At 31.3% G+C, this 144,179-nt stretch overlaps 11 protein-coding genes, 1 non-coding gene and 1 pseudogene across 21 annotated transcripts; 6 read left to right on the top strand and 7 right to left on the bottom strand.

Moving 5' to 3' along the window:
- Positions 1-16,632: 16,632 nt before the first annotated feature.
- LOC129306513 (WRKY transcription factor 28-like) lies at positions 16,633-18,729 on the bottom strand. The gene is made up of 3 exons (XM_054947149.1): positions 18,081-18,729; positions 17,784-17,927; positions 16,633-17,462 (listed from the first exon to the last, which is right to left on the bottom strand). The coding sequence occupies exons 1-3, from the start codon at positions 18,530-18,532 to the stop codon at positions 17,021-17,023; spliced, it is 1,038 nt and encodes a 345-aa protein (XP_054803124.1). The 5' UTR covers positions 18,533-18,729; the 3' UTR covers positions 16,633-17,020.
- A 14,651-nt stretch (positions 18,730-33,380) lies between these two features.
- Positions 33,381-38,204, bottom strand: LOC129306612 (two-pore potassium channel 3-like). Its single transcript, XM_054947289.1, is given in 4 exon segments — positions 33,381-34,031; positions 36,780-37,065; positions 37,068-37,115; positions 37,118-38,204. Coding segments are annotated over 4 exon segments (1,242 nt in total). The 5' UTR covers positions 37,875-38,204; the 3' UTR covers positions 33,381-33,880.
- A 6,598-nt stretch (positions 38,205-44,802) lies between these two features.
- LOC129306146 (uncharacterized) lies at positions 44,803-50,687 on the bottom strand. 3 transcript variants are annotated; one of them, XM_054946532.1, is made up of 8 exons: positions 50,512-50,687; positions 49,600-49,665; positions 49,445-49,494; positions 49,214-49,278; positions 47,097-47,188; positions 45,671-45,742; positions 45,436-45,497; positions 44,803-45,137 (listed from the first exon to the last, which is right to left on the bottom strand). In XM_054946532.1, exons 1-7 carry the CDS (start codon positions 50,512-50,514, stop codon positions 45,462-45,464), a joined length of 384 nt encoding a protein of 127 aa, XP_054802507.1. In that variant the 5' UTR covers positions 50,515-50,687; the 3' UTR covers positions 44,803-45,137; positions 45,436-45,461. The 3 variants fall into 3 exon arrangements, with proteins under 3 accessions (XP_054802507.1, XP_054802505.1, XP_054802506.1); XM_054946530.1 differs by having other exon boundaries at positions 44,893-45,497; positions 50,512-50,683; XM_054946531.1 differs by lacking the exon at positions 44,803-45,137 and having other exon boundaries at positions 45,446-45,586; positions 50,512-50,686.
- Positions 50,688-63,019: 12,332 nt separating this feature from the next.
- On the top strand, positions 63,020-70,545 carry LOC129306008 (probable methyltransferase At1g29790). Its single transcript, XM_054946295.1, has 3 exons — positions 63,020-63,159; positions 67,532-68,780; positions 70,247-70,545. Exon 2 carries the CDS (start codon positions 67,630-67,632, stop codon positions 68,761-68,763), a length of 1,134 nt encoding a protein of 377 aa, XP_054802270.1. The 5' UTR covers positions 63,020-63,159; positions 67,532-67,629; the 3' UTR covers positions 68,764-68,780; positions 70,247-70,545.
- Positions 64,504-65,630, top strand: LOC129306009 (L10-interacting MYB domain-containing protein-like). Its single transcript, XM_054946296.1, has 2 exons — positions 64,504-64,889; positions 64,970-65,630. The coding sequence occupies exons 1-2, from the start codon at positions 64,572-64,574 to the stop codon at positions 65,591-65,593; spliced, it is 942 nt and encodes a 313-aa protein (XP_054802271.1). The 5' UTR covers positions 64,504-64,571; the 3' UTR covers positions 65,594-65,630.
- LOC129305496 (uncharacterized) lies at positions 66,219-67,090 on the top strand. The gene is made up of 2 exons (XM_054945508.1): positions 66,219-66,558; positions 66,633-67,090. Exons 1-2 carry the CDS (start codon positions 66,219-66,221, stop codon positions 67,088-67,090), a joined length of 798 nt encoding a protein of 265 aa, XP_054801483.1.
- A 594-nt stretch (positions 70,546-71,139) lies between the features above and the next one.
- LOC129306010 (pterin-4-alpha-carbinolamine dehydratase 2, mitochondrial) lies at positions 71,140-74,261 on the bottom strand. 3 transcript variants are annotated; one of them, XM_054946298.1, is made up of 6 exons: positions 74,053-74,261; positions 73,434-73,519; positions 72,442-72,527; positions 72,241-72,364; positions 72,081-72,149; positions 71,140-71,415 (listed from the first exon to the last, which is right to left on the bottom strand). In XM_054946298.1, exons 1-6 carry the CDS (start codon positions 74,241-74,243, stop codon positions 71,327-71,329), a joined length of 645 nt encoding a protein of 214 aa, XP_054802273.1. In that variant the 5' UTR covers positions 74,244-74,261; the 3' UTR covers positions 71,140-71,326. The 3 variants fall into 3 exon arrangements, with proteins under 3 accessions (XP_054802273.1, XP_054802272.1, XP_054802274.1); XM_054946297.1 differs by having other exon boundaries at positions 73,434-73,528; positions 74,053-74,258; XM_054946299.1 differs by lacking the exon at positions 73,434-73,519 and having other exon boundaries at positions 74,053-74,181.
- A 3,234-nt stretch (positions 74,262-77,495) lies between these two features.
- LOC129305809 (uncharacterized) lies at positions 77,496-85,332 on the bottom strand. Of its 6 annotated transcripts, none has more exons than XM_054945917.1 (8): positions 85,232-85,332; positions 83,220-84,047; positions 82,124-82,312; positions 81,917-82,008; positions 81,231-81,290; positions 81,063-81,132; positions 80,266-80,469; positions 77,496-78,130 (listed from the first exon to the last, which is right to left on the bottom strand). In XM_054945917.1, the coding sequence occupies exons 2-8, from the start codon at positions 83,961-83,963 to the stop codon at positions 77,744-77,746; spliced, it is 1,746 nt and encodes a 581-aa protein (XP_054801892.1). In that variant the 5' UTR covers positions 83,964-84,047; positions 85,232-85,332; the 3' UTR covers positions 77,496-77,743. The 6 variants fall into 6 exon arrangements, with proteins under 6 accessions (XP_054801892.1, XP_054801893.1, XP_054801890.1 ...); XM_054945918.1 differs by having other exon boundaries at positions 85,229-85,305; XM_054945915.1 differs by having other exon boundaries at positions 85,198-85,297.
- Positions 85,333-86,612: 1,280 nt separating this feature from the next.
- On the bottom strand, positions 86,613-97,665 carry LOC129305495 (uncharacterized; annotated as a pseudogene).
- A 10,335-nt stretch (positions 97,666-108,000) lies between these two features.
- Positions 108,001-113,553, top strand: LOC129304855 (carboxyl-terminal-processing peptidase 1, chloroplastic). Its single transcript, XM_054944681.1, is given in 14 exon segments — positions 108,001-108,441; positions 108,814-108,933; positions 109,891-110,028; positions 110,546-110,650; positions 110,746-110,914; positions 111,421-111,497; positions 111,611-111,655; positions 111,852-111,920; positions 111,922-111,936; positions 112,273-112,311; positions 112,394-112,456; positions 112,760-112,889; positions 112,960-113,028; positions 113,164-113,553. Coding segments are annotated over 13 exon segments (1,383 nt in total). The 5' UTR covers positions 108,001-108,075; the 3' UTR covers positions 113,007-113,028; positions 113,164-113,553.
- Positions 113,554-114,091: 538 nt separating this feature from the next.
- TRNAE-CUC (transfer RNA glutamic acid (anticodon CUC)) lies at positions 114,092-114,164 on the top strand. The gene has a single exon. It is a non-coding gene; the product is annotated as a tRNA-Glu (tRNA).
- A 9,882-nt stretch (positions 114,165-124,046) lies between these two features.
- Positions 124,047-125,578, top strand: LOC129305494 (major pollen allergen Ole e 10-like; the record flags this gene model as incomplete). Its single annotated transcript, XM_054945507.1, has 3 exons — positions 124,047-124,416; positions 124,950-124,989; positions 125,089-125,578. Coding segments are annotated over 3 exons (618 nt in total), but the record flags the coding sequence as incomplete, so codon positions are not given.
- On the bottom strand, positions 124,872-129,095 carry LOC129305889 (cold-regulated 413 inner membrane protein 1, chloroplastic-like). Its single transcript, XM_054946068.1, has 8 exons — positions 128,840-129,095; positions 128,625-128,747; positions 127,891-127,986; positions 127,696-127,760; positions 127,335-127,404; positions 127,162-127,259; positions 126,567-126,675; positions 124,872-125,282 (listed from the first exon to the last, which is right to left on the bottom strand). Exons 1-7 carry the CDS (start codon positions 128,998-129,000, stop codon positions 126,605-126,607), a joined length of 684 nt encoding a protein of 227 aa, XP_054802043.1. The 5' UTR covers positions 129,001-129,095; the 3' UTR covers positions 124,872-125,282; positions 126,567-126,604.
- Between the last annotated feature and the right edge of the window lie 15,084 nt (positions 129,096-144,179).

The following is a 144,179-nucleotide window of genomic DNA, read 5'->3' as shown; positions in this document are numbered from 1 at the left end:
CTTTTTACAAACAAAGGGTGTCCAAGACCCAAAATAAGTGACAAAAATCTTTCCTAACACCTAGACTATATCCATTAGATATAAAACTATCAGTATAACATATCATAAGCACTTGAATACTAATTTAACACAAAATCACTCCTTAATCCTTTTTTTCATGAAAAATAGAAGAGGAAGGTTAATTGCTTTGCATTATACCAAAAATCATTATAACATGTTTAAAATGTCATTTCTAAACTTGCACTAGTATTTTGGCCCTATCAACATATATATCTCATCATACACAATTACTCAGGGCTTAAAATACAGTTTAGATAATTGCTACAATAAAATAGTACAAGTGGAACCTCATGTGACCTAGAATTCGCAAAATATTCTATTACACAAAATAACATAAACTAGAGGCATATAGTATAGATGAACTAATTCCTCGCCTCTTAGGCCTTCTCCCTCTCTACACCAGAGCTAAAGCCTGTAAAGTATTAAATAAAAGGGATAAGTTTAGCCACTCAGTAACTAAGGTAAACCTGCCCTATACAGTTACATATCAATTGTAAATCAAAGACATGCATATGAAATCAAGTTATCAAAACATGCTTTAGCACACATCATATCTTACTAATCCTATTAACACATTTTCATCTCATATGTGCTGGATACATAATCACAAGACACTCAGACATATGACTATAACCTTATCTATCACATGACTTGCCACAACTCAACACATGTGACATGTCATATATTTACATAAGTAATGATCAACAAACCTTATGTCCTCATTATTTCCTTCGACTGGAACTATGGGCTATAACACTAAATAGGGCTTTATCTGTGTGATTGGACTATCCAAGCTCACTAATAGTGAGGTGTGACCTGACTAAAAATCACATAACTCACTCTCAGACCACGGCTTCCTCCACTCTCAAATCTCTAGTGTTTCGTATACCATAAGCTATTCTCTTCATTGAATTGGTGGAGATAGCTAGGTCCAAGTCCCTCAACAAATTATGTGACAATCTCTCAACAAACTATAGGATAAGGTTGTACCCCTGTGCACTAGAGGATAGCCTAAATACCATATGAATTTTCTCTACTCTTAATCCCTAGGCAAACTTTTGTCCATTGATCACGCCATATACGATGCTTACCTTTTTATTCACATTCTTATTTATTCATTATCATAATAATGACATTAGGCTCACGACCATGCGCTACCCAAGTGAGCATCAAGTGTAATATCCTCCTCCTTTTATCTCATTAAATACAAAATTCCCATTGATTAAATCTAAGTCAAATCAAGTCTTGTAAAAAGGCAAAATAGAGTTCGAAAATATGCGGAAGCAAGAGATTATCACATGAGTAGTTACATAAATGTAAAAATCTGGAACAAGAAAAATTTTAAAAATTTAAAAGGTGTGCGTTATGGCTCATTGAACATATGCCGTAGCGTGTTTGCCTATGTAACACGCGCCACAACTTGTGACGCCATACACCGCAGTGCAAATGCATAAACTTTGACGGTGAATTCTACTGTTAATTTGATAGCTTTATGGCTAACTTTTGATGCACCCTAATTCTTCGTCCGACGTCCAAATGACGCGAACTAGGAGTCTATGAAAAGCTCTTTTTGGGCTCTAACTAATGGCATTGGTCTCAAGCTCAAATTATTTTTAAAACAAGAATTGGACACCCTTTTCAAAACTTACTCCTTTACCTCAACTTTTGTAAAATTCAAGTGTCCTATCCCAAAATTAAGGACCAATGGCCATTGACACCAAATGACCACATTCAACTCAACAGAGTTAATTCATGCAAAGCACTAAAACAAAAGAAATATATCCAGATCAAATTTTCACTACTCGACCCTTTAACTCAAAATCATAAGAAGGGCGAGTTTACTACAATTTTCATCAAGATTTCTTAAATCCTCATAATATATACGCTACCCTTACTTGCATTAGTATTTTGACCCTATCAACATAACACATAATAACCAACTCCCTCACTAGGGCCCAGAATACTAATTATAATTTACTTTTCTCTTAATGCAAGTAAGTGAACAAAAGGTGAATTCTAGTTAGCAATTGAAATTGTCATACACATAAATCACTCAAATTAAAGAGGCCTACTATAACAGGATCGTGATCCTAAGCCTCAGGTTGTTTTCTTTTGTCCATACTTCTTGAGCTATTTTTTGAAATATTGAAGGTAACGGGGTGAGTACAACTATTCAATAATCAAGGTCCGACTAACTCATGCTAATATATAACAACTAGTTTAAATGCAAGTGGTAATTAATATTAATACTCTAAACCATATGAGATATTTAAAAATTTGATATCCATAGTTTAGCTCACATGATAGCAGTTACTAGGAAAATATCACTTTTAGCACTTTTCATAAAGATAAAGTTGATCAAGCAATTTACTAAAAGCATAAAAGCAGAAAATAATGCTCAACTCAAAATGCCATCATTATGGACTTAATATAGATAACAAGTGTCTTTACTTACTATATACATGATCACACCTCCCTTATCACCTCCTTATTCCTCTGACACGAAACTGTGAGCTATAACTTAATGGGATAGTTTGTATTCTTTAACTTCCCTGGCCTAAACACTTGTGAGGGGCCAAAGTGTACCCAACTTACTTATGGATCACGGTTTCACCTATTTCTCACACTATGGGGTGTCATATACCCTAGACTAGCTTCCTCATTGAATCGATGGATAACTAGCTAGGTTCGAGTCTCTCATTGAACTAGTGGGACAGTAAGGATAGAATTAAACTAGGAAATCCACCACACAGATAGGGCCTTACCATGTGGATTTCTCATCCACTCCGCTTCCTTGGTGAACTTTTTCTTTTCAAGATCATGCAATGAACATTTATGCCATAACTCACACATATATAATTCATGAAACATCACATTACACAATCATTAGACTTCTCACACATATTTCATGGGACTTCAAAACCCAACAAGTTATTGAACTCTCAAATCACAATCATTGTACCTCACATTTAAAATCATTAAACTTCATCATTACACAATCATTGAACTTCTCAAACACATTTCATGGAACTTCTAAACCAAACAAAATCATTGAACTCCCGAATCATAATCATTATACCTTACACTTTTAAAATCATTGAACTTCTCTATTTTCAAACATCATTAGACTCCTCATAATGAAGATTCATATTACTTTTCAAACATTAATACAAAAATCTACCACTCTTATTTTCAAGGAAAAATTTACATCATAAGGCATAAAACTCCTAAATTTAATCTAGTGGATTTCTTTACAAATTAAGCCACACTTGCATTTTCTCTAGTTTGTACATTTCAATAATAATTCATAAATCAATAAACTGATAGACACATAAGCATAAAATAGAATTCCCCCAGTTACTTTAAACCTTTGAGAGGTTAAAGGTTTCACCCCTCAACTATTTGATCCTGAAGCTTCCAAGAAGCTTGAATGGTGCCAATGGTAATTACACTATAAGCATTTACCATGCAAAACATCAATATCTATTTTGAGCTATTTTTTACTAGCATTCTCATCATTTTTTAAAACTCAAGCTTTATTCTAAACTTATGTAGAAGTATCCATAAGGTCTCTTAGCTTCCTTTAACTCTCATTTATAACATTAAGCTCTTAAATAGGCATTAATGAAGCCATATTATTCCCAACTACTAAATTTATGGAATTTTAGACATTTAATGTCTTCCAACTACCAATCATCATAAAATCATAATTATCAAGTTTATTTAGCTCAATCTACCCTCATTAACTCTATTTAAGTCAATGGGTTTAGACCCATAACTTCTATGGACTAAAAATCACCATTAGAAATCAAACCCTAACTTTTACCATTAAAAAAAATGAAAGAAGATAAGAAGATTTAAGGCAGGAGGCTTACCTTGGGTGTTTATGAGTTCCAAATTACTCCCAACAATCAATTTCTTTAAACCCTAGCTCAACTTTTTCGCCACTCCTTCATTTTCCTTTGTTTTCTCTTCTGTTTCACATCAAGTTTGTGACTTAATACTGCAAAATTCTAGCCATATGCTGTGGTGCACGCACATGTGTACCAACATGCTTGGGAGAAGCTCTCTGTGCCATACATCGTGGTGTACGCATAATGTGCCACGGTGCATGGTACAGAGAGCTTCTCCCAAGCATGTTGGCATGCATGTGCCGTAGCGGACTAACCCCATGCCGCGATGCGTGGCACAAAACCACTCCCTTCAAAAATTCTTCCTCTTCTATCCTTGGGTGACTCGATTCTCCTTTGGACCCGTGTTTGGTACTAAAATTGAGATCAAACACGCCCATTAGGCCTTCTAGCCACACACCTCAAAGATTCACTTTACTAATCTTTTTAAGCTTAATTAATCTGGATTTAAAATTGAGGATGTTACATCAAGTTTCTCATTTTCACTATATTAGATGAACCCATCATTTTTAATCTTTTATTCTCATCTTTATCATATTCATCATTAATCACTCATTCACAACACATTATAAAGAGAAATTCTTTTCGAACACCACATTTACCACTTCAAAACTCATTTCACATGTTTAATACACATCACACAATTTAAATGGACACCAAGTTTCAATGCATGAAACCCAATTTCACAAATCATAATTTACATGATAAACACACAATTCACATCACAATTAACAATAACTATCCAAAGTAAGGTGCCCCCGGTTATCTCAAACCTTTGAAAAGTCAAAGGTTTACCTTTTAATATTTGCTTTCAAGCTTGAATTCCCAAATCAAATTGGTGACCAAGAGCTAAATCTATAATTAACCAAGTCAATATTCATTAACATTGACAACCACACACATAACAACTCTCATCTTCCATTTTTAAATTACCCTAATGCCCACTTGATATAAGTTTAGGCCTACCCATTAGATTTATTAACTCTCTTTAGTCCTTAATAACATTAATGAGCCATTAAACTCTCATTAATGGCAATTTACCTCTTTCAACAACCCTTATTAATGTCATTTTTGCATATTTATGAAGCCTAACAACTAAAAATGCCAAAATTTATTATATCTAGGTTCCCATTAACTCCATTTGAGTCAATAGATTTGGCCCATAACCTATGGACATGATACTTATCATGGGTGTTTTTAGCTTCCAAAACATCCTAAATACTCTCACAATATGAACCCTAGTAGAGCTTGCTCGTTGGCTCTCATTCTTTCCTTCTTTCTCTTCATTTTCTGTCTCTGTCTTATGACTTATTTTTGTAAAAGATGGCTATAGGCTGCAACAGACGCTGAACGCATTACAGCACATGGCACAGAGAAGTCCCCTTCTTGCATCTATAGTATGGCATAGTAATAATAAATCTTTATTTTCTTCTTCTTTTGATGCTCGGGTGGCCCGACTTGTAACAGACCCAAATTAGGGTTGAAATACAACAAGTACAATCATTAGACCTCCTTAGCCACACACTACCTCAACTTACTTAATTATCCTAATTAAGTTTTGTTAATTAAGGAATTAAAAATCAGGATGTTACAAAAAAGGGCACGATTTCTCTATTAGGGCTTGCTTTCTTGAAGGTTTGGAAACATATTGGAGTTAGAAAAAATTTAAGGTAAGGTTTCTGAGCTCATTTCTACCTTCCTCTTCCATTTTTTCTAGTTGAAAAGTTAAGGTTTGATTAAGAATGATGATTTTTGGTTTATAGAGGCTATGAGTTTGAACCCATTAACTTAAATAGAGTTAATGGAAGTTTATTAAGTTAATGGTACCTAGTATTTATGGCTTTCTGATTGTTGGTGGTTAGGGGGCATTGAATGAACAAAAATTCCACTATAAATATGATGGTTGGGGTAATGTGGCTCCATTAATAGCTATGTAAGAGTTTAATGAAGTTAATGTAAGTTAAGGGAAGCTAAGAAACCTTATGGGTACTCTTATTTGAGAAGAGAATGAATTTTAGAAGTGAAAAAAATGGTTGAGTTAATAGTAAAAATTATCTAAAAAGGGATATTGATGAAGTTTATTGCAATTTATTATACCGTGATCATATTAGCACCATTCAAGCTTCATGAAAGCTGTAGGAGTGTGTAATTGAGGAGTGAAACCTTTGACCTCTTAAAAGTTTGAGATAACTAGGAAAATTCTTTCTTGTGCTTTTGTATATTAGTTGATTTATTGATTCATATTTGATAATTTAAATGTGTGAAATTGAATGGAATGCAAGTGTGGCATGAATTACTTGAAGAATCCACTATAATGATTATGTGCTAAGTGAAGTTTAATGACTTGATGTGTGTAATGGAGTTCTATAATTTTGTGTGATTGGATGAAATCCAATGACTTGAAAAGTTAAAAGTTTAATGAAATCATGTTTTATAGGAGTTCTATGAAAGTTTATGTTGTGGAGTGCAACGATTTAATTATATGTTAAGTGAAGTTCAACAATTATGTGATAAAGGAGTTCAATGACAGTATGTGTTGTGAAGTTCAATGATTGTGTGTTGGAAAGTTCAATGACTATTCTTGATGTAAAGTTTTATGAATAATTGTGAATGTATGTAATGAGAGTACAATGAGATAATTGAGCATGTTTAAGTAGTGAATACTTGCATGCTATGGGTTATTGCATATTTATGCATTGCATGATCACAAGATGCAGGAGTTCTCATAAGAAGAGGAGTAGAGAATTAAAATTTATATGGTAAGACTTCCATTTGAGTTTAATGGATTGCCTGGATTGTTTATATTATTGTCCCACTTGTTCAATGAGAGACTGTCCTATTGATTCAATGAAGGACTTAAACCTAATTAGTTATCCACTTGTTCAATAAAGAAACTAGTCAGGGGAGAATGACACCCCATACTAAGAGAAATGGGAGAAACTATGATGCACAAGTAAGTTAAGAAACCTTGGTAAGGTAACCTCTCATAAGTGTTTTAGCTAAGATAATCTCAACGTATAAATGATCCCAATTTGTTATAGCTTACAATTTTGTGTTAGAGGAATGAGGAAGATCTAAGGGAGGTTTGATCATATATATATTGATAAAGGGTACATGATTGACTGTATTGTAACCTTAGTGATGAAAATCATGAGTTGAGTAATATATCCATCTGAAAATGTGTTAATAGATTATGTGTTTGGATCTTCCTTACATGTAAAAGATAGAATTGCTAAATCTTTAACTCATGAGTATGTATCTGTATGAATGAGAATTATGAATTGTGTGCATGAACATGTTTAATGTTTAGAAAATTTTTTCTTGGTACTTGCATTTAAATTAACAAGCATTAGTATAAGTTAGATGGACCTTGATTATTAAGTGTTTGTACTCACCTTACTATCTTCAATATTACAAGAACTAGCTTAAGAGGACAAGACAGAGGAAAACAGTCAGATGCATAGGGTTGTCATCCTATTAATAGGCCTCCATTACTTTTTAGAATATTAATATGTATACATAGCTTGACATTGCAAACTAGGGATCATTCAATTGTGACTTACTTATACTACATGTTTAGGTAAATTATATAGTGTATTTTGGGCCCTAAAGTGTATATATGGACTATGAGATCTATAGCAGGGCCACTAATGCAAGTAAGAGATATGTGTGGCATGTGATTTATGTGAATTAATTGGTAAATTACATGATTAGAGCTCTCTCTTTTATTTTTGAGATTAAGGAGTTAAGCAATGAAAATATGTTTTCTAAGTATTATGAGTGATGTGATACATTACATAGGTCCATTATAGTCTATTAAATGTGGTCTAGGTGGTATTTGTAACTTTTGGCTTTTGGCATAAGTTTTAGACACTCAAGTTATGTAAAAATGGTGAAAAAAGAGGAAATTTTTAAAATGAGCATCTAACTTTTTATTGATAGGTAATTTGATTGTGAAACTAAAGCCAATAGATGGAGCTCGAAGAGAGCTTTTTATAAACATCTAGATCACATCAATCGGATGTCAGATGGGTAAATGGGGTGAGTCGGAAGTTGCCTTGTGTGCTATCAAATGAAAGCAAAATTCTACTATCATGAATCGTGTAAGGTGCTGTGGCGCATTGTGTGTAATGTCATCTCTGACATTACCAAACACACAGGACACCAAACACAAAACAACGTTATGATAATTAAGATTAGACTAATCCTAAGAAAAAGGTTATCATAACACAAGGGTTAAAAGAATATTTAAGAAAATAGGATCCCAAAAAAACCCTTTTTGAAAAGTCATTTGAACTCAAACTATGGTTTAAAAACAAATAAATGAGACAAAGAAAGCATGAACATTCATCACATATAAATAATGAGAAAAACTAAACAACTTCTTAATATCAGAGCACAGTGCACTGTCCACTGTGGTGGACTACATAGAGGGAAATGTCCCTCTTTATGCCTCATGTTGTGATGTGATGGACAATGCACTACGGCGCATGACCACTGTCATGATAGCTCTCTAAGGTAAACTCTAAAGTGTGCCATTTCACCCTCCAACGACCAATCCAAGTGATTCAGGAGTCCACATGTAGCTCTTGAAGCCACCTAGCTATTAGCACCAATCTCACACCTAAACACTAAGCCAAATGAGATTCGAACATTCAAACCCAAAATGGCACATTTTCTTTCAAAAACCACTACCAAGGTGTTTAAACTCTCAAATCAAATGCCAATAACCATGAAACTATCTAAACCAACTCAAAAGGATCCCAAACAACCAGTAAATACATTCGCTATGATAGCAGCCCAAACAATTTTTGACTACCAAAACTCCAATTTCAACATACATTGCATAAGGGGTGACAACCTCATATAGTCAATCCAATGGCCAATCTAACATATGAATTAATACAAACTAACAATTACACTAGTATCTCGACCTCTCACAGCCATTACAATACAGATACATCATCTCAAGTCGAGATACCTACAATTCACAACAAGAATCATACAAGTGCGTACAAAATGACATATGATTTTCCTAAATTGGCATAAGCATATTTCATTTGTTACAAACTAAAGAAAGTAGATAGGACTATATAAACACTAGTTAGTCCTTATGGTGATTGAATGTTCCTTGCCCCCATCGAAGCCTTCACTTATAAAATGTAACTATAGGGTGAGTTGAGGACTCAGTAACCAAATAGTGTAATTAACTACTCGTGTGTGAGAATAGTTTGTGTGTATGTGAAGTGGCATAATAAAACATGTAACAAGTGACATAAATTCACACATACAATTATAGTATGATATGCATGATCAGCACAGTACCTTATACCCTCTTTATATTTTTCGACTGAATCTATGGACTGACAATTTGATAGGACCAAATTTATGTGACTGGATTAGCCCAAGCTCACTATTAGTAGGAGGCAACCCCGACTAAGAGCGCCTTCACCTACTACAGACTTTCCCTGTCCACAAATACTAATGGTATTGATGCCCAATCTATTTCATATAGTACTAAAACTTCTAAAGAATACAATACTAAGCACCGAGCCCTCAACGGTGCCAATATACCATATAAATTTCTAAACAATGTCCTAATAACATACTATAGTGAACTCTTATACTTTCACAATGATCATGCCAAACATACTTAAGGATTCCAACACATAGTCATAACATATAAATTATTACAAATTCTCATTTCCACTTAAATCATAGAATTTCACAAGTAGTTATACATAGAAATAGAATTTAACTTTCTAAATATTAAAACATTAAAAACAACTTTTTAGTCCATTTCACATAATTTCAAAATCATAATTTCATATTATTACTATACTAATACCAAAACTAAAGCATAAACTTCAAAATCTAACACACTACTATCCAAACACATAAAAAGAGAGATTAGATAATTTAGTTACCTCAACCCTTTTATCACTAAAGAGGTTACTATAGTCAACCAATAGCTCTATTCACGTCTACTAGTACTATAATGCTCGATCAAAGGCTAATCTATAAGATTAAACATTTAATTGTTAATACACACACTAATCACCCCATTTCTAACATAAATTTAGGTACCCATAATACCTAAAATCTTGATTTAGCCTCAACAATTCTTCCAACACACTTTATTAATCCTATTTAACACCTAAATACATAAACAACACTACTACATTACCTAGATTACTCCTAAACCCCCAATTTCTACCTAAGGTTTGTCCAAACCCTAACCAACAACTCTAAATCATTATACAATTCATAAATATAAGTTTAGAGGCTTGATTTAACTCTTAAACCTTAACTAAGACAATGGGTTCAGCCATTACCAAAGAACAATCGAATCAAAGCCCCAAAATACCCAACCCTTAGAAAATTTGAATATAGAGAGCAGGAGAGGTGTATGAAGCTTACCAAAAGTTAAATCTTGCTCCAAATACTTTCAAAGTGACCCCAAGGTTGAGCCTTAGCATCCCTGATCGTCTCCTATTACCTACTTGTGTTCTCTCTATCCTACTTCTCATTTTTTGTCTGATTTTACAAACTAATAAATGTAAAAATTTGACATGGGCTGTGGTGCATTGGCACGTTTGCCGCAGCGCATGGCATAAAGAACTCCACATATGTTTTGAATCTCTCTTCGTGCCACAACCTACTTGAGCTTCGATCTTCTAAAGCTGTCTAATGATCCATTACCTACATTAGTCTTCTAAAAACATTACTAACTAAAAATTTACTTAATTTGACTAAAATACCCTTATAAACATTGAAAATTTTTAAAGTTAAAATCTAAGATGTTACACTGTGCCTGAGCTATGGCGCATGGCATAGAGGCTTACAACCTGTGATGCATGCCTCTGTTTCTGCACAAGTCCACTATTTCTACTTATATGCAAATGTATTTATTCTTTTTATGAACCCATATTTTCACAAATATTTTAAAACTTTGATTTAAGAATTAAAAGTATATGGGATCATCTTTAATTGTGAAAAATTGGTAATTTCTTTTGGGTTTAGATCCTTATTTACCTTGGCTTTTGAAGTTAATGGTGAATATAAGGTAAGGAGATTACAACCCATTGCTGCCAAAGAAAAATGCATGATTTTAAATAATTGTTTAGAATCTTGTAATATAATTATACATATATAACTTTTCTATTGTACCTATTATACAGCTAAAGGGGAAGCATAACATGAAAGGCAAGGCTTCAAGCCATATCAAAGAGTTAGCCACAATTTTATAGTGATGACTATGAGGATGGCTTGTCAAGTAGCAATTGAGGATGTCATTAATTTTGATGATGGTCTATATGATAGACCGGACTCATTTGAAGTTGTTCGAGATAAAATTTTAAATGAAATTCTCAAGCATGAAATGGCAAGTACTAGTTTGATAAGCTTCTACCTAAGGTAATTCTTCAATAATGCTCAGTTAATTATTTGACTTGTATGTTGTGCACGGACGCGTATTAACCTATTTTTTTTTCACCCAAGTCATCATTGTACCTCATTTGTGGTTCTTGGTGGCCTTGAGTTGAGGTTCAATTTGGTTAATTCCTATGACATTTTTCCTCATAATGATATTACCAAGGAGGCTTTTGAAGATCAAGCAAGGGAGCTTTTAAATCAATTCAAGGACATGGGAGCAGACAAAGATACTTTATTTCTCAATCTTTAATGCCAAGGGTAAGATGCTTTCTAGCTACTTTTGGTACAAGTAAATATTTTTTATATTTACTTGTTTGCTAACACTTGTTGCTTTTTATTAAAGGGCACTGGATGCTTATTGTGGTTAATCTTATTGTTTCAAAAACTTATCACCTTCATCCTCTTAATGGAGAACTAAGTAACAAGCCAAATATGGTAGAAATTTTTAATAAGTTGAATTTTGTTCACTTGTTATTTTTCTTGTTATTTTAATTTCCAAATATACAAATTATATATAATTTCTTACATTTATTCTTTACTTCCTTCTTAGAGCTGTGGTATTGTATTGTACTACAACTAATAACACCTTGTTCCCCAGTTTGAGAGCATTGGACTCTTATGAAAAATGGGTCATAATTGAGATATTCATTTAATTGACCAAGTTTTTAATCAAGAAACTGTTGCCTATTGTACAATTTCATTGATGTGTGGTTTCTTTTACAGCATCTACTCCAACCAAATCAGAGCAATGATTATGGTTATTGTTTGATGAGATTCATGAAGAACATCGTCACAAATGCCCCTACCACATTACCTGACAAGGTATATATTAAATTTAATTATATTTAAATTATAAATTTTAACCAACTTTAGTTGACTAGCTAAATATTAACTTAAATTTGTTGTGACTCTTTATATATAGTACTTCGAGGGCATTTATTGAGTTCAGTATGCGACTGCCTATATAAAAGAAGTTCTTAAAGAGGTAGCCCAAGCCGTGTTTAACATGTGAATAGCAGTAGTGGTTAGGCCTAATAAATAGTTTAGGTGTGCATGTGTGTATGTCTATATATAACTTACACATCTATTTTTTTGGTCAATTTTTATGTCTTAGGCCACTTAATTTTAAAAATTTAGTTTTCAAATTAGCTAAGATTATAGGTTTTTTATGTTTTAGGGTTTAGGGTATAGGAATAATATATGATTTTAATGTATTTAAATAGTAATTTTATTAGAAATAGTGATTGATTTTTTTTTATTGCTGGCTAAATGTTATGTAATTGATTTCTGTGTAAATTTGCAAAGGGGCTGCTTGAACTCCCCTATTTAAAAAAAATATTATAAATGTTTGATGGTTATTTTAAAATAATCTTTAAACACACTTAAACGTGACGATTATTTTAAAATAACTGTCAAGTATTGACTTATAGAATTGGTTAAAAATTAATACTTGATGGTTATTATCAAATAACCGTCAATTAAGGCCCATGTTACTTGATGGTTATTAACCATCAAGTTTGACCGAAAAAAAAAACCTCAAGTATGGAGATATTCTATGGTGGTGTATGCATGTATTACTTATTTAACATTTTATTTCTCATGTAGTTAAATTTATTCTTTAAAAAAACAAATATACTAATTTCTAGTTAATGAAATAAATATCATTATTTTAGAGTTTAGAAGGTTTGATTATACAAAATATTTTCAGAAATTAATACAAAACACCTGACAATTATATTACAACTTTTCAAGATTATATTTTACTTAAGAAGTTGCTTCCCATAATTCTGTGAGAGGTTGGGCTGCTAACTTCCTAAGAAGACATATTGTTTTTTAAATTATAGTAAAAAGAAAAAAAAACACCTACTTGTGGGGGGAAAAATTATTATTTCCCCTCCTCCATACAAAGAGACCTAATTAAAAAAATTATCATTAGTAATAAATAAATAGGGAAAAGATAAGTGAAGACCTCATAAAAAAATTAATGCCAAATTAAGATATTTTAAAAAATTTAATACTGAAATATGAAAAATATAATACTAAATTTAGAAATTTTAATTGTAAAGAGATCATAACTTGACTTTAATATTTTTATGAGGATCTTATTTGTCATCCTCCCCAATATATGAATCAGAATACTCCCCCCTCCTCAAATATAACAAACATATAGCTATTATTTTTTTTTTTAACTAGAAGCTATTTGTTAAAGTATACGGTTATTTTGTTATCTAACTTTATATAAGGTTTTTATTTAATTTTTTAATTTTATAAATTATTTTTTAGTTATTTAACTTAACACTGTTAGTTTTAAATGATTATTTTTTATGCCAATCATTATTATTTTATTGATTATAATGTTTGATCAAATATTTAAAAGCTCAATGTAATTTTTTTTTTGATAATGAAACTAATAATGTTATGGTTAAAAGATTAAAAATATACTTTATAAAATTAAGAGATTAAAATAAAATCTTATGTCAAGATAAAGGATTGAAAGTATACTTTAGCATATAACTATATTTTTCTCAATACTAAGAAAGAAATTAATTTTGTTAATTAAATGCTTTAGATATGGCACAATTTTCTCTTTCTAAAATGCCCATGGTAAAGTCAATAAGTGGACCACACTTTAATTAACTCATGATAATTAAATGAAAGGCAAGATAGGAAAGATGCATTAATTACACTACTAACTTCCTTCGAATAATTCTGATGGTTAGGGATAAAATAAGAGTCCCCTAATTCTGAGGGTATCTTTGGTGTAGGTCATTTATCCAACCAGAATATCAACTCGTAGGGAACACGATATGACTTACAAATTGAACTAACTTCTTACCTAAGCCATTCAATATTAATAAACTACATGTTCTAGATGAGTTAAGTGAGATGGCTTCCTCATAGTTTGGTCGTCATGAATGTTAAATTAAATTAATCAAGTGGAAGAAATTATAACTAATAATCTAATTTTTATTAATTAGCATTTATGATCTTAGACGGAAAAATTGGAAAATTTCCGATCAATTATAATCAATTGCAGAAAAATTATTAATTTAATTTGGTGTAATGTCAATTCCCTTTATATAACCTGGAAAAATATTTGCGATTATATAATCCATGAGTGCATGCATGATGCATGAAGGAGTTTAATGACGACTCAACAGTAATTATATAGGCTGAGTTTGGATACCTAATAGATTTGAATTTAGTTATAGTATTTAGTACAGACATTGAATGCATGTACCATTTGAGTCGTTGAAATTTAAATTAATGATTTAAACAAACTTACTCATTCATTAACTTCAAGTAGAGTGTAAAATTAAAACTATTAATATAAATTTTAACGGTTCAAATAGTATAATGCTTATATTAAATGTAGTCATTGAATTCAAATTTTTAGTTAATTTGTTGAAATGTCAACCAAGGAAAGTTTTCATTAGATATTCGTGAGTATTTATTGTGATATATTTGGTCAATTTAATTTTAGTATTGATTTATAATCTGCCACTATAAGCTAGAAGTTATAACAATTTTGCTTCATATGTTGGCAGAGGGAAATATCTTCTAACTAAGATGAAATTAAAAGAAGACACAAACATATTGCTTACGTGTATCAATCATGTGAGTATACACACACACACACGCACACACGCACACATGGCTTTCCAGAACTGCTCTTTTCTTGTGTTTTAATTTGCGAAACATATATAGAGTGTGATCTTACGTCTTGATCAGGTTGTTGTTGAATTTAATACTAGTGCATGCAAAACCTTCACATTCATAATGTATTTTATATAAGAATTAAAAAGAAAGGAAGGAAGGAACAGAAAAGAAATTGTTTTTTTTTTAAATTTTCGTACGTGTTCACACTTCATTTATGAACACGTTATTTTAATATTTAAGCTGGAATTCAAAGTTTGATTCTCTCTCTCTCTTTTATTTTGGCGGGAAAAATTTTACTCAATGGTTAATCTATTATATCATTGTCGACCTTATATTACTGTAAATCAAATAATTTAATAAAGCAAACTAAGAATTTTCGAGTAAAATATATCGACTCACTGTCATTTGACATCCTAATTAGATTTTTTATATTAACCATGCTTAAGGATAATAATAATATATTCTACTAAAATAATTTAAGCCATTTGATTAGATACTTCATAGACTTATATATTTATAATTTATTTTCTAATCTTGTGCCATTTGATTAGAACTTCTTTTATGTTTTAATATTTTTCCTACTACTTTTTTTTATTTTTTTGCTTGGACTTGTATTTTTTTTAATCTCAGAGGCCTCAAATCTAATTCAATTTCTTCTCCTTCTCCTTCTCCTTCTCTCTTTTTTAATCTCTCTGTCTTTCTTTGTTTTTGTGCATCTTTCAGTTTTTTTTAGTTTTTTTTCTCTATTAAATGGCTCACGATACCATATTAAATGTCTTATGTTAAGTATGATTAAGAACAGTATACTCCATTAAAATAGTTTAACTCATTTGATTAGATAATTCTCATGCTCTAACCTACAAAATATATCTTTACAGACAAATGCAACCATTTACACACCATTTCACGTGATCCTCTACCAAAGTTGGTCAATCCACGTCAGTTGACTATGATTAGTCATTCACTTGGTGCTAAATCAGAATAATATTAATTGTTATTCCTTAACAAACATTTCTAATTATTAAGGCATTCACATGTCTCAGGATTTTTAATAGAAAGCTTACCTTAATACAAGGACATGATCTGATATCCGAATCCAAACAACAAAGGCTCTTTCCGTGACCTAATTAAAACTGCGCAGCTTTGTTTTACCTCGTCAATGATATAATAATATCTAAGTTGGGCACAAGTGTGAATATTTTCAAGGTCAAATATTTCCACTGCCACTATACTATATTCCGATATTAGAGCATTTCACCCACACATGTTTAATCAATAGCTCTAAATTCCTTGCCAATGGCTCCCTGCAGATGTGAGATCCCGGATTTGAACCTTGCTTTGGCATGTGGGTATAATTGAGTTGTGTTTATTAATTGTTATCTTTAAAAAAAAAAAGAACTCTAAATTACATTCCATGCATTCAGCATGTAATGAAAAAGGAAATAAAAAACCCTGTGACCTGAACACCTGCGGGTTCTTCTACATACAAATTTATATTCTTTTCTCTCAGAAGGAATATATAATAAGTCTATATACGCTATGTAATATATAAATTGATTCCAGGTGATGACGAACTGATAATTTAAGCGAAATGTATAAGATGAAAGTTAACAAATTAAAATGGATATGAGGCAAACAAAAGTAATCCTACATCCAATCAAAATGACGTTCATTAAGCTAGAAAAATATAGATGCAGATCCTAAACGGACTGCATGCATCTTCATACAATATGTATATAACTCTTCTTCTAAACATGCCAGTACCTCCGTCCCATCGCTTCATATCGATAACTTTCCCACCGTGGAAGAAGGAAAGCATACTGAAGTCGGACTAAGTTAGAACTTAATCAGAAAGATATCTAATATATAGGTAGATAAAACCACCATATATATATATATATATATATTTACAAGAAAAGAGTACTGATATATAGTACTTAACGGACAAGTAGTAACTAGGGATGATCTTGTCTGAGGAACATGGAGGGAAGAATGTCCTGGAGGAGGCCGTAGTCATGAGGAGGAAGATGATGATGATGATGATACTGCTGCTGAAGAAGAGAAGAAGCAGTGGTACTGTTAATAAGATTGCTGTTATTGTTATAAGCAGCGGCTGAAGCAGTACTAATACTTGGGGTGTTGAAGTGATGAGGCATGTGAAGAAAGAGATCGTGGTGGTGGTGGGCGGCGGCGGCGGCGGCGGCGAGTGATGAAGGAGAGTGTGGTGCTAGGAGAGAAGAAGGTGTGAACATTGCGGCCGCATTCCCTCTCAGCGATGTGGGGACTGGATGGTTGTGCTGACCCTCATACGTTGTTATCACAGTGGTTGGGTCTTGATATGACCTCTCCACGCGTTTCTTCACTGTGCACTTCTGCGTCGTGCACCTGTAGTAGCTTCTGCGATATACCCCCAATATCTTCTCATCAAACTCTATATTATAAAATTTCTGCCACCCACATACATGTACACGCTAATAATGGAGAAAGGATGAGGAATTTTTCAATTAACCCTCCCTCACAGCACTGTTTCCGGTTACTCTTTTGCTTTATTTTCCTCAGATTCAATAATGTGTATGTAACAAAACAGTTTTACGCCACTGCAGAAACTTGATGAAGCCAACTTAGCACCATTGAGAAGGTTTCGATCTCTGGTTGGGTGTGTGAGATTTGGTACAAGGAGATTAATTTAAGAAACTGTATGAGTATATACAAATATACCTTGGGTAGGGGCTATTCTTGACAGCTTTCTGTCCATATTTTCTCCATCTGTAACCATCTTCGAGGTGATCGACCTCGCTCTTGGTCATGAAGGCAAACCTGGGCTCCTTCTGCTTCTTCTCTCCTTTCTTCCTGCCTTTGTTCCTGTAATTAAGTTGCACTACTATTGATTAATTTTAGCCTAGCTAGATAGATGGTCAATAAGATATGCCACAAAACATTATGGGTTGAATCAGGTTAATTAAGATTTAGAAGAAAAATAGATCAGAGGAGAAGGGAAAAAAAAAAAAGACTTGCCCTTTCTTGTTAGACCCTTCTTCTGCTTTGACCTGATCACTATCTTTCTTGCTCTTCCCCGAGTCTTCCTCTTCAGCTGCACCTTCCGAAGAAGATGAATTAGAGATGGATGAATTCTGGGTGGTCGTCACAGGCGTTTCACTCCCACCACCGCCTAAATCTCCAGGAGCATCTGCAGCTGGCTTCTGATCAGAAGAGAAAACCTCGGAGGAGGAAGGAGACAAGCCAAAGGAGCTAGCGAGAGAATTGTAGTCCAGGCCTCCTTGCAGGCATTCAGTGAAGCTCATATATGGAGAATCATCATCAAAGCCTGACGATGATGAAGGGCCAGGAATATGAAAGGAAGACAAGTTCTTCTCACAGAACATGGCAGATCCACTCGAGGCCTGCTGATTATGATGGCCTAAGAAAAGATCTCTGTAGTAAAGTTCCTTACTGGGTTCATCAGACATGAAGAAGATGAAGAAGAGTGAGAGAGAGAGTACAAGAGAGTTTGAGGGAGTCTTCTTATCTAGTTCAGGGACTTTAATTTAATTGTGGCTTATCCCTTGAACTTGATTTGATGAGTAATATATATATATATATATATATATATAAGAAAGTCATTGGGTTTGAATGGAGGAGAGGTGCTAGGGTCAGTTTTAAAAAGCAGGTTGACAAAATACCTTCCAATAGCAAAACCAAAATAGAGCTTTCTTTATGAGACGCTAACATTTCAGTCCATGCTACTTCCATTAAGGAGACTGATCAAATATTAGTTAGGGAGGTGGGGAGACTCCCTCTCTGCTCGCCTTTTTAATATTTCTTTTCTTTTCTTTTCTTTTTTTTCTTTTTTTAAAAAACATTTCAATGCCAAACCACTAACAATCTCATTTGTCACAATCCGACAACATTATCCTTCACTTGCTCAATTAATATAACCAATCGACGATGTAAAGTATTTTCTGACCCAAAAAAAAAAAATGATGTTTAAGTATATGCGTAGTATGAGTGCCAAAAAAAAAAACTAAAAAGTATATGCATATTAAGAAATGGTTCTGGGTAATTTGGAAAACAAATCTATCTTTTCTATTTTTCCTCCAATATTATTAAGGGTTTTTTTTTAGACATCACATATTTTGCAATGTACTGTATTCCCTTATTTGTTTCATTATATGGGTCTTTTAAGGCTTTTTCATATAATATAATTAAGAAATATAATAAATATGTCAAAAATAGCATGCTTTTACTAAATTTATCTTTTATTTATAGTAGCGTTGCGATAGGTATGAAATAAACTAGTTAAATTGTTGAATATTACTATGAAACGATTTATAAATATTACTATGAAATTCTAAGACGATTTATAATATGCAACAAAAATTTTATCATGACCAAATAATGAAATCGAAGGAGCGTTTGGTAACAGTGATTTCTGTTGTCTCTCTGAATTACTATAGTACTACTATTATGCACTGTTTAAATAGAGAAAAAAAAATAACTATTACAATTCTACTATGTGTTTGAATATATTATAATCTTAATTTGTTCCTAGGATACCCGAAAACCCACCCATCACAGTTTTAAAATTACCTTGAATGTTTCCAACGAGATCTTCTAAGATATGCATATATATATATATATATATATAGCCTTATTTCTTATTTTCTAAATTTTAATTGTTTAATTTGGCCAAAATCTATGTATTATTATTGTAGAAGATAAACACCACTTAATTTTGTGTATAAAAATGTATTAGAATATTACACAGTGCGCTCTGCAGCTGTTGAGTAAAGGCAATCAAAATCTTGAGTCACTGGCACAAGTTTTCTGCTAATTAAAAATAAATAATAATCTTATAATATGTTGATGGGAAAAAGAAGAGTCAACGAAAACATGAGAGTTGACTCTATCTCTCTCCCTTCCTTCCCGGCACATTCAAACCTTCCCTCTTGTTTCTTCCGCGAATCAACACTCTCCAATAATGCAAAGCTTCGCACTGCTTCGGAGGGAAAAAAAATTAAAATTATACACGATTACTCGTCTTTTAATTAAAAATTGAAAATTATATAATTTTTTAATGAAATATTAATTTTATAATATTCAAAAAATAAATTTTTAAATCCAATGTTAAATATTAACATTTTAGACATATTATAATGTCTTAGATAAATAGTTAAATATGCATATTATATTATAGTTTTATTTAATAAATATCTTAAGGATACAATTAATACTTCATCCGGACTATTATATAGTAATTCATTTTTAATTAAAATATTAATTTTAAAATTTTTTACGTCTTTTCAATCCAACTTTTGAGTGGACTAAATATTTGAAATAATTTCATTAATTACTTAAAAAAATATAATAAAGTAAAAGTGTACAATTAAAAAAATATATAAAATTTATTTAATGTTTTATATTTTAAATTAATATTTTTTAAAAAAAATTGCTTTATACTGTTACTGGGGAGGGTACTTGTATAAATTTAAAATTTATTCACAATTTCAAAAATTTAATTGGAAATATTGAAGTAGAGCGTGCCGGCACGAGGAGAGGGTGGCGCGTGGGGGGAAAAAGGAGCGATAAAAGGGAGGTCAATGATTCAAACATTGCTACTGGAACAGTGATATTTTCGGAATAGAAGGGTCACACGTGGCGAGAGAGGCACCGGCTTTTGACCAAATCCGACGGAGGAGGAGGCACGTGGCGCAGACGTTGAGGGGCTTTGTCGTGCTGATGAAGAGCCGACGTCAGCAAGGAAAGCTGTGGGGAATAATTGCGTTGTGAGACTCTTTAATTCCGGTTTTGTTTTGCTGCTTTGTATTTGGCCTTCTTTTTTACTTCTTTCCCTTTCACTCCTTTTGTTCTTTTCTGAGGAAAACAAGATGCTTTACGTAAGGGCTAACTTAAACCCTCTGTTTGGTTCCCTAGAAAGTGAAATGAATCCACTCGTCTGTGCAAGATAACAAAGTTGATACTATACAAATCCTTGTGCCTTTTTTTTTTTTTTCCCTTTTGGTTTCTAAGCTTAGGATCCCTAAAATGGAGCTTCTACATACAACAAAGAACCTTATCTCACTAAATGAGATCAACTATATAAATTACACAATACTATTATATTTTATTATTTATCAAGTTTTTAAAAATATTATTAATTAAGCATTCTCTTTACCTTTTCGCTACCCCTCTTAACATATTTCAAAATTATATTCTACTTTCCTCATCAATATCTCCTGCAATCTTCTTCGTATATATCCAAATTATTTTAAATAATTTTTTAATCATTTTTCTCAATAAATGCTACATACACTATTTCTTGTATGTATTAATTTTGAATTTTATCTTTACTTATATACTTGCAAAATAAAGCTTCCACGTAGATCATAAATTTTGTTCATGTATAAAATATATAAATGTATATCCATTTCTAAACAGAAATGACTACAAGTTAAGTTATTGGTAATATATATGCTGATTAATGGAGATTTATGATTAATTAGTTCTTTTTTTTTTTGGGTATACAATTAGTTTATATAATTTATCCAACAAAAAAAAATTATGTCAACAGCGTAACCAAAAACTGAACTTAGGAATAGGAAGATCATTAATGTAATGATGGCAAACTAAATAAAGATATAAGACACCATGATATATGAGTATAGAGTAGTTTGACGTATGTAGTATAACTAACAGTTTCTGATTCATTCAAAGAAGAAGAAGAAGAAGACAATGGGTGAAGACTGCAGAGCGTGTGTACGAGGGAGAGAAATTTTTTTTATATGATTATTTGATTGGGACAAACTTAAATACTGTCAACCTTAATTGAAAATTAAATAACTTTTTCAAAAATATTTTTTTTGCATAGAGTCAAACTAAGAGATCTATGTTTATAGTAAGCTATAGTCAATTTTACTAGAACCAATGCTTATTAGTTGTGTACATGTTAATAATAATAATATGATTAAGATCATACTGATTTTTTTTTTGGTACGAGGAGGAAATTTTAATTGGTTAAACTTCTCCAAAATTTGTTTATGAATTATGAATGTCAAGTGTCATTTTCTCTAGAACATGTTGAACTAATTTCAATATAAATTTGGGCATTTTAAACCCCAAACGACAAAAAATTGTGAATTAGCAGACGAGAAAGGCAACAAGAAAGGAAGAAAATTAAAATAGCAAGTTGTGCATGGTCATTAGTTAATTAGTTAATAATATTTGTAATCTGATTCTTTGATAGAAAGATGACACAACACAGGCCAAAGAAATGAGTAGATAATTTGCATAGTCAACTCAGGCAGCGCAAAGAGCTAAAAGCAAACATCAAGTACCAAGGGTGGGAAATGGAAAGAGCCAAATAAATGAGTAGATAAATTTGTTGGTTTTGATGATATTAACTTAGTCATGTGACGATTCTCCCCAGTGTTAGAAAAATCAAAGGCCCATAAAGTTACTGTTACACTCTCGCTCTTGCCTTTATGTTTTTCATCTACCACATGCTACATATCAATCTCAATTTATAAAATATTTTTAAAAATTTAGTGTCAAAAATATAAAATTATTTAATAAAAATAATATTTGATTAATTATACTTTTTTCAAAATTACCCTTCTTATATTATTTTTTTAATATTTTTCATAAATGAAGTATTAAATAAACAATATTTTTGGAAGTTTATGTTTTTTGTTTTTAAAAAAATAAAATTGTGAAATATATTTAATCAACTTTATGGATATATAAAATTTTGTTTACAATTATCTTATAAATTAAGATGAAGGAAGCATTTTTTTAAGATATTTTAATTTTTAATATATATTCCTTCTGGCCCTTAATACAAGATGGATTTTGAAATTTTTTTTTGTAAATATAAGACAAAGTTAAAGTAATTAATTCTTTTTTTTTATTTTTTGTTTATTTATTATCATTTGAATTCCTAAAAAATTATAACAATTATTAATTACAAAAAAATAAAATAAAAAATTATAGTTTTTTTCAATTTCAACATTATAAGTTTATAACTGACATTTTTTTAATAAATATAAAATTTGTTAATTTCATCTTATGTTAAGAATCAAAATGGTAGTGCGCGCACGCTCTCTCTCTCAAAATATAATATCAGGATATTGATGAAGTAACTCATCCTAAATATAAGAGTTAGTTTAAGAGTTTATTTTGGTCCTAAAAATAAGTTTTTAATCTTTCGAATTTTTTTTGAACTACAACCATAGTTAAATTCTTATATGATATGTAAATCATGCATGTTAATAATACTCTAATAGTCTAATGCAAGCGATTAAAAGGAGGAGTATTATAGGAAAATTATCACAGATTTATTTACAAATAATTAATTTACTTAATTTTTTTAGTTAATTAGCGCATAAATTCAAAAACGGAGGAAGTACCTATTAAGTATATTAAGAGTTCAAATTTTACAAGTGAAAAAAATATACTATAGAGAAATTATTATCACGTAATTTATTTTAATTTTAATTATATTAACTAAAATAAATTATACTAAATAAAATAGTAATGTTATCTTAACAAACTACATGTATGAAATTTTAAAAAAAAAAGTGTTATATTTTTTAAATAAAAATATGTATAAAATTTTAGAACAGAAAATATTATATAACTTACTATACAACTATAATCGCTTTTTGACCGAAGACCATGCAGCTATAATCTAAAAGAAGTTAAAGAATTTCTTGTTATCTATGCACGCGGTCATTGACCTCAATCGTTTGAAAATTAGTGAACATGTTCAAGCCACGAGTTAAAAACAAAACAACCCACAAGCATTTTCATCCAATCAAAGCTACTTAATCAGTCACTAGGTTTCGAAGAAAACTCTTAAAGAAAGGAAGAATGAATGAATTAATAAATAAAAAAATAAAAAGGTGAGATAAGAATTCCTCCCTAGTGCGATCGTTACTATCTATTTATATGCAACCCTGGTCATCCAAACAAAAAGAATATTAATTCACCAAAAAATTTACAATGTCTATATAGCGCGTGACGGCACATGGATTATTAAGTGATATTGCTCATATAGGAGTGTATATGTTCCTGGTTTTGAATGATACTAGGTATGTCAGAAATGTAAAATCTCAATATTAATAAGGGTCCCTAACTCCCTTATCACAATTTATCTAGATGCAAAAATGCAAGGATAATTGTGGAGAAAAGAACTTGATTAATTGTGTAAAAGTAACAGAATTACAAGAAATTAAAAGAACTAAATTCTAAATACAAAACAATATAAAAGATAATTTAAATAATGAAGTATAGATTTGTGTGAGTTATTTCTTGTTAATTGCTTCTTCTTCTTCTTCTTCTTTTTTTTTTTTTTGCTTGGAACTCTATTTATATTGTTTGTCTGAGGTTATTATGTTCACAAAACTATCTAGGAGTCTAGATGTTTTATGTTAAAACATCCGCTCTTGCTAGACATAGTTTTGCAAGATTTAGGATACATCTAAGTAGTGATCCCATATTCAAATAATGATTTTTTTGCCCAATGGCAAAGCTACGTTGGTTTCAGGGTGGGCAAATAACTCCCTTAAATCCGAAACCAAGTGCATATTTTTCTTTTTTCATGACTTCTACAACAAGCCTCTCATATCTTGATATGCACTCACTGTTTGGAAGAGAGGGGAGGGGAAAGCAAAGAGTGAGTGGGTGGGTGGCAACGTGGGATTGGGAAAGAGAAGGGAGAAATGGCAATGACAAAGTGTTATATACAAAATGCTAAAAGGAAGCTTAATATCTAATGTGTCTGCGTGCTTAAGTCTTTAGAACTGCTTTCAATTAATCAATTGACAGCAATAACATTGTTTTATATTTATATTAGTTATCTAAGTTTCTTGTACAAAACAAAAAGTCATCCATGTCTTATGAATCAAATTTTTTACAATATTAATTCAGAATATTTGCTGCAGTAAAAAGTTAGAAAGGATATAATTTATTCAGTTATTACACACATATATAATATATTTTTAACCAAATCTCAACCCAATAAATTAGTTAATTGTCTTTCAATTAACATCATTTTTTCATATATACCATTATTTAATGAGAAATATCACTTAAAAATAAATATAAAATTATTTATTTATCAAAAAAATTTTAAAAAAATACATTAATTATACATTAAAATATTAAAAATATTTTATATTTTTTAATATCTAGCCCCTAAATATTTTTTAACGGAGTAAGTAATATTTATGAAAATATATTAAATTTTAATCTAATAAAAAACCTTGGCCCCTCTAACTTTAGGTTATATTATAGCTCCACCATTGTTCTGGCTCAGTATCTTAAAAGTCATGTTTTTTCCATGACACAACATTTACTTAGTTCAGAAGGTTTCTTTTTAAATGGACACGGCCTTGTGTGTTAGCAGATGGCTTACTGAAATGTCACTTCGTTTTAAGCCTAAACATTATTATAATGAAGAAATTTAAATATTAAATTATCCATTTGAAAAGTATTCCTTTGAAATTAAATATAATAACTCGCTGATCATAATATAAATAATAAATTCAAAAGTGATTCTAGATATATTATTTTATTTTTACCTATTCGTGACATTTGACTTGGGTCGGGAAAGAAAAGAAGCAGTAACACTGTACTAATAAACAATGATCAAGTTGGTGTAATTTCCAAAAAAATCGGCAACGCAGGATAATGAGCCCCGCCGTAATTAGTGGCCATATTACTTGTAACCATGTTTCTCATTATTTGGAGCATATTAAATTTGTTGAACTCCAGAAGTGTGGATAAATTAATTAAGTACTCCAAACTTAACACTTTCTTTTTTCTTTTCTTGCAGGACTGAAAACTCTAAAATGCAAAAAATAATGTTAAAGGTCCAAATATTAGAAAGAAAATTTTTGTCCACATTTGTTAGAACACTTAGAAAGAGCATTGCAAGTATATTTATTTAAAAGATCACATTCTTAACAAAGATATCATTTTTACCTACATCCAAAACATCATCAATGACCTTTGTCTTTAATCTCAACTTAGAAATATGCATTTAAATCATAACAGATCTCTCACTGGATAGATCCACCCAAACTTAATTGGGTCAAATTAAACACAAATGGTTCTGTCTTCACCAATAGAGCTGCATCTTATGACGGCCTCATCTATCATAACAAGAACCATACTCTTAACAAAACTATAAAAAAAAAATTATATGCTTTGCCATGAAGGATTGTGTTATACCTTCAATCAAGCATTTAAAGAATCCAATAATTGTATAGATTGGCTTGCTCACCATACTTTGACCGGCAGTACAGATGCCTTGATTTTTTATTATCCACCCTCAAGAAGTCGTCTCCTTATGAGTTTAAACTTGACCTAATTTCTTTTTCTCACATGATTTTCTGTGACTTTGTATTCAAAAAAAATTTATTAGACTCCCCAGTTCGGGTCTTGTAACATTTAATTGCAGTAAATAAAAATATTAAAAGCATATTTAAAAAATTCCTAATATCGGCATTGATAATAATATTTTATATTTTTTTTTAGGATATCAAATGATGAAATTATAAAAAAGTACTTTGTCTTTATGAAAGGAGCTTTTTTTGTGCATTCTACAATATTTAAGACATTACAGTAAACTATATGTTTCTATCATGCTGTTACTATTTGTTTATTTTTCATTGGGTCATATGTTTTTAAAATTATTATTAAAATTATTTTTAACAAAAATTTGGATGCTATAAAACTACACAATATATAGGATGGTAATAGGACAACTTTTTTGCAACCATGCGATTTTAGATTGAATCAGGAAATTGATAGAAAATTGAATGAATAATTTAAATTAAACGACACGTCCAGAAAATTGCCAAATGACTTTTTCAATTTGCGAAATGGAATGTACTTTTCAACAAATATAAACTAGCATGGCTGTAATTAATTATTAAAAAAAACAATATAGTAAGCGATGAAAAATCTTCATTGTTACAGTAAAATCCAACCAACAAAACTAACAAGAAGTTAATAGGAACAAATAATTAAAATTTGACAATTAAAAGTTTATCAAATCTATTAGTCAATATCCTAATTATATATGTTCACGACCAAAAAAAAATACCATAATACAGTAAACCCTATATATATGAGTGCGTCATGCGTATATCATACAGAGTACGATTTAAAATATAAAAAAATCAAAGATTAAATTAAGACATTGATTCAATCAATCTAGAAGCATAATTAAGAAAAAATAGGTATAAAAATTATTAATAATGCAAAAAGCAAAAGCACATGCATACATCAATTATGGAAAGCTTATGGAAGCATGTTAATAGACGACTACTTCAAGAGAAATGACAAGTGAAAGCGAGATTTGCACATTATTATATAGTTTATTATTATTTTTTTATAGTTAATTGGATATGACATGGTTGCTTCAAAGGGACGACTTTAATTAACCTGTCCCTTTTCTTTTTTTTTTTTTCTTGTTAATTAAAAAATGGGGAGAATTTGACACTATCCGTGAAAGGAATGAATAAAAAAATAGAAGGAAAATGCATGAGATTGTTGACCCAAATGGGTTCAAAATATAAATATATATTTTTTTTATAAGTGACAATATAGAACTTGGGCGTCAATAATGGAAGTCATTATCAAATATAGAAGGGCAGGTTTTTTGTTAGGTGTATTAACATAGAAAATTAAGAAAAGAATCTTTATAGACGTCGACACCTCCAAACCATAATTCAATCTGATCTTAATTACAGAAGCATACAGTAATACACACTCATTCTTTGCTTGTGTTAATTTTTTTTATAAATTAATTAATTTTTTAATAAGGATTATTTATTTTCAAATCACGCATGAGTTTAGTTTTCCTCTCAAAAGCCACTTCCAACATATATGTGTGTTTTCTTGAAAACTAAAATCATCTTGACCAATAAAAATTAGTGATAAGGAAAATGTATTCCCAATTATTTTCTATTAATATATTAAAACAATATACCAATTAAGATTATTGTGAGTGGTAGAGACTTTTATCATTTAAGTAAGTGGTTGAAAGTTTAAAAACTAGCCTTTTGTATGCAACAATTTAGAAAAGAGAGGTCTACTAATTACTCTCAATATTATATTTTTTACTGTTGGCAAAGTCTAAATTTTTATACTTAAAAAAAAATAAAAATGTATTTTTGCCCTTGAAGTATCTCTCAAGAAACATCTAATGTCTTAATATTTTTGTTGAAATAATTTTACCCTTAAAGTTATTAAAACGAAACATTTTTTTCTTTTCATCAAATTTTCTAACAGTTAACATTTGAGGTTAACATTGAAATTTTGAAAAAAAAAAGATAAAAATACTCCGTTTTAATATCTTTAAGAGTAAAATTGTCCTAACAAAAATATTAGAATGTTAGGTATTTTTTAAAAAATATTTTAAGAATAAAAATATATCTTAACACTAAAAAACCAACCTATCACAAAAAATTAAATGCAAAATTTAAGCCTACTAAAAAAAATGAGGGCCATTAGGTTTGGTTAGTCGAAGAAGTTAAATTAACTTATTTTGAGATCTTGTGTTCTAAATTTTCAAAATATATAGCCGCATTATACAAAAATGCTGAAGACATTATCTAGATACCCATAAGATATTTCTTAAGCTATTGGACGCTGAAATAAAAAAATTAATAAAACTTTAGCTTTTTTTTCTTCTTTTAAACTTTAATTCGGAAGATAGAGCGTGCTATAAGCATATTCATTTGACTAATAATAATTCAAGTTCTTTTGCTTTATATGTCATTAAACTTAATTAATTAATGGCAACATATATTCGTGGATAACTTTTATATTTGATATGGGCAACTAGAAAGTTCAATCACGCAAAGTGCACTTTATGATCACATTATTAATTGATAAGATTTGTGAAAGAGCAATCTTAACACACTTTTTGGTAGAATGTCTATTCTTCCTTAATCTCACAATTAAGCCTAAATAATCACATGATTTACATCTTGTTTTTGAAACTCTTCAATATAAGTAATACTCTCTTCATTAAAAAATATAAAATATTTTTAATCGAATCTCACCTCTCAATAAAGTAATTATTTATCTTTAAACTAACATCATTTTTTTACATTTATTCTTATTTAATAGACTATTTTACTTTAAAATAAATATAAAGTAATTTATTTTTAGGGATACTTTTTTAAAAAAATAATAATTATATTTTAAAACACTAAAAATACCTCATACTTTTTTAACATTTAATCTTTTAAAAAAATTTATATTTTTTTAATAGAGAGAGTACATATAATATGCATCTTCTTATCAATTCTCAATCTTAACGTACATAACATGCTTCAAATCTTCCCATTCAAGCCCTTTTTAAAAAAAAATATTCACAATATTGATTTTTTTCTGTTAAATCTTTCAGCTTGGTCTTGGTCTTGTTCAAGATAAACCCATTATAAATTTCAAACCCAAAAAATCTTGACGTGACATAAAGTATTATTATTATTAACAAACAATTTGCATGACCCTTGAATATGGGTTCATTTGCAGGTGGACTTCATTACTGTTCTTTTTTTCAAAATCTAGAATGCATCAATAATAAACTTTTTTTTACAAATTATACACTTTTTTAATTCCTATGCTAATTGATTTTTTCACAAATTATAAAATGAAGCAGAGAAAAGATTCTCTTACAAGATCACAGCTCTTATAAATTTAACTTAAATAACAAGTTTTCTTTTTTCCTATGCTCCACTTTGTGTCATAAAAAGACACAAATCTAGCAAGGGTTGCCTTGTCTTGAAGCACAAGTTTAATTAATTATTTAATCTATTTAAGTTAGCATACCAACTCACATCAATGAAACCCTTTTTTTTTTCCTTTCTCCTTCATGAGTTAATTATTTCTTATTGACTTGTAAGTTAAAGTCAACATTCATCAATCACACTCACCATCCACTCCCACTTGGAATGTTCCCCAACTTGGTCAAATTTTGAATATATATATATATATATTTGTTCTTATACAATTGTGCATAATGAATACTTTTCAATTCAGAGTGTTTGTAAAAACAAAACCTTATTGTTTGCTCCCAGCACAAAATCCAATGTTGTGTCTACACCCATATGTCATGTTGGGCTTTTTAATGTGAAAGGTTCTCTCTCGGATTGATTCTTTATCAGGTCAACAATCATTTTGACTGGTTCTAATTACTAACTCTTTCATCCCTTTCACTTTATGTTAATGATTTTTAAATCTGATTTGATCACACACTGACCCACCAATTCTCTATAGCAACCAAGAAGATAGAGAAAGGAAAAACCTTTTACCTTTTTCACCGCATTAATAATTTAGTATTTTGTCTTTATAGGGTCATCGACTTTCACAAATTGCAATAATTTAGGGTAGTTTGACTTAGTCATGCCCTTGAATTATTGTTAATTGAAGAGAGACTAGGAAGCAATTTTTTTCTATCCTTTCTTTAATCTTTGGTTAAGGATTATTTACCTCGTTAATCGGTTCCGAAGAATGAATCATGGCAAATAAAAATATTTAAAAATTAATTGATAATAGTTGAATGGAGTGAAAGGACTTTAAGTTTAAGTCATAAATATAGAAGGATGTTTACCTCCTATTTGAGATCAGATAGGGCTTATATTTGAATTTGTCAATAATACTGGATATCAAAGGTTATATAAAAAGAATGAATAAAGGTCATTTTGGCTCATAAATTTTACATAAAAGGTCATCAGGAATCTTAAATTTAATTATGGGTCAATTCTATTCATTAATTTTAAAGACTCTCTCACATATTACTTTTTCATTTTCTTACCACTAGTAGACTTTACATTACATTTTTTTTAATATTTTTTATTATAAAATATTTGAGTTGAAAGTACCTATTAACCCTTTTAATAAAAGTTAAAGGGCAAAAATGATCTTTAAACTAATAAAAAATATTAAAAAATAGTAAAACTCACCTTTGATAAATAAACATTAAGTGTTTTTAACATTAAGATAATGAAGAAAGAAATTTTTAATATTGAAAGAAAGAACTATTTATAATTAAATTTAAGGTCTCTAATAACTTTTTAATCAAATTGAGGGATAAAAATAACTCTTAATCCTCAAAAACTAAACAATATTTGGAAAATTATAATCTTTTGCCGAATCACATATATCTATAACGCAATCATAGAGAACTTTTCATTCAACAATCAAATTTGTGGAATTCGTCTTCGAAAGTCTAGGCTACAAAGAGAGTTGGCTTATCATGATTACTTGAAAGAAACAGAGCACACTGGAGACTGGACTATATCAAATCTACAACTTCCCACAACGTGTTTTTGTCTCCAAATTTTAAGCTATAATTAGCATCTGAGTGAATTTTCCAATATGAAGGCTCAGAATAATGATTGTGAAAAGGGAAAAAGAAAATGCAATTTTGAAGCAGCCTTTGAAGAACGAAAACCAAACCCATCCACCTAATTCATTGTTTTATCAGTTCATATAAATCCCTTTTCATACTGCATAATCCAAAAGGTTAAGCTTGTCAGCTTTATTATATCATAATCTAAAATCCAAGAGGCTCACAATCACACACACCTAATTCCAACCTCTTTCCAATATTTATAATCAGTTACATCTCATGCCATTTTTTTTATATGTCAGTTTGGTAAAATAATATCAGTTCTTCATCTCAGCCTCTTCCTAGATCTCCTACTAATGTCAAACAGTTTACGCGTAGAATTTGGTGATCAAGAATGTTTCTAATGGTGAGCGTGAAAGTTTCTTGGAAGGATATCCAGTCATAGATGAACCTAGTCACAAAAAGGCATTCAAACATGGAAAAGACTTTTCACTGAGAATCAATTCCTGCATACTTACAAGTCTTCTTATAATTGATTTGATTCACTTAATCTTTCAGAAGCCGATCTAACTATAAATTTATTTGCTGGTATCTTTTTCTGTAATACATATATATATATATATATATATATATATTTCCTACTGGTCAGAGTATTGCAGAAGCATCCAATAATGGGGTGCCTTTCACAGACACCATCGGCTATTTTTGTCATTTCTGTATGTTTGGTGGCTTGCTTCCATCAAACACCCAAAAGACCATTCCTAAATAGAAACAACTTGTGGAAGTGGGAGAAAAACCCTCAAGTTGAGCAGATGAGAAGGATTGAAGAAGTCAAAAGGTTCAGATAAAATTTTAGGAAACTCCAAAACTTGTCAAAGATGTCAAGCTTTTCTAGCAAACTTGTTGGCCCTCCTCTTAAATGCATCATAACCCAGTTAGTATAACTGTCATAGGGGCCTGCCTGCAAAAATTAATTCCTACAGCACCTCCTTTCCTTTCTGAGAGTCGAGGGAAATAATTTAAAATGCTGTTGTTATTTTTTCTTGGTCATGAATATAAAATAGCCATAAGCTCCCCTGTTTCTGAGTTTTGTAGTAGATATCAAGTCAAATAATGTATCTTTTGGTGCAAAACAGAGGGGCCATGAAATCAAATGAGGAATAAAAATTAATTATCAAGTACAACACAGTTTCCTCTAAGATATTTGGGCGATACAAGTAAAGCTTCAGGCGCTTACCAGGCCTGAACCATGCTGCAAGTTTTCCCCCACTTTGATTTATAAATTCTCAGACCTTATAAAACGTCAGAGACAATGTTCAACAAACTCGCAATTGATTAACTAGTGGTCCCACCGTCCTGCTATTATTACCTTTGGACCTTGGACACCATCTCAATCAAATGAAATTTTTTCTTCTTTTGCTTTGTTTCCATCTTCCTAAGCCAAAGAAAAATAAAATGAATGCAGGAGGCCTCACATGCAGATACAGACGTTATTGTCAGAGACAAATGAAAAGAAATAGGACAGATTCCGCGTACAGCGAGGTATTTGTAGGGGACAATGAAGGATGGCCAAGCAATCCTTATCAAAACAGATTGAGTTGAATGAAGCCCGCATGGTTTATGTTTTTGTTTTTCAGGAATGGGACGCGGACACATACATTATACGGTCATGACTTTATTTTCTTGAATGAATCACTTTTCTTTTCCTCAACCAAAATTAGAAAAATGTCGCCGGTCTATCCAATATTAAAGAACAATTCATGCCAAAATCAATTTAACTTTACCAATGAAGAAGGAAGGAAAAGTAATATTGAATAGGAATTATTTTGTATTTCTATTAGCATTTAGTGTTAAACAACCACAGGAATAATTTACCCCCCCCCCAAAAAAAAAAAAAAAAAAACGAATGCACGCGTGCATACGTCAGCAGAAATACATGATTCGAGAGCTGTGTAAGAAGTATCACTTTAAGCAACTTATCAATGTATACAAATCCTAAAAGACAGAGAAGCTCAGAAGCAATAACGCACAAGAATAAACTCAACTCGTTACTCACAGATTTCTTACAAAATAATAATTGGCTTAAACTACCGAGTACCGCTTCATGGTTCACAAGCTATCTCTGATAAATTAGGCATTTCTACAAGTAGTAAAAGCAAAATACTTGCAAGGTAAACTTCCTCCTGTAAACATTCAGGAAATCACAGCTCTTGCAATCTTTTTCCGCAGACGCTTCATCTAGTTGAGATGATTATGATGAAAGGGCGAGAAAGAATTCAATAGCAAGCAGCTTGAGAATAACATATATCTATACATACATATATATATATAATGTATATCTATGTACGCATGTATGTATCCCTGAACTGAAAATCCCCGCGTGGAACTTGAGAATCTAATATCCCTCTTTTCAACGGGCATCACAGTAGAATGGGACTGTTTACTAATACTACAGCCGTTGACCCTCCATAAGATCAGCTAGAGTTATTTTTCCACAGTTGCCGGCATCTATCTTTTCAAATTTCTCACAAATCTGCAAAATATCTTTGTCTGAAACCATCCCCATCTCCTTGAGCTTGTAAATAACATATTCTGATTTACTGCGAGAAAAACAGCACATGCTTGTCAACAATCCCTGATTATGAAATGAGGTAAAGCCGAATCTGCCAGAAAACAATCAGAAAATGTGTATACAAAACAATTATTTGATAATTTCCTCTTTCTGCAATCTGAAACAGAGAATCAAAGAGTCTCTTGAAAATTATAGATTTCAACCATCCAGGAATGTGAGAGCAATAGAACAGCTATGTCAAAAACAATTCATCAAACTTGATATCATAATTCCAGCAACCATCCATTAAAATAGCTAATTGTATTACTTTGTTAAGGCAATAAAGCAAACTCAATAATCATGATTCAACCATGAAATAGATCTACCAAATAGATCACATTAAAATAATAACCAACCACCATCAATAATGATGATTATAGTGTTTTAGAAAACTATACATGTTTGATTATGTTTCACCTCTATAATAAAAATGGCACGCCTTAAATAATAACACTGAACACTTGGACTTTCTAAAAAATATATATATAAGCCTAAATTTAAAATCATTTTTATCAATCACCGTATCTCTAAGTAGGAGCTAGCACCAAGGGAAATTTATGTAAGTGAAACTAATCTCTCGATGTGTCTGTGTGCGCACATGAAATACCAAAATTCTAATGTGGAACACGTTTAATCCATGTTTTAGAGATCCACAAGCAGGCTAGCTACTCTCTATTATACTGGTGAAATAACTTTCTATTTGAAGTCTGCCTAAGCAAATCGTTTCTGCAAGACCACCAAATCTGAGAATGAGTTCCATAAAACGTACAACAATAGCTAAAAAATATCATAGGGATTATGCACATCTTGAACTAGATCATAACATTTAACTGCTAAACATTTCATATTTACAACTTTTCCCATGGTACACATGTTAGTGTATGTGTGGGAGGTGACGGTATGCTGCATACACGATTGAGATATTTTTTTATAAGCTTAGCCTACATGGAGAATATTTTGTTCAACAATATAAACAAGGTATGTGAAGTAAAATATACAGAAAGTAATGAGGAGTTGATGCTAGTTAACACAATGGAGAATGATGAACCCACAAGTAGGATAATCTTTTTTATGATAATCTAAGGAGATTAAATTTTCCGCACTAAAATTAAGATGCCAAACTTCGTAATCAGACTATAGTTCAAGAGGTTACATGTAATTCCTCTAAATACAATGATGAATGACGTTTAATAAATTAATAACTAGTTCCAAATGGGATTCTTCGAGCATGTTCTAATTGTCTATGAACGAGACACATGTAAAAAATTTATCCAGATGGTTTGAATAAAATAAAAAAAAAATACATGCATGCATGCATATATATCCAGGTGGAACTACATTTGCATGAACATCTATGATATTTTAACTTATGAAACTACCAAGCATCCAAGATCAGAGAAGTAGCAAAAATAAATGAACCTCCCAAAGCTGCAACTGCAAACAATGACTATTCTGAACCGTAAAATTGAGAACTAGTTTGAATTAATACTTATTTAAATCTGCAGTCCACCAAACACTAAATTAAAAGTATAACTAAAGATGAAGTAGTCCACCCTCTATTTTCCTCTCAAGAAAAGCTGAAAGTGCACTACTCTCTTCCGTAAACTTGGCTATCAAGTGCAGTTCTCCAAAGTCAATTCCCATAAAGACTGACAATTGTTGTATTTGCGAGTTACTAAAGATCTGTAAACCTAGCTCCCCACACAGTGTAACAGGTATAAACGAAGTACACCAAAATACTCTGAAAACTTGCCATTTAAAACACTATTCATTGCAAAATATGAATATAACATCCCTAAAAATGACTTAATTTATCTGGTTCAGCCATGCTGGACAAATTTTCTTTTCATGTTTCTCACTTTGCTCATTAGTTCATGCTACATGATATATGTTTGTTAATCCCTCACTCTATTGTGAAATCTTTCAGACCTTAACAATAATATGGGCTCAATGACGGTGACAATTAGGTGCCCAACAAGGGGAATACCTCAACAACAGTAAAACTACTTAAAATTAAGTTTTGATTGGCATTTTATCTATCTTCCCCTGCAAATAATAATAGTTTCATTTGGACTAGTTTAATCCATACATTACTCAAGCAGGCTTTTTCAGCTAAACAATAAATACCAAAGACAGAAAAGCAGAATGCAGGACAGCAAATCGTTCCCTTCAGAGATACAGGAGTACAAGAACCTCTAATGTATAAAACTACTGTTCTAAGGTCTCAATCCAAGACAACTAGTCCAATTGATCAGAAGACATGAATGAAAAGACTATAATGAAAAGACTTAACAGTTAAAACAAAATCTAACTCTCACAACAACATAATTGATCAGAAGATTTGATAGCCACTGTATTAGAGTATAAAGCATTTAAACCACTTGAATCACTACCCCAAGCATAAAAAACAAACTTCCCTGTTAGCATTTACATTATATAAATCCAGATTTAATACATAGAACACAAAGAGACGCACTTAAGATCCACACTCCAAGACATTACATAACTGAACCAACTTCTTAAATTCTAGTAAGTTCCGCGAGCATCTAAAGTATATGTGATCTCGTGGTGATAAAAGTAATGGAAAGATCTTTTTTTGAAAGAAAAAGATCTGCTAAAATTGGCAAGCATCTAAACTGTAAACAACTGAGCACTATACTGTTAATAGCAGTTATATGCTTATATTAAATCTAATAAGGATTCAACATCAGAAAAACGAACATGTAAGACAGCATACCTCACAAAGCCATTATTGTCGATATCTGCAGCAAGAAACTCAGAGATAGTCATATCCTGACCAAGAATCCACTTTGACATCCTCCTGTGCCGCTTAGCCACTCTTGCCTCAGCCAAATACAAGAATGCCCGGGCCACTGCAAGTGTTGATACAAGCAACCATATAGCAGCAAAGATGCGACCAGTCAGTGTCTTGAATGCATGGTCACCATACCCTACAGTTGTTACTGACATAACTGAAAGATAAAAAGAATCCAACAACCCAAGCCCTTCCACAAAATGCATAACCCAAACCCAATTCCAATACAAAGGACGACAACTCCCAATGCCAAAGACCCTTCAACCTAATCCTCATTCTCCCTTTCTTCACATCAATTATATATGATCTCGCATCTTTCTCAATCCCAGCCTTTGTCTTCACAGCTTGAAGCAAGTGATTCTCCTGCAGATCAAGAACATAACTGACCATCCCGCTGAGCAGTATGTCAATAAACCCAAAACCCACCAGTACAAACAATATAGAAAACAGTTTTGTTGCTGTGCTATTTGGAGTAATATCACCATAGCCTATTGTGCACATTGTCACTATACAAAAATATAAAGCGTCCACAACAGGATGAGTTTCAGTTGCTGAAAAATTATGACGATTGAACCAATAAATAACCACCCCCAACAACAAATACATTATAAGAAGAATAACAGCTTGACGAACAATCGACTGGGAACTAAATTGTGGTCTAACAACAGGCCCCTGGTGATTAAAATCGCTGATTACCGCCATAGCCGGGGCGGTTTTAGAGCGATGAAGATTAGTCTTGTGAACTGGGAAATTGGGGTCAATAAGCCAAGACTGTTGGGGCTGTGTATCTTGAGGGTCCTGTGAAGAAGAGGAGGGTCTTGGGGAATTAAGGGTAAGTGTTAAGGCCTCAAGCAAGGGGGAAGAACCTGCTGGGGAAGAAGAGCCAAAGATAAGGCGGTCCTTAATCGCCGAAGGGGTAAGAGGAAGAACGACCTCATCGTGCTCCGGCAAAGGGCATAGCGGCGGCGGTGGCTTCTTTCGGGGGCTGGCATATGGGAGCAGAGGCTCCTTCTCCATATTGGTCGGCTTCAAAAACTGCTCTTCCGTTCACAAGACTACAGAGAACTGCGAGAAGACTGTGAACTGAGGCGGGTTTAAGATCCTGGAATGGGTTTCAAGAAGTGATTCAATTACAGAACATAGCAGAAACTGGTGGTGGTAAATCAAATGAAATAAGAAGAAAACACAGCATTAAGTGGGTCCAAGAAAAAAGGAAATTTGGCCTTTCGTCACAATTAGTCTTCGATTAAGACGGTGGTCGATACGGAAAACGGAAAACGTCAATGATTAATTGAGAGACAAATTTAGAGTGTGACAAAACAAGCATGAAATGTAGGTACGGTGCTTGCGTCCTGTTGCTGAGTAAAAAGATTATGAATTTAAGATCCGGATTTAGATTGAATCCTGCTAGTTCGATTCATTACTACGTGTCACAACCACGCGCTCCCTATTGGCGCGTGAGGTTTCTCTTTAAGTTTGAGGTCATTCATCCGGCATGTTCTGACAGGGGGAGAGGGACTGCCTTTGACTTTTTCATTGTTCTTTCTTTTTTTTTTTTTTCCTGAAATATTTTTAGTCGGATTATTGGTGAGAAAAATAATAAATTAGACATATTTTCAACTCCATCTGTAATAATCACCAATAAAAAAGAACTTAACAGCCCATTATCAATAGTTTCTATAAAAATGAAAATTTTAAAAAAATTTAAAAAGTGAGAAAATTGTAAATAAGTGAAATATGATTTGGAATAGAAATTTATTTTTTATTTCATTAAGAAAATAAGAAAATTTTGCAAAACGGATTATTAAAAAATTTCATTAGCTTATTATCGTTATCTTATTTTTACTTTTTTTTTTTATAACATGAGGAGTAGACCCTGTCGAATCCTATTATTCCTGTTGGATCTTATTTTTGCCTTTTTCACTCACATTTATTTTATTTTGATTGATCAGTTAAATCCTTAATAAATAATGCACTGTATGGTTGGCAAAAAATAATAATAATAATAACATACACTATGGGGTTTGATTAAGTAGAACTGTAAGTTTAACATCTTAGATTACTATTTTTAATTGTATTTGTATTCACTTGCGCATTTTTGTGTTTCATTTAAAAATTCCATCGCCTATTTTCTTATTTCGCCTTTTCTCTCACACGTTTATTTTGATTAATCTGTTAAATCCTTAATGAATAATACACTGTATGGGTTTGATTAGGTAGTGACGCAGCGCATTAGCCAGCTTGTTCCGTTTATTGTAAATTTTATATTTTACATTATTACTGTTATTAATTGTGTTTATAGCCATTCATGTATCTGTTTATATATTCATTTATCTTTATAATTTACATTAAATTCTTACATCTTCCAAATAATTTTTAGTTTTATACACGTATTGATTGATATCGCATTTAATTTTATCTTAAAATCACTTCCACACTAAACGTTAACGAAGAAGGGTTATTTTGTTGGAAAAAATTTATATATTTAACTTTATATACACCTAAAGTGCTTGTTTTCGTTTAAGTCAAGTCATTTATAGATTTATTTTATAATACATGCTTATTATTAATATTATTAACACATTAAATTCACTTGTTTTGGTTTAATTGGATAAAAGCACATTATGAGAAATACTTAATAGGCCAAACGTATGACATCATTTATAATCTGTTCAATTAAAATATTTTAAGTAATTTAAATAAAATGTTGTGTCACTTTTTAAAATTAATTTTATTTTTATAGCAGAATACATATTTAATTTTTTTTTGTCTTTTTTCTCTCTACTATCATTAATATTAGAATCAGTTTATATTTAATGCCATTCAAATATCATGTTTTTATTAAATAAACTATAAATGACCTGATATACCTGATCCACCTAAATATTTCTCAACACATTAAATATATATAAAGATAAGTATATAAACCATACCCCATTTTGTTTTAGTATGAGGATTCAATGGTTTTTCATGCGTAATCTTCATTTTCTTGATTCATCAGTAATATAATTATTATTTTTTAAGCCAACATCAGTAATATAATTTTAACTTTCATGATCCTTCATAATAATTAATATTTCTTTTTAGTCCTGGGTTATATTTTTTTTCTACGAAGAACTATTTCAACATTTTCTATACTCACTTAGCGGGAAGAACTTCTTTATATTCACAACAAATGTCCTGCATAAAAACGGGAAGAAAAGAACCTGCTATTCTATTAAAGAACTAAATTCATATTAGGGTTACTCTTGCTTTTAAACTTTAATTGCAGATTTTAAAGAAAAAGTTCAAGAGAAAAATGACAATTAATTCTTATAAAAATATTAAAAAATGCAAATGATGAGACTCACATAATGACTATTAAGCATACTAACATCAAGGACAAAAATGACCCACATAATGTTGTTCAAGGACAAAAATGACCCAGTGTCAAGTGCAGGGTAAAAGTGACCCGCGCTTAGTCCTTTATATTAAATTACTCTAATAATTACTTCATCAGTTTAGTATCATTAATTAGCATCATGTTAAAAAATATAAAAAAATTAATCATTCAGTCTTTATAGTTTTAACCTAATTGTAACTCAGTTTTTAAATTTTAACTTATTATAACTCAATCCTTATAATTTTAACTAGATTTTAATTTAGTTTTTAAACTTTATCTCTTGCCATTTAGTCCTTATAATTTCAACTATTTAAATATTTATCCTTATATTTTAAAAGAAAAAATCATACAGATTAAAAATATTTTAAAATTTTAATATTTAAAAGGGTTTAGCAATTTATAATATTAGTAATAAATGTTAACATAATTTTAATATTCATAATTTCATTTTTTAAAATAGAGAGATTAATATTTAAATGAATAAAAATACAAGTATTTAGTTGCAGGAATTAAAGTTTAAAGAATGAATTACAATATGATCAAAACTTTAAGGATTGAATTATAACGAGTTAAAATTTAAAGATTAAATTACAACTAAGTTAAAATTACAATGACTAAATGATTAATTTTTTTCAAAAATATAAAACATTGCAAGTCTTTCAAGATATAATTAATTAGATTTATATACTTTAAAACCTATTAAATAAAAATAAAGATGAAAGAAATGTATAATTCTAAATAACACTAACTAATTTATTGAAGACATAAATTGATTAGAAATGCTTGAAATGCTTTATAAGATAGAACGATTAGATTCTTTGGGACCTAAGTGTAATTTAAAATTGAGATAAAAAGACAAAATACCTCCATTAAATATATACATACATACATACATACATTATATTACTTAAATAATTTATAACTATTTCACTAACGATTTATAATTATAATTTCAACATTTTACAGCTATAAATTATTGATGAAATATTTATTAGTAACACATGATTGATTAATTATTAGACATGTAAAATTACAGTTGTAAAAATTATAATTATAATTATAAATTACTGATGAAGTAATTATAAATTAATTATTTGATTGATGTAATATATGTTTTATAAGAGTCTTATTATCTTTACAGTCTAATTTTAAATTATACTTAAATTTTAGCTATAATTTTTAAATTTTATAAAATTTATTTATAAATAAATTTACTCCACAAAATTATACATAATTTTTTTAAAAAAATATTCAATTATATCAAAAAATACATGATATTCATGATACTTTGCAGTGGGGAATTGAGTATTGACCAAGTCGGAGCCTCTAATGCGCTTTCTCCACCGTTTGGCCTCTCTTAGCGTGATGTGCGTCAATCGTTTTATGCACTGATTTCAATTAAACCGAAATGAAATGTCAACGCTTATTTATTCATTGGCCACCTCAATGCCAGTTCCAAAGAATCAAAACATTCTTTTTTAAAATATATATATATATATATATATATATATATATATATATATAGCTGGTTATGGTTGGCAGACAGCTCTCTTGCTTGGCTTTTACTACTCAGACATTCCCATATACTTCATGATCTCGATGCTTGATCATGATGTCCATTTCTAGGTGGCAAAATTCCTAAATCATTGAATCATGAACAGGTCAATGATTAATTAGTTTAATAGTAATATTTTACAAACCAAGTTGATCACATACCAAATTTATTTCTTTTTTTTTTTTTTACTTAACGTGCCAATTTCAGCCTTGGAATGTTTGCTCTTCTTGAAAGTTGACTCCAAAGCTACAACTGGAAGATGTTAGTGGGTTCTACTTCCAAGCAGCAATAACATTATAATTGACTTTAAATAAACGTGGATTATGTAATTTAATTCAAGTTGGGCAATATAACTAAACATAAATTAAGGAAGCTAATAATTCGAGTGGCTTGAACTTATTTAGATCTAATTAAAAATACTCGCATTTATAAAAAAAAGCATGTATAATCAAACCTAACCGTAACATCCTCAAGCTTCGAGTTTATTCAAAGTGGCCTTAATAAATGAAATTTTTAAAATTATTTTCCTCTTTTTTAACCAATTTTATTTTTTAACTTAAAAATTAAAAATATTCAAACAGTATAAACTAAATTACACACTATAAAATGTAAGATTGAGGGTCATTTTTACCTTCAATTTTACCCAAAAGGTTATTAGGAATTCTAAACTTAACTATGAGTTAATTTTGTCCATCAACATAAAAATTTCCTACTTCCTTATCATGTTAAAAACGCTTAACATTCATTTATTATCAATGGATCTCACTATTTTTTAATATTTTATTGAATTAAAGGTCATTTTAATCCCTCAACTTTTATTTGAAAGGTTAGTAGACACCCTCAACTAAAATATTTCATAACAAAAACATTAACAATATGTAATATGAGACTCACTAATGTTTAACAAACATCAGAAAATAACAAGGTGATGGAGGAGAAAATCTTTAAAGTTGAAAAAAAAAAATTGATCTATAATTGAGTTTAAAATCCCAATAACTTTATTGGGTAAATTTAAGGAGAAAAAATAACCCTTAACCCTTGACCATATGAGATAAGTCATAAAAATTACATCAATATTAAAAATAAAATTTAGAAAGTATATCCATCAACAAGGTCTTTTATTATTTTTTTCCCACTTCCTTGAATACCTGTAATTTTTTTAAATTATTTTTTCTTGTCTTTTTTGAGCCAATTTTAAGTACTCCCCTAGTTCTCTTATTCATTGCACAATCCAAACCATTGACCCTTTGTGTCAATACTTCACCTTACTTATCACCCACCCCGATCCTCAACCTCAACTATCAAAAATGGTTCAAAAATGTAGTTTTCATCTACAAACCAACCAAAGCCTTCATCTACACTACGCACGACCCTAACTCAATCCATCTTCTACGTCACGCTTGCACTTCATCACCCAGAACGCCGACAAGGCACACATTTTCTTCGTCCCATTCTCTCCCTATATTTCCATTTGTACACTTGCCTTTTCATCGGGAACCTACGGGTGGACTTCCCGTACTTGAACTGTGTTTTTGTCTGAACAGAGAAGATAGTGTGAGAGATCGAGAAGCTGAGTGATCTAAGAAGGGAGAAGCTAAATTGGAGATTGGAGAAGGGCTTTTTCCTGGCTTCATAAATGGATGGGAAAGAGAGAGATGGTGAGATCAAAGATGTGAGAAAGACTGAGAACAGAGGTACAATGTTGGAGATTCGCAATCTTTGAAATAACAAAATAATAAATGAAACAAATATACCCAATTCAAACTTGACCTAAATTTTGTTAGGCTCATTCAAATTGTCCAAATAAACTCAAAATATAAAGATTTTCTAAAACTACTTACTCAATACCTCTAAAAATTTTTTAAATTTATTCAAACTAAACCTGAATTACTAGCCCACTACAACTTGTTAAACCAAAGTCAAAGCAACAAGTTAAATCATTTAAATTGAGAAACTAAATTTTACCCCTACATTAAAATATTAATTGCAATTATGTAAGAGAAGACAAAGTTAAACACAACTCAAGATACATTAAGCTATATAAATAAGGCAAGACCAATCATATTTTACAGATTGTCATAGATATTACGATTAGAGGTAGACAAATTCCACCTCATAGATCAAGACTCCAACTCTTTAAATAAAAAAAAATATAATTTTATTTATTTTCAATACAAGGCAGTGGTTAAAAACCATGCAGAAAAACCTCTTAGGTCACATCGACATACAAAAGGTCGGTACAAACAATTAATGGAATATAAAAAATGTGAACTTCCACATTATCGCTACAAGCTTGGTGAGCCCCTCAATTAACACACCTATTCAAATGTAACCATCCAATTTTTCATAGCATATTTTCTAATTTTGTTGATAGTTTTAGTAAGCAAAGATAGAGTTAGAGTAAATATTAACCTTGTTAAACTTTATTCTAACAGATGATAAGACCTTTAAGCATATCCATAAACTCAACAACTGTGCTAAAATGATATACAAAGTATTTCGAAAAGCATGTAATCCAATTCCTTTTGTCATCTAGATGAGCCCACCACAGGCAGATTTTATGTTATTATTAAACAGTCCAAGCTTTTTAAAAAAAAATGAAAAAGAAGCCCAGCTTGTTTAGCCAACTAGGCTTTTAAACATTCGGCTGTTTTAACTTTCACTAAACAGACTGTGCCAGAGCATAGCCACCCATTATGGACATGACATGTTCCCCACCCTACATATGGCCCAAGCTTAAAACATCATAACGCATGGTTCAAAAAAAAAAAAAAAAACGAACGGCATCCTCATACCTGGGTTCATGAAACTAAGGCCAGTTTGGATGGAAGATGTAAAATCCATATGCAATAGGCATTTATGTAAAACTTACCATACATCCTTAATAAACCATAATTTTTATTTTTGTTAAGAACTCGAGATATTTCTCATTTATAAAATTATTTTTTATTTAATTTCTCACCTTATTTCATTCCATTCCGCATGATAGATGAATCATAGCCATCGCATGACATCAACACCACAATATGTGTCTCTCTTGATTCAAATGGAGATTTGAGTTCAGATATGCATAAACGTAAAATATTGATACCGGTAAATTAATCCGGAGCTTGACCTCAGATAAATAAATAAGTTATGAGCACCAATTGGTCATAGACATATTAAACCAGATTTGCGCTTGTCATGTCAGACCACAACCTAAGAAGGAGAAATCTCCATGTCTTCCATGAATCCAATCAGTTCATAAGCTCTCTGCTTAGACTCAACTTGTTGGTTCATTTGCTGAGTCCTCAATGTGCATCGCCCAAACAGGCACCAACAAGCCTCACCAAGCCTGAACAGCCTGTACTCATTTGTGATTATTACATTTAAAAGGTTCTGTGGACGGGAATGTCAAAGTAAACTGTGTATCTCAGGGCATGTTTACGCAAACTATAGATCTCGGAAATGCCACCCACAAGATTGAAATTGTCATACATATGGTTAAGACTGGGTACGAATGAAAATTCTTCCAGAGTAATTCAAACTGGCTAGGGAGAAAAATCAAAACCATAAAATGGAACAGATATGTCTTGCAGCCCATTAACACTATACTGTCTAGTTAAATGCACAATAAAGCATCATATTAATACCCAGCACACCTTTCAAAGGGATATCATAGCAACAGCTAATCATCATCAAGAACACTGTGACGCCTTTGTATCTGAAAAAGTAACAGGATGTATGACACATTGGTAACGGATATCATAGCAACAGTTAATCATCATCAAGAACATTGTGACGCCTTTGTATCTGAAAAAGTAACACGATGTATGACACGGTGGTAACTATACATAACTTGAAAAAGAACAGGATAACCAGTAGTCTACAACTTACTGTAACTTTCGTCTGCTTGGTTGTTTGGTTGTTTATCTGCTCCAGCAATGATATGAGTCTTTCTTCAGAAACCTGCACATGCCATTAAATAGATAATAGAGTGCCCTTCTCTAATTCCTCATATGGAATATGTCCTTCAATTGTTAAATGGATCTTATCTTATTTCTTCTCTTCTCTTTTCCTTCTAAATTATGAACATATGCAAGGGCTCAATTGATTGCTAAAAATGAGCCTTCAAAGAAAGGAATACAAATGAATAATGCAGGCCATAACAACGTTAGTTATAGAAAAGAATAAGAATGATATTATCTTTTATATTTAGTTAACTAAAACTAACGAAGGAAAGGAAAAGCATGATAGAAAAATAACCACAATATCCCTAGGTGAATGAAATAAAAAAATAGCTTCACAAAGAGATTTCTTTGTGAACAGTGATTCAAAATGGTAGGGATCAGCAATTGAGGGGAGAAGATGACATGAGCGGGAGATGTCGTCAGCCAACAGAACAGTGTGGTGAACACGACTGTGGGAATAGGTCAGTTCTCGTGGCTTGAAACAACACTAGGCAGGAGCGGGGGTTGAATTGGACACCTGAAGTGGACACCCGAGTATGTAATGGCCCTGAATAATGCTGCCAACACAAGGGATGTTTAACCCAGATAATTTCAGGCTTTCCATACAATCAGAAATCTGAAAACCTTATCAATGCTGAGGCAGCTTCTTGAACTATTGCGACAGCCAAACTTCATCTCCTATCCAATGGCAATGCCTCTCTAGAGCTCGAGGAGTTGAAGATGATGACCTACTGCTCAATGCCCCTGCTAATCAAGGCATTTTTGTCCTTACATTTTGATTCCCACAAAGAGGTTTTTATTCCTCCAATTTTTAGATGGACTTAGTAATACCTTAAATGGTAGAATGAGGCTTTTCAATGGAATGAAATATCAGGCATTTCAAGAACCAAACAACAGAAGATACAAAACCGCAATTCCTTTAACCCTGAAACTAGTAAGCAAACGACCTAAATTACTTTCCTACAATTTCCTATGCTCAAAAAATTATTCCTTTTCACCTAAGATTGAAGTGCGCCAGTAGTCTTCAACCTTCACAACCATCAAAGACAATAGATAGTTTAAAAAATAAATGAAATAAAATTACTTGTCACAAAATACTATACATTCTCAATAACACAAACCAATAGTTTAGAATGCTATTGACAGTTTACTATCTTTTGTGAGTTTCAATTAGTGTCAACAAGACATAGCATGACACTATAGATTGATTAACATTTTTCAGCATCAAAGATTGTAGAATAATTGGTTGTGCCAGAGCTACAGCGGAGTTCAAAAGGATAGAAAATATAGAAATAAAACCATAATTAGAATTAGAATAGAGAAGTTGCAGCAAATGATAAGATCCAATGTACCTTTTCTGTTATCTGACCCATTTGAGCAGCTCTCAATATGACATCTTCAACACCTCTTGCTTTCTCAGGTTTCACCAAAGCAATTCGAGCAACTACATATAAAAATAGCAACAAACAAAATGGATATAAAAGTGTTAGTTACATACAGAAAATGAAGGGAAAGATCAAAACGTAAATAGAAAATTAGCATGCCATCATCAATCAGCGGAACATGCAAATGAACAATACGATAATACATCATTCCAAAATTCTGATGGAAAAAGTATCATTTAAAAAAATAAGAAAGAAAGAAGAGAGATACAGCATCCAACTCTCTATAGGATACATATTTGGTATATTACCATACGTGTCCATCGTGAAGTGTTTTGTCCTCCCCATTGGTTTGGAATGCCTATACAGCTGACTGATGAAAAGTCCTAATCTTCCTTTTCTACTAAATATGTCTGCGTCTCTTGTTGATCACCTTTCAGGTGAAATAATTGCATCTAATTTTTAGCCTTACTACATCCAAAACTCAACCTCCAAAACATCTTAGATATTTGCTTGTGGCAGTTAAAAGAGAAACATACATGTAGGATTGTTTGAACGTTAGAAATTATACCAGCCCCAAGATCCCTAACTTCACTGAACAGCACTAGAGCATAAAGTCCTGCATTCCCATCATTTTCATCCACAATACTGAATTTGCCTCAACTTCAATTTTCAATATATTAAAACTATAACTTTTGGCCCTTGGAAGTTAATAATCAAATATCAACTAACAATATAGAAATCCAACCACATTCTTAGATCATACCCATCAAGAGCCCCCTCCCCCCCAAAAAAAAAAAAAAAAACAGAGAGAGAGAACAGTCAGAATTTGAGGGAGAGAGGAGGATGAGAGCAGAGAATAAGAAAAAGAGAGAAACACCTCGTCTTGAAACAAAGAACGGCTATTGTCAGTTGATATTCGATTATTTACTTCCAACACTCACAGCGTACAAGATTCATTAATAAGCAAAATTATTATTAATATTATTATTATAGAACTTGGTGAACAAAGAGCATATTTCATTTCACCTACTTTTAGCATTGTTGTTGACTCTTCAGCCTTAACGAAAAAATTGAACTTTCAAAATACAAGAGCTTTTATGTTGAATTAGTCTTGCCATCAATTGGCAGTCCCTATTTCAGAAAATAATAAAAAGTATAAGCTTACTATATGGCATTAGCATCTATTCATTAATTGACACTTGTGGTTAAGTAATAAAAGCTCCACAACAAATGATTGTAAAACTCCAAAATATCCATAATGGGATCCTTTTTTTAAGGTCAAGGAGGATGTGGATTAAACACACATATTATAGTTATTCCTGTCTCCCAACGCCTAATAGAAAATGTAATGCTACAGGTTATTCTTGTGCTTTTAATCATAATCTAACCAGATAATTCTATTCATTGCGCAAATCCTTATCTGACCTTTTTAACAACAAATCACAAAATGCAGGAAAATAGAGTTCATAAGCTTTATAAATCAATATACTTGTAGAGTTCATTTTCCTATCAGACATTTAAATACATGGACCTATTCATGAATAGTTAAACTTGTGACAAATTAACAGTCTATTGTAGATTTTCATATTTTATAGGGGCATATCGGTCATACAAGCTAAAGTTCAAACTTATACCAAATCTAGCAATTTGCATGTTTAATGAGCCAGTTTCGTGACATCTTTCCAACTACAAATTTTGAAGGCAAGCTCATTTGTGAATATAACCCATTTTAGATGCCTTCTCATATATAATTATATAAATATATATATATATATATATATAAAGATGTCTTCTTATTTTCTCACCCCTGTATGCTACAGTTTCTCAGTGCATGTCCCCCAAATTGTCTCAACATAGGAATAACAAAATTATAGAACTGCCAATGGCAACCAAGTAAAAGTAGTACTTTTAATCTTCTGGCCAGACCATCTGTAGAATAGCATTGAATAAAACATCAAATAAAGTTGCTCCTATAAAAATTATCAATTAAATGATCACACCAAAACCCGAAAAAAAATTAAGAGGTCTAATAGATAAAAAATGAGTAGCCAACCAAGAACCCAAAAATTCAGGTATAAACTTACGTCTTTCCCGGGCTTCAGCAGACAATATCTGACTGAGCATCATTTGTCTTCGCTCCTCGGCCTCCCTAAATAAATTGTTTTCTCATTCTGGTGAATAATTTTTCACTCCAAGAAAATATTAAGGCGTACATTAAATGCAGAAAGGGGGACTTTGAAATATAATTTATATTTTATAGAACGAAAAAGAAAAACTAGTGCAATTGTACAAGAGTTTAATATTAAGTGACGGACCTCTTAGCATCTTCCTGAGCCTTCTGCTGTTCAGAGTTTTGTTGACTTCCCTGATAACAAGAATAACATAATCAGCAACATCAACATCAACATACTCTCTCTCTCTCTCTTTCAAAGGAATGAATAAATTTAAAGCTCAATCAGTGACTGCTAACCACGCCTTGCTGAGCCATAAGTTCCTGCATCCTTCTCTTTCTGATCGCTTCCAACTCAGGATCAGCCTGAAAAGAGTACGTAGCCTTATAAATCTAAAGCAGTGCCTAACTAATATATAAGAATACCATGGAATACCACATTTTATGTACAACTTATAATTATAATGATGAAAAGTTGAAAGTTAAACAGCATGCCTACATTAACCCAATGCTTAAAATGCTCACTGCCCAAGTACATGTATTAAACGTTTCAGCATGACAAACGTGCCAACAAGAAACAAAAAACATCCTACAACAAAGACAAGCAATGAAGCAACGTGCTGGTTCCTACCAACAGATGTATCGCAGTGAGTTCACAGACAGCGGGAAACTAGGAACCAAAAATATTAAAGCCCAACTGCACAAGTCAGTTGAGGGGTGCACATTGACAGAAAAACAAGGTCTAACTAATTTTTCAGGGCTGCCTCACGAGTAATTACAGTTAAAAGTAGGTAGACTGGAGAACGACAATAATACTAACTAAGAGAAGTCCAATTAACAAAATATAGAGCACCATAACAGCCCAAATTTACAAATCCACATGGGGATCATGTCAATTAAAGAATTCAAAGTTCAAAGTTGGTAAGGTTGATAGCTCTTATTCAAACTCAAAAACTCACAAAAACTAGCTAGCACCCATTTCAAGCAACATAATCTCCGCCGCCAAATTACCAAAGATGATATCAAGCATAAAAGAGATCAGTGCTAGTCCCTCCCCGACGAAGTCTGCTTATGTCAACACGATATGTTTAGATCATAAAACATTCAAAATCCGGAAACATGTCAAATCCTCAACACCCCGATGCAGCGTTCTTTTGTTTCCAAGGGAAATAAAGCGGAAAATGAAGGGAAGAATTCCATTATTTAACGCACCATTGGTGAGCTGAGCAGAGTAAACCCTAGAGAACCGAATGGGGACTTGCCGATTCACCACCTGGGAGTAGTAGAATAGAGCACCCTCCTCAACAAACTGATCCAGAGAGTTGCAAAGAAAAGGTCGCGTTCGTAAAACGGGATTGCCTTTATCAAAAGTCAGAATTCAAACAGAGAGCCTATCGTGAACCGATCCGAAGGCGTGACGCTTGACAAGTGACAGCCGCGCGTGAGATACTTTGCTCGTTAATGGGCCCACTCTGTTGGCCCGTGTATGAAGCTCACCTTCTAATGGGCTTTTTTGGGCAGCCCCGTTAGTGGGTTTGGTGAGTAATCCATAACATTTTGATTTTACAAAAATTCAAATGGTATTAATTAGTTATAATTTTTATTTTTGCTAAAAATAAATTCTGCATCCCTCGATTAAATCAAAAATTAAAATATCAGGTAATAATCGCGCAATCCAATAAATATTATATGGAAACATTTCATTTTATGCATATTCTCCTTTTTCCACGAAAATTTAAATAAAAATATAAAAAGATATGCGACTAACAATTAATCTTTTTTCCATTTAATCAATAAAATTAATCAATATTCAATTCGGAAAGACACGTTCGCAGATTTCCCTCAGAATAGGTCAAGCAAAGCGATTTAAAAACCTATAATCCGACCAAAAAATTTGAAATTTCTTTGGCATTGAAAACCTGTGACTTGAGAGCAAAGCAATTACGATCTTGTAATAATGCACCCTACATATAGGAGAAACAACAACATCAAGTAGTGGAAGTGTGATGACTCATTTCCATTTAATAATACTTGAGGGTGGAAGCTTTCTTTTGCTAGGGTTGGTGAGTTTCGGCCTTTTTGATGTCCTTAGGAGATATACAACTCTTGGATAAGCTCCTACACTTGCTTTTCTATTCTCTTCATGTTCTTTTTCTTGTCTTTGGGTGGTGTTGGCTTAGATATGAAAATGGTTAGGGGCTGTGCTAAAGTTTCTATCATGCTTATGATTAATGGAAGCTTACTTGGGTATCTTAAGTTTTGGTTAAACCACTAACAAAGGTGTTGAGTTGGTTTGGCGAGATTTATGACAAACCCTAATATGGATTAGCTAATAAATGGTTATTTGCAAGTGTTAATACCCATTGTTGGTTATTGGGAGTCTAATTAAGTTATTGGAGCTTAAGTAATGGAATAGACAATGAATATTATCCTAATATAGGTTTTGGGTTTTAGACTTTGATTAAGGAAATTAATTGTGATTAGTCATAATTAGTCCCTAAAGGCAATTAATATGCTTGAGCTTGTTGGAGGCTCCTTGGTTCATCAAAATGTACTCTTGGCATGGTAAACTAAGGGTTAAAAGTAATTGGAAATTAAATTCTTTTATATGTTTGTTGTTTGCAAATTTTAAATATAAGTATGTTTAGCATGGCAATGAATGGAATTAATGAATAGCTATGTTGAAAGTTAAAAGTTGAGTTGTAGAACTTTACGATGACACTAAGATTTACATGGATTGCTTGTTGATAATATGGCATGGGGAGTTAAAAAGGTATGTTGATGTATATCATATACTTGTCTTGAAATATTATGCTCTATTGAAAGTAGAGCTGCAGCATAAGTTGTTAGATTAATGCTCTCTTTTTGATGTACTGAACTTGACATGATGGTTGTGCTGTGTTAAGTATGATCACGAACATTGGCATATCAGGAATGTATGACTTGGGATTTTTACTAAGTATGATGAGGTGAAATCCGCCTTATTAATTATGATCATGAATGCATATATGTGATAACATCATAAGAGCGTGACTTGAGTTGCATGACTATGGTTAGGTGGGAGTTCACTTATCAGAGAAGGGAGTATGAAATGATAGGTTTGATTGTAATAGTAGAAGAATATGAAGGCAGAGTCAAATCTATATAAGCCCATAAGATCATTCCTATATCAAAACTCAAAAGTAGAAATAGAACACGAAAGCATACCTGAATACATCATCATGTTTTTAAGGTTTGTTTTCTGGATTTGTCATCGGTGAAAACTTTGTATGTTTTCAAGAAGAGGGACTGGAGAACGTTTCTTCTAACTAGCTAAACTATGACCACAACCCCTATTTATAAAATTAATAGGTTCGTGATATTTGTGATTTGGCTCCTAAACAAATCATAAATATCACCTTGATCTCTACATATTTATCACATCACAATTATATCCCTAAACCTTTGACCTTAAATCTAAATATATCATTTTATTTAGACTTAACTAAATAATGGCCACACATTTTTAATATACACATATGTGGCCCCATATGTTGGATTTTATTTCCAACATGAAATCTATATGGTGATGCCTTCATTAAGAGTAATGATCAATGGTTAGCCAATTATGATTAATGTTGCTAAGTATTGCCATCGTTTGAAAGGTTGTGGCATAGGTTAGGCACATGCTCAATATCACCAATTATGATTAATGGGTCAGGCAATTATAACACCTCTAAGGTTCAAAGAAGGAGGAATCCATGGTTCAAAAGTGAGTGCAAGTGCCTTGGTCAGGTAAACCCTCACAACTAGAGACCAAGGTTAATTAGGTCATGTGGATTAATCTTATTATAATAGTAGTCCATAGATTCAGCTAGAGGATATAAGGAAAGAGTAATAAGAATGGATGCATGATCATGTGTCATGTAAAACTGTCACATTCATGCTTGAGTACTTATTGTAACACTTGCCTCGAGTGTTATCTAAAAATTACACAATTCAAATAAACTAAGTGTGGTTAAGAAGTTAATCCTAAAACTAACTTTAAAAACAAATCATTTAAATCAATAACAATTTATATAATAGCAAAACACACGTATAAAACCTCTTAAAAAAGTATAAAGAATTAATATGTAGCGCACAGAAGCAAATAAGACAAACAGGGACAGTTAATTGATGTCATGACAGCATTAATTTTGTTGTCATGACAGCCCTCCTGGGCAAACTTTTGAGAGGTGCCGATTCACCATCTGGCCTCCGATTGAAGTAATTTTAAAACTCACACATCACATTCAAAGGGTACTATAAGCATACCAAATTTTAAAAAGATATAATGGTCAGATTAAAAATAAGACATGTTAAAAGTTTGGTTATTTTTACTATCTAGCTGTCATGACAGCACCTCCGACTAACTTTTGAGGTGCACCATTTTATCATCCGACCTTCGATCAGAGCAATTCCAAAGTCCACATGTCACTTTTAAATAGTACTATTAGCATACCAAATTTTAAAAAGATCTAACGGACGAATTGAATTTCGTGCATGTTGCAACATTATCAATGTTGCTGTCATGATAGCAAAAGTACTGTCATGACAACTCTTCCGGACCAAATTTTAGAGTGCACCATTTCTTCATCCAGTATCTGATTGACATGATTCCAAAGTCCACACAAAGGTTATAAAAGGTTTTACTTGTGATCTAAATTTTAGAGAAATCCAACGGTCGGATTAAAATTTAGACACCCAAATGCAAAAGTACAGTTTTTCGATAAAAACCATTTTCAAAATTGTCTAAATCTCATCCTAATGGTCACAAACTTGTGGGAACACTTTGGAAATGTCAAATAGGACTAAAAACACTTGATAGAACATTTAAATGATAGAAAAATCCTTTATACCAAAATTTGACCACCCAGTGCCATTTTTCAAAATGGACCCTAAACCCCCAAAATGTACAAATCACACAAGAGTGGCCAAAAACTATTCTAAATATCATATACACATATGAATACACACGCTAAATATTTTCACTTAACTCAGAGATCTCTGTGGGGCCCATGTACCCACTTTCTCTATCTAAGGTGTATGTTTGCCCATAGCATACCATTTGCAATGCAACCACTTTGCATTTGCTTGTGGAATCACATATATACCAAAATAAATATTTGCTTGTAGTGGAAACTTGGTCTACTAAATAAATTCATCAAAACCACATACCATAGCCAAGTTTCATAGCCACAAGTATACAAGCAAACAAAAATTTATACACAAGCCATACAATCCACACATACTCACACACATATACATAATCATATCCTACTGGCACCCTAATCCTAAATATATTACAATAAATTTGCTCAAAAGAAAGGGGTTGCAGTTCTTTATAATTCACAAACAACCTCTAGCTCTGCTCCTTTCCTCGTCCTCCACTGGTTCTTTCACCTGGACCTGGAAATATTGAAAAGAAAGGGGTAAGACAACCACAGTCTCAGTAACAAAGAAATCAATATTCCTTATTATAAAGAAAGTCATGGTCAAGTAAATAAATAATAGATTCAAAATAATATATAATTGACCAATTAAAATGCTTGAATGCATGAGATAGGCCGATATAGTCTTTCCTGATCAATAAAATGCCCTTTGGCACTCTTTAACTTGTAGGTAAACCTTATACCCACTGTACCTCCGCAGGCACAACATATAAACCAAGGCATGATCTAATCCACCGAACCATCTGTGCCCCTTCAATGTAAATCCTGAGCAGTCAAAGCTAACTCTTTTCCAAAGACAGCCTGACTTACTCTCCATGTGACGGCTACCTTGGCCTAGACACTCAACCTCATACTTCATATGCCGGATTTTCTCTCCCACTGAGGGGTGTTGAATACTCAATCCACTAACCACTTTAGTTTATTGAGCCCACAATACAAAAGGCAACACTGAGTACTGATAGTGAGCCATAGAATATCACAAGACCACGTCTCCCCATTGGTGAACTCCCACCAAGATCATACCTCCTACCCTTTTCTACCTTTCTCAAGTATTGACCACTTCAACACTCAAGGTAGTATGACACTCATAATTCATCCCTTAAGCGGTTCCTGAGCCTATCTAAGGTACCAAACCTAGTTGCACTTTCCTAAGTGCAACTCCTTATTTTTTATAATTATAATGCTTGCTAATAATCTTATTTCTATAAGTAACATCAATATTAAATAGATAGTAAACATAGATGCATTATTATTAAATCAATACCCCATAAACCCTTCTAAAACACATTTTATTTGCATTCAATTATTTAAAACATGTAATGCATGCTAGATAATATTATCTACTTAAAAATAGGTAAACAAAGCAATAAGAAATATAAATTTCCCTATTACCTTAACCCTTTGGTACCAAAAAGGTTCCTCTTGTATAAAATAGGACTTGGCTTGTTCCTTAACTTCTCAATAAGTTTCACCAACAATTTCCTACAACATATAAGTGATCCACATCACTTATCATGACAAATAGCATTAATGAAGACTATAACTCATGCCACACAACTTGGGCAGCCATAATCCATCCCAATGGTCCATGTATTAAACCAACTATTCACATAATACTTCTTAACTACCAAAACCATTTATTAGCCATCACTAGGCTAATTTCCAATTCATATATTTTTTTAATCAATTAAAACCTTCGCTTAGTGTCACCAACTTTCACAATTAGCCCTTATAATGAAAATTAAACCTTAATTTAAATCTTATTGGGCTCAAATAGCAAAATTATAATTAAATCAATAGGCTTAAACTATTGAGGAGAAAAACCCAATCTCTCAAGATTTAATTTGTGCCTAAAACACCTCTTTTCATCTAATTATCTACTCAAAATATTAGATCACTATATAGAAACTCAAAACATTCTCCCTATGATCTAAAGAAACAAAAGCTTATTAGAATAAAGCCTTTGGGATTAAAATTTAGAAATTTTCTCTTTCAAAAATTGAAGAAAATCAAGAGGGAAGGAAGAGGATTGAAGTAGGGAGTTTACCTATCATGTAATCGAACTCGCAACGGTCGCAAAATCTCTTAATTTAAGCCTGGCTCCCCCTCTTTCTCCTCTCTTCTTCCTCTCTCCCATTCATTTCTTTCCTTTTTCTTTGTTTCATTTCATTTCTGTGTTCTTTTTTCCTCTTAAATTTCTGATATTAGACTTTGAAAAAAATTATAATAAAGGGCCCAACATTTTTTATTATAACACAAAAGCCCGGGTCAACTTTGACAATTTTCCTATAGTTAAAAATCAAATAAAACCAAACTTTTACTAAAAAAATTCAAACTCTGGACCTCGATTAAATTATTCTAAATTTTAATTTAAGTATAGATATTTTATTTTATTTTTTTAAAATAAATTCAAGTCTTAAAATTTTTAGAATGTTACAATTATTGTGGTTACATTGTGAATTTTGTATACTGCTTTTATAATTTCCATTCTTATATATGCTTAAATTTATGCATCTAGTTATTGAGATTTGATATCTCATGCAACATCCTAAAATTTAAAATGAGATTAATTAAATTAATTAAGGGGTTTAACTAATTAATTGAGGTCTTTATTAGGTTAATTAAAATAATTGGTTGGCCATTAGATCTAGTAGACCTTATATAAGGCTTAGAAGGGGATTAAAGGAGCCATTAGACCACTAGATAAATATGTTGTAGACATTCATACATCATTAGATATTTAAATATTATACTGCACTTCCCAAGCACAATGGTAAATAGAAGGTAGGTATAAAAGAACCCCTTTTAAACATCATTTAAATATAAATCACATACTTGCACAAATGATCCAATACTAAAACAAATTAAGCCAATACCCAAAATGCTTAAGTTAAGGTGCTAGGCTACAAGCAAGTGATAAGTAGTTCTAAACAAACAAAACAGCTAATGTTAGAAATAATCTATTCAATTACACATTAAAATAACAGTGACATTTCCAGTTAATTGAGTGTTTCTAACTTTGTTGGCTTTCCCTTTGCCCTTAGCTTGAATGTCACCTAAAAAGTATTAAACCACAAGGGTGAGATATAATTATCTCAGCAACGAAGCACATAAATTCAAGCACATGATTGAGTGGCAATTAAGAGCTGCATAAAAGGAGTCACAACTAAACATTTATATATCTTAAACATGTATCTTGATGATACATGCTAAGCATAACATCTCAAAATTTTAATCCTGAAAACTAATTAGTAATTTAGTGGAATAATTAGATGATCAAGATTTTCGATGGCAAAATGAGATTTTGACTTTTTAGGTTGTTGAATGGATAGAATCAGGTAAGAGAATGTTGGTTTAAAGTGAAGCGCGCAAGTACAGTGAGATTTTCTTCATAATGCCACAAATTATAGCGTATGGCACAAAATTTGTTTTAGTCAAACATGAGTTAGCTCACAGAATAAAGAAGAAAAGAGAATAAGAGGCATGGTGGAGAAGAGAAGAACATGTGTTCTATGAGGGCAAGGCTTTACAACCAACTAGGAATATTTCTAATCTATCACTTATTAGGTAAGTTTCGTATTGCTCTAAGCTATTATTCTATACTAATTTCTCTTAGTTTGAATTATGGAGAAATTGCATTGAGAAGTTTCAAGAGTTTTTTTCTTACCTTTTTGTAACATAAAAAACTCATCAGAATTAAATTAAACCTTTAAGGCTGGTTTAGAAGTTAACTGTTAAACTTTGAAATTATAAGCTTAATTTAATCAAATTAAATAGATCAAAAAGGATGAAAATTTGGTAAAGGGTGTGTTGGGGAGGATAGAAGTGGTAAGAAGATTTAATAGGGTGATGAGAACTTAAAATGGTTAACTGAGAGTGTTTGGATATTTAATTGTAACAATTAGTACTTTTAGTCAATCCGATAATTGACTTATAATGTTAATTTATAAAGGTTGGCATGGTTTGTACATTTGTTTAACAAAAAAAAATAGAAATTAAGGATTTGAATAACACGATGGGCACATTTCTAAAGTATAGAAGGGTTGAGATAATTAGATAATTTATTATATTTATTAATTAATTTAACTATTTATAAGTGAATGTGATTATATAATTTTATGTATAAATTGACATGTTTTGTAACTTGCATATTTTGACAATGAAATAGAGGTTAATAAACTTATTGAGGTATTTACAAATGATTTTAAAAAGAAGTTAGGGTTATATATATATAAGAGTATGAAAATGTGTAGGTATGACTAGATTCATATAAAAGTGAGATGATCATAGTAGTAGGTAGGAGTTCACCTTGAGTGTGTGGAGATATGTGAAAACAAAATTCATATGATCGAGCTGGCATCCTAAACTATAAGTCAATTATGGTTAAATGGAAAGAGGGAAAAAATACAAAAAGATCCTTAGTCAAACTTGAGTTTAACGATCAATGTTAGATATTTTTAACGGTGTGGCGAAAATACTCTGTTTTTAAACTTTCAAGGAAAAAATACTTCAAACAAGTTTAAGATACCAAGCACCTTTAGAGAAAAAGTTTCAGGGCATTTTTGCCCTTTAAACCTATTATCAAATAGGACCAGGCTGTGTGACCAAATTAGACCCGTTCTTCAATTATAAAGGGTTCTCAGGACAAAGGTTTCTGTACTTACTATCAAACTATAGATTTCCCCTTTTTTTAGAAAACTCAAGGGTGTCATTGTTGCTAGTCCCACATTGTCTCCCACAAGAAACCAATGATACTAGGTGTCATGCCTGCCCATGCCATTTCCCAAGCAGGACAATGACAATGCCAAGCACCTTTTCATCAATTATGCCATGTGCAAACTTTGGTAGGAGCTACACCATGTGAATTTTCACAACACCTTATACTCATTTGAGTAAACTCTTACCCATCAATAATCATGCAATTTACCACATACTTAATGACATACTATAATATTCAATATATTTAACTTGTACCAAGCTCATTCTCATACTCATGTTCATATAACCAAGCAATTATAGCCATACTTGACATCATACCACATATATTGAATCATTCATTGAAATAACTGCTTGCGTCTAAAGATTGACCAAAATTATTCATACAAGTAACTCATACTCATATATATTCTATACTTATTAAGCCATGTTCACATCATCATTTATGACATTGTAACACTTAATCACCATTATAATATACATATGCCCAATATGGTAACTCATTCACTTAATCTCATTTATCAAGGAAAAAATGCTCATTTAAATTCCACATATTATTATATATCAATCATACATAAATCATAAAATGCAAACATCAAACATTTATAAGAACTTAACTCTTAGTTACATTAACCTTTGGGTTGCCACCCCAAGAATATAATTTGGATTTTAAAAGAGCCTCAAACGAGCACAAACACTCTTAAAGCGGTCAATATACATATTAGTTTCTATTATCATTAATTAGCCCTTAATCACAATTAAGACCTAAGATCCTTGTTGATGACATTAATTATAAACAATCTAGTTTCTCACTTCTATTAGCTTATTTAACTTTCATTTAGCTTAAACAACACTTTGTAAACAATAAAATTAGTTTAAACTTGATTAATTAGTGTTAAGATTAATCTCAAACCCCTTTTTAACTGACCATATCCATTAACATAACCCAATAATTAGGAACTTAAACAACTATCCTTGGATTTTGTTGGAATCTCAAACCCCTCTTTAACACTATTAACCATATCCATTAACAAAACCAAATAATTAAGAACTTAAACAATTATCCTTGGACTTTGTTGGAGTCATATGAATGGTTGGAACTTCCATTTATTTTCAAACATAGCTCCTAAACCCATAAAACCGTGAGGAAAATGAATAAAGAAGGTGAGAATGAAGGTGAGAAATCTTAGCCAATGATTTGGTGGCCTAAAACCACTCTAAAGTGACGTCCAAAGCTAACACTAACAAAGCTCCAGCCCTTCTCACTCACTCTCCTATTTTCTTTTATGTTTTTTGAGCAAAAATGCCAATTTTGGAATTTAAATTTCCATTACATCCACTACGACACATTGTGCCATATACAAGAACCTTAATTTTAGCCCATAAGTTGGCCTCAAGGTGGCCCAATCACCTTTTAGAGTCAGATTTAAGTCCCATATTGGGTCCATTAGACCCAATGGTCACCTGTCCACTCTAAATAACTTCTAATAGCCTTAATTTAGCTAATTAAACTCTATTAATTATTTTAATTAATTCTTATTTTAAATTTTGGGATGTTACGGTTAATATATGGATTTTGTCATGTTATATATGGACATTTTGTTGTTCATACATTTGGAAAATTTGTACATTATTGTTCAACTAAATCACATGAACTATATACAGTGAACATATATTGTGCTATTAATGTATGAACCTTGTTATGTTATATATGAATATTCTGTTGCATATACAATTGGGAAACTCATACATTTCAAACGAGGAACAAATGAGTCTTTTCACTCAAAAATATATTTGGATATAAGGCTTTTAACCTACCGAATAAATTTAGAATGTATTGGGTCTTATGTATAAATTTCTTTGATTTGGGACCTTAGGTGTCATTCTACCTAATTTCTACCTCCCTTTGAAAATTATCAAAAATTTTTTATAAAAACTGATGAAAATGATTTTGGCCCTGTGTCCCATCTTATTTGATATCCCCCCTAATGTTGACTATTGTGTATCCATCCCTTGTTTTATGATGAATTTCTATTTAAATAGCGTAACTTTAAGAGATGAATAAGCAAGATGCATTGAGAAGACACAGGAATGGAACTTCGAAGGATGGAATGGGATATGGGATTACCATTGAGATGTCCCGTCCTGTCTTGAATATTATATATATATATATATATATTATTTTTTATTTTAAAAATATACATTAATTATAGTAATATAATTTATACTTATATTAATTATATCAATTATAACTTCAATACGCGCAATTCTTATTTAAAACTAAATTTTTTTATATTAATAATTTTAATGACATAGAATAAATAAGATAATATCTTTTTTTATAATATATTAATTATATTAATGCAATTTATTTTTATATCTATCTATTTAATAGAAAATAATGATTTAATATTGTGCTTAACTTACTTGTTGTTGCCACTTTTATAGCCTAAAAATTACTTGTAATTGCTATCATAATGTGTAGTTATAATTAATAAAATTTAACAATTAACTTTAAATTGTTATGATTTATGTATTTGTGTTGTTTTGATTTTAAATTTAATAAATTATATAATTTAAAATTTTAATAAATATTATTGTTTAATTTTTTTTAAAATTATTTGATTTATTGAGATGGGACAGAGCAGGAAATAAAATTTTAATTTTAATTTTTTTTTTTTTGGGACGAGAGATAGGTTCGAGATGTTCTGATCCATCTCATGAATATCCCTAGTTTCAAGGGTGGATGAACTCAGGTAAAAGAAAACAAAAAGGTTTTTAGGCGGGGGGGAGGGTTGAACGAGTTTTTTGTGGGAACCTTTGGATTGCTTGGACGAGTGAGATTTCGACAAGGCAGAGAATGAAGGGCACAGTTGCACGAGACTGAGAGGATCTACATTCTAAGACGCCCACAATTCACGTGCATCCTCATCCAACTGCTCCCCTTTTCTAATTTTTCTATGGCTCGGGATTGCGTTCTCCTTTCTTAATTAATTCCACAATCCACAACTTGAACCATAAGTTACTCTAAATATCAATATATAAAATTATAAAATTTAATCCTATAATTTTATAAGTTATGAACCACCTCTTTACTAATTAATCTCACTTTTACTTGTCGGGTACCCCCTCTCCCTCCCTTTGCTTAGATCCAATTTATACAATTCTAGTTTCCAAACCAAGGTGGATTTGAGATTCACATTAATTTTGTTTTTAATATGGTATAATCACCTTTTTTTAAATTAAAAATTAATAACATATTCTGTAAAATCTAATACTAATATGTAATGTAGATTTAAGATTTTGAAATTAAAAAAATAAATGATTTAGGGAAAATATCACCAAAAGAACTATTGGAGATATTTTATGTTAAGGAAGGCCCTAAGATTTTTCATTGTACCCCTTTGGTCTTAGGTAGAAAATAAGTTTTTATAGAAAATGATAAAATTATTTCTAAAGTTTTGAGTTTTGATAATAATTAATTTAATAATAATAATAATACATTCAAAATTTAACAAAATTAAAAAATAGATAGCATAAATTTAATAGAACAAGTGTTCATCTTACATAAACAACAAACAATTTGAGTTTTAACAATAATTAATTCATTATTAATAACAACAAATTTAAAATTTAATAAATTTGAAAAATTAACAATATATATTTAATGGAACAAGTTCACTTTGTATAAACAACAAGCCACTCAAGTTTTGCTAACAACTAATTCCAACAACTAATTCAAAATTGACAATAATAACACAAAACCAATTTTGTTTAGTTGTTTCTTTTTTATTAAAAGCGATAATTAAATTATTTCTTATAAAATTTATTTTCAGTTTTGACAAAGGAGGTGCAGTTAAAAGTCAGACTTTTAAAATTATTTTTTAATATAAAATACTTCCAGTAGTCCTCAGATGATATTTAACATTTACTTTCATAATGTAATTTGTCCTCAACAGTCATAACCCACCAGTTAGAAACGCTTAATCCATAGTCAATCGGCGGCACTGCAGAATCGTTTCCACGGGCTTTTTGTTTTTTCATGTCGTGACCACTGAACTGAATCATTACTCAAATCTGCATCAACATCACTCATTCACTTTAGCACCTCAGGTTACTAGTTTAGATAAAAACTGAAGGGACAAAACAAATCCCATTTGAAGCCAATAACAAGGTGCCCGTTTGGTTTGCGTCAAGAATCGATTTTTTGGGGTTTAATCGATTTTCAAAACAAAATTTGCCAAACAGTAGAAAAATGCAATAATCGATTAGGGAGGTTAAACGCGCGTTAATTCTTAATCTACCAAAACCAGCTTCAGCTTTAAGCTTTTTACCGTTATTCACGTGCTCTTTATCTGTGCCCTTCACGTGATTGAGTTCTCTTCTTTCTAATCCTCATTTGTCTTCTATCAGGCGCAGCTTTCTTTCTGTGATCTCCTCTTTCGTTCAGCTCACCAGTCGGTCCTCACGGTGGTGCCGCCGCTCTGTCATCGTCCAGCCATCCCCAACTTAGTCACCGTCCACCATCTCCCGTCGTGCCGTCTCTGCCGTCGTCCACCCACCTCCAACAGGTGTGCCGTCTCACAGTCGGTTCTCACAGAGGCAAGGATCTTTCGACTATCTTCCAACTCTGTGCAGATCTGTGGTCCTCGTGGCGTCACCTCCTCCGTCCACCGTCTCTGAGTTGCTTCCAGTGGTGGTGATCTCCTGCTATGGTCGAGGAAGGCAGTAAGCTTTATCTATACTCTGTTTCCTCGATCTGCTCATGGTCCTCCGTCTGTCGCTGATCTGCTCGTGGTCCTCCGTCCGTCGCTGATCTGCTCGTGGTCCTCGGTCCGTCGCTGATCTGCTCGTGGTCCTCCGTCCGTCGCTGATCTGCTCGTGGTCCTCCGTCGGTCGCTGATCTGCTCGTGGTCTTCCGTCCATCGCTGATCTGCTCGTGGTCCTCCGTCCGTCGCTGATCTGCTCGTGGTCCTCCGTCCGTCGCTGCTCTGCTCGTGGTCTTCTTCAGTCGGTCTAACTCAGAGGTAAGTGATCTTCTCTTTCTGGACGATCTTGTTCAGGTTTGATCTTGGTAAAATTTTGTTTTCCTCTCCACTCTGATCTATGCATGGATGGATTTGTTCTCGGGATTGCTGGCTTAGTTTTGTGTGGCTTGAACCATTTACAACTCTTGAACATTTGCAAATAATAAGATGGGTGAAAGTTGATTTTTTATGCTATTTCTGTGTTAGTTTTGTGCCTAGTTGAACTCTGTGCTGAACATGGGAGATCTGTTAAAAGTTAATTTTGTAGCTATTGAAACTTGATTTTAGTCAAAATCTATGCATCTGCAAATTGTGGGAAAGCTGGTGAAAGTTAATTTTGTGCCAAGTCGAACTCTTTGCTGGTTTTGGTTTGTGATCACTGATTACTGGAGCTTTATTCTCAAACATTATGTTTTGCATATATAGGGGTCATTTAGTCAAATTTTTTGCTGTGTGAGTCTCTGTTGAATTTGGCTCCTCTGAAAATTGCCAAGTTTTTATCATGTAATATTTTAATTATAATTTCTATAATTAATATGTTAGTTTTTTACATAGTATAATGAGTAACAATAAGTCAAAAGCTTCATGGGATCGAAGAAATACTAGAATCTTTATTGACATTTGTTTGGAACAAGCTCGAAAATCGCAAAGAAATGGTGGTAGTTTTACCAAAGCAGGATGGCTCAGCATAATTTCTACCTTCAATGAGAAGACTGGACAGAAATATGACAGACAACAATTCAAGAATAAGTGGGATAATATGAGAAAAGAGTGGGTACTATGGGATAAGTTAGTTTCAAGTGAGACAGGATTGGGTTGGGATTATGCAAACAATACTGTGGATGCTTCAGACGATTGGTGGGAGAAGAAGATATTGGTATGATGTTATTATATGAGGCTTTATATTTATTTTATTTATTTGTGTATTATGTAATATTATTGATAATTTATGTGCAGGAAAATCCTTTATATGAGAAATTCAGACATAAAGGATTACCATTTGCCAATGAATTAACCGAGTTGTTCCAAGGTACTATCGCTAATGGACCTAGAGCATGGGCACCTTCAAGTGGAGTTTTGCCTAACATTTACAATAGGAATGAAGGTGAGGATGAAGAGGTGTATCGGCCTGATATGGCAAATGAGGGTATTAATTTGGAGGAAGGTTCAGGAGATAGTGATGAGATCTTAGGAACTACTGGAGTAAGCGGTGAATTTAATAGAGTAGTTCTAAATGCTTCTCAAGGAACCTTAAGTGGAAGCAGTGGTAAGAGGAAGAGGGGCGAAAGCAGTAACGGTAGAAAGAAGAACAAGTTACCTAGTACAAGTCAAATAGCAGATGCAATGAGTGTGATAGCTCAGACAACAAAGGAAGAATCTCAACAGGCCAAGGAAACATCAATTCCCGAAGTCATGTCTATAGTCAAACAATGGGAAGAAGTTGCAACTGATAAACATTGGGTTTCACGATGCATGTCACTCTTCATGTCCCGAGAGGCTAGGGTGATGTTTTTGACGATGAAGGATGATAAAGAAAGCGTTTTGGAGTGGTTGAGATATGAATGTTACAAAAATGGTTGATTATTGGAGTTTTAAAACTTATTATGAGTATATGATCTTACTTAAAAAGTAATCTAACATGTTTGTATTATATTGTAGAATTTAACTTATGTAGCCTCTTGAACTACTTATGTACTTTTTATATATGGTAATTGAGTATTACAATGTTGTGGAAAAGTCATTGGTATTTCTATAGATGACTTATTTAGATGTATCTATAATTGAAATTAAGTGCACGTATTATTTATGTGTTTGGCTACAGATAGCAAGACATATGGAAGAGTCATCTAAAAAAAGGCTAAATAGAGCCCAAAAAGTTAGTGCTCTCATTGGGTTGTATGCAACAAGACATTTGTGCAAAGAGCCACGAAGAAATAGTGAATATACAGGTCATTTGTGGGTGAATGAAATTTTAGAAGGACACCCAGTTCGTTGCTATGAAATGTTTAGAATGGAACCACATGTGTTCCATCAATTATGTAGTGAATTGACACGACATGGATTGAAGGATACTAGGCGAATGAGAGTACAGGAGATGGTTGCAATTTTTTTAAATACAATTGGATATGGGTTGGGAAATAGGATGGCACAAGAAAGATTTCAACATTCAGGAGAGACTATTCATAGACATTTTCATAAAGTTTTAATGGCTTCCTCGAAACTTGCAATGGAATATATTAAACCACAAGACAAGTCCTTTCGTCATGTATCAAACAAAATAGAAAATGATAAGCGATATTGGCCATTCTTTAAAAATGCCATTGGAGCAATTGATGGCACACATATTCCATGTGTAGTCCCTGCTAGTGAAAAATCAAAATATATTGGAAGAAAAGGAATCCCTACGCAAAATGTAATGGCTGTGTGTGATTGGGACATGTGCTTTACTTTTGTCTTGGCTGGATGGGAGGGCACTGCACATGATGCTCGCATTTTTCAACATGCCCTGACAGCTCGATCCATGAACTTTCCACACCCGCCTTCAGGTATTTTTATTTGTTCAATTTATTTGTGTTAGACTTTCCACCTTACAGGCATTGATAGTTATTTTTTTTACAAGGTAAATATTATTTGGTGGATGCTGGTTATCCAACACCAAATGGATATCTTGGTCCGTATAGACGGGAACGCTACCATCTTCCTGATTTTAGAAGATCAACTGGATTTGCAAATAATAACGAGGTCTTTAATTATTTTCATTCAAGTTTACGGTGCACAATAGAAAGAACATTTGGAGTTTGGAAGAAGAGGTTTGCAATTTTACGCAACATGCCTAGCTATGACTACGATATACAAGTTCAAATCGTTGTTGCATCAATGGCGATACATAATTTTATTAGAAGACACTCTAACTCTGACGCTGATTTTATGCATCATGAGATGGAAGATCAGGAAGATTATGAGGACCAAGAAGACCATGGCGTTGATGGATATTCATCCATGACATCTTCTTCATCAGCTATGACTAGTATTCGTGATATTATTAGGGACCAACTTGTATATTATCATCTTCATTAGTTGTTGTAAAATTACTGTTTTATATTTAAGAATTTAATTTTCTTGTCTTTTATTGAATTTATTTTAAGCAAGATATATTTAGTTATTTATTTACATAAATTTAAATGTTAATATTAATATAATTTAAATTTTTAATTAATTATATATGTAATTTAAATAATATATTTGCTTTTTAAATAAAATGTAACAACTTTAATACTATTACATACAAATCTATCATTAATTTAAATTTAAAAAACAATGTCCTTTATGGTAATTTAAACAGCTAAAATTGATTCTAAAAAAATTATCCAAACATCTTCAGTTCTGTTAAAATCAATTTTAGAAAAACAGCATCCAAACATATTGCGTTCTAACATAATCAATTATGATTAAAATCTACCACTTAATCAATTATTTTCATAATCTATTATGCCCAACTGAAATCCAAACGGAGCCAAGGTCCTTTAATTTGGCTTCCGATTACCGAAGCAGACCTGCAGGTGTCAGGCTCTAACTCACTGATACATAAGGCAAATCCAGAGACCTCAGGCCAGGAAATGGGCTTCACGATGGGTCTCAACCTCATCCTCCTCGTTGCCATGGTGGCCACGAACATCCTTGCCCTCTATCACCTCACTGCCTCCTCGTTCGAGCCTCCCAATTCCCCGAAAGCACCTCAACTTGTTCCTGACCAGCTTCTTCACCAACTTCACACTATACGCGCCACCGTTAACAGTCTCACGCGCCTTCAGCACTCGTCTGGGAGTGACAATCCTGCTTCCGCCACTAAACCCACTGTCCCTTCAGATCTCTTGTTGTACTCTCATCTTGCTCCCATTGCTTCGGCTTGTCATAACTACCCTGAGCTTCTGCACAAGTACATGAGCTACACTCCTTTCTCGCTTTGCCCTTCAGATTCCGACCTCGCTGAGACTCTCATTCTCCGAGGTTGCCACCCACTTCCTCGCCGGCGATGTTTCTCCAGAACCCCTCAAAAGCCTACTTCTTCTCTTCCCCTTGACCCCTTCACTTCATCGCTCCCGAGCTCCAATGTGATCTGGGATAAGTACTCCTGCAAAAGCTTTGATTGCCTCAACCGCTTGAATCCCAATATGGGTTTCGACCTATCTCAAGAAAGAGCCAAATTCGTGAGCTACAAAACCGAATTGGATCTTCCGATCCCCCAATTGATGCAAATCGCAAAATCAGCGAAAAACGTTCTCCGTTTAGGTCTCGATATCGGTGGCGGCACTGGGACCTTCGCTGCGAGAATGAAGCTCTATAATGTGACGGTAATGACTACAACCATGAACGTGGCCGCTCCGTACAGTGAGGCTGTTGCGCTGAGGGGTTTGGTACCGCTGCATGTGCCGTTGCAGCAGAGGCTGCCGTTGTTCGATGGTGTTGTTGATCTTGTTCGATGCGGTCGCGCAATAAACAGGTGGATCCCATTAACGATGATGGAATTTTTGCTCTACGATGTGGACAGAGTATTGAGGGGCGGAGGGTATATGTGGATAGATCAATTCTTCAGCAAGAGAGTAGACCTTGAGAAGATTTATGCCCCTTTGATTGGAAAGTTTGGGTACAAGAAGGTGAAGTGGGCGATTGCAAATAAGACTGATGCTGCTGGGTTGAAGAATGGAGAGGTTTACTTGACTGCCTTGCTGCAGAAGCCTATGTCAAGATGAAGTTAAATACCACCGAGGTAGCGTACTGTCTCTTATTGTGAGGTTCTTTCTTCTTTGTTGTTTGTAACCCCCATGTACCTTAGAATGTTAAATGAAGACTACGTGATTCATAACCAGCATTTATCAGCATCTGCCATTGCAATTTGATTACATCATGTTGTAGGTGAATAGAACTTAGCGTATAAGACAACTGGGTTTGATAGACCAATTCATGCTGAGCTGAGTGGTTATTGAATGCTTTAATAAATATGTAACTAAATTGGTTGAACTTGGGGTTTTCTGGTAATTTAAAGCACCAAGTTGTCTTTCACGATGAAGTTGATGGGAATATTATGTAACAAGAATTCGAAGTAGTATGGAGCCTAAGGACTGCTTTGCTGGTTTTTATGTGTTTGTCTGCCCAGACCATGTTACATTCAATTGCCTTGGATCTTCATTGGAGAGCTAAGGTCTTAGTTTCACTGAAATTTTCCATGGAACAATGTTTGGCTCAAATAGCTGCAGACATCAGTATCTTTTACAATGACGTTGTTCGGATGTAACCAGAATTTTAGACTCACGAGAAGTTAAACCTTCTGGGCATCTACTGTTGATTATTCTGAAGAATCACGTCTATTTTCTACCATTGTCCATAAAGTGCTTCTGTAATTTTTAGCATGTGGGGTTTTCTTTCATTTGCTTTTTTCAGAAACAGTAAACTTCTGGAGACTTTTTTCCCCCTTTCTTGTATGAAAGTCTGGACTTCCTGGGAATAGCCATGTTAGTCTGCAACTTCCTAAGTTGTTGTGCTTAGTTATTTTGTTTTGATTGTGGTTAGAAAGTAAAATAATGGTACTTTTATGGGTTAAAATAACAGCCGACAATCAGAGTTGTTGCTCTTTAACCATCCATCTACTATTTTTAGTGAGCTCACTTTTATGAAGTTATATGTAGTTTGATTCATCGAGAATAGATACTAGATTATGCTAGATTTTTAAGCAGACATGCTTTTCGGAGCACAGGAAGGCTGTCTGCACTAAAATGTATGTTCCTTACATTTTTAGAGAATTCGGTAACTCTGGTTCATGTTCTGAGCAAGTACTGTCATTGTCATTTGAGGCTTTACATTTCACCTCCATACATCACTTCTCACTAAGGAGGAAAGGAATGCCCTTTTATAAGGGTCACTATTTTGCACAGAGCGCTTGTAAACTTCAAAAGTGATTTTAGCACGTGCGACTTTCTATTTTCTACCATTTGCTTTGGCTTGAAGTTATAGCAGTCAAAATTCATGAAACAGTTTTGTTATATCTTAAGCATGCTACATTTTCTCAGTAGGTTCTCTACTGACTGCAAATATTCATGTTATTCTGCAACTCCCCAATATACTGTGCTTAGGGAGATTTTGTTTTTGTTCCAATTGCAGTTAGAGATTTGAGTACTCGATAGGAGGTGATGAGGTGAATAGTTGTTTTTCCTAATTTTCTTGCTCTTTCTGCCTCAGGTTGTTAATGAAGAAATACTGATGTACACTGGGACAAATTGCCCTTGTTGGTGATTGTCAACGTTGCAATTATATCAACTCAACGAAGGAAATTTAGAAGGCAGGTCAAATGGAATTGTATATCTGTAGTGGTCTTGGGACAAATGGCGGAGGAATATATGCCCATAAACTTTTTGTTTTTTTGGCTCATAGTCGCTTCAAATGTTGTTTCAATTAATTGATTAGAAATAAATTTTAGCAACTCCTACTGTGCCTGGTTAGCAGTATAAAATTTTTTTATACGATTGGTATTTTGATTAGGGTTGTCTTCAGTTAGCAATTAACTCAATTTCACCAGAAAATCAAGGGGAAATCCAAGAAATGCTAATCTAGCTCAGGCCGGACGCTCCTGGTTGTACACTACCTGCCATTAATCTCAATCATTCATAGAGAATAAATCAGCATAATTTTATCCAATTTTTTTTAACGTATTCATATGTCTATTCATAATTTAATTTCTCATATACGAAGTTGATCATATATTGTTAAATGACGGATCCAACATGTCGACAAACTCCATTAAATTCTCGTTGAAAATTTTCAATATCTAAATAGTATGCATAGGTCACCCTTTGAAATTGAGAAAGCACGTCACTAGATTATAAGTTAGGAGAATAATAAAAAAATTTTAAAACGATCAATTAATTTAAATTAAATTTCAAGTGTCAAACTCTAAATTTATCATTCAATCTCTCAATTTTACAATTATGTTGTGTTAAATTTGCAACTTATTTTTTAAATTTTAATATGGTTGAAAAATAAAATTTATTTTTCTGTTAAAATTTAAAATATAAGTTGTAAATTCATCACAATAAAGTTGCAAAACTGAAAAATTAAATTGTCAATTCTTGAAATTTAACACTCAAAATCTAACTTTAATTAATTGATCTTTTTAGAACCCCTCTATCATTCTTCCTTATAAATTTGCCTTCAGTACAGCTATTATACCAAAAGATGTTTTAGAAATTCACTAACAAATAAAGCAAGGAAGGTACATCATCGTGCCGATTTTCGGTAACACCAACATTAGACGCCCCTTTCTCATTCTGCAGCTTTCCGCCTTAGTAGGTGATCCAAAGGAAGCTTGTTGATCTTGGCAGCAAGTATGAAGTCATTCTCTGTCAGTCCACCTGCATGGGCATAGATCACTTTGTAAACTTCCCAGGGAGTAGATTCAAGAAAAACTAGCATTATACATCAGGAATGAAAAAAATTGGGAAGAAAGTTGGACACATGTATTATTAAACTACGGATAAACTATGGGTGTGTGCGCGTGTGTGTATATACATACATGTGTGTGTGTGTGTGTGTGTGTTATTAAACAGCACAAATGGAAATTACCTAAAAACATACATTTTCCTGCTTAGCGCACATAAATTATAAAATGCAGCCCAAGACAATCACTTCTCAACATTATTTCCTTTCGTTTCAGTACTCACATTACCATCAGCTTTCAAATTGAATTTTTTAGTTGCTTCCCTTTTCTGTACTTGTGACGAGCAGCTTCTAAACAAATAAAATAGCAAAGGCTTCGGAAAATCAGGACCAATCTTCAAATAAACCGGAGTAGGGATCTTTTTCCCTTTTAATTTTATGGAAGATGAAAAGCCAACGTCATTAAAGACGGACCAAATTATCTTATGCTAGAAATTGTGTTTCACCAATGCTGTAGCTTAAGCATCAATATGCCAGCCCACACCAGCATTGATTTTACATCTTGCTGGGGAAAAAGCATTTGTATATCATATTTCCACATGCTGACATTAGATCAAATAAGTTGTACAGTAGTTCATACCAATTGCATGAGTCCAAATCTCAATAGTAACATTGTTCCAACCAACAAGGTGAAGATCAGGATGATGACCTGCATTCCAAACGCCAGTTACATCTTTTACATAACCTTTAACATCAAATAATAAGAGAATAGTAACACAAAGAAAAAAAGAACATGATACCTTCATTTTCAGCAAGATCAGCGACTATCTTGAAAAATTCCAACCCCTTGGTGAAAGATTTTACTTTCCACGACTGCCTCAGCTTCATTACACCACCTTCCTTTACCAAATTCCATCCAGCAACCTGATCACCCATCGTAAATAACAAAGATGATAGCACTCAGAATTAAGAGTCACAGAACTTGAAATTTATAAATGAACCTGCGGCATAAGAGAGTCTGCTGCACCATCAGTCATGGGTCGCAATTCCTTTGTATTACATGGTACACACTTCTTGATTAACAGATCTATCAAATAGCCAGGAAAAAAAAAAAAGCATATTAGACAACAACATCAAGGAGATTTTTTGCATATGCATGATATGCTATAACCAAACTAGTTTCTTACACAGAAAAGGAGCCAATTATTGAGAAAAAGAAATAACACATAATCCAAGAATGGGAAGGTCCATCAAAGGAATGACAGTGTCTCTAAATAGGAAACAGGGAGAGTATAATGCCAGAGTACTGTAAACATATCAATGCACAAAACAACCCTTGAATGAGCAGAAAGTGAACAGGGGGATATCCTTGAATGTTGACAAAGCCCAGCAGCACCGGGCACAGGGGCCACGTGAAATTCAAATCCCATGAAACAATCATAAAACCGTCCATGGAACAATGACAGAACTGTGTTAAAGGTAGGACATCTAGCCATCATTCTCAGGTAAATATATTTCTTCTTCTAAAAAGACAAGAGTTTCAATCTAGAGAATGCAAATGCATTTTCATCCATTCCCATCCTGCTGACCATACTAAGAGCGGGACATTGAAGAATACAACTCTTTATTGGTAATAAATATACTCCTTCCGTCCCAAATTATAGGAAACTTTTGAAGGAGTTTCTTCATCCCAAAATATAAAACACTTTTCATTAAATACACTAATTCTAATATTATCCTTTATCTTTCTATAGCTAATTTCTATCCCTTCTTTTTTCAATATATTAAATTATGGGTTTTTTAAAAGTTTATATTTTTGCTTTCGAAAAATAAGGTTGTTAAATGTATTTAATGAGGTTTATTGGTATATAAGATTTTATCTAAAAGTGTCTTTTAATTTGGGATGAAGGAAGTAAAAGTAGTGAAATGTGAACAGAAGGTACTTGGCTTCTCCGCAATCATGGAGCAAAACATTGAGAAGGTCTAGACGCACCTTTGCTGGTGCAATATGTTCTAAATCTGGAAAGTGAGTTGTTTGATGAGACTCCAACTTGATCCTTTGGTGTCTCAACGGCACGACTACATAAACTGTAAGCAAGTTAAAGTGGATTTCCAAAGAACAAAGATTCATGCTGAAAACTTGATAAGTAAAACTCACCAAACATTGAAAACTATAAATACTGAATAAATAGGTGAAAAATCTGTAGGTATATAGCAAATACACACTCACGGCTAATACATAATTATTCAAGCGACTATAATTAGAAATTAGTAGAAGAGTATCCGGTACCTAGTTTAACTACAGCCAAATCAACCAAAATCATGATGATACAGTGAAAGTACCACAGCCAAATCAAAATTTCAACTTAATGACGCCACGGTTCTACAGTTTCCAATTAATACCCTAGGCATTCATCACTGTTAGATTCTCCCTCTAGTTTCTTACCCCAGCCAGGGGAAGATGGCATCAACTGGAGAAAATGAGACAACCACAGAAAAAATGACTCGTCAAAATGTAGAATCCACATAAATGCGGGAACCCAAAAGAAAAATCTTTAAAATGTTAGAAATCTTGAAAACATATAAAATCCAACTGAAAAAACAAATAGTACCATCCATGCGAACGAAGTAAGCCTTGAAGCAACGGTGCAAATGGAGCCTTTAGGTTGGGCGGAGAGAGTAGGGGAAGCTGAAGAAACCGATTCATTTGATAAAAGCTGATCCGTGAAGATTCTGGCACTTTGTATGATGTGCGCGCGAACTGGGGAGTGTGAACACGTACGCCACAGCAAGCACTAACCATTTCGCGGGTCCAGATCCTCTCCGCGGCCTCTTTCTCAGTGTCCCTGCGCTTCACTTATATCCCAGCCGTTCATTTCATCCACCCTCTCATGATTTGCCACGTTAGAGTTGATGACATTGTAATTTTTGTTATCTATTCTAAAAAATAAAAAAATAAAATAAAAGTTATTCTTCAGAACTAAAAAAAAAACATATTTTAAATATTTTATTATTTAGAACTAAAAACAAAACATCTTTTAAATATTTTATCATTTTTTGCAAAACTAAAAAAATAAAAAAATATTATGTTGACACATTAAATTTATATTAAACATTTAAATATTGCTAAAATATTTTTAAATGTTGATGCATTAAATTTAATTTTTTTAAAAAAATAAAAATTTGAAATACATATGTCAGAGTTATAGGTTTGAAAAGATATTTTATAAAATTAAAGGATTAAATTAAAACGTTATATGAAATTAGAAAACGAAATGTATACTTTAACCTAAATTTATTTACAATATAAATTTAATTTTGAACAATTTTTTTCCACATTTACCTTGCCCTATTGGTGGAAAAATTTTACAATACATAGAAGCATAGTTGTCAAACTCTTGAATTAACTCTTTAATTTTAACATTTTTACATTTTTAATTTAAAAAAATTATATCAACTCATTCATAAATTTAAATTAGAAACAAATTTGATTAAAGTCACAAGTTTACCTTTGACTTTACCATTTTTATTCTTTTAGTTCAGGGAGAATTATAGTTACCTCCCACATAAGGAAATTAATTACTGTAAGGTCCATTGACAACTAAACTAAACTACATTAACAATTAGTTATGTTGTTAATATAGTTTAATTCAGTTGTCAATAGACCTTACAATAATTAATTTCTTTATATAGGACTTTAATATAATTTTTCCTTTAATTTATAAAATCATGTCAACTAATTCATAAACTCAGATTAGATGCAAGCTTGTTAAATTTGTTAAGCTCGTTATTTATTTTTTTTTTTTTGAGTAGAGTGAGTTAAACATATACTATGAAGAATTCAATTCATAAAAACTATAGAACCTAGTTCAAAGGAAAAAAACTTAAAAAGAAAAATTAACATTAATAAAAAAAATTAAAAACTAAAAAATAAGTTTTTCTATTTTAAAATTTCTATATTTTGTATGATAATTTATCAATGTAGATGTGTTTAATTTCAATAATTTATATTTTAAATACATTTAAATCAAATTTCTATATTCTAATATTAATTAAAAAATACAAAATACAAAAAATAAATTTTTCTATTTTAAAATTTTTATGTTTTGTATGATAACTTATCAATGTAGATATATTTAATTTCAATAATTTATATTTTAAATATATTTAAATTAAATTACACTCATATTTTAGATTTTAATTATTTAATAATAAATTTTTAATAATTATTTATTAATGGAAATAAACTCTTACAAATTTATATTTTAAATTTACATTTTTATCATGAATTTATTTTAACTCAGGAGTTTAATGCACAAATCTTCACTTTATAGGGATGTGTAATAATGCTTGAAATTGTAATTTGTTATAAAATAATTTGAATGCTATGTTATATAGTGTTTAAAAAATAAGTCACAATTTTTGGTTCATAATTAACATGATTTGTTTGGCCAAACAACGTGATTTGTTAAAATTTTCATAGTATATTTTTTTATTTATAAATATAATGTAATTTATTTCTCATATTTTCATGGAAATGTATTTGATCAAAATATAAAATGTTTATAAACTTATGAAATTATTTTAAATCACATGTGGGTGATTCTTACGTGTTATATAAAATCTGAAGCATATATATTTTACATTTTAATTAGTGGCACAAATTAATTAATAGTTAATATTCTAATTACTAATCATGTTAATTTGAAAAACCATAGAAGACATGTTAGTCAAAAAAATGTTATCGACTTTTGTCCAAAAAATGAAAAATCTAGTTAAAATTATAGACATCATCATCATCATTATTTTATTTTTTATAATAATTATTGTTTACTTTATTTTGAATCATTAATATGTCCACATATAAGAATGAGAATTAAAATTTATTTTTCATACTTTATGCATAAAAATATATAGACAAATATAAATAGAAATTATTATTAATAAATATCTAATTGCATAAAAATACTATTTTAACCACGAGATTTGAACATTTTGATATTTTGAATCATTTTAAAATTTGAATCTCTACTCTTTACGATATTATTTAAACACACTTTTTTAAAAAACAGTATCATTAATTAATATTATTATATTTTTATTTTTGATAAATCATATAAATTTATTGTTCCAAGCTAGAAAAGTTCCTACAAGAATATTTGAATTGTGCAAAATTATTTATAAAGTATTTTGCAAAAAAAAAAAATGCAAGTGTCTTGACATATGGTAATGAGTTGGTGTAAATAATCATACAGTACTACACATGTTTAATCACAATCCAATGAAAAATGCTTGCAGCCTTGAAACTCGCTGTTTAACTGGAAATTCCATACTGATTCACAATCCAATGTCAAAAACTTTGATGCTTCATGCATATCATCACAAAAATTAACGCAAAAGACTCAGAATATTCTTAATTAAAACACAAAAAAATGATATTAAATTAAAATGCATTTAAAAGACAATTTTTGAAGGATCAAAGCTATTGTTGGTTCTCTTAAAAATTATTACAACACCCATATTTTTTTCAAATTATAAATACATAAAGTTTCTGTAAAAAAAAAAAGATCAAAATATAGAATCAAAAATGAAAAATGAAAAATATGTACAGAAAAATCAGAAAAATTTTAATTTTCAACATCAGTGTTATTTTTATCAAATTCACATCCGTAATAAAATTTCCCCTTAAATTTAATTAACTTGTTCAGATACACAAAACCCAAATTTGCTGAACTAGTTGCGAGATGAGAGGTTTTTACTCAACACCTGAAAGGTAAAAATTCATAAAATATATATTCTGAAACATACTCCATCTATCCTTATACATAAAATATTTTTAACCAAATTTCACATGCCAATAAAATCTTGTTATTCAATTAAAATTACATTAAATTACAATAATTTTTAATTTTGCCTCTAATAATATCAATTAATATTATAGTGATAGTGGATAAAACATCTAATTAATATTTCTTCCCCTTTTTCAGGACAAGAGCAAATTATTTAATTACTCAAAAATATCATGACACTCATTGTATTTAAGGATAAAATAAGATTTTAGTGTAGAGATAAAAAGAGTAACTGGTCACCAGCAATTTTCATTAGGAGTCTATCACATCCCAAGACCCAAAGGGTGTTATCCTATTCTAGGGTTTGACTTATACTACATTTTCTGAGAATAAATTAATTTGCTATGATTGTTAGATACCCTATACCAACTAGGATACAGTTTACTTCATACAAACTTCAGGACATTAATTGAATTTTCTGAAATCAACCTTGAGAAGTTAGATTACAGCACCTCTATCGTATGAGAACGTAGTCTGCGTCCTGGTCAAAAGTATCCCCGGCAGTAGGAGGTAAGTTATGTCGGTGAACACATTTACGGACTTGAGCATGAGTCTCTGCTTCATGCTGAAACATCCTCACCAATTCTTGCAGCTCTAGCTTCCTAACTTCAACCTGTTCCTCGGCAATAGGTTTTTTCAGTCCGAGGTAAACCAGACCAAGTGCAATCAGCACTGCTCCTATAAAGAAAGTAATGGCCGTGAAGACACCAAATGCATATGGCGTATTTGCTGCCCCAGGTATTCCATCAACATTGATTCCAAATAGTCCAGTAATGATGGTAAGAACAACACCACATCCCCCAAATACGCCTAAATTATGCGTCACCCGCAGGCTTCTATCCTGAATTAATATTCAATAGAAGCACGGATAGTTATGGTGTTAATATAGGAACAGTAATATCATGAGTTAGTGTGAACATGGCTGATGCTATGCTCATGCCTCCTACAATGTTTTCTTTCTTTCTTTTTGTTTTTTGTTTTTTTGTTTTAGGTAGACAAATCTGGTTTCATTGTGATAGAGCTCTACTCTATAGTAACTAATAGAACTAAGCTTTTAATGCAAAGAGAAATAAATGAGGGAAATTCTGAGGTTTTGATATTAACGCATATGAACCGAATCAGTGTTACAAAGAGAAACTCACTGATTCTAGCCAAAACCCTATTCCTTATGACTGAAATTACAAACCAAATGAAAAAACACAGCAACAAGAACAAGGCCTCTCACTGGTGTTCGAGAGACCAGCACTCTCCTCACTTCTGGCTAACTGTTCCTAAAACATCTTTGAGTGCCAACAACATAATACAGCAAAATAAAGCAAGCAAAAAGGTGACTTCAGTATCAAGACTAAATCTAAGCCACCCTACCAAAACATAATGACATAATCCTTCTTTTTTGGACTCCCAGGATATTAATCCTGACCCAAGGGATATTTCCTTTTACACCCAACTGCCCCCTTGATCTCCTCTTATAAGTCTGACCATATCTCACGGTCACATCACATTGTCTTTGTGAATCTTCCTTTTGCATGACTTTTATAAAGAATGAAGTTTTTACAGTTAAGGTGTTAAATATAATAATCTGCTAATGCATGAAGCAATTAGACACATTTAAAAGAATCATGTTCACTGAATGAGATTTACATCCTATAATTTAATGCTCCCCATGCAACATGTGGGGTAGTAAAAGCTAGTTAATATTCAATAGAAGCACGGACGGTTATGGTATTAATATAGGAACAGTAATGGAGAAATCATTTTGAATACTGTTTGAGCAGGGATGACAATGGATTGGAGTAGGATGAAGTTTACGATTCCCATTCTCTGTTATTCATTTTGTCAAACATCTACTATATCATTATGCTTTTTTCTTTAAGATTTCTATACTTAATCTTATATACTTAATATACTCATATTTAATCAAATCATGACAAATGGATCTTAATATGTTAATTAAATTAATAATAAGAATTTACTATAGAATAAATAACTCATATAAGATTCACAAGTCTTGATTTAATTGAAAACAAACACATTAAATATATAAGGCTAAGTATATAAAGTTTTCTCTCTACTTTTTTTTTGGAAGGGGGGGGCTGTGTCTTCCTATTTTACACCCATATCCATGGGTATTTTATCACCTGATACTCATCTCTTTAGTTATAAGTTCAAATGTTATCATTGATAGTTCTGTAGATTTATATCCTAACGGAATATAAGGCAAGATAGAGATCGAGCTGCCTTGCCCAAACATGCTCCAAACTCTGATTGGATGCTAACTGATAGAGTTCCGAGATAATGGGTGATTTGAGAAGATAAATATTATAAATAAATATTATTTTTAATTTATTTTAGATATTTTCTATTTAATAATATTTTTAGATTTTATTTAGGGATTTAATTATCTAGATTTTATATAGATATTTAGATATTTATTTAGATATCTATATATTTATCCAAATATCTAATTATTTAGATTTTGTTCAAATATTTAGTTCTTTAAATTTTATTTACTATTTTATATGGATATAGATTCTACGAAATTTTATTTAGTTTTATTTAATTATCTAGTTAACTAAATTTTATTCATCATTTTAGATTGTATTTAGCATTATAAATATGTTTAGCAACTTAGTAGCAGGCATATCATGAATAAAACAGACTTTTGAGACTTTTGGCTTTTTGGAGATTCTAAGCGTGGCTATTGAGAGAAATATAGAACGAGATTCTTGTTTTATATTATCTTGATAGATTTATTTCTTTTACTTTCTTCTATCAGTTCTATGTTCTCTTATTAATATTATGAAATTAAATTTTGATTTCATATGTCAATAAAGATTTATCTTCCTTATTTTTCTCTATCCATCTTGGGTCCGATCACTAACTTAACAGGATGAGACATGCAGAGTATTTATCGGACCTAAATGTCATCCTATGATTGAGAGAGAGAAACATAGGTGAAAAACTTGGCAACAATACCTGAAGCCAGGCACGGACACTGCTCAGCATAACATCCTGAATGGTAAATAGGCGGCCTCGAACTGCTTCTTGCTCTTCAATCATGTCCCTTGTGCTCTTTCTTATTCCCTCTAACAGATTTCTAGCCACATTGCCTCTGACGTGTTGGAGAAGTTCAAACACAATCTCCTCTCTCGCATGGAGTGACCACTTTACTCTGATAACCTGCAGTGGAAACACAACAGTAAGGACAAAGGATAACGCTCCAGTCTCTCCCAGTCTCCCATATAGTGCATACAAACCGAGAAGTAATGGCTATAATATTTGTGCCTGAGTGATTAACATTAAAATAATCAACACACAGTGAGATGTTCCATATCTCTATAAACCAACAGTTATTCCTTATAAGACTAAATATGCTGCCTCCATTACAACCCCAACATCTGTCGTTTTCATCATTTACAACGCAAGATATTGATGTTGTTTAGATAAATCTGTCATCTAAATATGAGACAAATTAATCATTATTAGCAGCACATTTTCCCAACTAAAATAAACCAATAAATAATATTACTTCATGTGAGTAACTTTGTTAGTAGGAGCATAAGAAACTGCTCCTACGTCAAAGGACACACCCAATGTTGACAAAAGCTCCATAGAAATTATTCAACAAGAAAGTAGCTGGCCAAGACAATAAAAATAAATGGCATACTTCATGTAAAAATGATCTAAAGAAATATACTTGGGCTCACTATTGCTCATGTAGCTCATAATAGACAAGAAAATTCTTCAAAGAAGTGTTTTCTGAATCAACATACCTGTCTAGATAACCTTCTGATTTCTTGATTAAGAATTATGCTTAAAAGGTTTATGTCTTCATGATTTCTCCTTGTCAAAAGGAAAACTCTCAATTTAGTGCAGAGCAATTTTAAACTTTAAAGTAACACTATAATTTGAATACCCACACATAATGCATAGTCACGAACCTGTTCATAAACTTCAATTCAATCTCGTCAGCTGCCCCAAATATTGATTTACGGAAAAACCTGAATAACTAAAGAAGATTGTTAAACCAAAGAAGAGTCGTGCCTCAATGCAAACATGAGGCCAATTCCTGACAAATGCCACTTTTTTAAAGAGCATGCCTCGGGTACAAATAAGCCCATATATAGTCAATTTCTGAGAGGAAACAAGCCATACCAATCACAATCATGAACTTCGCCTCATTTTTGTTTTTGTTTTATATTTTCTTGTTTTTGTGATCTTATCTCCATAAAATCACTATCTTGCATATTACAAATTTTGAAACCTACAGCGAGAGAGAGTAAAAAACAACATTCAGCCATTCAGATACGATACCAAACATTGACCCTTTTTTAATTTTGGCCAGGGACCACCAGATAGCATCTTAGGAATAATAACAGATTTAGGTACCCTAAAGCATATAAACAGTAGAAAAATGTGTCAAGTTATAAGGCAATTGTCGGTTTAGTTTTCTTCACAGAAAAACAAATGTGCAACCACAGAAGGAAAAAACAAAGATGTCACAAAGAGTTAAAACGAAAGCATAGAACACAGCATTGAACATGAGATATAACACTGCATACATGACCTGGTTCAAATGCTATTGTTCATATCAAATAAATCAGATATCAGATAATGTTGTCAGTACCTATCATCCCATTGAGAAAGGTGGCACGCTAAATGTGCTATAACTTCATGCACAGTCCTTGGCATGTTATACCCTCCAACAGAAAGAAGTTCCTAAACCAAAGCACAGTGCTGAAGCAATAAAACATCTTTTTAAAGGAGAATGCACATGGTAAATCATTAACTTTTGACTAGATGCCATCAAAAGAATAAGCCAAGGAAGAAAAACCTGGACTTCTGTGATACCCAAAACATTCACTCTTGACACGGATCCTTTTACATGCATTACAGTCACTAGGAAGTTTTGCGCATGCCAAGACCTAAGTACTACAGGGACGTCATCTTCATCAACAAAGGGATCACCAGCAGACTGTCCCAAGAGCTCAAATAACAGACCTCCAGCAACTCTGACTGGGACCTATATACAAGAGAACAGTTTTAGCAATAACTGAGAAACTAGAGACTGAAGAGAGAAGGCCTTATAGAGTAGGGGGAAAAAATCTTTCTTTGTTGCAAATGTTGTTTAACAAGAAGATTCCTTTTTAACATCTATCATATCAAGTAGTTGAGCATACATATAGTAGATCATTCACACAGCTGTGAATTAGAATTATTAGCTGACAATAGATTTTAAAAAATAGTTACAAAGAAGAAGGAACTGGATCATTTTGGCGAACATTATGCTATCACAGCTTTTCTATTTGATCTGAAGGCATATAATACAAATCACAGTTTACAAGCATTTACTCACCTGTACGTAAAAACGCTTAGCACTGGAAACATGCTTACTTGGCTATAAGTGACAATAGTTGATATACTATCATTCTATCAACATACAGAATCAACAACAAAGCATCTTGCTCATCCATGATCCAACAGCAGTTCATTTTTTTAATTCATATTACGGATGCTCACCTAACAAACAGCAACCCAACAAGCCCCCAGACCAGAAACAAACAAGTAACGCTATTGAAGATATAAGATAATACTTTTATACAGATCTTAGCTAAAGCTATTGAAGAAATTCAAAATACTTGCTATTTTAACACAAACTTCATTCAAAGATCGTCTTGTGCACAATTCATATTCAATTTTTTTTTTCCTAAAGTTTTGCAATTTATGGAAGTCATTTCCCTCTTTAAAGTTTTAGCATATGCATTTCTGATTTTCTCGCTGACATTGTCACTGGTTTTGTGAGCTTAGCCTAATATGGCATCAAGAGCTTGATATTGCACATGGAAATGATCTTTAGCAAAATAGATTGTCCAAAATCAGTTTTGAAGATAATTACATTGAAGAGTAGAAGAACTGAAAACACAAGTCACCTCATAGAGAAGGTGTTTCATCCGCTCACTTATTAACCGACTTTCATCTCTTAGAGCTACACTAATGGCAGGATGAAGCCACTGAGCATTTCTAAGCCACGACTCAATGTTGCGGTGACCTGCAGACACATTGCACCACCATACAGGCCCCGATGGACGCTCCCTATAGGGAGCTGCTATATCTGCCACGGTGAAATCATCTTCATCATCTGCAAACTCAAACTGCTGAGAGGCCCAGACTGCATTGACCTGAACTGTTTGGACAAGCTCCAAAATTCTTGTCCACCCAATTGGTACCCAATGACTATGCTCAAATTTTTCTGCAGCATTAAATTGGTTATACTGAAAAAAATGGCCATCTCTGTCACCCAAGGTATGCAACCGACTACCACTTAAATGAAATGTAGATGATGACTCTGATAACTTGTTTCCGTCTGGACTCAGGGAAGCTCCTCTTGAACCATCTGTAGGAACATGCATCTTAGGATGCACAACGTCCATTTGTTGTTTACCTGGGATATTTTTGGGGGAATTTGATTGAACTGATTTTTTTTTCCCTCCAACAAATTCAAAGGCACAAATAAGCCCATCAGTCCAAAGGTCACTTTGAGAATGATAATCCTTAACATCACAAGTTTTAACGTTTGCAGGTTTCATCTTTTGGCCCAGGGAGTGCGAGTGGTCTCTTATGTCACTCACTTTCAGCTCCATCTCAGGGTATATGTGAAATAAAGCATCCAACATAAACCATCATGTCAAGGTATCTTAGGAATAGAAACTTCACAAAGCACACCACTCTTCCATAAACAGCTCCATAAAGGGCAGGTTCTGTCATGTGATGTTTGAAAAAATTAGTTCGACTTCACACCTTGGGTTTGATCATCAATAGAAAAATTTTCTGAGCGACCATAAATTAGTTGTGCAGTTTCGAAGGAAGACTAGTTAACTGTGTATTTAGGATACTACAGTATTTTACTGAAAAAAAGGCTCAAGCGAATAAATAATTCACTATTCTTGCACCTCTTGTGCTAAATTAAACAAAGATTGCATGTCACATAAGATCAACTTAGATGACAAGGGTAAGGTAAGATGTAAGGGCAAGATAGGATGTAGGTAGTATCATGGTTAAACCATCCTCCAAGGAAAGATTGCATAAAAGTCTTGATAGAAATGTTCCAAGTCTAGCTAACCAATACAACATATTTTCTCAAGAATGGAGTTCGCTAGTTTTTGTATCCCTACGAAGGTGAGGCAAAAGATACGAGAATACAACGAGTAAAATTTTCAAGGATTCAGGTTAGAAATCAGAATTAGTCAGGTATGTTAAGCAAATAAGCAGTAGATCAAAGAATTAGTTTCAGTGGAAACCTATCCATCTTAATCAAGACCCTAACTGGGCAAAAAAAAAAAAAAAAAATCGTTCTTGTGTCTGTGAAACACAATGAGATTCAATCACTGCATAGCATTCCTGGTGCATTGGTTTCCAACGAACCGGGACGTTTCATGTTCAAGAGGCAAGAGTATACCTAAGCATTGTATTAGTACAATAGTACTGATCATTTAAACAGAGTTCCATAGCTGTTTCCCTTTTTTTTTTCCCCCTTCCAAACACCCAACTTCATATTCTCAACAGCTAAAAAGATTTGCTATCAGTCTCTAGGAACACAGCCATCTAGAGAACTATGCCCTGTTAACTCTATGATCCATCAACAAATAATCATGTGCGCCAAACAAAAGTATCATGACGATAATGACCCGAACCAAGAATAACCCAACGTGAAGAACAAAAATTTGGACTCAGATTATAGACGTGAATAAGCACGAATACTGGATGCTAACAGGCAAGAAAAGAATATATATAAAATCAAGCGTTGGGAGACTTGCAACTCCAAAGAGAGCTTGAACAGAGAAAATAATAACCGGAATACGAAGAATAAAATTCATAATAACAATGCTAATCATTGAGGCATTCAATAACTGAAGCTATAAGACAAAGAGATGGAGTTTGCCACGTGGAGATGGAGGTGGTTCCGACACGTCCCACGGAAATGGTAAAACGTACGGTCGCAGAAACTGGAAGTAAAGTAGTTCGCTGGGCTAACATGCGCAGCACTAATCGCCGGAGGTTGCTAATGTACGCCGAGATGGCGGTATTTATTTATTTATTTATTTATTTTTTATGACAAGGTTGTTCGACCCTGATCGGGGAATCCATTGAGAATTTTGGGCCTATTAGAGCGGGAGCACAGATTGCAGCAGTATCTACATGACAGTTTTTAGACCAAACCCAATATAAGCATTGCTATAATTATATTTTGTTTAATTAAATGCTATTTATGATATTTCTTTGGTAAATATAAGATACTGTAATAATACTTTTAATTTAATCTTTTAAATTTATATAAAATTTCATTTTAATCCTTTAATCTTGTAAAGTTTTTTTTCCAATCTTTTCACTTTAATACCGTTAATTTTATAATTAAAAAAACGTTTTAAGTTTTTAAATATTGATAAAATATTCTTAAATATTAACATATTAAATTTAATTTTTTTAAATAATAATGATTGATACAAAACCAAAAGTCATCATTTTTAGCTAATGATATTAGGATTAAAAAAAATAAAAAACTACTATATAAAATTGAGAGACCAAACTGAAATTTTATACAAAATTAAAAGATTAAAAGTATAATTTGGTTGGAATGTTATTAAGAAAACTTATCATACAAATTAATGAAATACTCGCTCCAAAAATTACAACAATTGTAAATATAATGTATGATAGACTAGAAAGACAGACAAATACACTTTCAGACAACAAAGGCATTCCACACGTCATTTGTTCCCGCTCTTGTTTTCTGTCTTAGGGCCATATAAAATGTAAATACAAGGTTCGTTTTTTAAAGCCATGATCTAACGGTCACGACATTGTTCATTTCATTCAAAAGTACTGAAATAATGTAATCTTAGGGCTAATGTAAATATAAATTTCGTTTTCAGACGTATATAAAAAACAGTTCCTCTACACCAAAATTAATATTCAGAGATATTCATATTCATTTTCTGGCCAACAATCCCTGGTATTTAGAGACACAAATTGAGGAATTGAAGGCTGTAGTAAGGACTTACTCCCTCCCCTCAATCGCAGTAAAAACCACTTGACTTGAAATACATTTTTGAGAAGAGGAAAAAAGTAGAGTGCCCATCCGCATACTTGCAGTATCCATACAAGTGAATCTTTTCTTTTTCTATCCTCATTTTACCTAAGACAACTTTAAAATAAGTCTTCTTTAAAAAAAAAAAAAAAAAAGACAGTACGCTGTGAATTGGTCTAGTTCTGGGGTAACATTCTATAACTTGCGGGTTTATGGCTGCAATATCTGAGACTGTAGATAGGGCAGTATGCAAAGAACTTTCCACTATAACCAGTAAGAGAACAGTATAACGGGCGAAAAGCGTACCAAGCAGACCAAATTAGCACACTTAGTTCCTAAGTTAAACAACACGACAGTAATGGTGTAGAATACAACCTCGTGGCACAGGGCAGCAGACAGTCAAGGTCTCTTTTAGACCAAACAATGATACATTTAAATTATTAGACCGTAACGCCCCTGCTCGGCCACTTTAAAAACTCACACCCAGAGCCTGAAATACCAGGAGACATAGGATTAGTAGCTGTTTTGCCATAGTTGTTGAGGCTGCTTGGTGGCTTGTTGGCTTTGAGATCCGCCTAGGGATGCTTCTCTAGGATTCTGCTGCTGATGTTCCAGAGAAACACCTGTCTGAGAATGGTATAAATTAGGATAGCCTAGGGGTCCAAAATGCTGTGAAGGCTGCTGGCCTTGCCGAAATCCACTGGACTGTTGATTCTGTCCCTGAAAGCTGTAATATGTGCTTGCTGGAACTGCAGACATTGTTCGGGAGCCAGGTGCATGTACCCACATCGCAGAATTATCATTCTAGCAAAACAAGAAAAACATAGTCCGCATGAACTTCACAGGTAAGAAATACAGCTCCAAATGAGAAGTCAAAATCCTTAGTCTGGGGGCTACATTTTCTCACAAACACGAGTGAAAAGAAAATTTTAAACTTTGGTACAGATGAAACCATGGCAACAGAATTTTCCAAAATGATCCATCTCTATTTTGGCAGCGAAACTGTCAGGGAAGAAATGAAAACCAAGGTAAAGTATTGAGGCTGAAGATCTTTGTACCTGCTGTAGTGATATCAAGTGATTATTGTCCTTGTACTGCGAGTTAATGATATCGTCATAGCCAATGGTTGTGCCAGTAGGAGCAGCAGGTGGATTCAAAGGGAAGTTCCCTCCAGGAATGCTGGTGGAACTTCCAAAACCATATGCAGATGCAATAGCCGCTGACTGGGGCAAGCTGCTGACAGAAACACTGTTTTTATATTGTGGAAGGACTGCTGCAAGAGATTGGTGGTACGTGTTATTTCCAGGAAAAGCCTGCTGAAAAGCTGAAGGCATGTAGGTATAGCTCTGAGGCAAAAACGGATAGCTTATCATATTAGCATAATGTCCCAAAGGAAGTGTAGGTTGGGAGTAGGGATGCACAGCGAGATGTTGAGGAAGTGCAGGTCCAGTGGCAATGCCAGCACCAGGCAAGGATTGTTGTGGATTAGGTTGAGGCGTAGAGATGCTGCTTGCTCTTAGAGCCTGCATATCAACATGGATAAATTATCAAATGACCGAATTCATAAAATCACCCTCTCTCATAAGCCCAAAAAAATACATCACACACAAATCTAACTCAGCAAACGCCATCACAGATAAGCAACACAAAATGACATGCTCTACAATTGCTGTGCATTAAATGAAAAATTTCATCCTGCAATTATGGAAAACATTAACAGCTACCCACAAATTGCAAATGGCTCCTTAGCACACCTATGGCAAGAAAAGAGAGTATTCGAATTTCAAATTCTATAGTGTCAAAATTTGTACTTCAGTGCTTTGGCTTAGTTGCAATTTACTTTCAATCAGTCAATTGACCAAGCAATCAAATTGTTGTGCAAAATTTCTCCCATCCCATTGTGTGTTTCAAGACCAATCATCCAGAGCGACAATCAAAAGTGCTAAGGAGTACGAGGGGCTCTACTATTTTGAAGTCCTCGCTCGAGTTGGTAACTCAACGATTGTCACAACTCTGCATCTACCTCTAAAGTTAATGATTTTATGCTGTGACATGAAAGGATGGGTCACCCTAATTTTCATTATCTTAAACGATTGTTCCCAACTCTATGCCCAAACCTGAATATTAGTGACCTTTATTGGAAAGTGTGTGAACTTGCCGAACACCATAGAACTTCATTTCCTAAAGCCACATAACCATCCACCAAACCTTTCATAACCATTCATAGTGACTTGTGCAGGTCATCTTGTACTTCCAATCAAACTAAAACATGGTTTATTTCCTTCATTGATGACCATACTTGTGCTTGTTGGGTTTCTCTGTTAAGAAACAAGTATGAGGCTGCATCCATGTTCATTAATTTCTTTAACATGATCAAAACCTAGTTCAATACCACCATCCAAGTATTACACACCAATAATGACATTAAGTACTTCAACCAATCTTTTAGTACTTTCTATCAAATGCATGGTATTGTCCATACCAATTCTTGTGCCCATGCACCTCAACAAAATGGGGTTGCAGAAAGGAAAATCAACATATACTTAAATTCTTAATTCAAAAAAAAAATTCTTAATTGAATAAAAATAAAGGAGTACCCTGGAATTTACAAGAGATTTCCTTGTCGGAATAGGGTTATATACATTCTCATTATGAGAAGGGGTCATTTGAGTAGTATCTATTTACCTGCAATGTGCCGAAGTTTTATTGGAGGTTGCTATTTTGATTGCCACATACCTAATTAACCATATGCTCCATCGAATCTCATCCTTTGAAACCATTATCCACAAATTGCAAAGGGTTTTCTCCACATCCCATTTTGAAACCAATCTTTCACTTCGTGTGTTTAGTCGCACAACCTTTGTCCATAACCACCAAAGCAATAAACTTGAACCTCGAGCTATCAAATGCATATTCCTTGGTTACTCTGCTATTCGAACAAAATACAGATGCTTTGACCCTGTTTTCAAACACACATTTGTCAACCTTGATGTCATCTTTCATGAAGATATTCCATTCTATCCCAATCCTTCAATTTAAGGGGAGAGCATAGGTCAATCTTAGACTTGGGAACAAGAACCTAACTAAGAATTGGTGCTTCCTAAGCCATGGTTAACACCAACTAAGCCAGTAATACCACCACCTCCCGAACCATTACCTCCACCTGCTCTACCACCACCACCTCCTGAACCATTACCTCCACCTACTCTACCAACAACACCATATCCTCTTATGCAGGCAGAGAGGAGGAGATGCACAAAGACCACAAAAGGGAGAATTGTCAGTTTACACTCAGAAAAAGAAATCAAAAGATAGTGAGCAACTTGTACCTAAACCATCAAGAGAGTCAAAACCAAAGGTAGCTCTTGAAGCAAAAACTCATGGAGATTTAGATGATATAGAACAACTGATCTTGATTTTCCTATTGCTTTGTGGAAGCAACATTGCCCATGTACTTTTCATCCAATAAAGAGGTTTGTCTCATACAATGCACTTTCTCCTCAATATCGGGCCTTTGTTACTAATCCTGATAACGTGAAGGCACCTGAGAGTCTCGACTTGAGACTATATAGGAAGCCCTAGGCATCCTTGAATGGCGGAGTGCTACATGAAAGAAATGAGGGCCTTAGAAAAGAATGGGACATGGAAACTTGTTCAACCACCTAAAGAAAAGAGAACAATGAGTTGTAAATGGGTGTTCATCCTAAATACAAGGCTGATGGAACCCTTGACAAGCTGAAAACATGCTTGGTCACAAAGGCGTCGACCCAAACATAAGATCTAGACTATGAAGAAACACTCCAATGGCAAAACTGAATATTATCAAAGTCTTACTATTTATAGCAGCTAATCTTGAGTGGCCTCTCCACCAACTTCACATCAAAAATGCTTTTCTGAATGGAGGGTTGAAAGAACAAGCCCATAAGAATCTACCTCTCGGGTTTGATAAAGGCAAAGAAACTCAAGCCAATAAACTGAAAAATCTATATATGACTTGAAACAGTCACCAAAAGCTTGGTTTGATAGCTTCTCAAGAGTCTTAAAGTCCAAAAGTTACAAGCAAGCCCTGTCAGACTATAAAAAATTCGTTAAAGTCAAGGGAAGCAAGAAATGTATCTTATTGCCAGTGTCAATGAAATAATACTCATCGAAGATCATCTTGTGGGGATAGAACGAGTGAAGGCTGCCCTTGGAAAGGAGTTTGAAGTCAAAGATCTCGAGAAGCTAAAATATTCTCTTCGGATGAAGTTGCTAGGTCACAAAGAGGAATCTATGTTTCTCAAAGAAAATTTATACTTGATCTTCTAAAGGAGATAAGTAAGTAGGCTTGCTGACCTGCTAAAACCCCTATTGAGGTCAAGAAACCAAAGAAGCCTAAGAAAAAGAAGGAAAAGAGGAGGAAGAAAACCCAAATGAGGAAGGTGAAGAAGAGAAGGAGGAAACCTAAGAAAAGCAAGAAGCAACTAACAAGGAGAGATAACAAAAACTTGATGGAAAACTGATATATCTTTCTCATATGAGGCCAGATATATCATTTGCTGTTAGTATAGCCAGGCAATATTGAGCTGCCCAATAAAGTGTCATATAGAGGTAGTCTATAGGATTCTAACAGATCTGAAAGGTACTTCTAGTAAAGGGCTGTTCTTCAAAAAATATGAGCAAAGATCCAATGAAGTTTACACTGATTCAAGTTGGGGTCGAACCTATGAAGATCAAAGGTCAACCTCCCGCTATAGTTCTTTTATGTGGGGAAATTTAGTTACATGGAGAAGCCAGAAGCAAAGAGTTGTTTCAAAAGCAATGCTAAATCTGAATTGAGAGCTTTGGCTCAAGGAATAATAAAGGAATTGTGGCTGAGACAAGTCTTGAATGAAATACAGCTTGGGGCATGCTCGTCATTGAAACTTTACTGTGATAACAAGACTGTTAGAAGCATGCCTTAAATCCAATGCAACATAACAAGTCTAAACACTTAGAGATAGACTGACATTTCACTAGAGAAAAAGTGGAAGAAGGATTCTATGCTTGACATATTTGCCTCCAAAGTTGCATGCAACTGATGTTTTAACTAAAAGGTTACTTGGACCTGCATTTGAGAATTGAAATGAACATGCACTTAACAGCTCAAGCTTTTAAATTGAAATGGTCATTGAAATAATATGATACATCAAAGCCTATATAATAAATGGCCTAAAAATCCATCCTTGTTGCTCCCCATTGACTGAATTTCAGCACAAGGCATGTTAGCCTTTGTTTTAATCGCAATTCAAGCCAAAGGATTTTCATGTGAGGGGCAGGTATTAAAATAAAATTATTCATGAACCCTAACAAAGCTTTCTGATTAAAATGGTCATTGACAAAAATCAACATGCATAAAAACCTAAATCCAGGATTGATACTCAATAGCAACACCCAAACATGACTGAAATGCTCCACTGTCACTGAATTACCAAAAGTCAACAGAAAAGAATCATCCTAATACATTCAAAGAGAATAAATGAAATTCAGGTACACACACCAGCACATAGGAAATGAATAGATGAAATTTATTTACAAAACAACCAGCACATAGGGCCTATATTAAATGGTATGAAATTTATTTACAAAGACACATTGAGAACAAAATCAACAAGTTCTTTTGGTATAAACAATTTTTTAAATAAAAAAGTTCTAGCTTGAGAACAAAAATACCCTTTTGGGAAGCTTGTCAAAAAATTACTCCTTCTATCAAGGGCACTGTCCAAAGAAATTTAAATATGCTAAAGCAGAAGCGCACCTCTGACACTGATAAGGTGGGGCCACCAATTGAAGATGCAATGTTGCTATATTTTGTAGGCATTGATTGTGCCGCAGGGAAGGGTGAGTATGGGATATCCTCCCTTGACGTTTGAACTGTTGAAGACAACAGAGAGCTCGGCAAAGAATTTGTATAAGCCTGCTAAAATGTCAAAACTAAAATTTAGATGTAGAGCAGGATTGACAAATATAAATGGAAGAAAGAAGGGGGGGAACTAGAACGTTACCAACTGTTATAAATACACTAACACAACAAAAGAAATGGATGCGGTGTATTTATTGTACAAATTACGCTTCAGCTAGAGTAGGCTAAATTGCAGACAGATTTTATTAATAAAGCAACTTGGGAGGAGTGAAATCCTAAAATCAGATTTTATCAAAAAGACTTATACAATCAGCTCAAATTCTGGTGATAAAAGGTCAAACTGATTCATCTCATAGACCATAGCAATAGGAATAAAATATTCCTCAATTTTCAACACAAAGTAATAATGTCCAATCATCATAAATCCTGTGAAGATTGAAAATGAATATTGACTTCCCGGAGCAGTTTCAGCAGGTGACAGAATTTAAAACCTCTGGAACTACACCAGTTCTATGCACCAAATTTCCATCTGACGTAGTAGTAAGATGTTCATCCCCGTAATAGTCAGAATTTCTGTCCCAAAAAAAAAATCCTTTTAGACAACTTTGAAAGACAGAAATTACAACAAAGTACATTATCACAAAAGCAACATTACCTTGCATCTGAGGGCTAATCGTTGAAGCATCTGTAGTTGCAGATTGTCTCCTCCATGTCAGTTTTCAAGGGCCTAGATGCAAATTGCCCAGATCCAGAAAATGCAGCACCATGAAATATGTTATAGTGCAGTTTCATGAATCTTCAACTTAAAGCACTTTACCATAACACTTGAGAAGGGAGCTAGGTTTTGCATCTGTGAACTTGTCTGTGAATGAGGAAATGGGACATCTGGTTGTTGGGTGTTTTCATAAGTAAATCCTTGTGAAGATTGAGGAAATGAATATTGACTTCCCGGAGCAGTTTCAGCAGGTGCAGAATTTAAAACCTCTGGTTTTGAAATGGAAGGAGATTCATATGTTTCAGCACCTACACCAGTTCTATGCACCAAATTTCCATCTGACGTAGTAGTAAGATGTTCATCCCCGTAATAGTCAGAATTTCTGTCCCAAAAAAAAAAATCCTTTTAGACAACTTTGAAAGACAGAAAATTACAACAAAGTACATTATCACAAAAGCAACATACCTTGCATCTGAGGGCTCAATCGTTGAAGCATCTGTAGTTGCAGATGTCTCCTCCATGTCAGTTTTCAAGGGCCTAGATGCAAATTGCCCAGATCCAGAAAATGCAGCATTTGCTCCAGATCCAAAACTTCCAAAGCTCAAATTCAAGCATTCTGGATTGTGATGTTGTAGGTGATTTGGAATTACTACAGATGGATGGTCCTCCTCTGATTCTGGCCCCTGATCATCTTCGTGTAATTTAGCGTCTCCATTTTTGCAGCCACTGATGAAATACCATTTTCAGCTGGCAGGCAGAAATTAAGAATTTAAGACAGAGACTTTACACAGGCACAATTCTATAAATCATAGGCAGCTATGAGCTTCAGATTGTAACTGTATTACAATAACAACATCCGCAACCTTTACCATTCACACAGAAAGAGGGGGAAACAAAAAAAGTGAACAAAAACCACTAAAACAGTAATTACTTCAGGTTAATTCATCAAAGGGAAAAATACAAGAGTAGCTCCTCCTGCTGTTTTAACCCATAATGTTTTAAGATATATTGGCATCTATTTGTTTAACCTCTAACATGCATAGAACAAGGCACACCAGTAATGAAATTAGTGCTCTAATTACCTACTAGTTCAATACTCCCAATTCATACACGCTTCACTCTCTACAATAGAATTCTTTCACAGACATATCATCAAGAGACGTAAAAGCAGGAAAAGATATTAAAGACAATACAAAATATAAAGCACGTGATCACCTTCATTATTATCAAAAGGATGGCTGTGAGATTGGAAAGAATTTAAATCCTTGTACAAGTTGCCATCAAAAGATGCACCGCCAGCATTATCATCTGATATACTTTTAGCAGATATAGAAGCAGGCTCAGCATTGTCAGCATCTCAACAGAACCTTCTTCATCTACATGTTCATCAAAGAGGGGTGTCTGCTGCCAATTAATTTCACCCAAGTTAGATGAGTTTGCATAGGGATCAGAATTTGCATGCATATCAACAACGGAAGATACGCTAACAGCTGGATGGTGATCAATTGAAGGCCATTCATTATTCTCTGAGATATTCTGGCTGAGGTAAAGCCTTGATCACTTTCTGTCTCTAAAACCTTTGGAGCATGACTTTGCAATGGATACAAATTGTGATGTGATGCTGCTGGAGGAGCCAAAACATTTTGATGATTACCACTATGGATAGAAGAGTTAGGCATGGATGCCTTGACCTGTGGCCTGCCCATTTTAACAATATCAGCCATTGACATTTGGCCAGAGACCCCCATCCAAGCAGAATGCAATCCACCATGATGTGATGCAGAAGATAACCCGTCAACCATGCCTATGCCACATGTTTTACTATTTTCAGTAGCCACAGAATCACTGCAACAATGTAGAACAACTCATGAGGACAATATCTTGCCTGCTTATTAATACTAACAAGCTCGGTGCCTAACTGCTTGTAATCACATTTAAACCGACAGGTAATTGTATGTGCCACCAGAGATACCTAAAAAACGAATACCCATATCCAGACATAATAAAAAAATGCATATTATAATTCTGAAAAGCCAATTTTCAACCAACATATGCCCAACATTTTAGTTGTTCCCTCCCCAAACTCAATATGCACTCAAATTGAAAGTAAGGCACAGTAATCTGTAACCAACTGTTTGAGAATAGGATAACAGTCAATCTATCAAATTGAAAGGGGGGAACTTGCAAGAGTTGGATAAATATTACTACTTGACAAGTAACACTTGTAAAGCGGCAAATGAATGTAATTAGTTCGTACATTGCTAACCCATGCAGGTGGTGGCATATAGTTGTGTGCATGTGAGTGTAGACATAGACAAACACGTATAAATAGTTGGTTTGAATCACAGGCATTAAATGACCATAGAAAGTCCATTAAATCAATGTGCCATGTCTTTGCTTCCAATTCCATCAGGCATATTATACATATTACATGCAGACTGATGAAGATATCACATTGTTTAGTCACAAATTCAAGAAATCCATTTTAAAGTACCCTATAACTTCAGGAAAAAAGATTGGAAAACAAAAAAGACCCAAATACACTAGATACAGAGTGATCATGAATACCTGCCAGCACAAAATTGTGCTCTCAAAAATAACCTCCATATCCCAACATATTACAAGAAACATTTCACTCAATGCTAAAATAATAGCTTTAATTTGAGATAAAGATAAACACGGTTGAACACGAGCTTCAATATCATGAATATGATCAGTAAGCTGAAAGCAAAAAGTAATTTATATAGGACAGGAAGATTATGCCAAGATATTTACTTTAAAGGCTAGAAATAAAATAGATCATTCATCATTTACACAATTCAATGCACATGCATAGTGAACGTTTAGAATGGAAAACTGAAACGGAGTAAAGACTGACTACACATTTGGACAATAAAAACTAGTAGTACTAGACACTAGTATCCTGATGCACAGCCTTGGAAAAAAAGAAGGGCGTAATAAACATGGTCAATGAACCCTCTCCCACCGCCCCAAACTAAGATAAAAACAAAGTAAAGAAACCTGTCGGATGATGGTCGCCGGTTCACATTATTCCCTGCAGAACTGATACAGAAGGCGTTTGGGCCTCCATAAACATGTGCTCCATTTTCCCTCTTGTGCAAAGGTTTTCCCTGCAGGAGACCAGAACCTGACCTCCAAAAGGATAGAAGTTCAGGGAAATTATGTTGTATTTTTGTATGAATTTTAAATTTTGGAGTAATTGACTAGCAGTATGTAAGAAATTAGTAAGCTGTAAAAGAAAATAGCACTTCTAATCCACATACCATTACTACTTAGTTGGTTCGTGCCATTACGTCCTCCATAACGGTCAGTGCAAGTCCTGCCCCCACGACTAGATGTGCTATTTGTCCCACGTGACCTGGTATCAATCGGGTCCTTACTCTGATGCAATAAGCAAGAACCCGTAAAAAAGACAAGAAACCCATATGAAATCAAAAATGAGGGGGGAAGGTAAAAATAAAAAGGAGAAATGTAAGGATAAAAAGTGACTCTTTACATCCATCTGCAAAAGAATGTGCATGCCTCTAAATTACCCTACTGAGAATTTATCTCAAAGCACGTGTACATATCAATATTCCCGCAAAGTATATTAGAAACGTAAGTAATTTGAACAATACAAAACTGCGCCCAAGAAAGCCAAAATTAAATAAAAAGAAAAGACAAAAATAGTTATTGTATACCCTCCTAATTATGAGCAGCTAATTGACGAATACAAATTAAATTTTTAAGTAGTGAGAATAAAATGTATGCCTCCCGCGCGAAACGCACCTCTTTTTTCTTTTCTCGTTTGCTCTTCACCTCATGAAAAAGGATCTACCCCATTATTAATAAACTTAAGAATTAGAAATAAGACATCCCAATGCTACAAGCAAGTGATAAATCACCAGCCTTCTGACCGCTATATCTCCCATTTGTTATCTACAAAATCGAAGTTTACATCTCTAAATGTGAAAAGGAGACCTATTGGTATCTATGACAACAAATACAAGAGAAGCTCTAAAACAATGCTTATTTTGTCAGATAGGGATCAGAGGGATCCTAGTTAACACTGAAACGGCTTTAGCTCCAAGCGAAGAGAGGCGGGCTAAAAGACAAGTTTAACGGAAGACAACATATAGAGCGAGTAGCAAAGCACGTAACTTGAATTCCAATCAACAACCAAAAAGTTCAAGTTAGACCCGCATAGCTTCAGTAAACTCAAAAATATGTAATCTCAAGCTACAGGCAGCAAGCTTTTTGATTTCTCGAGCCCCCCCATAAAATCCGCTCAACAAGCTCTTAAAAAGTAATGAGCCAACAAGACGAGACCAATGTCCTCGACGCCCAGAATAAACAATAATAAATGCTTAAATTAGATCAAACACAAGGAAAGAGTATAAACCGTGGATGAGAGAAACTTGGGAGAGGAGGCGCGATAACAGCTTCGTTGGGGTCCATGTTACACTCTTTAAGCATCGCATAGATCTCATGCTCAGGGAAATTATGGACAATCTCCTTCAAGCTCTGAACCATCTTCCTTGACCCCGCGGGAATCCCCAAAATCCCATTGCTACCTTTACCATTGTTGACTCCTCCCTTGCTACTCATCCTCTGTTCACCTTCCCTCTCCCGACTATATGTTGCCCAGACCAAACCCAGATCTTCCGACGCTTGTTTTGTACACTTGTTTTGCATATTTAGTATTTCTTCTTGAGCACAATATAAGATATTTTTAAAAAAATTTACCTAATTTAAAATATAAGACATTGGATAATTTTTATATTTATTTTTTAACTATACTTCTACTTTATTTATTACATTTTTTAAAAAAATCATGCATTAAAATTTTTAATTATTATTTAAATCTTATATAAAGTATTTAATGAGAGTATAAATATAAAATATATAACACTTTTAGAATTTAAAATTTAACTAAATTTGTACATCGTAAATTGACTAACTATAACTTGTATTCTAGTCTGGAGGGATTAAATTTTATTTTAAATATGAGCTTGACTTGGATTAACTCTTTTTTTTTTTTTTTCTTTTTTTGGCTGTATGGATAAACTTTTTTCAAGTAAATTATAAGATTACATGACAATGGGTTAGTCCTTTATTCCTTGGGAAAGTTACATATTGACTTTGTGGATTAGATTATTTTTAAAATAAGTTCCTTCAAATTCATAAATCACAATAAGATTTTTTTGAAATTTAAGTATGATTTAAAATTAGAGTGTAAAAAACAATAAGATTCCTATTAAAATACATTACATCACTCAAGTAATTTACAAGTCTTTCATCAATAACTTATATTTATCACTTTAAACCTCTTACAAACTGTAATATTTTAATAATTAAACCGATCGTACATTACAAGTTTAATAATAATTGTATATAACTATCTCATTAATAATTTTACAATTATTACTTTAACATTTTATAGTTATAATTTCATATATCTAATAGTTAAATTGATTATCTGTTATTAACAGAATTTAACACTAATTGTTTATATTTCATTCATAATGTACAACTATTACTTCAATTTTTTATAACTATAACTTTACATATTCAATTATTAAAATAATTATGCATTATAAGTGAGGGCAATACTATCTTTATACCTTTATTTTAAATTATATTCAGGTCTCAAGTGACCTAGTTATGATTTTTAAATTTCACAAAATTTATTTATAAATAAGTTTACTCCACGAGATTTATGTGTAATTATCCTTTTTTTCTTCTTTGCTTACATGCATAATGAAATAGGCTAGTTTTTTATAACATGATGAATCAAAATTCAAATATTCACCAAAAAAAGTGTTCACATTAAATTCACCAGGCATGATTTAAATAAGATCACTTGTAATAAAGAAAAAACATGTACACAATGCAAATTGAATTTGGGTTAGAAAACTAATGCAAATTGAATTTTAATTAAAGATTTATTGATAATTTATTTTTCTTTCTAGGATTGCATATGAGTAGGTGCCAATGCCCAGCCTGAATGAGGAATGGGCTGCAGCCCACTGTACCCACGAGATGCCTTAGCATTTCGAGCTAGGCAACATCAAGCTACCATATTAAGGTGTTAGCAAGTTGAGTTCATCCTACAACAAGTAGCTTGAACATATAAAAGGTATTATTTAATGTAACAACTTTTTATTAATAAAATTAATAAGTAAGTATACATTAATGAAATAACAAATTAAGTTAGAGTTTTAACAAGCCTACTTCATATTTAAAAAATGAAGAGAATTTTAATCATTTTCTATAAAAATATTTTTAATTTTTAATTCTACCCATTAGTTTTACAATGTGCTTTCATATTTTGCTGGCTCTTTTACTAAAATTCTCCCACAATTGTCTGCCTTTGCTTTAAGAGCCAAGGGCAAATCTTTGCATTGATTTATATTTGAAATTTTTTTCTAAGCAAGGGCCATTGTTTTGTTATTTTTAATGTATTTTATCAATGCATGTTTTATAGGTTAAAATATACTCTTAATCACTTAACTTTACACATATTTTATTCTAGTTTCTTAACTTTTTAAAATGTCTTTCTAATCATTTAATCCTAATACTGTTAGTTTAATCTCAACAAATTTTTTTACATTAAATTTTTAAATATTGATAAAATATTTTCAAATATTGACGTATTAAGTTTATTTTTTTTAAAATAACAATAATTAACACAAAAGGTAATCATTTGAAACTAATGACGTTAGAGTTAAAGAATTAAAAAGATACTTTATAAAATTAAAGAATTAAATTAAAACTTTATATAAAGTTAGTAAATTAAAAATATACTTTAGTCATGTCTTATATGATGCAAAATTATATTATAGTACTAATAATACTAATAGTTATAGAACTAAAGATGCTACTTGTATTTAAAAATATATATAAACTTACGATCTAGCTTCATGTATGAAAAGTCGTAAATATATAAATAGTATAACACTAATAATAATTATAGAACTAAAAATGTTACTTGTGTTAAAAAAATAATAATAATACAGTATAATATAAAATACAATTATTAGATTAAGTTCATTTTTCTTTCTAAACTATACGTAAAAATTCATAAATAACCATAAATTTAATAAATAGTCAATTTCATCCATCAACCTCGTAATTGTACCCTCCTGGCATTATTTTTTTATTAAATGAGTCTCACATTTGATTTTTAAATATTTTTAATAATAAAATATCTTACTAGACCCTACATCAATTTTTTAATATTTTTACTCTCCCTCTCCTTGCCCTCTCTTTGCAACTCTCATTCATCATCTTCTTCGTGTCTCTCTCACCCTCTCCTCTTTTTCTCGTATTTTGAGTTGATATAGTAGCCAGCATTGGCTCAAAACCTAGTGAATAGAATAGTGAGCATAGAATGTCTGTGAAATAAGGGACAAAACGCACGAGATGACATCTTCTGGCGTCCACCACACTACATCGCCAAAGAGAGTTAGACAATGAAGCCATGAGCCTAGAACTCTTTCTGCATGAAAACTTAATGAGTTGGGAAGATAAGGAGGAAAGGTGACATGTGAGGCTTCATCTCTACCATACAACTCAGACCTTTCTTTGTCTCTTCACTCTGCTTTTCTATCGTCAAAGCAGAGGTTGAAAAAATTGAAATTCTCCCTCTAGTCCTCATCTCCCATGCCGTTCGCTTTGAAAAACTCAAGAATGATGATGACTCCACCTTGTTGTGCTTGAATCTCTCATTTGATATATATATATATATATACCTTCTTATGCACATGTGCCACAGAGAGAGGAGGTATATATATATATATATAGAGAGAGAGAGAGAGAGGAGTGTCATGAGCTATGCACACATGTATATTCCATGTCTTTGGATCTCGCCTGCAACACCCTCCTCTGGCGGCTGTTAGCCCAAGTTGGAATATCATCTTCCGTGACTGTCACCGCAGATGAGAAAGGACTTCACTGTAGCTTCCTGCTCTTGTTTTTTACATCATCCATGTTCTTGACCTTTTCAGCTATGTCATCCAAGTTGAAATCCTCCAAGGCCCTGGAGAACCCCTTTACTATGTCCAGCGTGTTGTTGCTCATCTCCAAGTTAAGCAGTAATCTCTTTCACCAGTATCAAAAACCTAAAACCATGCTTTGCTCATGGACGTCCTCTCTCCCTCCCTCCTCTCTCTCTTTAGCCCTTGTCTCCCACCAGGCAGGACACTCGAGGGGTAGAGGAGCAATGCTCTCATGGTGTGATGACTGTGGCCAGTAGGAATGGAACTCCCCCCCTCTTCGTGTGATAACAAGTTGCCCTTCAGCTGTGGTTGCTGTAGAGTTAAGAGTGCTCACTTGTGTACATGCACAACCTTGGCAACGAGCCTTCTATAGTCAAACTCATTGAGTAACATGCGACACCAAAAAGTCTCTCCATAAGCCCTTCATTATGCACCTCGTTGAGTATACAAACACAAAGTAATCACTATTTATTTATAAAAAAAGGAATAGAAGATTTAAGGCTTAAAAAATGAGAAGGTGGATGAAAGTTGACGAAGAAGAGGGAGGAGAGAGAACTGGGAGGGTGAAATAGAAATGTGAGGGCCCACATTTAAAACTTTTATGATAGATACTTGAAAAAAAAAATCAAATGCAGGTACCACTAATATATTTTATTATTAAAAATATTTAAAAATCAAATGTGGGATTCAGAGAAAATAATGCTGGAGGTAAAGGAAAAGTAAAAAAATTATATATAGGTATAATGGAGTTTATTTATTTATAAATAAGTCTTATAAAATTTAAAAACTATAATTAGATCCTTCGAGATCCAATTATAATTTAAAATTTGAAAAAAAGACAATAATGTTCCTATTAAAAAATAAATTACATTACTCAAATATTTTATAACTATTTCATCAATAATTTATAACTATAATTTTAACTTTTTATAACTGTAACTTCATACACCTAATAATTAAATTAAATTAATTAGTTTAATGTTAAATATGTGAAGTTATAGTGGTAAAAACTTGATGTTATAGTTGTAAATTATCGATAAAATAGTTATAAATAATTAAAGTTAAACTTTATCAGTACTAGATGATTGATTAACCATTGAATATGTGAAGTTACAATGATAAAAAGTTGAAATATAGTTGTAAATTGTTAATAAATAGTTGTAAATTAGTTATTTTATTGATTAATGTATGCTTAATAAGGGTATTATTATCTTTATAGCTTAATTTTAAATTACACTTAGGTCTTAAGAATTTGATTGTAGTTTTTGAACTTCACGAAACTTATTTGTGAATAAGTTTGCTTTATGGGGCCCATACATAATTTTTCTAAAGTAAAATTCTAAAGTTGAAGGATAAAATTGACCATTAATTAAATTTAGAATCATTTGTGAATTTTTGCGTATAATTCAAGAACAAAAATGAGTCTTAGGCACCATTCGGTAAATTAACTTTTCACATCTCAAAAGCACTTTACTGACATTACTATTCAACCTTTCACGCAATTCATCACTTAATCTAAAATATCTTTGAAAGTTGGGATCCCAAAATAAACTTTTGAAATTACTTCATAAAAATGATTTAAGTTATGCAAAGCAATACACAGCAGAAGCAATTAGGAATAGGCAAAGAATACTGTAACATCCCAATTTAAATTTTAATAGTTAATTTGGGTTAATAGAAATTTTTAAAAAAAATATTTAGAGGTAAGCAAATTAGGAGGAGATGATTATTAAATCTAACTTAGGATATAATTATAAATTAAAACTAAAAAAAATTAAAAAAATAATAAAAATTATTATTAAATTATTATTATTATAATAAAAAAAAGGGGGAAGAAGAAGAAGAACAAAATTTGCTTTCGGCCGCCGCACAATAATCATTGTATAAAATAATAATAATAAAAAAAGAAGAAGAAGAGAGAGGAAAAAAGAAATAATAAAAAAAATGTGGGACCCACTGAATTTTTTATAAAAACTCACATGTTTTCTTCATTTCTTCATTCTTTCCTTCGTGCGTGAGCTGAGACAGAGAGTGCGTCTGTGAGCCAAGTTTGTCGGTGCTAGGTTTTAAGGTAAGAGTTTTTAATAGAATATTTAGGATGTGATTTTAAGCTTTTCAAGACTAAGTAAGTGTTCTAAAAAATTTTCTTAGTCATCCTTCCTCTTTAGTTTTTGATTTTTGTGGTGGTAGAAAATTTAGGATTTGGAAGAAGGATGAATTTATGTTGAATAAATATGATTTTTGAGGTTGTTAGTAGTATAATAAATGTTCTAGAGTATAAATTTGTTGATGATCTTTGAATTTGTGGCTTATGGATCAAATTCTAAACTAGATTTGAAAATATATGTTGATTTATTGAGGTTTAGATGATTATTTGAGATGAGAAATGAATTATTATAGCTATAAGATTATGATTCTAAGCTAGAGATTCAATTTTTAATTTTTGGATATTTTAGGTACGAATTTATGAAATAAAAAGAAAATTTTGATAATAGAAATTAGTTTAGAAATTAATTTTTAGATTATTAATGTTTATTGATAATTAAAAGAGGAGTTAAAAATTTTACTTAATAGTATTAACTCTAGATTTGTATTAAGATTGAGATTAGGAATTATGTTATATTTTTAATTCTATTATTAGAATTATTTTATTAGTTTCAAAAATTAAAACTAATATTTATAAATAATATATTATTTATAGATTGTATTATTGGTGAAGATTGTGGCGGGAGAGAAATTGTAAGGAATAATTTATTGAAAAAGCCACGAGGTAACCATGCTTTTAATTTGTGATTAGTGTTACTTCATGTTAATTGGGTGATTATTGAGAAAATTATGAATTTTGTAATATTGTATAATTGTGCAATATTATTATGAATTTGTTTGATTATTGTGGGAGGTGTTGGGAGACTTGCTATTGTTGTTGTATTTATGTGCCACGTGGTACGCCCCTATTGGAGCTCAATAGGTGGCTTGTAAGGGCTCGGGCTAATCTACCTTTGGCCGGGTAATTTAGCACCGACTCGAGGTTAATGGAGGGATATAAGGATGGTTGTTTATGTATATTGTAATATTTCTTATATTTTGTTGGAATTGTATTATTTTTAATTCTCACTTAATAAGCACACACTTAACTGTTTGTATACACTATCATAAATTGGCTTTGGTTGCTGAAACTTTTGAGTCTCATTATGTGGTTAACAATTTTCAGGAGAAGAGCCACGAGTGACACATGGAGGAGTCCCAGAGGCTTAGTGGTTTAGATCCACTGTCTCTTTTGGGTATTTGATTTATGATTTATAATGTGTTATATTGCCAATATTAGGGCTTTTGTTTATTGACAATTATATGAATATATAAGTGTAATCATGTCTTTCAAACTATTTCTATTTTTGGTATACTTTGGATGACTGTAATTTTAATATTTGATTTACTTTGGATTGGTTCAAATGGTATGATTATGAGGCCAAATAATTGGCTTGTGTTGAAAATTGACTAAATTGTTTATTTTACTTGTTGGGAGTATAAGGATGGACAAATGTGATTTAGTTTACTTGTTGGGAGTATAAGGATGGACAAATGTGATTTAGCCTAATGGCATGTGGGAGGTAAAAATTTATCTGAAATGTTATATTGTGTGAGTTGAAGCCAATTATAAAATATTTTATATTGAAATTATTGATATAAAAATATGTTGGGTGGCTGTAACCCAACTATGGTTGAGTTAAATTATTTAAAAAAAAATTGGTGTGTTACAAATTTCAACTCAAACAACTCAAATTTTTACAAATTATGAGCCGTGCATCATGACATATGGCACAGAGTCACAGCTTTCACCCTCTATGCCATGCTACGGCATACTGTCACATGTTGACACATGCGTCGCGATGCACACAACAGATTCTGTTGTCAAATTGTAGAATCTAATGCTAACTCAGATGCGCATTATTTTCACATCCAATATTCAATTGAGATGATTCAAATGCACATACGAATCTTGTTTCAAAGTCTAACTAATGACTATTGTTTCATTCAAATCCAATATTTTATTTAAAAATTGAACACCTAAGTGCATTTTGACCATTTTATGTCAAAATTTATCACTTAAGCATTGCCATTTGAAACTACAAGTCATTTGCTAGTTTTAGGACCTTGATCACATCTAAACGAACAATTTACACTTAGTTGACCAATTATATAAACAATATAATACACAAACACACATTTTGCCTGTAAATTACCCATCACACACTTTTGGACATATTCATATTTCTCAATTTCATTCATATCTATGGCCAAATTTTGCACATACATCACATATTCGTCATATCCACACATTCTTATACCCATTTACTAGCCCACATCAACATTTTCATCACATATGCACATACACTATAGACTAGATTACCAAAACTGTTCACATTTACAACCAAAAGTGCATATACATGAATATAAAAATTCCTATGGCAACTTATATGCATAACTACAACTACTAACTTACGAATTCATTACACCATCTTACAATGACTTATCGGAGAAGTCTTTTACTTAGCTCGTTTCCTTTCCCTTCACACCACTAGTACCAAAAGCTGAAAAATGTATAACCACGGGTGAGATAAAAATTTCAATAACCAATATAGCATATCAAATGTTCATTAACACAAATAATCGCATACAAGTAAACAAAATCAAATAATAGTATACATATCAATTACAGCATAAACATTTCGTGCAACACAATCACCAACATGACCATCTTTCTACCGATCCTCCAAAGCTCCCCGACACGAAGCTATAGGTTCTAATAGATCAATCAATATTGACCTAAGCATAGTTTCAATGGTAAAAACACCTAACCAAAGGTAATCTATTCTACCTATGAACTATGGTTTCCCTTATTTCACACACTTGTGATAAAGGTATCGTTGACTCCTAACCGCACCCTAACGAGTACTAAAAAGTTGTCAGACTGTCTGAATGTCCCATAGTAATAGTCCCAATATAATGCAGAACCGGATTACTCATGATACCAGCTCGAATATAATGTTACACCAGATGTCCTATTATGCCAATCCAACCATATAAATTTATTCATTCATATCTCCACACACACACACATCTTGGGTAAACTCACACCACCTATGTTCATGTATTTCACATAATTCATATCAATTTCACACTTTGTATAGTACGCATAATATATATTATATATATATATATGACATAAATATATATAACAAACAAGGCCATAAATCATCAAACTTTCATTTCACAAATCAACTTCATGCTAAACTCATTTACATTACAAAATCATGCATATACTCATAAAACAACGAATGCATAATTATACAAATACTTCTACACAGTTCTAATAACTAATAAACATAACAAATTATATGGTTACCTCAATCTTTCTGTTCACAAAAAAGAGTTTCCCGTGTTTCAAAGCCTTACTCAAACTCTGTCTTACGATTTCAACACATCTCACGCAAGAACTACACAATTGAGGCACCCAGAGTCAATCACCCTATTAACTAAAAGTGCCAACTAAAGCAGTTAAGCACCTAATCACTACCATTTCCTTTATTCATGTTCATTCACACATATTACGAAAAACTACCACTCATTACAAGCACTATCGGATTTCTCCCATTACTCTCTCTCTAATTTAGATTAACTTGAGCTTATAGTTTCAAGGTTTTATCGTTCCAACTCAAACTAGTTACAAGATTTTAGTTTAGTTCCAGAGAATATTTTTATTACTATAGGATAAAACATCAATTCCTTAAAACTTTTGAATTCAATTTCTTAATAGTTTAAACTAAGAGAAAATAGGGTAGAATAGGAGACCAAGGTAGTACAAGACTTATCTGATAAGTAACAGGTCGAAAACATTATCCCTGCTCTCGATATTGCTTGCCCTAATAAAGCACCATCTCTTCTCCATTCTCATGCCCTTTTTCTCTATCTCTCATTTTGTTTTCATGAGCAAACACGTCCCAGTTTATTAGAATTTTATGCCATGCGTCGTGGTGTGTTGCATAGTGAAGAAACTCTTCACCGCACTCATGCGCTATGCCTCACAATGTTGTTCTTCTACTCATATATGTTCATGTAACATTCCAAATAGTCAACATAACATTTCACCATCTAGAATCCTAATCTCACATTAAATTAATAATTCATCCCTTAATCAATACAAATGTCAAAATTAGAAATTCAGGATGTTATACTTTCTTAGTTTTGGGATGTGAAAAATTGTTTGGGATAATTTTTTTGAAACAAAAGGACTTCTAAAATAGGTTCAAATGTGAAACATCCAAAGCTCTATCTAGTAGCTTTTGAAAAGTGAATTTAAAAAGTGAAATATTATTTGATCACACTACATTGAGTTTAATATCTTATTTTTTTATTTAAAAAATAGTTAATTCATTAAAAATATAATTATCATTTAAATAATAATTAGATATCAAGTTTTTAATATTATAAATTAAATAATTAATCATGTTAATTTTTAATATTAATGTATAATAAAAATTATAAATCTTTATCATATTTTTTTAAATTAAAATTAAAATGTAAAAATAATTAGAGATCAAATTTTCAACATTATATATAAAATTTTATCATATTTTAATCTTTATCACATTTTTTAAATATTTTAAATTTTAAATATATTATATTTATATAATAAAAACTACAAATCATTATAAATCAATGTACTTTTTGGTAATTGTATATTTAAAAGCACATTTTGCTATTATAATTTAAAAAACTTTTAGTTTATCAAACTAATTTTTAAAAAAATATATTTAAATTTAAATTTTATTACAATAATCAACTTTCACTAATTTAACTTTTATCAAATAAATTTTTAATAAATAAATATTTAGTAAATTAAAAATAAAACATACATTTAATCCTATAATTATATCATAAAGTCCTCTCCTACTCGTTTATGTGCAAATGAAATTATTTTTAATATTTTTTATTTGTTTAATTTTAAATCTAGCCGAAGGATTTTCGTTTTTGGAGTGAAAGGCAGGAGGTTCTTGTTGATAAAATACAAAGCTCACTCATCCCTTCAATCGATCCTCCGGAAGAGATGAGCGCCTGGCTCACTGTCCCACCACCGTCGCCAGCAGCGAGACCGCGACTCCTTTGCAACTCAAGACTCAGTTGCATCAGTTGGCTCGACCGGACTTTGGTCGGCGCTTTTTCCGGCGTTCTCTCCTTTGGACTCCTGGTCTCCTTGCCTTCCGCCATTGCACTTGAAACTCCTTCCCTTCAAACTCCGATTTCTCTTCCTCTTACTCCTTCTGAAATTTGCCGCGAAGTTGAGCCGGAAGACTGGGCTGATACGGGCCCGGAGGTTGTGACTAATGAGGGAATTGTTGAGGAAGCTTGGAAGATTGTCAATGATACTTTTCTTGATGCTGGTGGCCGTCGCTGGTCGCAGGAGAGTTGGCAGGTAACATGACGCACGTCACAGTTTGGTAAATTATCGAATTTTAACCATAGACCTTTTTTTTTTGGTTCACTTCCTTGTATCATGTGTCTGCTGAAGTGGACGAGGGCCGGATTTCCGTGGTGTAGCATGCCAAATTGAAAATTCTTGGTTTAATAGAGTGGGGTTTGCTTGGATGATTTAGCTCTGTTCTGTTGGCTTCGTTTTTGTATTTGATAGCTCTAATTTATCCCAGGTCAAAATTGTTCGCCGTTTAATCACAGACAAACCTTATTTTAATATCTCACGATAGCTTTTGGTCCCATTATTATGCCAAACTAGTTGGCGGCTATGCAGAATTCCATCATTTTGTTGATATCTGGTTTATACTTCCAGCAAAAGAGGAAAGATATCTTGAGCAATTCCATTCAGACGAGATCAAAAGCTCATCAGATAATCAAGAGAATGCTGGCCAGTTTGGGTGATCCTTATACACGGTTTCTTTCCCCTGAGGAGGTAATTGATTCTTCATTTTCTCTGGTCCTATTATTCGCAGTATGTTCTTCTACAGTTAGCTATGTGTACTGCTTCTAGTCACCTGTCACATGCATTGATTATAACGATTGCATGCTTTACTGTATTTTTTTGCATAGCGCCATAGCACTTCGATGCAAAATAAATTTTTAGAAGAAACATGCATGCATTTTCACTTAAATCACCCTCTCTTCTCCTGAGCCTAAATTACAATATAAACTTGACACTTGAAACTAAATAAATAGTGATCAAAACGTATTCAAAAACTAAAATCTTTATCATTATCAAAAACTAAAATGCAAAATGCTTTTATTCAAAAATCATAATTTTTATTTTCATTTTGTTTTGGAAATAATAAAATCAATATATTCTAAAACTTTATTAAGTTTACACGATTGCTCATGGTTATTCTAATAAATTTCATTACAATTTTATTCCCAAAATTAAATTATTATTTATAAATTAGTTAAATTTGAAAATTGTTTTATGAATATATTCTTTATTTTTGATATTTTTTATCAAATAATTTTACAATTTTCTAAATGCTAAAAATTGACTATTTTATGTTGACCAAATATATATTTAATACTTGTTACATTATGTAAAATATATATATATATCGGGTGTTTTGATCAATATAAATGTAATTGCCCCTTATCTTTTGATGCAAGGAAGGCAAGTATCGCACATCTTTTGGTTCTTGGGGGAGGAGTGTGCACTTATAAAATAGAGGGATGGTGTCGTGTAATTTAGACATCTCCCAAGAGGGGAGAATAATGTATACTTGCTGTTGTCTATTATGATTCTTATGAAATAGTTATGGCTGTGCTTTGTGATTATGTTTTATTTATACATGAATAATGCCACACACACCTGCAATTTCTTCTAAAGTGCTTTTCACAATACTTAATGGCATATGAACTTCTTTATTGTTAAAAGTTCTTGAAGATGGCGAGGTATGACATGACTGGTATTGGAATAAACCTTAGGGAAGTTCCAGATGAAAATGAAATTATCAGAATGAAGGTGCTAGGAATTATACTGGATGGCCCTGCTCATTCTGCTGGTGTGAGACAGGTACTGGGGTGATTCTATTGATTGAATGCGCCAATATCTTTTCAAATCTAGATTTATCTGTAATGAATTTCTGTTTGCAACTGACCCTCAATTTTATTGTGTTGTTAGAACTCATTGCCAGGCCTTCGTTTGGCCATGGAACTCATTTCCTGGCCTTTAACATATCATAATTTAAAAATGACTGCACGTCTAGTCTTTTCTTATATTAAGCTTCTTACTTGTCCTTCTACTTTCAATATTAGAATTTTTGTCCCTGAAAAAAAAAAAAAGGCATGAAGTGGATCACGCTGTGTATAATAATTATGCCTTTTGAAAAGTTTGCTCTACATTTTCTTTCATTTCCGCCATTTGGATTAGCCCCACTGGTGATTTATTATTGATTAGCATAAACTTTTTGCTGCTTTTATTTTTTTTCATTTGGAATTATCAAATCGTGTATATACAAAGAACTAATGTGTATACAGGATAATAATTGCTAGGGCTTCCCTTTCCCCTCATTTTTTTCTTTTTTGGCTAGGGGGATGAAATCTTAGCTGTCAATGGTGTTGAGGTTCAGGGGAAATCAGCATTTGAAGTTTCATCGTTGTTGCAAGGCCCTAATGAAACATTTGTGACTATTCAGGTTGTGAATTGCGATTCCAAAATTGTAGCATGTTCACAAGCCTTTGTCTGTCTTTGTTACAATGTTGAAATTGGATAAATTATTTTTACTGACAGGTCAAGCATGGCAACTGTGGGCCTGTTGAATCGATAGAAGTACAGCGGCAACTTGTTGCTAGAACACCAGTCTTTTATAGGCTGGAACAAGCAGATAGTGATGCTACCCCTGCTGGATACATACGCCTTAAAGAGTTCAATGCATTAGCCAGGAAAGATTTAGTCATTGGTCAGTTTTAGTTGACTTTTACAGTTATGGTACTTTCTTAATCATGACATGTTTTCTTCTTTGGTTCCAAAATAATTTAGTGTGAAAAATTGGCACGCTTCTCTTTCCTCATTCTTACTCACTTACTCTGTCTATATGATATAAATCCTCGATCAAGGTTTGTAACAATGAATGATCTACATTGTTGATAAAAAAATGCGTGTGGAACTTGAAGGGGATGGTAGCATGAATATCCAATGCTAATTCATTCTGTTCTTTGCTCTCATGAGCTTTGCCCAAGAAACTAATTAGAGATTACATTTTGCTGTTTCTTTGTTTGTAGCATTCTATGTACCTTGTTGGTGTTTCTCATGCAGTGTCAAATGCTATATCATATTTTTTTCCAATAGCTTTAAATAGAAAGGCAACGACTTGTTGGATCCTTTTCTTTTTCGATTGGATTTCTATTTCTGGAGTCTTGAGTTGTGGATCATCCTATAATTACATCAAAGTAATAAATTTCGCAGCAATGAAGAGACTACAAGATATGGGTGCTTCATATTTCATTTTGGATCTTAGAGATAATCTTGGAGGACTAGTACAGGTTATTTTTGGTGTTAAATTTGAGTAAATGTTCCATTCGATGCATGCATTCAGAAAATAATTTTTCTGCTTTTCAAATATGTTCAATTTGTTTGTTTCTTTTGCTCAATTCAGGCTGGGATTGAAATTGCCAAGCTCTTCCTTGGAGAAGGGGACACGGTATGTCAACTTATGTGAGCATACTGCAGATTGCCGTGCTTTTTATTTATAATTGTTGTTTTTTTTTTTGGGGTCTTATCATTGTGGTCAAGGTCATTTGCCTATTATGGATATTATAGGATGACGGTATAGAGTTACATGACTTAGCTGTCTAACACAGGTTTTGTTCTTCTTATGTCTGATTTCTTCATGACAGGTCATCTACACTGTTGGTAGAGATTCCCAGTTCCAAAAGGCTATTGTTGCTGACGCTTCACCGTTGGTTCAAGGCTCCTGTTATTGTACGCACTGCTCTACATCTTAAATCAACTTCTAGAAATATCTCTCTCCTTCTAGATTTCTCCTTTTAAGGTTTGACGCGACTGTTCAAGGCACTTCATTATCAAGTTTTTAATGAAACGTGGCTTCTTAGTCAAATAGATAGCTGGTCATATTAGCTGCCCAATTTTTGCGGAGTGAAAAAGTGTTTGTTTTCAACATTTACCAAGGTCCTTTTATGAGTCATGACTAATGAGCCTGTAAAAAAAAAAAAAAAAAAAAAAACTCTTGCCTTGCTATTCATGTCTTTGCTGTACTGGACATTTTGAAATATAACTTATTGGTTGCTGTCATTGCAGGTTTTAGTGAATGATAAAACTGCCAGTGCAAGTGAAATAGTGAGCAGTTCACTTTCCCAAATATATTATTAATTCATCTATTGCTTCTTGTGCTATAGTCATACGTTGCTATTTATTTTAGGTTGCTTCTGCATTACATGATAATTGTAGAGCTGTTCTTGTGGGACAACGCACATATGGCAAGGTATATAAATTTGTTTATCACTTTGCAATGTATAAAAATGTTGTACAACTCATTTTTACCCATACAATCTTCTTCAATTTGCAATGTATGTTCTGTGGAGGGGGCTGCTGCAAGATCTTAAGCTGTTCCAGAGCATGCGTTTCGTTTTCGTTTACTCTTTGACTGAAGAAAAATGGATTAAACAATTTTAGACCTTGATGTTTTCATATTTCGGGGGCACTTTAACTTTTGCATGTCTAAGCATATGGTGTGTAATAGTTGCTTCAATTTTCTTGACACTGTCACGCGAAATGTCATTGACAGGGTTTGATCCAGTCAGTATTTGAACTGCATGATGGATCCGGTGTGGTTGTCACAGTTGGCAAGTATGTAACACCAAATCACGAGGACATAAATGGCAATGGAATAGAGCCTGATTTCCAGAAACTTCCAGGTAGGTTTCTCCTTCCCATTCCCTCCCAAAATGGTAGAATGCCTTTGGTAATATGAATCCATACATGCAGCTTTGGATGATGTCAGCAAACGGCTTTTGAACTGCACGATGCCTTAGCAAGGATGAAATAGTTCATATGGTATTCTTACGCAATTATTTTCTTGTCATATAATTCCAAAGTTTTGAAGATGTTAGCTGCCATGCATGCACTTTATATATTAGGTTTTATTTTTTTATTTTTGATAAGATATGTCAGGCTTTATTACTCGACTAGATATATGGAGCGGCCTGCCCAACTGGCACTTCGCAAATTGTTCGCCTAATGCCCAAAATGAGTGGACAAGGGAACGCTTCGGAATAATGGCATCAAGAAGATCAAACTGGATAGTTGGTGAAAAGAAGGGTGTACAGGAACCATATAGGGGATTTGAAACGCAGAACAGATGCAGCTAGTGATTATGACTTCACACAGGAAACGTTATGACAATTTTTTAACCTTTCAAAACTTGGGATCTTCTGTTCATTTTGTAAAATCTCATATTTTTTCCCCCTTTGTTAGAGTGTCTCATAGCCCTGTTTTCATTGTTTGAGGGCATACAAAGGAGGAAAACCCCACTTCCTTATCAAGAGAATAATTAATGAAATGCAAATTTTACAGAGTTTAGGGGTTTTGTACTTTGTATACTATATGCTTTTATAGGTCTCCTCCACCTTGTTAACAAAGCAGCTAATAAGATCCTTGCTCACATGGTGTATTGGTGTTGGCTAAGACTTGCTGCTATGATCCTAAAATGTACGTAGAAATTAGCTTGGGGGTTTGTCTTGGTTTTAAATGTAAGCCATCAATCATCTGTCTCATATTTATTATTTATTCTCGAGCTACCCCTGTAGTTAGATTCTAGTATGATGTATAAGTTATGTTTATAATATTCCAGTGTAACTTGTTAAAAAGAGGTATTTTAGAAAAATGAGCACGCATTGTTTACAATTAAATAGGTTACATAATTTCCTTAACTTGTGCAAATTAGTTACATTTAGGGCTAGGAGTAAATCGCAAAAATTTTCAAAAGGTCTTGGGTTCAATTTTCCTAGGCTGTGCATTAAGAAGATTGTGTGACGAAAATCCAAAGTTGGTAATGCGTATGATTGCGTGTTTTTACATATTATTCTAAAGAAAATTGAGTTCATCATTCAATCAACATTCCGTTGTAGTCTAGCTGGTTAGGATACTCGGCTCTCACCCGAGAGACCCGGGTTCGAATCCCGGCAACGGAATAATTTTTAACCTCATTATTTATCTTTCTTTTCTTTTGGGTTGCTATCTTCCATTATTATTGACTGTATATGAAACTCTCACCTATGAAATAATCAGAATGGTATCATTCCAATCTACCTGTAGCACCGTAAACTCTTAATTTATTTTTCTTAATTTATTTTTTAATTTTTAAAAATAGTGTAATTTGACTTATACCATTAATAAAAATTAACTTTGATCATTAGTTGTTCAGAAAATAAAAAAAATTTTAAAATTATAGGAACAATTTACACAATAAATGAGTTTAGAATCTATTATGTTACTAGATTTAAAGTTCATGAAATCCTTTGTTCATTTACTCAAAAATGTATTTTATAAGTTTTTATGATGTTTATTTAAATTATAAAGATAATCAAAATAAAAAAAAATTTCAGTTTATTTTAAAAAGGTGGTTTGAGTAGCTTTTGAAAAATAATATAATGTGGTAAAGAGGTGTGACACACAAATATATCATAAAATTTTAAAATAATATAATAATAAATTATTTTTATAAAATAAAAATTAAGAAAGATGTCATGAAATTTAAAAATAACTAACTAATAATTTTATTTTTTATTATTGTAATCAAATATAAAATAATATTTATTTTTTAATAAAATTTCTATAAAATAAATATCTTTCTGTAAAATCTTTGAACAATAAAAAGGTCACCTATTTTTAATCCACAAGTCTACGAGTCTCTCGACATCATATATGAAAAAGGAAAACCGAACAGAGAGATGTGCTTTTTTTTTTAAAAAAAAAAATCTGTTTTGATTATTCCTTGAAATTTAAAAAATTATCACTAAAAATTATAGTTTTTTTTTTCAAAAAATAAGTGATATTTTCATTAAAAAAAATTGAAGCAAACTAGATCCTCATAGATGAGCGAAAAAGTTTTAAAAATATGAGATATATAAAAATGAAAAGAATGATAGATAGGTTTCAAGATGATCAATTAATTTAAATTAAATTTTAAGAACTAAATTTTTAAAATTTATAAGTTCAGCTCTTAATTTTATAACTTTATTATGATGAATTCGTAACTTACTTTTTAAATTTTAACATGATTAAAAAATAACTAATTTGTTTTTCTTATTAATTTAGAACACAAGTTGTAAGTTCATCACAAGAAACTTGTAAAATTAAGAGCTAAACATACAAATTTTTAAAATTTGACACCTGAAATTTAATCTAAATTAATTGATTCCTTTAAGATATACCTATCATTCTCCCCATAAATATATCATAAAATTTTGAAATAATTAAATAATAAATCATTTTCATTAAAAAAATTATATCATAAAATTTAAAAATAACTAAGTAATAATCACATTTTGTTATTGTAATATATATTTTTTATAAAATATTTATAAAATAAATATCTTTTTATAAAATCTTTAAATTAATTAAAAATAACTTATTTTTTAATCTTCAATAAAAGAGACCAGAATCTCTAAAGTCTTTAAATTCATTATTTTTAATCTTAAACAAACAAGCCCATTATAAAAAATATCAAATCAAATTCACCAAGAAAAATCAAATCAATCTTGCTAAGCAGTTAAACATGAATATTTGATAATATAGACAAAATATTCTCTTATATTAAGTAATTTTTGCATCATAATTAATAATACTTATGATTTATACCTATTTCTATATTTATAATATATAGTAAATACCGGATAGGTATTGTAAATCTGACTTTTATTTTATTTTTTCAATTTTTATTTGTTAAGAATTTGTTAAGCCGTTGGATGGAAATTATAGATTTGCAGTACTCATTTGACTTTGCTTTCTTTTTTAATTTTTATTTGTTAATTTTTTAATATAATATAATAGGAAAGGTAAAGAATAATGTGGCCCTGGAGTAAAATAAGTATACGTGGGATCTACAAAAAAAATAAATTGTGATTACTAATGGTAAAAAAGTGGGTGTGAGACTATAATTTAATTAAAAAAATTAAATTAGTAATTATTTTGACGAATAATTTTGTTAAAAAAATAGACATAGTTGTGGGACTCAGTAAAAAAGTAAATATGTGATCTAACATATATAGGACAAGTTTTTATTTATATTCTTCAAATACATAAGGTATAAAAATCTATTATTATATTATTTATATATAAAAATTGACTACGGTTTAAAATTCTATAAAAAACATTGATGTAGTTATATGCTTTAAGTTTGAGCCAAAAAAATTATAAGCTTTAAGTTAATTATATAATATCAATAAATTTATTTTTACTGCACACTTAGTCTTTTATTACTAATTATTGTATTACTTGTAATGCTTGTACATATAATTGATAAATAATATTAAATCATGGATTATATTATTTGCTTGATTTACAACTATTATAATTATGATTTATAAATAATATTATGATATAAATTGTAGTACCAGTCATCATAGTATATGTTTTATTTTTCTTAAGGTGATACATGGGTAACACATTTTGAAAAAGAACAAACTATATTATACTTTAAATTGTAAGAAATGAGAAATTTTAAAAAATATTAATATTTTTTAATATGTACATGAGTAGTACATTATAAAGTTTTTAAAAAATAAAAAATATAGTTGTAGGAATCATGGTAAAAAAAAAAAGTGGGCATAGGATTTACTATTAAAAAATATGAGTATGGGACCTACATTTGTAAATGTCAAAAATTTAGATAAGGTATAAAAAATATTAAAATTTTTAAATCTTAAAAGATAATGTGGATTTATAATAAAAATTGAGGTGAATACAAGATTCTTAATGAAAATAATACATGTTATATATGCAATAAAATTTATATGGGAATGACATAGTTTAGATAAAAACAATTTATACAGGGATGATTTGAATTAGATAAAAATAATTTGCTATATATTTATATAGAGATGACATGTTATCTTCCTATTAAAATTTTCATCTCCTAGTTGCCGGATATGAGAATAATTTGGGAAAAAAAGAAGAAGTCATTCCTTATATTTTAATTTACATGAGACAACACATTCTAAATAAAATAAAATATTATTTATATTTTTAATATATATGAACATAATAAATTTTAAAATAAAATGTTCTTTATATTTTAAGTTGCACAAATTAATAAATTATAAAGTAAAATATACTTGCCTCCTTTTGTTTTGTTAGAATTACAAATACTTCTTTTTTATTTTTAAAGCATATACTTTAATATCATTTTTAATATTGTTAGAAATATTATGTTAAATATTTTAAAATATTTAATTTATTATTTGTATTTATGGTGAAAAATTTTAAATTATTAATTTATTTTTATAATATATTTTTCTATCCTCTCGCTTCTTAATTTTACTTTAAGGATATTAAAATAGTTTTTTAATATTAATATTTATTTTATAAACATAGCTGTGAGACTTAATGAAAAAGTGAATGTGTGATCTACAATGAAGATATACAAAGAATTTCATATTTATTTTTAAAAATTAAATTTTAAATTTTTAAATATTTAAAAATTCTATTTCACGTTGCCTACCGCAAAATTGTCAGTCACGGTACTAGCACAATATTTTAAAAAAATTAATGATTAATAATATATTTTTAAGATCATATTTTATTGTAATATATAATAGGATGTTATATTTGGGACAAAATAAGTATTCTCTCTTGTTAATGATATAGCTATATTAAATACTTTCATATTAATTAATAAAGGATAAAATTTGAAAAATTAGTTTAAATATTACAAAATTTCTTATATTTTTAATAAAAAATTATTTCTAAAATGTGTTCTTAGAAAAGAACTAGAAGAACTATATGATAATAAATTTTGGAGTTTAAATATAATTTTAAATTTTAAATTTTAAATTTTAATATATGCATATATAGTAAATTTTAAAATAAAATATTCTACTTAAATTTTTAATATGGACAGTAAATTATAAAAAATATAAATTATAAGAAATTTTTTTAGTTAAACTCATTATTTGTGTAACATTTTCCTCCAACTCTTGAAAACGATAGAATCTAACCCTTAGTCTTGGCATAAGTGAATTTTAATCATTATTTGATCAAAAAAGGACATAATTACAATACAATGTGTTGTTATTTATTTTTATTTTCTAATGTTATTAAAAATCTTCCTCTTACTTTTTCCCATTGTCTTCAAATAAAATTAAAAATTTGACTCTGGTACATCACTTGACGTTAAAATCTAGTTAATAGTAATTCTGGATTCCACCTTTTGAGCTTACAAAAAGTTAATTTCAAGAATATTTAGAGAATTGATAGAGAAAATATTGCGCTAAAGTAGATTATGAATATCATCTAATAATGCATCATCATTTTAAATCCCTCTCACCGCTATCTTCTTGATTGGATATATTAATACTCATTATGAAGTATAAAGTCATTATTAAAATTCAAATTTTAAAATGTTCTAGAAATATAAAAATTATTATTTAACATTTAAATCAAAGAAGTCCATAACAATTATAGTTATAACAGGTAGATCTCCAGCCTAGGAAAAGTGGATAAAGACTCCAAATTTGAATTCAAAGTTACGAATGAAAATAATGGACAATATTAATTCAAGACATTGTTGCAAGTTTGCTTCATAAATAATAACTAAGTATATTCTACAATTCAGATAACTTAAATTTACTTGTAGAATTTTTAAGATAATTAGACTTTGCAGTTTGCAGTTAAAAAACAATAAATGTAGCAATTTAATAAATATTTAAAATCTGTTATAATTATACAAAATAAAATATTTAGATCCATGTATTTTAATAACATAAATATCTTAATTTTACTAATTATATTCTGCAAATTATTAGGAAAATTGTTAATATCCCAAACCCATCACCTAATATAATGGCTCATCACCCTTATCTCCTTAATTACTGACTATGTTGGATATATTGATACTTGTCACAAGCTCAATGACAGTTTTTAAGATAATTAGCAAAGCTTTGATTTCAAATAATAATAATCACTTAAATTGCTCAACGAAAAATGATTTGCTTTATCTCATAGAATTTTAACAAGATGAAGTGGAAAAGAATTAAATTAGAAGAAGATTCTTACCCTAGACACTTCAACACTCTTTGTCTTTGGATTTTTAAAATATTTTTTCAAGTAAAGGAGCGTGCTCATGAATTTATTATTATTTTTTAATATTCATGCTTTTATTTAACAATTTTTCCCTTATAAGTTAGTTGTTTTTTTATTAAAAAAACAATAATTATTTATAGGAAGGTTGAGGCTAGTAGTGTTTCTTTTAAATTTATTTTTAAATTTTAAATTCAAATGAGAGATATTAAAACAAATTGAAATATAGTTTGAAAAAACAAAAAGATACCTGTCATTCATTATCTTTGAATAACCACGTCATCTCAAATTTACTTGATTTAAAAATAAGATAAAATCATAGGCCGTTTGTTTAAGTTAAAAATAAACGATTTTTAGATAGTTTAAAGATTTTATAAAAAAAATTTATTTTATAGAGATTTTATTAACACAGAGATTATTTTATATTTAGTTACAATAATTAAAAAGTGATTATTAATTAGTTATTTTTAAATTTTATGATATCTTATAAGCTAAAGTGTAGATTTAGTCCTTTAACTTTACACAATATTTCATTTTAATTTCTTAACTTTATAAAGTATATTTTTAGTCCTTTATTTCTAATACTGTTAATTTTATTCTAATAATTTTTTACATTAAACTTTCAAATATTAACAAAACATTATCAAATATTAACATATTAAATTTATTTTTTTAAAATACAATAATTGACACAAAAAATAATCATTTAAAACTAATGATATTAGAGTTAAAGGATTAAAAAAATAATTTACAAAATTAAATAATCAAATAAAAAATTTATATAAAGTCAATGGACTAAAAATATATTTTAACCATTTTTGTTTTATAAAAATAATTTATTATTTTATTATTTTAATATTTTATAATATTTTTATGTATCCCGCTTTGTTAAAACATTATAACATTAATAACTTCTTAAAGTTTAAACAAATATAATAAGAACTCACACAATAAATTTTTTATAAAAAAAGTGATTTTTTAATTAAATAAGCCAAAACAAACGGATCCCATGATTTGAAAATTTACAAAAATTGGTTAAAATGATCTATAAATAGGAGCATGCTATTCTACTTGAGGGAAGTGTCACATTCAAAAATCAAAAATATCCTTTTATCTGATTAATTATTGTGACTTTTCCGAAGATGGAAGCGTTGTATGAAGAAGTAAGGAGGAAGAGGAGAAGGAATGAAGAGTTGCATGAAGAGCTAGAGACTATCTATGGTGAGTATAGCGAAGCAGACATGGCTTATTTTTTGGGGACGGCGTTGGAATTTTGATGCACAATATAGGCAGAGCAAAACTTTGGAAGATAGGGATTTAGAAATTGAAATTAATGATGAGATAAACTACCACTCAACGTCTGCTACGTATCATGAGAAGAAGCATGATCAAGCAATGGAGGCTTTATATGATTAATTATGAAAAGCAGCCTGATACTTCAACTCTTGAAAGATATAATGAATACTTCAAGAAAGAGCTTGAGATGCTACAAGAAACAAAGCGCTTGGCAGAGACGGCTATGTATCATTTTAAGAAGGAACGATAAGCATCGGCTTCTCTCTCTCTCGCTTTGAAGAGAGAATTAAAAAGAAGGCGCGTCTGTTTTGAGAAGAAAATTCAAGCAAAGAGCAAATTTAAATTTACTTTTCTTTAATTTTAGTTTGCTTTTGTTTCTGTCATCAGAAGATGTTCTAGTTGTTTTTAAATAAATTTCTTGGAATATTCTGAAATCTTATTTTAATCAACATTTCCATATAAGGGATTATTGTATTATGACTTGAGGAATATTTTGATTATATAAGCCGGTTCTCTTTTGGGAGAAAATAATGACCTTAATGATGAATTAATCATTTGGTGGGCCACTCATAACATAGGCATCCTGGCCCCATCACACGTTGGGTTACTCGCCACGAATTGGTCAAGAGAATTGTTACATTGAGAGGAGGGTTTTCATTATATAAGCAGTTGTATTGCACACCACATTAGGTTAACCTATTGGAGAAAGAATAATGGCCTCATCACAAAATGATATTAGAGCCCTTTTATTGGGTCACTTGTGATGCCGAGAAGGTTCTAACTCTATAAATGAATGCTACACACTTCACTAGATTAAATTTTTAGAGAGAATAATGGCCATATGATAGTCATATTAGCTCCAAATTGGCCAAGGGAGCTATTATGTCCCACAAATTGGTTGGAGATATGTTATGTTTCATATTACATGTCCTAATATAATTGGAAATATAGGCAAACCTGGCCCTTAAGGGCTCGATCCTTATGGGCCTAACCCTTAAAGGCCAAGGCCCTTGAGCTCGGTTATCCATTTTTAACTCCTTTTTTGAAACCCAACTCTTATGTAAAAAGCTTAGGGCCAGATTCGAAAGTCCTATTCTAAAAATTAAAAAAATTAAAATAAAATTAAACATTATAAATTAATTAAAATATTTTAAAATTTAAAAAAATTAAAATCATCACAATATTTTAAAAATTAAACAACATATTTAGAAATCTAAACAACACACATTCATCAATCAAAACTCAAATCTTCCTCATCTTGATCATCTACAAATAAAACATTAGGTCCTTCAAATGTAAGTGCATTTATTGAAGATGGAGATGGAGATTCAATATTAATTACCTTTACAACTTCTTTTTCATCACCTACAATGAATATTAACCAAATTGTGTCATTATCAATCAAATATATATATGTATGCATATATATATAAGATAAATAAGCTTATCAAGGATTGGAAGGCCGCCTAGGCCTGAGCCCTTTTCCACAGGACTTATTAAGGCCAGGCCCTCAAGCTCGATTCTTTTAAAAAAATAATTTTTGAAGCCCAAACACTCATTTAAAGAAGACCTACAAACTCAACTATTATTCTCGACTCTATATCTTATTGGATTAACTTTTTAAAAAGAGAGTAATGATTCCATAACAATTCGCTCCCCAAAGTAATAAGCTCAAATAAAACCCAATTCATATACATCAAATTGATATCAGATCAAGAAATCATAAATTTATTATTTTCCAGTTTCTTTTTGCCATTTAATCAGAATGATTTCGTTCCAATCTTAATCTACAAGTTTCTCAAGATAAAATGGTTAGAGATACCTATCAAATATAATTAAATCTACGTAATACCAGAAACACAATGACGATAACGAGGTAGCTTAAAAATAAAGAATCTGAGCCAACTTCTTAAGGGAGAAGACACTAGACAGTATCGGATAATTGGAGATTTCCCTGAAAAGGAATCGTAAACATTCCAGAGGAAGTATCAGTATTTATTAAAAAAAAAATAAAAACAAAAAGAAAATGGTGGGTGTACTTTGTCGAGACACGTAAATGTACAAGAATACTAGGGAGACAACATTCTTCATTACAGACCCTAAAAGGCAACAAAGTACATCACCACAATCTACAGGCTTTAGCTTTTGGTTCAGTCCCATAAAACAGTAGAAAAGAGAAGCATAAAAGGGAAAAGACATTACAAGATCTTATGGGTCGTTTTATTAATTACTTATTTTATTTTATCCCTAAGAATCAGACTTTAATTCCAAACAGATCACCCTTTTGCCTTTTTCCTTCGCCAAGCACCTTTTTGCCTCATTCTGCACCTTCCCTTGCTTGCTAATTTCAGCTACCCGATTCCTCCTTTCTCAAGTTTTCTCATATTCTTCCTTCTCTCCTGGATCCAAGAAAGCTATGATTCTTCATGTATTTAATTTATATATAAGATGAAAAAATGCAGAGACAAAATTCTTCACACCAATCCCATTCTTCTCTTGTTTTTTGTATCTTAGCTCCTCTAACATTGATCCAAACCAAGAACACTGCAAATCAAGCATAGAAGCCAACCTGCAGAGATGGGTGCTAGGAGTCTTTGGCACCTTACCCTGCTCACCTTCTGTCTCTTATTAAGTTCAGGTGATATAGTTTGTGTTGAACACTTATAAGCTCAGATATCTGTTTTGCCCTCTTAGCTTCAAGCATTGATTTAGCAGCATCAAGAAATAGAGCTTACATTGCAAGCATATTCAAGATGCAGAGGCTGGTCATTAATAAAGAACAGAAATGCAGTGAATCTCCTCCATACATGAATGACAAAATCAAATAGTATATCAGAAAGATATTTTGCTGACGCATGAAGAGTTCTATAGCTGTAGGCAGAATAACTAATAGCAGATGGGAAACAAAGTTAAATTCTAGGCATGGATGGTGATGTCTAGCACTTCTGTTGTAGCGTGCCACTCCAACATGAAATCAATAAAGTGCCAAAAGGATGAATTAATATTAGCTCTAGCAATGGTATATATAGCTCTTATATGCATCACAAAAACTATTCCTTGTATCAAATCCAAATCCATGATTTAGTTCATCACTGTTTGGCCTCTTTTGAGCAGAAACAGAGTTTTCAGTCTATTCATATAAGTTCACTATCAATATTTTCAATCTTCAAAGTTTTTATTACTAGGAAAGTAAAGAATCTTGGTTTCTTTTCCAGGAACAGGCACAGCCAGAATATTAGGAGATGAAGAAAACCAGGAAATGTTCTCATCATCTGAATTAGAAACTCAGTTAGATGGAGTTCCTGTTGTCAATCCAACAACTCCAGGCACTGCAAATCCATCTCCTATGGCAAACCCAACATCACCTCAAACACCAGACACAACATGGCAAACCCCAACAGCACCACCATACATGACCCCCATAACCCCAGACTCACCCATGGCAATCCCAACAGCACCACCATACATGACCCCCATAACCCCAGACTCACCCATGGCAATCTCCAACTGCCCCTCCGGCTAACCCAACCGCACCTCCGGCCAACCCAACTGCACCTCCGGTCAACCCAATCTCAACTCCAACAACCACAACCAGTCCCACATCATCAGGCGGTCAATGGTGTGTTGCAAGCCAAACAGCTTCAGAAACTGCCCTGCAAGTGGCTCTTGACTTTGCTTGTGGCTATGGAGGTGCTGATTGTTCGGCCATTCAAGCAGGGGCAAGTTGTTATAATCCAAACACCGTCCGTGACCATGCTTCTTATGCATTCAATGCCTATTACCAGAAGAATCCAGCACCTACAAGCTGTTCATTTGGAGGAATAGCACAGCTTACGAACAATGACCCAAGTAAGAGTTTAATCATACAAAAGTCCTATTCACAACATCCTTGAGATGATTTTATTGTTGAAACTCAAGACTGCAATGAAGAAATTCAAATTAGCAATTTGTTCTTGTCTTTAGAAATGGGGATGTCAAGAATAAAAGTCATCAAAACTTCTCACGGCATTACTTTATTTTCTTTCCCCCCATACAATCTTGAATTTAGTATGGAACAGAATAAACAATATCCCTCTAGACCAACTCCACAAATAAATCTCTTCAGTATAGCTAACGAAGGTCTGGCCCCAGTCTCCACCAAATGCCCCCTTCAGTAACTGATGAGTTTCCTCACAAATTCCTAGGTCGCCTTAGCTTGCTCACTCTTCACCAAATTGATACACATGCACGTCATTATTTTTTCAGTATAGTGATTATGGGCTTCACTAATTTTATTTATTTCGCACTGGATTAGATAGTCAACATAAAACATCCAAGATCATGATTGTTATTTGAGCTTCACTATCTTGAACTACAAAATAACATTATTGACATTATTGCAGGTACTGGGAACTGCCGCTATGCATCACCCAAATCACAAAGGTGAGAATTCTTAGCCACATTATCTTGTTCATATTATAATGCTATACAAATGAAGATAGATCACTGTACTCCACATCCTAACGTATATCGTGCATGCAGCACGAGTCCACCAACAAATCAAAGCCCACTGAATCAATCAAGTCCAATGACTACAACTCCTCCAAGTTTGACAATACCTCGTGGATCAACAATCTATGGCTCAGAACCAACACAAAGCCCCAGCTTAGCCACATCTCCCTCTTATTCATTGCCGCTGATGTTCACCATGTACAGCCTCTGGGCTTCGCTCCTCACTGCAAATATATAGAGACCATATACAAGGTTCAGTCACTCTTTTGGAATGGAGCTGGGATTCACGTGGTGTGCCAGCACTTTCTTGAGACTTCGAGGAGGCAGAAGGTCAATAATTCCATATTTGTTATTTGAAGTCTTGCCATTTAAATTAGTACTGCCTTTCAGCTATATATGTCCGTTAGTTGATCACAAAGCCCCAAAAAGTAGCAGAGCAAAAAATTGTAGGTCATGTACACAGATTTTCAATGTTATTAGCACAATAATAAAGTATTAGACAGTCTGTTTTCTCTTGGAATCTTTCTTCCATTGAGAAAGTCTGAAGCTTATATTGGCTAGAACATAATTATTTATAGAGCCGAGAGCCACTTTGAAGGAATTATTGAGCAATCAGTCTAAAACAAGACCGTAATTGAGAACGAGGATGAAGAGAAGACTACTTCCAAGGAATCTAAGTGCCTGTTTGGATTTAAGTTAAGAATCAATTAATTGTATAGAAACCATGTTTTGACAAAAATTATCCAAACACTCATGTTTCATGTTAAAATCAATTATGAATTTAAAAACATGTTTTCAAAAAAATATCCAAACACCCATTATACATGTCAAAATCAATTATGAATTAAAAACCATGTTTTCAAAAAAGTATACAAACACTCATTACATATGTTAAAATCAATTATGTGGTATATAACTAATTATGAACTAAAAAAATATGACTTGTAATATAATTTATATGATTTTTGCATAAATTTTAAGAAATGTATAATTGAAAAATTGAATTGAAAAGCAAGTATTAGTAGCTCATGAGATAACCATGATTTTGAATTCATAATTGATTATGACATGTATGGGGTGTTTGGATATTTTAAAAAAAAAGACATGGTTGAGTTCAAAATTAATTTTAACATGTATAATGGGTATCTAAATATTTTTTTGAAAACATAATTTTAAATTCATAATTAATTTTAACATATAATATGAGTGTTTCAATATATTTTTACAAAACTATGAGTTTCCCTTATTTTCAATTCTGCTTTTTAGTTCTACTTCCAATTCTGATTAAAATCAATCTCATTAATTAATTTTATAAATCAATTACATACCACATAACATAATCAATTATATTCCAAATCAATTATATTAATTAATTTTTTTCATAATCAATTATACCCAATTGAAATCCAAACAACTTATAACTCACCCACAGCAGTAATATATAAACATGTTATGGAACCACATCATTGTGCGTTGTATAAACATGATTTGATGAGGATAGTTTTCACCTGCCAATAATGAAAACTTGCACGGAGAAACCGAAAATTTAAATATAACAGATAACAGTTTGTGCTGCTGGTAATGATTCTATACGTTCCCTCTCTCTGGAGTGTTTATCTGCGGAAACGAATGTTTAACTTACAGTCAAAATGCAATACTGATTCATCTCATCATACTTTTCAAGAACATTTCCACTATCAAGTAATATACTCAACGTAACATCCACTAAGAAAGATTACAATCTTAACAAATAGGAAGGCTAGAGTTCAGAGAGCACTAGAACAGTGTGCACTAGATTTCAAATAAAAAGTACTAAAGCAGTACAAATTAGTGTAGCAAGTTACAAACAGCTGTTAAGCTTAACATTAAATCTTGAAGAGTAATGAAAATGTGTATGGCTTTGTTGTCAACAATAGAGTCCAAAACTAGTAAGAATTATTACATTACAAAGAACAACGATGGGCATTTATTCACTATCCTTTCCACAGCTATGCCACTCGGACATATTTCTATTACAATTCACTATTTTACAGTCATTTCAGATCAGAAGCCACAAAGAAGAAACAGTGATACAAATGACAGCTAAGGTGGCGACAATTGAACCTTGGTCAAATGCTTTCTGCAAGCTTGCTCTTGAAAAATGCTGGAAAGCCAAATAACCCGCAATCAACAATGAAATTATAGCTCCTTCTTGTGTTCCCCTGACAACGTAAACAAGTTAAAAAATGTAGATGGCTTAATGGCCCCAAGAGTCTCAAAGTGATGAATTTACTTACCTCAATTTCATAACTTCATATGGAGCCACGATTACCAAGAGCAATGCCACAAAAGGCAACTCAAGTTCACCTAAAAATAGATTAGATATAGCAGAAGAACTTCTATGTATCATCCTTCAATTTATTTGCAGGAGTGTAATAAGGGACAAAATAAAAAAGTATTATGGAGAAAGAAGATATAAACCCATCCTGAGGTTTCTAAAATAATGAACTGATTTCCATCAATTCCAATGGAAGTTGTGGTGTTTGGGGTGTCTCTAAGTTAAAATCTATTGTTACTCCCTCTAGATTTGCTAAATTTCATTCTACTAGCTTATACATATGACTATAAGATATATAAGAAGCCGATAAGAGAACCTACCGGGTATATAAAAGAAGAGACGAACCAGGAGTGCTAGGAATGCGGACCATAGACCATATTTACCCCTGAAAACCCAATGTGTATCAAATGAATTGAGAAAGAAATTAAGAATTGATATAATCTGTTGATGTCAGAATATTTTAGGTTGAGCAGGGAACACAAAAAATGCTCAGCGAAGGGAGGGGAAAAACTTACTGCATCCAAGCAACGATACTTGCAGGAGCTTGCAAGACAAATAATGGAACAACGAATGATTTCTGCACGCCAGTGCCTTTAGCCAGTATTAAAACCCTGAAAGATTCTAAATATTCATCACCCATATTTTATTTTTTATTTGTTAAGGAAAGCAAAAGATAAAAAGTAACAGAAACGGAGTGACAATTAGTATATTGATCTGCAATTGACTTGTGGCGCCTAAGAACTAAATCAATCCCCTTCATTTCAAAACCAAATTCTGTCAAAAAATCGTAAGTTAAAAACACGTAAACAGATTAACTCTGATTTCTGTGACTGGTATTTGGGAAAACAAAAAAATAAAACATAAAACAAAAAAGTAAAAGAAAGCCTGCTGATTTTCTGCTTCCATGTTCGAAAATAACATTTCAGATTCATAGGTACTATGAACTAATACTATTCCTAGTTTTCATCCAAAGGGAACCTTTTCATCATCTTGGATTGCATTTTGAGTTATCCACTGAGTTCATACACTCCTGTTTTGCGGTTTTTATTCTCCGTCTCCAACAACCACTTGTGAGTTACGATTGAGAACCAAATTATATTACAATACATTATTTGTGACTGTAGCTACACTAAATTCAGAAAATTTTGCCCCAAATCTGGAGTTGATTCGGTGCTTCTCGATTTACATACATATATGTATAAGCAGATACACACACTCGTATAGATTTAAGTGAGGGAAAGTAACTGACACAGAAGAAATAGTCGAGATCAACTGGAGATTGCGAGCAGTGAGAGGAGCAGCATAGCAAACCGCAGTGGACCCTCTTCTTCTCCTTGACTTCACTATCCTTCCATTGCACTCAATAAAAGATCTACACCCCAACAGAATCAGATTAGAAATCAAACGACTCAGATACTTTCTTAATCATGATTAGAATTTCGTGGTGTTTAGAATGTTCTATACCTTAACGGATTATAGCTGTAGCTGAGCGATGCCCCATAACAAGAAGAACCAGAACGTGGAGGTACAACCAGAGCTTGAGGATGTAGATGAGGGTTCTTAATGCCGATGGAGAAGAGGGAAGGAGTAGTTTGTGCAGTTGCAGAGAAAGAAGCAGACGACATTTCTTGTTTTTCTTTCTCGATCTTTCTTCTCTTCCTTTCTAGTCTACCGTTGTAGGCTTTCTATGCCTCTGCTCCACTGGGCTAAGCTCCAAACCGCTCTTGTTATGAGAACTTATTTATCTGAGAAGTCCAAATATCTTAATTATTCTTTTATTCATCTTTTTTAATTTTAACACAAGTCATGAATCACTATTAAAATTTTGAGTTGGAATTTGTTTGGTTGGATGGAAGGTGAAGGGAAGGATTTTATTTTCCTTTCCTCATTTAGTTAGGAAAAGTAGAGGGGATCCAAACCTTCCCCTCTAAATTGAGATGGGAAGGGTATTTTTTGTTGTACAATGTTTCTTTTAATTGTTATTCTTTATTTTTTTAAACAAGTTTAGTAATGATAGATTTTTTAATAATATATTTAATAATGATAAGTAATCTATATATTTTATTAGAAAAAAGTTTTAATAATATAAGGGTAAAATTATCTATATATATTTATTTTTCTCTTCTTTCCTTTTAAATTAAATAAGGTAATATTAAAACACTCCCTCCCTCTTCTCTCAGACCAAATACAGAAAAAGAAATTGTTTGATGTTTTGACACAATGTTTTATTGATTAAACTAATTTTATCTCTTGAAATTTAAAATATATTTTTACAATCTTATATATATAGGATTGGGGGAAGTAATAATTTTGAAAAAAATTTAAGCTGAGATAAAGTGTTAATAATTTCATTGTCAGGCTGCTGATCACATTGTCTCGGAAACTAAACAAATTAGCCGTACGTGTACCGCACACATATCCATACACATGTATGAACTAAAACGAGTAGGAAGAAAATCTCCCTTGTATTACAATATATAGATGACCTTTAGTCCTTTATTAAAATTTGAAAAAGTTTTAATTAACTCTAAATATCAAGCCAGCCTTGAATTAAAAGTTTAGGCCAAAATTTGATTGAACTCAATTCCAAGTACAGCCTAATCTCTAACAAAATTTCATATTGTTGGCAAAAAAAATTATTATTTTCAAAATAAAATAAATAATGGTTTTGCGAGAACTAGTAAGTTGTATCCTGTTAGTTGCACTATGCTAAGTTTTTATGCCAATACTTAACTTCTTTTAAATGGAATGAATTGACTTTATGTGGCTCTTTTTTGGGGGTTAATTACATTGCACTTAACTAACTAGTCTTTTCATACACTATAGCACTAGAAGACCATTTTTCTGTTGATAATTCAATTTAGTTAATAAATATTGACCAAACGGATAAGAATATTGTATACAATTGGGACGTGAGATTGAAGTATGTCACGATAAACATTTAAAATCCGATATATATATATATATATATATTATACCAAAGAAATAAAGAATAATTTAATTTATGAGGGAAAAGTACATGACTTTCTTTTATGAGCATATGCATATCGTCATTAACACGTATTTCATCAGGAAAGGTGAAATCACGGGATCCAAAATAAGCTGGCACTAAACTAAAGTCTCTAGTATCTTTTTCTTTTTTTAATCCAATATATTCTTATAATATGCAATTATGAGACTAATTCACAATGATTATAAAATCAAACTGAGGGTCAAACCATCAATTAAATTGAATTTCGGCTCAGTCAACATAAAAAAATCAATTAGGATATTGGGTTGCTTTGGATCAGTGATTGAACCTAAAATTAGATCCGGTTTTTAAAAATCAAAATGTTCAAAAAATACAAATTTTTTCTTTTTTAAGAAAATGATCAATTTTTAAATCATTTAATGCTATGTTGCATCATGTGACTTGTTAAGTTATGATAAATTTAAAATATTGAATTTTATTTTTCAATTAAGTAGAAATTTTGCACATAATTCTTATATTTAGATTATTATTTATATATATAATTTTTTTATTTAATTATTACGTTATTCGTTTCAATATTAGTCTAACCCATTTCGACCATACAAATCGTGAATCGTTAGCCTTTTTGATTCAATATTCAGTTTGGTTCTAAAAACATTATTTATTTATTAATAAATCTGAACATCATTTAAGAAATTGACATCTTTCAAGTAATATTTTTTTATATATACCTTCAGAAATAAAATTTAAAATGATATTTAAAAAGTTCAAACTGATATCATCTAACCAATGAACGGCTCAAACATAGGCCCAAATTGCTGGCCCAACAAGTTTAAACAGGACAAAAATACAACAATGGCAATCAAGATAAGCGAGGAGGGAAGCGACAAAGAGGAGCATGCCACGTGTCGATGACGTCATGCCACTCGAGTTCGGAGAAGAAAGAACTGTTGATGTACGTGGAGACACAATGGCTTCCGTGTACATGGGACTTTGACAATGACCTTTCAACCCCCCACTCTCTCCACCAAACTCGCTCCACCGTTGTTTCTGATGGAACATAAAATTGAATGTTGTTATTTTTTTAAACATATATTTTCATGTGTCAAACTTTAGCACAATTATTTATAATCTTGTCATTTAATCAAACTATTTGAAGATAATAATTCAATTTTCAGCCCAGAGAGATGATAAGTGTTAAGAGTTTTTTCTCATCGCCTACTTGTATAAAATTTGTCAGACAGGGAAAACGCATAATTTTAGCCTTGCCTTTTCAAGAAAATTATAACTATCATTAACTTGTTTACCTTTTTTTGCAATAAATTAATTTGTTTGCGTTATTGCTGTAGGCTTTATATTTTCTAAATTTATAGACGTGGAAAGAAAATCTTATCATAATATACTTCACAAATAAATCAGGGATTCAAAACTTGCTTTCAAGATTGTTTCATAGCCTCAAGTGATTTAATTTAAGGTGAGAACAAATATAGATGCGTAATGGTGAATTTTCGTTAATGCCACGGCTACTTGTCACAAATGAGGTTCGCCCTGTGAAATAAATATTTTCTAAACATAAAATAAGAAAGTACATTGTAAGCTTTTAAAAATTAAACTGCTCATTAAATTGAGTTAGTCACAGATTCACGGTTTATTGGTCAAATTAATTAACATTAAGTTAATATATTTTTAATTTATATATCATAATCAAATAAGAAATAAATGATACTATGTATTCACTCCGTTAAAAATTTAAAACATTTTTTAAAAGTTAGATATTTAAAAATGTAAGACCTTTTAATCTCTTGAGGTGTAATAATTGCCATTTTTTTAAAAGTATCCCTATTAATAGTGACTTTATATTTATTATAGAGTGTTTAATAGTGATAAATATAAAAAGATAGGGTTAGTTTTAAAGTAGGTAATTATTTTATTGTAGGTAAGATTTGATAAAAATGCCTTATATTTTTTAATGAATGGAGTATTTTCTTAAGAAAATATTATAAATTCTTGGAAATATAATTTTATTGATGAATATATGCTTAATATTAATAATGAATAAAGCCTTCTATTTAGAAATTAAGAAAGATGTTGATGAAATGATAAAGTGTTAGATACTTTTTGAACAAAATATTTAAGTTAAATTAAAAAGATTAAGTTTAAACAAAAAAATATAGACAAATGATGGAAAAGTATAAATATAAAAAAGATGTGTTTATATTAAAAATCTTTCAAATATGAGCAAAAAAAAATACCCAAAATTAAAAGGAAAAAATAAAGCAAAATGCATTAAATTGCGTATTATGTGCACATAGTAGTTGTTAAGATGGCTCAAGAAGTCCCAGATGGACATGGCCCATTTTAAAAGGGAGAGGTCAGCGTTCTTATTCTAGAAGAATTGTGGGAGCTGAATTGAAAATTAAGTAAATTGAGCTTATTTGAGCTCAACTTAAATAATGTCAAATTTGAATAGGCTTGATTTTTTGAAAAACTTAAATAGTCAAACTCGACTTAAATTCTTTCGAATTTCATGTTGTTCGAATACATGAATTTTATTTTTAAAATTATTTTTAATTAATTTTTTACTTTAAAATTACTTATTTTATTTTATAAAAATATAATATATTTTTTTATACTTAAACGATGTAGAGAACTCAAATATATGATATTTTGATATAAAATAATCTAAAACTTAAAAATTAATTAATATTTATTATATTTTATATATTTTTTAAAAATAAGTATTTTATTCAAATATTTGGGCTTGGCCTAAATTTTTTGGGCCTATTCAGTATGAAAAAATATCTTTTTTTAAGTTTGATCCTAAATTATCAACTTTAGTCTGATAGTTTAAAGGCTAAGCTTCAATTTTGTTAAATTTGCAATTCATGGCTCAGAATTTTACAAAAACAGTTTGGTTTTTAACTGGTTTTACTGGTTGTTGAATGGTTTTATTAGTCTTTGACTGATTTTTTTTTTTTTTTCTATTCAGTTTTGCAGTATCAATCAAACCAAATCGAGGGCTGGTTTTGATTCAGTATGTCGATATTATGGTCTTAATCAGGTTCACTGTAGTACATTGTCCTACAGCATACCACAATTACAAGCAATGCATTTCCTTTTTCTTTTCAATAATTTTCTACGTATCAAACATTGTCAACATGTCTGCAATTTACATTTATTTTATCCCATTTATCATGACTGGCCGTTGAATGCGGGGAAAAAAAGGTTCTGATCTTATTAAACGATCTTGAAGGCACATCATTGTGAGAATTAAAGCCAACTTTTCCCCAGTTATTACCTTTCAAGGAAAGAATTGTAAATTAAACCTCAGGATATAAAGGTATATTTGAGAGTATATAATTGAACAAAAAAATAATAGTTATTAATGAAATGGAATGTGGTGGAGTGAAACGGAATGGAACATTTCATTATTTGGAATTTCACTAAAATAATTAGTGATTTCATTCAATCATTATTTAAGAATAATTATAAAATTATTAGATTTGAATTAGATATAATTATATTTTTGAGTTTTAAGATAATGGGGGAGTGAAAGGGTGAGAGGAGATGAGAAGAATAAGGGTAATCTTATAAGAATATTATTTATATCATATTATTCCATTCTCAACCCTCCAAATTGACAGTAAAAAAATAAATTTAGGATATAAGGTATGGCTTGAAGGCCATCCAAACCATTCCGTTCTCTTTTAAAAAATTTTCTCGAACAATGTCATGAGACTTTTGGCCATACCATTCTATCTTAAAAAAAAAAAAAAAATCCCTAACATTACCTAAAATGATCTAAGAAGAAGTGTTAATCCAAAAACCTGAAAGTGTGTGATGGCCTTAATGTGGAATTTCCGTTCATACAAGAATTTTTCATTTTTGTTTTTGAAATCATATTTTTTCTCAACAACACTTTTAATGTAAATACTATTAAATAATTAAAATAGAAAGGACGATTAATTAACAAGTGTTTATTCTAATGGAGTAATTCATGTATAATTCTTAAGTACAAGGTCTCAAATTCAAATATATATATATATATATATAAATGCATATACAGAATGTATTGATATTTTAACAACCTTACCAACTTCATCTTTATTGTCTAAAATGAATATTTTAACAAATTATGTTATTCATGTATATAAATTAAAATGATTTTTAAATATTATTATATGCCTAAGTATATGTGAATGCATACAAAATAACTGTTGGTATTTAACTTTATCAATTTCTCTTCATCATCTAAAATAAATATTTTAACATATTATATTATTCATGTATATAAATTAACATGTTTTCAAAGAAAAAAAAAAAATACCATCCAGCCTTACAGGCAAGCCTAAGCTCAACCTGATTTTGCTGAGTTTATAAGAAACGAGTAAAAAAGGAAAAACATTTCTATATTAAAAATCTCCATTTTTTCAAGTCCGGCTTTTTAAAAATAGACATGGCTTAAAAGTATAATCAGCAAGATCTGATCTTTATTGACAGTTCTTGATGCCAGCCTCTAATCAGCTGTGAAGAGATTCGCAGGAGAAAGAATGCAAAGACAATCATTATAATGGCCGTAAAAAAACCTACAGTAACTCTTGTTGCAAAATTCCACGTGGACACGCTATCCAGAAAAAAAAAACAAAAAAAAGATCTACTTACGTAAAACAATTTCATATGACGCTTTTTTTGTTTTTTGTTATATTTAGAGGGACAAGCATTGAAAGGCCAAGATTTTAAGCAAAGTCAAACCGTGACCTCCTATTTACAAGACAACTTATGTGCTATTAGTAAATTGAGTTAACAAGTATTTTAAATTTTAGACGGTTGCACGAATAGCATCTCACACTTTAAATTCATAAAATATGTAAAAAATTTTTTAACTTTTAAATTTTGAGCATCTAAAATTTGATCATTGAATTTAAGGAAACAACTATTACTTTTGAAGTCGTGGGGCTCAGTCACAGTTGATGTGATGCTTATTTTGACCCTTAACTTATTCGGTATGATGAAATAATTTTTTATGAAATTAAAATTAAAATTAAAATTGAAGTTAGAATTAAAATCGAAATTGAATTGAGTTATAGAGGTATGTTTGATATGAAAATAAAATTCATATATAATTTTAATAAATATATGCATCTAAAATACATAAAGACCAAAATGTCCTTATAAAAATAAAAACAAGAAAACAAAAAATTCATTACTATTGGCAATTCCATCATAATATGAAAGGAATTGGATTATGAGTACCCTAGTGGAATTGGAATCCACAAAAAATTTGAATTCTTTCATACCAAACCTATGAAAGCATAATTCTAGTTCCAATTTTAATTCTCCTTGGCCAAATTCCAATGTACCAAATATAGCCTTAAAAATAATGGCAGTTTTTTAAAACTTAATAATGAAGTTTCAAGTACTCAAAATTTAAAATTAATAGAAGTTTTTATGCATTTTAAAAATTTAAGATCCAAAATATTATTCATGTAATAGTTTAAAATCTTACTTATTAACCACATAAGATTATAAGGCAATTAGCATCATATTACATATAAGGCTGTTACCCCACTTCCTCTTTTCCCAAACTTAGTACTATATTATATTGTTGTGTATGTCTGTATGTTCATGCATTATTGTTTCTAAAGTTTTTTTAAAAACAGTAAGGTTAAGTAATGAAGCTTAAAATTACATTACAATTACAACTAAAATCCAACTCATGACCTCCCATTTACATAGGGATTTCAGACTACCATGCCACAAGCACACTTAACATTTTGTTCCTGATACTTGAACACACACACATACACACGACTTATTATTGCTGTTGAGCGTTTTTTTTAATCTTATATTCTGATATAATTGTAAATAAATAATTTGGTGTGGAGCTTTATTTTCTGGCAAAAAATGTCTTTTTGTTCCTTCCTGGCTTTTGCCTTTCAGAGAATGACAATTGGATTCTAAAATAATGAATTAATATCATTTAAGTCTTTGATAATTTTTTTGAAAAGTAAGTTAAAAATATCATTTAAATTATCACAAATTCAGAAGTTTTAATTATATATAAGTATTTAAATATCAAATGTAGCTTTTCAATTGTAACAGAAATTTTTATTTATAATCATTTGAATTAATATTTTTAACTTACTTTGTAAAAAGATTGATCGGAGCTTTAATTGGTATTAATTCACTATTTTGATATGTAACTATTATTCTCCCTTTGCCTTTTCTACTTTCAAATCTTTGCTTTAAACCCACACTTCATTTATATATATCACAAGACAAAATTGGACACACTTTTTTTCATCGCACTGTCTTTTGTATTATAGAAAATTTGATGAGTTGTATATATTAAGCTATAACTGTAATTACAAATAATTTGATTTGTTATAGGTTTTACTTACGTTGACAGCCCAGGAATCAATTGATGTATCAAGTTTAGATGGATGTGAAGGAGTTATGAGTCTCAACGTAACCTGTACCTAATCAGTTAACGAATGCGTTTGAGGTCAAACGATTCTTCGTGCACGTTTTTCATTTTTATTTTGTTAAAGTATATTTTTAATCTACTAATTTTATATAAGGTTTTAATTTAATTCTTTAATTTTATAAATTATTTTTTTAATTTTTATTTTAACCCTAACATTGTTAATTTTAAGTGATTATTTTTTTTTTGTAACAATCATTGTCATTTTGAAGAAAAGTAAACTTAATATGTCAATATTTTAAAATATTTTTATCAATATTTAAAAGTTTAATGTAAAAATTTATTAGAATAAAACTAACAATGCCAAAGTTAAAAAACAAAAAAGACATTTTATAAAATTATGAGATTAAAATAAAATATTGTATAAAATTAAAAGATTAAATGTATTCTTTAGAGTTTAATCATGTTTTAAAGACTAACTATTGATCAACATATTTTAAAGATATTTTAGTATTAGTTTTAATTATATTTTTTTTCCATTGCTTTTAATCCCTTAAATTTCATTCATTTGTAATGTTAATTCTTATATATTTAAACATGACTAGAGAGACTAAGCGATGATAACACGTACATAAGCTTTAAAATTTTTTGTGCTAACTTGCTAAAATTATAAATTATTGTATAAAAAAAAAAGGAGAAGGCATAGAAAAACAAGCAGAAATGTATAAATGTTAGTGGTAATTTTACTCATGTAATTTTCAATTCATTATAATTTTATCAACTTATTAACAAAATTAACAAAGTTATATACACATTAATATATAATTCTTATGTTAAAAAATGTAATATATTTTTTGAAAAATTAAATTTTAAAAAATGTAAGAAATTTTAAATTTTTCAAAAATGTCTTATTAAATAAATTACTTATGTTTATTTTAGGGTGAAATACTTTATTAAATATGAATAGATATGAAAATATAAGGTTAATTTAAAGACAAATAACTATCTTATTAAAGTGAGATTTGATTAAAATATTTTATATTTTTAATAGAAAAAATATAACTTTGTTAATAACAATAAATATTAATGTAGACAGGCACAAAAAACTTAAAAAACCGGAGCAACAAAAAATATAGGACCAACAGTTGTATATTCTCTCTCTGTTTTTTTCCCCCCTTTTAAATCTTACTTCTTGAAGTTCATGCACACATTAATATATTATTCCCAACGCCAAATTATTTAATCTTCTTCTTTGATCTCCGCGACAATTTGAAACGTCACGCAATCTCCAAGGTTGATGTGGATATTTCCTGGAATATTCCTTTCTTCCGTAGTTCCTTTTGTCAACAATCCACGCCATCTCGGGGTTGGATTTGCTTTTCGTGCCCGTCGAATCACTTGATGTGCATCTAAATTATCTAAATTTTTAATTTAAATGATTTAAATTTTATAAAATTTATTTTATTTTTATTTATATTTATTATAAAAATTATAAAATTTTAATAAATTTATTTTATCATTAATTTAAACAATACAGGTTTAATTTCAATAGTTTAATTTAGTATTAATTTTTTTTATTTTTATAAATTAAATATCCAGATATACACTGTGTCAAAAGTACATTTTAATAATTAATTTATAAATATTTTAAAAAATTAATATTAAATTAGATCATCTAGATTAAATATGTATTTTTCAGATTGATGATAAAGTAAATTTATTAAAATTTTATATTTTAATAAATATATGATAAAATATAAAAATAAAATTAGTGAATCTGGACCTAGTCCAGATTGCTCATCAGTTGATGAGTACCACAATGCTTGACACTGAACCCCTGGGGGTTGAAGTTTATTTTGGTCTTATTTTCTTTTCAAATTTATAACCAACAGATTAACTTTTTTTGATAAAAAATTAAATATATTAACAATAGAAAAAGTATTATTTTTTGGGTAAAAAATTGTGTTGAGGGACAACCTTGATGACTTAATCATCTTTAATTAATTTCAGTGAGGTGGCCATAGGTGCTTAATTATAATATGGGTCATATGAAATATAATAACTTAGTGTGTGTTTAGTTTTTAATTTGTTAAAAGTTAGTTTAATGAAAGTTAATTTAGTAAAAGTCAGTTTAGAAAAGTCAGTTGTTGTAACAAAATTTGTGTTTGGATATATTTTATTAAAAGTCAGTTTGACAAACTAAAAGTTGTTTATATTAATAAAAATTTAAACTTTTAAAATGCACTTTTGAATATGCAATGACTAAAAAGAAAATTGATTTATGATAATTAATAATTTTATTATACAATGTAATATATTAAAAATGTTAAAAAATGCAAGGATAAAAATATAAAATTTAATATTGGAATAAATTATGCAATCATTTTACTATTTATGTATTTTATTTATTTATTTTACTATTTATTATTTACTATTTATGTATTTTATTTATTTATTTATTGATTTTCAATCTACCAAACCTTTTCATTTTCATTTGTTTCCCAGTGCTTTTTTTTTTTTAACCTTCCGTCAGAGATTAATATTTTGGGTGTGCAGGTGAAAAAGTCAAGCCTTTGAAAAAAAACTCAAGTCTGATAAAAAATGAGGAGCTCAAGTGAAGATGGGAATGAATCAATGAAGACAGAGGCGGTTGCACGACAAAAAATAAAAAAATAATTGAGAGTATTATAGTTAAATGTAAAATTAGACAGTAGTCTTTAATGCTTCATATCCATGTTTTCATTTCAAAAGCTACCTAATGGAACTTTTAAAATTTTACATTTCAGCTGGGTTGAAAAGTCATGTTGAAAAGTATATTTTCTTTTATAAAATTATCTCAAACAACATTTTACATTCCAAAATAAAAAGTTTACTTTTGAAATGTAAAACGATAATTACCCAAACGATGTCTTAAAAAGTTAAAAAAATTCTTTTATGAAACATGTATATCATATTATTTATATATTGTCCAATAAAAACATGCTTTTCACATGGCTATAAATATAAATTTCAAAGCACCTAAATATTTACTAAAAGTTAAGGTTCATATGATAATCATATAATAAATTTGAATAAAAAAGTATTGATATACCTTGGGTGATTTTCCAAAATTTCAATCATACAATAAAGTGTGTATATATCTATGTGAAATTCAAATATATAGTTTTCAATTATGGGATAAAATATTACTAAATACTAAACTTTAAAATTACTCAAAATAATTATTTATGCTAAATATGATTCAAATTTATGAAGAAAAAGAAACTTTAATTTTAAAGCTTGATTCTGTTTTGAATTTTGAATTTAAAATTACTCATAATAATTATTTATGATAACTAGTGATTACATTAGATTAGCAATTTAAATTCAAATTTCCTTTAACATAAATATTATACCAATTATAAATAAGTGTGTTTGGCTACGATTTCATTCCATACTTCCAACTTCAACTAATTCATGTATCATTCATGCTCTTTTTTATAGGGTGATCAAATTCTTGTGAGTTATGAAAATATCTATTTGTTCATTGGTTATTCCTCATTGCTATAATTTTTTCTTAACTTCTCCAATTTTTCAAGTAAATTGTTCAACATATCGCACCTATCCACAAGCATCCAACTCCAACATCCACACACTGCTTGGTGATTATAAAGCTGATGCCATTACAATTGTTGATTACACAACATTTTCCCTTGCCTCCAAATTTCAATCTCGATCCTGTTGCAGCTGTTCTTTGGTAACTGTCTCCAATTGGCATACATGAAAGGAGCCTAGAGATGAATTTGTTAAATAGGTAAATAATCTAACCCTATCTTTAAATTTCATTATGGTTGGCATCAAATATTAGTTGGCTCAAATTTTGTATTTTTCATGGTTATCTCTATTTTTTTTTGGAATAATGTCTAAGCTTATTGAGATATTGTAGTTCACACGATGACAATAATATTTCATTGCAATATAGGTTTGCGTCTCTCAACAAGCTAATATATAGCTACTAATTTTCTATTACCAAAACATGTTATAGTTTGATGACAATTAACCTTTGGATTGAGGCTCACCCAAAATTAACTCTACTTAAAGGACAAAGAAGGCTCCATTAAGCAAGGATGCTTATGTAATTAGTCAAGTGTCATAAGAAATAAGGAGAAAGCAAAAGGCATATGAAACAGCACACAATCACTTTGGAGAAAACTTTGACCATTAGCTATAACAAGAAAGGCAAGAATGTTAACAGTTTTATTGCATGTTGAAGTCATCACTTGAGAGGTAGAAGGCCAAGCCATTGGATTAATGTTGTGATTTGTATAACAAATGAAGCTAATCACAGTCATATCTAAGACTAATTTGAAGGCAAACTAGGTAATACACACCTAACCTCCTCTTGAGTATTAATTGAAACATTCACATTGTTGAATGACAGTATTTTTAGTTGTTTATGAAATGAGGCAAATGTGAAGTTCAAGCCAAAGTAACTTTTACAATGTTCTGGATATTTTCTTTGCAATTTTCTACTTCAGAAGATAGTTTGTTTATTGATTTTTAGATTAGTTCAAGATAATATTTTAAATATATATATATATATATATATAATTTAATGGAGTAGCTAAAAGATACATAGTTTCTAATTTCTAATTTTAAATTTTAAAAGATATGTAAATAATGTAAATAAAATTTTCTATTTAAATGGAAATATTTTTAATTAAATGAAATGAGGCAGGGTTAGATTTGATACTCTCCCTCAATTTTCTTTTTTAGGGTGCCTTTTTAGTGATTACTTTTAAATTGAATTGAGGATTATGTGATTAATTAAAAAAAACTATCCTAGGTAATTTGTTTTGATTTTATTGTAATTACCTAAAATAATAATAATTTCATCCTATATCAATCTAAAATATTATTTTACATAACTATAACTGATTAAGATGTTACAAATATTAATATTAAGATTCAGATCTAAATATATTAGGAAATCAATTTAGATTTTTGTTAAGATTTTGAATTTTTTTATTTCTATAATATGATTATGTGGTTTCGACATTAATAATATACTATTGTACATTGAATTATTTTTTTGAAAAATCTTTAAATAGTATAATCTAATATGTTGGGTTGGTTTCGATTTGATTATTATATAATATAATTAATTTTTTAGTTTTTAAAAATTATGTTTCTAATTATCTTGAAAAATCTTATTGTATAATTAATTATTATTGATGTTGGATTTAAGATCAGTGAAATATTTAGATTTAAAATTTAAATATGTAAACGAGATGAGTTGATGGTGCAAAGCATGATCAGAGTCATGTATTATTGGTAAAATAATTTTGCCAAATTAATCATATCTTCTAGAAGTATTTAAAATTTTGACAAAACTGTAATTTGAATAAGATATTTTTTTTATGAGATAATTTGAGTAGGATATGTTAATAATCATACTGGTCAACATATTCAGTTATTTTAGATTTTCAACATAATGTATTTAATAATAAAAAGACTTTAGGTTTAAATTTTAAGGTAGAGCAGTTAATAAATAATGATTTGATAAAATTGTTAATTTTAATTTGAATTTTCGTTCTGTATAAATATTATCCTAATTATGATTAAATGATATATTACCTGCTATTTTCATAAACTTGTGAGCAGAGAGATGTGTTAATAAAATTTTAATAGTCAATAAATAAAATATGTGATATATATGTTATCCTAAATAAAATAGTCAATAAAAAATAATTATAAATAAAATATTTAAAATTAAGTATTCTTATATTAAATCTAATTCCATGCATTTCATTTTTATGGTATGTTTAAAAAAAGATATTTTTAAATCTACTATGTTAAAACTAATTGCACAAATTCATATAAGCATTAAGAATTAGAGTACTATTTAAAATTTTCTACTTACATGTCTACATAAAAGAAAATAAGTTGTGACAATTTACTTTACAATATATAAAAAATCAGAACAATAATAATTTGTCCAATTGAATTCATAACACCTAATGTTATCCATAAGCAAAACTAATTTGAAGAAAAATCACTACATGTTTTTTCCCTAATATTAAGTAACTGAGTAGGGATTATTTTTTAAAAAAATTACGTTGAAGTTCTACATAAGAAAAATAAAGTCTATTAATAACTAAATTAAGGCTATTGATAACACAACAACTTTAACTTAATTGTTAATGAATCTTATGGTAATTAATTTTATTATGTAAGACTTGGATGTAATTTTTTTTTACTTTCATAAATGAACGAGACTGAACATAGGGTTTATTTTACGGTTAAAAGTCAAAAGGAGAAATCATTTAAAAATTGTCCATGGAGGTTGATAAAATACAATATGGATTATATTATGCAGTATAGAGAGAAAGATAAAAAAAAGATAAAAATCATTCATCGTCGTACAATAGTGGACCTATAAGTGGGCCATTACACTCATGATAGTACAATAAGTTTATAATTTTACTTGTACTCACTATATTTTTTTAAAATCTTTTAGAGTTTGTCACCGAATCAACATAGAAGGAAGAGGTGTAACCACAAATACATATGTTTTTAGGTGTCAAAATAAGAATTTAACAACAATAATTCTAATCATTTAGTATATCAATTAAATAATATTATTTATCTTATATGTTTAAATAGTGTTTTTTATATTAGCTAATCAAAAAATATATTCATTGATTTAAGGAAAAATTAGTCTTTTAGTCCTTCAATTTTTAATTTACTTGTAACTCAGTCCCTCAATTATGACTCGCCTATAACTCAGTCCCTCAACTTTTGAATCACTTACAATTTAGTCCCTCAACTTTTGTTAATTTTTTTTCATGTTAGTTTAGATCTCAAATTAATGAGCAAGAGGAGGATATTTTAGAATAATACATAACATTTTTTTATCACTCTTATTTGATAATTTTTTTAAAAAAAATTAAAAAATAAGGATCAAATTATAGGTGAATCAAAAGTTGAAGGACCGAGTCGCAGCGAGTTATAATTGAGGGACTGAGTTGCAGTGAGTTATAGTTGAGGGATTGAGTTACAAGTGAGTTAAAAGTTAGGGAATTAAAAGATTAATTTTCCCTTGATTTAATGATAATTTTTGTTAATTGATAATTTTATTTAATTAGTAAATATTGTGATTTGAAATTTAAATATTGATCCGAGATGAGTTAACAGTGAAAAAAATAGCCAATTAATATGTGAAAAATTCCCAAAGTTGCGTATCTTTGGAAAAAATAATTTTTTTTCAAAATTAATTATATCTTTTAGAAGTATTTAAAATTTTTGAAATTCTATAATTTGAGTAAGATAAGTTAATAATATTAATTAATATATTCAACCATTTTGAATAGTCAACATAAGGTAATTAATAATAAAAAAGATTTAATTTTAAATTCTAATTTTTTAGC

The sequence above is a fragment of the Prosopis cineraria genome, unplaced genomic scaffold (genome assembly GCF_029017545.1).
Source record: "Prosopis cineraria cultivar Desert tree isolate PC_DT_omini unplaced genomic scaffold, ASM2901754v1 PC3, whole genome shotgun sequence".
In the NCBI taxonomy this organism is placed as follows: Eukaryota; Viridiplantae; Streptophyta; class Magnoliopsida; order Fabales; family Fabaceae; genus Prosopis; species Prosopis cineraria.
The sequence above is the reverse complement of the archived record's forward strand: the minus strand, read 5'-3'. Positions and strand labels throughout refer to the sequence as shown.

What these genes read in the sequence shown, in the direction of transcription:
- LOC129306513 (XM_054947149.1), bottom strand. Translation starts at nt 18,532, where the DNA reads ATGTCTGATGAACCCAGTAAGGAACTTTACTACAGAGATCTTTTCTTA. An exon ending in GAAGGGTCTAACAAGAAAGG is followed by an intron (nt 17,928 to 18,080) that starts GCAAGTCTTTTT and finishes ACTTAATTACAG; the next exon opens with GAACAAAGGCAGGAAGAAAG. An exon ending in AAGAATAGCCCCTACCCAAG is followed by an intron (nt 17,463 to 17,783) that starts GTATATTTGTAT and finishes GGTATATCGCAG; the next exon opens with AAGCTACTACAGGTGCACGA.
- LOC129306146 (XM_054946532.1), bottom strand. An exon ending in GCTCAGGAAGATGCTAAGAG is followed by an intron (nt 49,279 to 49,444) that starts GTCCGTCACTTA and finishes CAATTTATTTAG; the next exon opens with GGAGGCCGAGGAGCGAAGAC. An exon ending in TGCTGAAGCCCGGGAAAGAC is followed by an intron (nt 47,189 to 49,213) that starts GTAAGTTTATAC and finishes TTTTATATGTAG; the next exon opens with TTGCTCGAATTGCTTTGGTG.
- LOC129306009 (XM_054946296.1), top strand. Translation starts at nt 64,572, where the DNA reads ATGAGTAACAATAAGTCAAAAGCTTCATGGGATCGAAGAAATACTAGA. An exon ending in GGTGGGAGAAGAAGATATTG is followed by an intron (nt 64,890 to 64,969) that starts GTATGATGTTAT and finishes ATTTATGTGCAG; the next exon opens with GAAAATCCTTTATATGAGAA.
- LOC129305496 (XM_054945508.1), top strand. Translation starts at nt 66,219, where the DNA reads ATGGCTTCCTCGAAACTTGCAATGGAATATATTAAACCACAAGACAAG. An exon ending in CTTTCCACACCCGCCTTCAG is followed by an intron (nt 66,559 to 66,632) that starts GTATTTTTATTT and finishes TTTTTTTACAAG; the next exon opens with GTAAATATTATTTGGTGGAT.
- LOC129306008 (XM_054946295.1), top strand. Translation starts at nt 67,630, where the DNA reads ATGGGCTTCACGATGGGTCTCAACCTCATCCTCCTCGTTGCCATGGTG.
- LOC129306010 (XM_054946297.1), bottom strand. Translation starts at nt 74,243, where the DNA reads ATGGTTAGTGCTTGCTGTGGCGTACGTGTTCACACTCCCCAGTTCGCG. An exon ending in TTACTTCGTTCGCATGGATG is followed by an intron (nt 73,529 to 74,052) that starts GTACTATTTGTT and finishes ACTTGCTTACAG; the next exon opens with TTTATGTAGTCGTGCCGTTG. An exon ending in AACATATTGCACCAGCAAAG is followed by an intron (nt 72,528 to 73,433) that starts GTGCGTCTAGAC and finishes GCTATTTGATAG; the next exon opens with ATCTGTTAATCAAGAAGTGT.
- LOC129305809 (XM_054945917.1), bottom strand. Translation starts at nt 83,963, where the DNA reads ATGTTGGATGCTTTATTTCACATATACCCTGAGATGGAGCTGAAAGTG. An exon ending in TGGGTATCACAGAAGTCCAG is followed by an intron (nt 82,009 to 82,123) that starts GTTTTTCTTCCT and finishes GCTTTGGTTTAG; the next exon opens with GAACTTCTTTCTGTTGGAGG. An exon ending in TCAGAAGGTTATCTAGACAG is followed by an intron (nt 80,470 to 81,062) that starts GTATGTTGATTC and finishes TTTCCACTGCAG; the next exon opens with GTTATCAGAGTAAAGTGGTC.
- LOC129305889 (XM_054946068.1), bottom strand. Translation starts at nt 129,000, where the DNA reads ATGTCGTCTGCTTCTTTCTCTGCAACTGCACAAACTACTCCTTCCCTC. An exon ending in TACAGCTATAATCCGTTAAG is followed by an intron (nt 128,748 to 128,839) that starts GTATAGAACATT and finishes GTTGGGGTGTAG; the next exon opens with ATCTTTTATTGAGTGCAATG. An exon ending in ATCTCGACTATTTCTTCTGT is followed by an intron (nt 127,987 to 128,624) that starts GTCAGTTACTTT and finishes AGAATCTTTCAG; the next exon opens with GGTTTTAATACTGGCTAAAG.